Raw genomic sequence first — 141,977 nt, 5'->3', positions numbered from 1 at the left:
ATGAAAGAACCTTTTGGAATAACGATCACATTCTGTACCTTAATGGGGACTTGGGTGGCACAGATGTGTGGATTTGCCAGGAATCAGCAAATTCCATGCATTTTATTGTGTGTAAGTTTTACTTCGGAAGAACCATAAAAAAATACTGAGCTTAAACTCTAGTTAATGAAATGCATGCTGAAGTCCTTTGTGGGGAGAAATGTACTGGTGTTTGTAACTTACTTTGAGATTCATAAAAATAAGATAGATTGACGGGTAGAAGCTGGATAGGTAGCTGGCTGGCTCTGTGAAATGATCGTTGTGGAATCAAGACAGTAGGTACCCAGTGTGTAATTCGTTCAACTTTTCTATTAAAGTTTAAACTTTTCATACAAAAATGTTAAAGAAAGAAAATGAGACGACAGACGCAGAATACATTACAAGAACCATTTTTAGAAGCTCTATTCCTTGACTGGGAATTAATCGCAAGGGAGTGAATTAACTGAGATAAAACCCTTTGGCACAAGAAAATTCTTTGCAGTGTATCAACAATGGCAAAATCTAAAATAACCCAATGTCATTAAAAAAGAATTGTTTACGACGTAAAAGTACCTCAGCACAGTACAGATCGTGGCAAACACTGTTCAAAATCAGCATCACAAAGACTGTGTAGAAAAAGGAAAAAAATCTTTGTTGTCCTGCAGCCTTGAAAAATCAGGATACAAAATAATTTTCACAGGTAATTCTATTATCTTCCGATGTGATGACTAACTTTAGTGTTGTGTTTCGATTCCTTTTTCTTTTGTGTGTGTGTACCTACTGTAGATTTTCGGTTTGCGGTGACCATGAAGGTTCAATATAGCAGTCTATATGTAAACAAGATTGTTTTAAGTTGGTGGTCTTTTAATTTCAAATGCGTTTCCAATATCCTGCATTTGTGTTCTCCCCTTCTCACAATTGCTGGTTTTTTTTTTTTTTTTTTTTTTTTTGCGGTATGTGGGCCTCTCATTGTTGTGGTCTCTCCCGTTGCGAAGCACAGGCTCCGGACGCGCAGGCTCAGCAGCCATGGCTCACGGGCCCAGCCGCTCCGTGGCATGTGGGATCTTCCCGGACTGGGGCACGAACCCGTGTCCCCTGCATCGGCAGGCGGACTCTCAACCACTGCGCCACCAGGGAAGCCCAATTGCTGGTTTTGATATCATATTTGTGTGTGGATGATTTCCTACCTTTACTGTGTGTTTGCCTTTACTGGTGATCTTTTCCATGTGTTATTTTCTTGTTTCTAGTTGTAGCCTTTTCTTTTCAACTTAGAGAAGTTCCTGTAACATTTGTTGCAAAGCTGGTCTAGTGGTGCAGAATTCTCTTAGCTTTTGCTTGTCTGTAAAGCTTTTGATTTCTCCATTGAATCTGAATGAGAGCCTTGCCAGATAGAGTATTCTTGGTTGTAGGTTCTTCCCTTTCATCACTTTAAATATATTGTCACACAGGTAATTCTAAAATGTGTGTTGATATAAGCAGATTATACAAAAGTGAAAATAGTGTTATATTAGGAGAGCATCATTTTTCTTTTTAATGATGTGACATCACCTTTTCAATAAGAGTATTTTTTAAAAGTAAATATAAGGGGTGCTTCCCTGGTGGCACAGTGGTTGAGACTCCGCCTGCCGATGCAGGGGACACGGGTTCGTGCCCCGGTCCGGGAAGATCCCACATGCCGTGGAGCGGCTGGGCCCGTGAGCCATGGCTGCTGGGCCTGCGCGTCCGGAGCCTGTGCTCTGCGACGGGAGAGGCCACAACAGTGAGAGGCCCGCGTACCGCAAAAAAAAAAAAAAAAAGTAAATATAAGGACCAAACGGAAGGCTATACCAGAAAATTATCATTAAATTACACACTAATAGGGAGTTCCCTGCCGGTCCAGTGGTTAGAGCTCCGAGTTTTCACTGCCGAGGGCGTGGGTTAAATTCCTGGTTGGGGAACTAAGATCCTGCAAGCTGCACGGGGCGGCCTGAAAAAAAATACATTACACACTAATAGTATTTAAAAGGCAATACTGGACTTCCCTGGTGGTGCAGTGGTTAAGAATCCGCCTGCTAATACAGGGGACATGGGTTCAAGCCCTGGTCCGGGAAGATCCCACCTGCCGCAGAGCAATTAAGTCCGTGCTCCACAACTACTGAGCCTGCACTCTAGAGCCCGCGAGCCACAGCTACTGAAGCCCGCGTGCCTAGAGCCCGTGCTCCACAACAAGAGAAGCCACCGCCATGAGAAGCCCACGTACTGCAACAAAAAGTAGCCCCCGCTTGCCACAACTAGAGAAAGCCCACGTGCAGCAACGAAGACTCAGCGCGGCCATAAATAAATAAATTTATTTATTTAAAAAAAAATAAAAAAATAAAAGGCAATACTAACCACCCTGTGTGGTCTGTGTGACGTGTGCTCGTCTCAGCCCATCCATAACCAATGCTGTGGCTGCGCCAACCCTTGTGGTTCTTATGATTGTAAGACTCCGTCAGCAACAAGCTCTGGGAAACTTTGAAAGAGACGAGGGTTCTCACTTACAGGCCCTGGAAGTACAGGGCCCGTCTGGGGGCCCACAGCGAGGTCGCGGGTGGTGGAGAGAGAGAAGGTTTCTCTAGGGTCCCTCTTTTATTGGGTCAGGATGGGAGTTCTCTCGGGCTCACTCTTCACTGGCGAATTTAAAACACAAGAGCAGGAATTTGAAGCAGGGAAGAGAAAAAACAAGAGGCCCAAATGGTCAGCAATTGAAACCAACCGAGGTCTCTAAAACAAAGGGGCCTTGGTACAGGAGACGCCTGGCTCTTCACCTGGGCGTGTGGCTGGCCAGGTGTTTCCGCAGACGGCTGTCTGTGAAGCGGATGCCTCGGAAATCCAAGCTTAAGTGGGGCACCCTCATCACACAAAAGAAAAGCCAACAGTCAGGGCTGCACTGCGGTTCTTTCCTGTGAATTTGTGCACAGACAGTCTCTCAGCAACAAGCGTGGGTGGCCGTGGTGGTGAAGTGCTCAAACTCAAGGCGAGACAGCCTGGGTTTGGACCCATCTGCCGGCCGTGTGACCTTGGGCAAGTTGCTCAGCCTCCCTGTGTCTGTTTTTCACCTGTAAAATGGGAATAACATTCATAATAACACCTACACTAAAGGAGGTCCTGACTGTCAAGAGGATGAACCCCTGCACATGCCTGGCAAATGCTGTGTGTACCCATTCACTATTAAAGTATTGCATTTGTTTTTTGACTGGGGATGAGATGGAAATTGTTAACAGCCAGGGTCTGATGAACCTGAACTTGATCTGCATTCTCTCCCCTCATGTAGCTCAATGCTCTTTCTCCCAAACTTTTTCTTTTTTTTGGCCATGCCACACGGCATGCGGGATCTTAGTTCCTCGACAAGGGATCAAACCTGCGCCCCCTGCAGTGGAAGCACAGAGCCCTAAACACTGGACTGCCAGGGAATTCGCTCCCAAACTTTTTTTTTTTTTAATAAATGTTTTCTTAAAATTTATTTAATTTATTTATTTTTGGCTGTGTTGGGTCTTTGTTGCTGTGTGCAGGCTTTCTCTAGTTGTGGCGAGTGGGGGCTACTCTTCATTGCGGTGCGTGGGCTTCTTATTGCGGTGGCTTCTCTTGTTGCAGAGCACGGGCTCTAGGTGCGCGGGCTTCAGTAGTTTCAGCACGCAGCCTCAGTAGTTGTGGCGCACGGGCTTAGTTGCTCTGCGGTGTCATGTGAGATCTTTCTGGACCAGGGCTTGAACCCGTGTTCCCTGTGGTGGCAGGCAGATTCTTAACCACTGTGCCACCAGGGAAGCCCCCCCCAAACTTTTAAATTATAAAACATTTCAAAAACTGAAGAGTTGAAAGAATAGTACAGTAAACTATTGAAACCAGTGGTTCTCAAACCTTTTGGTCTCAGGATCTTTTTAACTCTTAAACATCTTTGAGAACCCCAAAGAGCTTTTGTTTATGTGAGTTATATCCCTTGATGTTTACTGTATTCACAATTAAAACTGGGGACACTTCAACATATGTTTATTGGTTATGTTAAAATAACAACGAAAAACTCATTTCATGTTGATATAAGTAACACCTTTTCATGGAAAATAATTATATGTTCCCAATGAGAAAAACATTAAATAAGTGTGGCATTGTTTTACATTTTGTAAATCTCTGCCTCTGCATTCTGTCTGTTGTAGAATTGTTACTGAACTTGGGTTCGGCTGCTCGTCACTCAAGAATCCAATACTGAGAGACAAGTGTTGGGTAAAAGGAAAGACAGCTTTATTGAGGAAGCTGGCAGTCCTGGGGAGAAGGTGGACTCATGTCCTAAAGAACCAAGTCCTCACTCTCCAGGTTTTGCTCAGAGATTCTACAGGGAAAAGAGGAAGGGGCTACGTGCTGGGGAGAGGCATGTGGGGGCGTGGTCAGCTCGTGGACCTTCTTCTGATTGGTTGGTGGTGAGGTCACCGGGAGTCGGCATCATCAACCTTCTGGTTCCAGCCGGTCTGGGGTCTCCATGCTGGTGGGCAGCATGCAGTGAACTTCTTCCACCTGGTGGGGTTTCAGTATCTGCAAAACAGCTCAAAGGACATGGCACAGAGTATCATCTATAGCCCTTGAGGAGGAACGAAAGGCCCTTGACTTTATTTAATGGCTAAACTTATTATTTTGTCTTGCTTGAATGTTTTCCTTTCTTTCAGCCTTTTTTCATTTCTCCAATTAAATTTATTCTTTGGAACTCAGGGAAGGCCTAGGAGGCTAAAGTTTTTCTACAGACAAAAGGCAGGCGGAGGACATGGTGGGAGGGTCTGTCCCAAGAAGGCCCCATAGGGTCCTCGGTTACAGTATGTTTTGGTTGAAGCGTATGAAGGGAATCTTGCCTTCCATAGATATGTCATTGGAAAAGGGAGCACTTAAATACCCTTTTCAGATACCCATGGATATTATTCCTTGATGCTACACCAAAAGTCCATAAAGTTTCCTTGTAATGTGGAATCTGAAACCACACAATGAATGGTTCATTTTCATGTTCTGTTACATTAAATCCATTGGTCTGTCGTACATTCTGAGTGGACCTTTTATCTGAGCATGACTGTACGAGGCCATTTGGAAAACAGGGGTTCCCTGAATTATGCACACCTTCCCAGTGTTGCCACACTCATAATGTAATATCAAATGCCACACTCATTAATACCCGCACCCACCTCATCAAGAACGTCCCTGAGTGTCAGAAGCTGTCAAGCTCCTAGTGGTAGATCCAGATTTTCTAAATTTTACATTTTTGCTTGAAAGTTTGAATCATATCATCAACAACAAAAACTCAGTTTTTTTCCCTTGAAGTGACAGGTTCACAATTTATTTTTCAGAAAATGTCTCCCCAATACCTAAGCCTGAAAAACCAGCTGTTCTTTCAAGCAAAGCTGATTTCCCTGAGAGCAGAGCCTGGTTCAGCTCACAGCACGCACACACACACACACAGACACACACACACACACACACACACACACACACACACACGGCTCTTTTGAGCCAACACAGCCCTTCAGTCTGAACCAGAAATGCTTTTTAAAAAAAATTGAAATATCGTTGATATACAATATCAATATATGAGTTATAGGTGTACAATATAGTGATTCATAATTTTTGAAGGTTATATTCCATTTAGAGTTATTATAAAATATTTGCTATATTCCCTGTGTTGTACAATCAGCAGTAGTGCTTTCTGCATTAAGTATTAAAGATGTGTGTTCAAGATTTAATAAACTAAGCATGTATCTGCTTCATCAAGCCCTCAAGTGCTTGGTGGTGAAGAGCCCAGTGTGTACTGGCAGAGTTTGGGGTCATGGCCTTGACTTGTGCTAAATCACCAGCAGTTTAAAAAATTATGGTAAAATATACGTAACATAAAATTTACCGTTTTAACCATTTTTAAGTGTAGTTCAGTGGCATTAAGTACATTCACAATGCTGTGTAACCATCACCACTGTTTCCAGAACTTTTTCGTCTTGCCAGACAGGGACTCTGTCCCCATTAAACACTAACTCTGCATTCCTCCCTCTCCCCAGCCCCTGGCCCCCACTCTTCTACTTTCTGCCTTCAGGAATCTGGTTTGGTTATTGTAGCTTCGTAGCAAGTTGTGTGTGGATTTCTTAGTATTTTCCATACCCAAGGTTACGTCATCTGTGAACGGGTGCCTTTTACTTGTTTTCTTGCCTAAATGCCCTGGCTAGAATCCCCAGTACAGTGTTGAATAGAACTGCTGGGAGTGGGCATCCTCGTCTTATTCCGAATCCTAGGAGAGAAAGTGTTCTGTTTTTCATCATTAAGTATGATTTTAGCTGTGGGTTTTCATAGATGTCCATTGTCATATTGAGGAAATTCCCTTCTATTCCTAGTTTGTTAGAGTTTGTTTTTTTTAATAGATCTTTATTGGACTATAATTGCTTCACAATACCGTGTTGGTTTCTGTTGCACAACAAAGTGAATCAGCCATACGCATACACATGTCCCCATATCCCCTCCCTCTTGAGCCTCCCTCCCACCCTCCCTATCCCAACCTTCTAGGTGGTCACAAAGCACCGAGCCGATCTCCCTGTGCTATGCAGCTGCTTCCCACCAGCCAACTATTTACATTCTGTACTGTATATATGTCAATGCTACTCTCTCATTTGTCCCAGCTTACCCTTCCCCTTCCCCCTCCGTATCCTCAAGTCCATTCTGTATGTCTATCTCTTTGTTCCTGTCCTGCAACTAGGTTCGTCAGTACCATTTTTTTTTATATTCCATATATATGTGTTAGCATACGGTATTTGTTTTTCTCTTTCTGACTTACTTCACTCTGTATGACATACCCTAGGTCCATCCACCTCACTACAAATAACTCAATTTTGTTCCTTTTTACGGCTAATATTCCATTGTATATATGTGCCATGTCTTCTTTATCCATTCGTCTGTCGGTGGACATTTAGGTTGGTTCCATGTCCTGGCTATTGTAAATAGTGTGCAAAGAACATTGTGGTACATGACTCTTTTTGAATTATGGTTTTCTCAGGGTATATGCGCAGTAGTGGGATTACTGGGTCATATGGTAGTTCTATTTTTAGTTTTTTAAGGAACCTCCATACTGTTCTCCATAGTGGCTGCACCAATTTACATTCCCACCAACAGTGCAAGAGGGTTCACTTTTCTCCACACCCTCTCCAGCATTTATTGTTTCTAGATTTTTTGATAATGGCCATTCTGACCTGTATGAGTTGATACCTCATTGTAGTTTTGATTTGCATTTCTCTAATAATTAGTGATGTTGAGCATCTTTTCATGTGCATCTTGGCCATCTGTATGTCTTCCTTGGCGAAATGTCTGTTTAGGTCTTCCACCCATGTTTTAACTGGATTGGTTGTTTTTTTGATATTGAGCTCCATGAGCTGTTTGTATATTTTGGAGATTAATCCTTCATTGTTTCATTTGCAAATATTTTCTCCCATTCTGAAGATTGTCTTTTTGTCTTGTTTATGGTTTCCTTTGCTGTGCAAAAGCTTTTAAGTTTAATTAAGTCCCATTTGTTTATTTTTGTTTTTATTTCCATTACTCTAGGAGGTGGGTCAAAAAAGATCTTGCTGTGGTTTATGTCATAGAGTGTTTTTGTCGAAGAGTTTTATAGTGTCTGGTCTTACATTTAAGTCTTTAATCTATTTGGAGTTTATTTTTGTGTGTGGTGTTAGGGAGTGTTCTAATTTCCTTCTTTTACATGTAGCTGTCCAGTTTAGCACCACTTATTGAAGAGCCTGTCTTTCCTCTCTTGTATGTTCTTGCCTCCTCTGTCGTAAATTAGGTGCCCCTATGTGTGTGGGTTTATCTCTGGGCTTTCTATCCTGTACCATTGATCTATATTTCTGTTTTTGTGCCAGTACCATACTGTCTTGATTACTCTAGCTTTGTGGTATAGTTTGAAGTTGGGGAGCCTGTTTCCTCCAACTCTGTTTTTCTTTCTCAAGATTGCTTTTGCTATTCAGGGTCTTTTGTGTTTCCATACGAATTGTAAAATTTTTTGTTCTAATTCTGTGAAGAATACCATTGGTAGCTTGATAAGGATTACATTGAATCTATAGATTGCTTTGGGTAATATAGTCATTTTCATAAAATTGATTCTTCCAATCCAAGAACATGGTATATTTCTCCATCTGTTTATATCATCTTTGATTTCTTTCATCAGTGTTTTCTGAGTACAAGTCTTTTGCCTCCTTAGGCAGGTTTATTCCTAGGTATTCTATTCTTTTTGTTGCAGTGGTAAATGGAAGTGTCCTTAATTTCTCTTTCTGATTCTTCATTGTTGGTGTATAGGAATGCCAGAGATTTCTGTGCATTAATTTTGTATCCTTCAACCTTACCAAATTCATTGGTCAGTTCTAGTAGTTTTCTGGTGACATCTTTAGGATTTTCTATGTATACTATCATGTCATTGGCAAACAGTGACCGTTTTACTTCTTCTTTTCCTATTTGTATTCCTTTTATTTCTTTTTCTTCTCTGATTGCTGTGGCTAGGACTTCCAAAGCTATGTTAATAAGAGTGGTGAGAGTGGACATCCTTTGTCTGGTTCCTGATCTTAGTGGAAATTCTTTCAGTTTTTCACCATTGAGTATGATGCTTGTTGTGGGTTTGTCATATATATGACCTTTATTATGTTGAGGTAGGTTCCCTCTATACCCATTTTCTGGAGAGTTTTTTATCATAAATAGGTGTTGAATTTTGTCAAAAGCTTTTTCTGCATCTATTGAGATGATCATATGGTTTTTATTCCTTAATTTGTTAATATGGTGTATCACATTGATTGATTTGCATATACTGAAGAATCCTTGCATCCCTGGGATAAATCCCACTTGATCATGGTGTATGATCCTTCTAATGTGCTGTTGGATTCTGTTTGCTAGTGTTTTGTTCAGGATTTTTGCATCTATGTTCATCAGTGATATTGGTCTGTAGTTTTCTTTTTTTTGTGACATCTTTGTCTGGTTTTGGTATCAGGGTGATGGTGGCCTCGTAGAATGAGTTTGGGAGTGCTCCTCCCTCTGCTATATTTTGGAAGAGTTTGAGAAGGATAGGTGTTAGCTCTTCTCTAAATGTTTGATAGATTCGCCTGTGAAGCCATCTGGTCCTGGACTTTTGTTTCTTGGAAGATTTTTAATTATGGTTTCAATTTCATTACTTGCGATAGCTCTGTTTATATTTTCTAATTCTTCCTGGTTCAGTCTTCGAAAATTGTACTTTTTCAAGAATTTGTCCATTTCTTCGTGGTTGTCCATTTTATTGGCATATAGTTGTTTGTAGTAGTCTCTTATAATCCTTTGTATTTCTGCTGTGTCAGTTGTTACTTCTCCTTTTTCATTTCTAATTTTATTGATTTGCGTCCTCTCCCTTTTTTCTTGATGAGTCGGGCTAAGGGTTTATCAATTTTAGTTATCTTCTCAAACAACCAGCTTTTAGTTTTATTGATCTTTGCTATTGTTTTCTTCATTTCTATTTCATTTATTTCTGCTCTGGTCTTTATGATTTCTTTCCTTCTAGTGACTTTGGGTCTTCTTTGTTCTTCTTTCTTTAGTTGTTTTAAGTGTAGGGTTAGATTGTTTATTTGAGATTTTTCTTGTTTCTTGAGGTGAAATTGATATGCTATAAACTTCCCTCTTAGAACTGCTTTTGCTGACTCCTGTAGGTTTTGGGTCATCATGTTTTCGTTGTCATTTGTTTCTATGTATTTTTTTATTTCTTCTTTGATTTCTTCAGTGATCTCTTGGTTATTTAGTAGCACACTGTTTAGCCTCCATATATTTGTGTTTTTTACAGTTTTTTTTTCCTGTAATTGATTTCCAATCTCATAACGTTGTGGTCAGAAAAGATGCTTGATATGATTTTAATTTTCTTAAATTTTCCAAGGCTTGATTTGTGACCCAAGATGTGATCTATCTTGGAGAATGTTCCTTGTGCACTTGAGAAGAAAGTGTATCCTGCCACTTTTGGGTGGAATGTTCTATAAATATCAATTAAATCTATCTGGTCTATTGTGTCATTTAAAGCTTGTGTTTCCTTATTTATTTTCTGTTTGGATGATCTGTCCATTGGTGTAAGTGGGATGTTAAAGTCCCTTACTATTATTGTGTTACTGTCGGTTTCTCCTTTCATGGTTGTTAGCGTTTGCCTTATGTATTGAGGTGCTCCTATGTTGGGTGCATAAACATTTATAATTGTTATATCTTCTTCTTGGATTCATCCTTTGATCATTTTGTAGTGTCCCTCCTTATCTCTTGTAACAGTCTTTATTTTAAAGTCTATTTTATCTGATACGAGTATTGCTATTCCAGCTTTCTTTTGATTTCCATTTGAATGGAATATCTTTTTCCATCCCTTCACTTTCAGTCTGTATGTATCCCTAGATCTGAAGTGGGTCTCTTGTAGACAGCAGATATATAGGTCTTGTTTTTGTATCCATTCAGCCAGTCTGTGTCATTTGGTTGGGGCATTTAATCCCTTTACATTCAAGGCTATTATCCATATGTATGTCCCTATTACCATTTTCTTAATTGTTTTGGGTTTGTTTTTGTGGGTCTTTTTCTTCTCTTGTGTTTCCTGCCTAGGGAAGTTTCTTTAGCATTTGTTGTAAAGCTGGTTTGGTGGTGCTGAATTCTCTTAGCTCTTGCTTGTCTGAAAAGCTTTTGACTTCACCAAGTCTGAATGAGATCCTTGCTGGGTAGAGTAATGTTTGTTATAGGTTTTTCTCTTTCATCACTTTAAGTATATCCTGCCACTCCTTTCTGGCCTGCAGAGTTTCTGTGGAAAAATCAGCTGATAACCTTATGGGGATTCCTTTGTATGTTATTTTTTTGCTTCTGCCTTGCAGCTTTCAATATTTTTTCTTTGAATTTAATTTTTGTTAGTTTGATTAATATGTGTCCTGGTGTGTTTTTCCTAGGGTTTATCCTGTTTGGGACACTCTGTGCTTCCTGGACTTGAGTGACTATTCCTTTCTCATGTTAGGGAAGCTTTCCACTATAAGCTCTTCAAATATTTTTTCAGACCCTTTCTTTTTTTCTTCTTCTTCTGGGACTCCTATAATTTGAATGCTGATGAATATAGGGTTGTCCCAGAAGTCTCTGAAATTGTCTTCAATTCTTTTCATTCTCTTTTCTTTATTCTGCTCCTCAGCAGTTATTTCCACCATTTTGTTTTCCAGCTCACTTATTCGTTCTTCTGCCTCCATTATTCTGTTATTGATTCCTTCTAGTGTATTTTTCATTTCAGTTATTGTGTTTTTCTTCTCTGTTTGTTTGTTCTTTAGTTCTTCTAGATCTTTGTTAAGCATTTCTTGTATTTTCTCAATCTGTGCCTCCATTCTATTTCTGAGATTCTGGATCATCTTTACTATCATTACTCTGAATTCTTTTTCAGGTAGACTGCCTATTTCCTCTTCATTTATTTGGTCTTGTAGGTTTTTACCTTGCTCCTTCATCTGTGATGTATTTTTTTGCTGTTTCTCTCTCTCTCTTTTTTTTAATGAGTGGGATTGTGTTCCTATCTTACTGGTTGTTTGGCCTGAGGCTTCCAACACTGGAGTTTGTAGGCTGTAGGGTAAAGCTGGGTCTTGGTGCCAAGATGAGGATCTCAGGGAGACCTTACTCTGGTGAATATTCCCTTGGGTCTGAGGTTCTCTGTTAGTCCAGTGGTTCAGACTCAGAGCTCCCACCACAGGAGTTTTGGCCTGACCCCGGGCTCATGAACCAAGATCACACAAGCTATGTGGGGGCGGCAAAAAAAAAAAAAAAAAGAACAATAACAAAGTAAAAAATAAAATTAGACTAGGAAACTAACAGATATGTTGGAAATAATATAAAAATAAAAATATAGATGAGTCAACGAGCAGAAGGTACATCAGTAGCACAACAGTAAAAAAGAGAAGGGAAAGAAAAAGAAAAAAGGGGGGGGAAAGGTCTTGGCTGTGGGGGCGGGGTCTAAGCGAGGGTGAGGCTTGGGTGGTGGGTGGGGCCAATGCTCAGGACCCACAGAGCTGGAAAAGGCACTGGGGGCTGTGGGGGGTGGGGCTTAGGCTCAAGGAACAGATGGGGCCCAGGTGTGCCCCCCACCCCTGGTCTCAGAGGGCGGGGACCTCACCTGGGAGCCCAGCAGGCTTCCTGGGCTCCAGTGGGTGGGGAAATGCCCTCCTCTCCTCTCCTGCTCCTTCGGTCTGGGAGGGCCCCTCCCGCCTGCCTCTCCTGATCTCCCTGGCCTCCCTCCTATGCTGCCAGGACCCACGCAACCTGGAGGGGACTTTGGAGGGCAGGGGACTGGCTTGGGAACTCAGCAGGCTCCCCGGCCCAGTGGGCCAGGTGATGGCCCATTCCCACTCCTCTCCCGCTCTTCCAGAGAGTCCCTCCCACCTGCCTCTCCTGATCTCCCTGGCCTCAGGGACACCGGTCCCATCTGGCCTCCACCTCTCCTCCCCTCTCTGTCCCCCCACATCCTACCGGTTCACTTGGGGGTTCCTCCTGTCTCCTTGGGCATCACAGTTCCCCACCAGCGGCTGGCAGGCACCCTAGTTGTGGGGAGATGCCAACTCTGCTTCTTCCCACACTGCCTTCTTGACTCCACCTTGTTAGAGTTTTTAATCATGAAAGTTGTTAGATTTAGCCAAATGGTTCTTCTGAATCTATTGAGATTATCACATGGTTTTTATCATTTATTCTATTAATATGGTGTCTTACATTGATTGATTTGTGTACTTTGAGCTAACCATGCATTCCTGGGATAGCTGCCATTTGGTCATGGTATATAATACTTTTTCTATATTGCTGGATTTGATATGCTAGTATTTTGTCAAGGATTTTTGTATGTATATTCCTAAGGGATATTAGTCTATAGTTTTCTTGTGATATCTTTGTCTGGTTTGGTTTCAGGGTAGGAATGGCTTCGTAAAATGAGTTGGGAAGCGTTCACTACTATTTTATTTTTTTGGAAGAGTTTGTGAAGGATTAGCGCTCATTATTCCTTAAATGTTTGGTAGAATTTGCCAGTGTAGCCATCTTGGCTTGTCTTTTCTTTGGGGTTAGTTTAAAAAAATTACTAATTCAATATCTTTAACTTGTTACAGTTCTATTGACATTTTCTATTTCTTCTTGAGTCAGTTTTGGTAGTTTGTGTCTTTTTAGGAGTTGTCTGTTTCATCTAACTTATCTACTTTGTTGGCATACAATTGTTCATGTATTTCATAATTCTTTTTGAATTATTTCTACAAGGTCAGTAACAATATCTCCTCTTTCATTCCTTATTCTAGTAATTTAAAAAAAATTTTTCATTAGAATGTAGTTGCTTTATAATGTTGTGTTAGCGTCTACTGCACAGCAAAATGAATTAGCCATACATATACATATATCCCCTCACTTTTGGATTTCCCTCCCATTTAGGATACCACAGTGCATTAAGTAGAGTTCCCTGTGCTATACAGTGTGTTCCCCCAGTTCTCTATTTTATACATAGTATCAATAGTGTATATGTGTCAACCCCAATCTCCCAATTCCTCCCATCCCACCACTTTTATTCTAGTAATTTGGATCTTCTCTCTCTCTCTCTTTCTCTCTCTCTTTTTTGTTCACTCTACCTAAAAGCTTATCAGAGGGTTGATCTTTTCAAAGAGCCAACTTTTGGTTTTGTTAATTTTCTCTATTATTTTTCTATTTTATATGCTTTCATTTATTTCTGCTCTAATCTTGATTATTTCCTTCTTCTTGCTATGGCTTGCTCTTGTCTTTCTCATTTCTTAAGGTGGAAGGTTAAGTTATTGACTTGAGATATTCTTTCTAATGTGGGTATTTACAGGTATAAACTTCCTCTAAGCACTATTTCATTGCAACTCATAAATTTTAGAATGTTATATTTTCATTTTCATTCATCTGAAGGTATTTTCTAATTTATCTGTGATTTCTCCTTTGACCCATTGGTGATTTAGAAGTGGGTTATTTAATTTCCACCTATTTGTGAATCTCCTAAATGTCCTTCTATTAGTGATGTTCAATTTCTACATTCCCAGGACTCTGCCAGGGCATTTCAAAGCCCCCTGTGGGCATCTCATTCCCCAGCTTTTCCTTTTATGTTTTTGTCAACTTCTTGTTTGTCTCAACTGGAAACACTGTCTCAGGCAGCTGTGATGTTAAACAGTTGCCACTGATTGTTTCCAACTTGTTGAAAATAAGTAAGGTCTGATTCAGGTCAAATAAAGACAAGCCCTGCAAGTGGGGGTTTCCAGGGGGCTACCACACAGGTCAAATGATGACACGTCAGGAGTTGGGGTTTTGGTGAGCCCCAAACCCAGTCTGACCCCTCCAGTGGGTGCTAGGCTGCTGGCTTTCATGGCTACTGTGATTTTGAGGGTGTTGGTTTTCAAGCTACTGCAGAGAAGAATGGGGGAATGGTACTAGGGCAAGCTAACATAGTACAAAGCTCACTGTTCTCTCTGAGATTCAGCTGTTTTCTTGAATAAATGCTTCTCAGATTGTTGCAAGCATTTGGTTAATTTCCACAGTTCTGAAAAAGTTCATTTTCAGAATTTTTTTTGGCCAGTGTTCTCATTGCCTTTATGGAGGAAGTTTTTTGAAAGTCCTTACTCAGCCATTCTGAAAGCAGCTACTCCTGCTAAAAGCTTCTCTTTCTCTAATTTTGATGCAAGGCCAGCTCTCCCTGTCAGTAGCCCAGCTCTGGTGGAGGGCTAGCTCAGCTGTATTTGTGTGACCAAGAGCGGTTGGCCTTGTGGAGTTGGGGGAGGGGACCTGGGGAAGGAAATGGTCCATGGCTGTGCGTCTAGAGGTTGTAGGTCTTTCTGGCACCTCCTGACCGTGCCTTCTTCTCAGCTGGTGGATGGTGGCCCATGAGAGTGTGGTTGGGCCGTGGTCCTGACGATTTTGTGTCTGTAAGATGCCCCTTTCTGATTGCCTTAATGAAATCAAACCCTGGTGCTCAAGGCTGGCCTGGGAAGGAGCATATGTCCAGGAGGTCCATCTCTCGTGCACCTTGCCCTTTTGGGAGCAGGGTGTCTCGAATTTAGCCCACAACAAGCAAAGGAAAGGCATCTGCTAGGTTTTTTTTATTGATGACAGTGAGGGAAACCCATCGCCAACCTTGGAATGAGGGACCATCATTTCATTAAGGAAGCCAGAAGATTCCCTGTCTTATTCAGAATGGGCTGAAAGCTGGAGCAAAGCAGTGGTGTTTTCAGTACTTTCTTTTTATGTGGAATGTGTCCCAAAGGACCTGCCATTCATTTTCTCATCAGATCAATTAACCCGAAATGAATTTCTCATGGGGTGTCTTTTCCTCCCTACGGGCATATGTAAGGCTTGAGTCTGACCTGAAAGCAGTCTGCCACCCCCTCCTGTGTTTCAGGGAGATAGAGAAGATACAAACACAGCACTTTCTTTCCTCCTCTGGATGGAAATCACGCTGCTTTGGAACATCTTGAGTGTGTCCCTCAGCGGACAGGTGCCACCCAGCACCTGGAGTTAGAAATCAGGCCCAGGACGCTCTGCGGTGCTGCTGGTGGAGCAGCTCTCTGCCGTCATGCTGAATGTCACCCACGGGAAAGTGCTTAGTGACAGGCCATACCTCTCGGTCCAGGTGTGGAGTGTGGTCTTCCTGTGTTTTGAGAGCCAGTTCCCCTAGCACTGCTCCTGAGATGGTGTGGAAGTCCCACAGAACCCCATGGAGATGAAACACACCCTTACGGCCAGGATGTTTATTTGGCAAACACGTTTTTCAAAAGTTCAATCCAGTGAAATGTTCATTTAATCCCCTTCCCCACAGGGTTAGGTTAGTAGGAACGGAGGGCTCCAGGGGTAGTCAGGGAGCTGTTCCTTCTGTCTTGGATGGTCAACCTTTAAATAACAACTTGACCTATGGGCTCACCTATGGAAAAGCGTGTCCTATGGCCCTTCACCACCAGCTAAGGGGAAAGCCCAGAGCCTTCCTCCCGGCCCCGGGCACAAGTGAGCTCCCGGCCCAATAATGATCTCACTTCTGATGCCTGCTTCCCTCACCAGCTTCTTCCCCTGCGAGTGAGCAGCTCACAGCAGGAGTGAAGGGAGGGCTCTGAACAAGGCTGTATCCCCAGCAGGCAATGGATTCTAGTTTATTCACTCGCACTCAAGAATTCAATTGTGTTTTTCCGAAATGATTATGAACCAAAGCTGCTTGTTAGGAGACCTCTGCCTCTGTCAGGGCCTGTGGGATGGAGCCGGGGGAGGGGGGAGCCCACAGAGGTGTGGAGTGTCAGGCCACACTGTGGGGTGCCCTCTCCCTCCTCTGTTTCACCCTTCCTGGTCCCCCACCCCTGTACCCTCCCAAGCTGCCATGTGTATACAGTGTACATCTTTAATTCACACATTCTACCTTCAAATGATTTTGTTCTACTTCACACATATTGTAAGGACCCTACGACTGTCCCTTTCCCCTTCCTGTTTACAGGAAGCCAGAAGAACAATCCTACCTCGTGTTCCCTCCCAGAGGGAGAATGGGGATACTGGCATGTAGCACCAAAGACTCCCACAGAAAAGAAGGAATATTTGGGAAAGGTCCTAAGGATTAGAGCTAACACCAAGCCCAGGAGACACAAGAGAGGAACCTAACCAGCAAATGTACAGTAAACCTCAGCTTAGACTTCCTGACAATAAAATACACATCTATAGAGACTGTATCACCACATCTTTTTATTTTCTGTGTCTGATGCTTTGACATGCTGGGGCCTTGCTGACAATGGAGGGATGGCCCCTCCCAGGTTAGCTAATTCCTAGAGATAGTAAACAGCTCACCTTCCAATTCTTTCATATATAGACCAACCAATCCAGAGCCCACATCCCAATCCCATCCTCTATGGAGCCCTCACTCTGGGCCAGTGTCCACCTGCCCTAATCACCCAGGGCAGGTGCCAGATGCCTGGGGACAGCCCCTGCGCCCAGCACCTGCTGGGATGATTCAGAGCAGCCAATCCCAAGCCTGCTGACCCTGCCTCACCCCTCCTTCCTGTGGAAACCACCATCTAACTCTTGCCCCCATTTCCCTCTCACTCCCTCTGCCTCCTGACCGACCCTGGTGCTTCCCCGTGGGGCCCTGCGTGGTGAGATGTGTCTCCTGATTCTAGGGATCTGTGTGAATCAACAGGCAGACATCATGTCCATGTCTGTGTGTCTTAACATACCTCATTAAAACAAATCCTAAGTATGCTTAAAACAGAGGCAATGAGTTACCACAAATATCCAAGCACAGCGCCCGATATTTGTTGTGCTGGGCACTGGATATGGGGTGAGCTGGAAGGACATGGTCCCCACTGCCATGGGGCTCACATACCATGGGCACAGCTGATGAGTGAGAGGATGGATGGTGAACACTGGGATCAGGTCCGAGGTGGCTGGAGAGTTCCCTGAAACCAGGGCTTCTTCCCCTGCAGAACTCTGTCCTCACTGATGGATGCTGAAGGACCCACCTCAGGTCTTTTTTTTTTTTTTTTTTTTTTTTTTTTTTGTAAAACTAGGCCATTTTAATCTTTTTTTTTTTTTTTTTTTTTTTTGTGGTATGCGGGCCTCTCACTGTTGTGGCCTCCCCCGTTGCGGAGCACAGGCTCCGGACGCGCAGGCTCCGGACGCGCAGGCTCAGCGGCCATGGCTCACGGGCCCAGCCGCTCCGCGGCATATGGGATCCTCCCAGACCGGGGCACGAACCCGTATCCCCTGCATCGGCAGGCGGACTCTCAACCACTGCGCCACCAGGGAGGCCCCATTTTAATCTTTTTTAAACAATAGAATAAATAGTTTTCTCGATGACTGCAGACATGTAAGGCTGATTGGTAGTATTCAGAAATATCAGAGTAATGGTTTCCTGATTGGTGTGTAGTCTTCAATAATTATAAGGAGTTATTTGTATGTATCTGCTGTCAAACCAGTAAGACTGCATTTATGCATCCGTCATTTTCAGGATTGTTGGTAACCTGGGCATATTTTCCCCAAATGACCTTGCCTCCTTGTGTCACTAGGCCCAACTCGCTCACGTTCACCTCAATAACAGTACCTTTGGTAATAACACCCAAAGTTGTATATAGTGGGGATGAGGGATTCTTCTTCACACCAAGTATTGGCAGGCAGAAGGTGGCTTTCAGTTCAGGATGTGTTACGTGGGCCTTCTTAAAACGTAATCCCATTGGCCTAATGAATCTTTCATATTTAGGTGGTTTTCGAGTAAAGCCATCTCCAACAAAGCAAACTTTAGTAACCATCCTCTTCCAGGCTTTCTTCTTTCTCTTTCCCGTTCGAATAACTTTTAATACTTCTGTTTCTCCCTGGGCACGAACTTTGGGCAGAGGGACTTCCCATTTTCCCGCTTTCTCTTTTCGTTTTTGTTTGATCATATTGGAAAGTACTTTAGCTCGAGACTGTCCCTCTCTGTCCAGTATATATGCAGGTACTGCTCCTTGCGGAGTCTTTTCATCATTCTTCTGTTTGGTGTTTCTTTTTTCATGCATCTTAATAGTCTTTTTCATTTGTATTTTCTCAGCATGGCGCTGTTTATGGTAGAGCTTAGCTTTCAGACCAGTCATTTTTTTTGCCTTCTTTGAATGTTCATGAGCCTCTCGACCTTCCTTCTTTCTCTTTTTCTCATGGTAATCCAAACGATATCCATAGCGCTTACGGTGTAACTCGATGTATTCATTTTGTGGCATGGTGACGGCCGCCGAGCCACCGGGTGCAGCCGCCGGGGCGTGAAGAAGCTCTCAATTTTCCGGTCTTAGAGACCCACGAGCCGACTCCGCGCCGCCAGCGACAGGAAAGGCCCACCTCAGGTCTTTAAAGGGGGATGTTCACAAGCTCCAGGGGACGTCTGAACAGACTTGCTCTTCGCCCTTCACTTCTCAGCCATGGCAGGGCTGCACTCCCCAGTGTGAGGGGAGAAGATGGTCTAGTTAAATGTAAACTGCAGTCTCCTCATCCTGTTTAGGATTTAGAAAGTGTACGCCAGGCTTTGCTCCACAGTGTGAGCTCCCAGCCTTCGAACTGGGCTTTAATTTCCTCCTGGGTACCTTCCCACCTACCTTCTGGTTGATTTTCACCAACATGACTGCAAGGTGGATGGAAGATTAATCACTGAGGCTATAATTAATAACTGTCATTTCCTGTTTTATGGTACATAATTATTGTCCTTTCATTGTTGACCCAAAACCATTTGTGCACATCACTGGAATCGTGGGTGGGGGCTAATTTCTTTATGTGTTAGGACCCACATCTCAGAAATGGGGTAACCGGCATGGAAGCATATTTCTAAATTAAAAAATAAAATTTTAATTAAATAAAATTGGAGAAATTCAGAAAACTAAAAGAAGAAAGTAGGTCAGTCTGACCACATAAAGACAATAATTGTGAATATTTTGGCTGATACTTCTTCAATCTTTCCCCCAAATCATAGAATTTTTTGTATTGTTGTAAGCAATTTATGTTTACAGATTTGAGCCTTCTTTCAGCTTTTGAGATTTTCTGGTAAGCACAGTAATATTAATAATTCTAATGACCACATATTTTATCAAATTGATCAAACCATTCCCTTTTGATACGTACTGTTTTCAATTTAAATTCTGTGGCAGACATCTTTGTGTATAGTTTTTTGGGGGATGCAGATAATTGCCTTTAGGCAGAATCACAGAGATTTACTCAAATAGAGCATTTTATTGCTTTTGACACATATCAAACAATTTTTCCAAAAAAATATGCCACATATAGGAACATTTGAAAATACTTTGTACCAAGTAAAATGGGTGCAGGTGTTGTTACCAAACTCAGGTTCGGCTGCTCATTGCTCAGGAATCCCATACTGAGAGACAAGTGTTGTGTAAAAGGCAAGACAGCTTTATTGAGGAAGCTGGCAGTCCTGGGGAGAAGGTGGACTCATGTCCTAAAGAACCAACGCCCCACTCCCCGAGTTTTGCTCTGAGATTCTACAGGGAAAAGAGGAAGGGGCTACGTGCTGGGGTGAGGGATGTGGGGGGCATCATCAGCTCGTGGACCTTCTTCTGATTTGTTGGTGGGAGGTAATTGAGAGTCAGCATCATCAACCTTCTGGTTCCAGCCAGTCTGGGGTCTACGTGCTGGTGGGCAGCATGCAGTTAACTTCTTCCACCTGGTGGGGTTTCAGTATCTGCAAAACAGCTCAAAGGACATGACTCAGAATAGTATCTATAGCCCTTGAGGAGAGACTAAAGGTCTTTGACTTTATTTAATGGCTAAACTAATATTATTTCATCTTGCTTGACTATTTTCCTTTGTTTCTGCATTTCCTCACTTCTCTGATTAATTTCTTCTTTGGCTAAAGTTTTTCTACAAAAAAGAGGCAGGTGGAGGACATGGGGGAGAGGGGTCTGCTCCATAGGGTCCTGCTGGGTTACAGTGCCCCAAGAGGATGGCTGACAGGAAAGGGGAGATGACTCTCCCTGATTCAGAAGAAATGGGACAGTTTGTCTCAGGATGAAGAGACACAATATTAAATGTTGCCTGTTTTTTATTTTATTTTTTATTTATTTTCTTTTTTATTTATTTATTTTTGGCCACACCACATGGCATGCGGGATCTTAGTTCCCTGACCAGGGATCAAACCCATGCCCCCTGCGGTGGAAGCGCAGGGTCTTAACCACTGGCCCACCAGGGAAGTCCCATGATGGACGATGTTAGAAGGAGAAGCAAAAACACAAAAGAAAGAACAAGCAGTGAGGCAGAGGTGTGGGAAAACTTTTTCTGGAGCCTGCCCTGCACCCCGGTCTTGGGGACGAGTTCAGGCTACGCTAGAAGTGATGCAGTCAGGCTGCTGCAAAATCCAGCCATGCTGGAAGTCTCTCTGAAGGTTGGCTGCAGGCCCAGGCAATGCAGGGAGCTCTGGGAACAGACAGACCCCAGGGGTCCACCTCCCATCTCTCCCGTGTGTCCTGAAACCTTCCAGAAGAAGACAGCAGCCTCAGGCCAGCCCTGTGGGACCTGCATAGTCCCAGGCACCAGTTGGGAGCCTGCCTGCAAGTGTGGGAAGCCCAACTCCCAACGGCTGAGGGCACCTGCTGACGAGGCGCACCCGGGGCTGGCAGGCTCTCCCTCCCCGTCTCGGCCTCTGTCTTTCCATTGCTCTTCTCTCCCCTCGCTCTCTCCGCTTCTGTTTTGCTTTCCTCCGTGTGGGCTTCACGGTCCTGCCATGTGAACACGTGACGGCCCAGGAGCACCCAGCTCCCACTCCTTGCAGCCGGGAACCCAGCGAAAAGAGAGTCCCGACTCGCCGAGACGTCCAACAAAAGTCCCGGGATTGTGTCCCACAGGGCTGGCTTGAGTCCCTGCCCCTTGGCTGCCTTCCCGGTCTGAGTGTCGGTGGGAGTGAGTTGACACCAAGTGCATCACGTGGCCTGGGAGTGGGAAGAGTGACTCCCCCAAATCAGGGACTTTTCCCCAAGGGATGGGGACAGACAGCCGTCACCTGGTGTAGCTGTCCAGAGAATGAGAATAGAGATTTTCCTCTCGTGCTGAAGACCTAGCCCACGTGTGGGGCTATTACAGTGGGAAGGAGAGCCACGCTTGTTGACCCCTGTTGGCCCTTCTCTCTCTCTTCCCCTCCTCCTGTCGGGGTCCCTGTGTCTGGGGCCCGGAACCCTCTCTTAGGCCCTGCCTGGTTCCCAGCCTCTGGACCTCATCTCACAACAGCTTGACCTGTAGCTCCAGGCTCTGCCCCTCTGCATCCAGCAGTCAGTATCTCCTGGGGCCCTGGCCTCAGACAGGCCTGCTTCCGTTGCCTGGCCTGCTCTTTTTTTTTTTAGACTTTATTTTATTTTTCAAAATATTTATTTACTTTCTTTATTTTGGGCTCCACCAGGTCTTAGTTGCGGGTCTTAGTTGCACCACATGGGATCTTCATCGCAGCATGTGGGATCTTGTTGTGGCAGGCAGGCTTCTCTCTCTCTATAGTTGAGGTGCATGGGCTTAGTTGCCCCACGGCCTGTGGGATCTTAGTTCCCCTCCCAGGGATTGAACCTGCGTCCCCTGCATTGGAAGGTGGATTCTTTACCACTGGACCACCAGGGAAGTCCCTGGCCTGCTCTTGACGTCCCATCCACGAGCCTGTCTGCAGACCCTGGACCCTGAGCCTGGTGCTGGGGCTCTGTGACCTACTGTTGCCAGCCTGCCTGCTGCATCCCGGCTGTTTGACCTTGAGTCCCCTTGCTGCTGTGGTATGTGAATGATGACCTCCATCCTGGGCAGGTTCTGCTGCCTTTCTGTCCCTGACATGCGTTTGGTCACAGCTGTGGGGACCCAAGGCCCAGGACTCTTGCGTTGGTGCCAGTCTCACCCCCAGACTCCTTTCCCTAGAGCATCTTCTACTGGGACTGTCTTGTTCATTCCCTGGTGCCCATACCTGGCCACGGTGAGCACAGAGCTAGCTCAACAAACACGCAGCGTGAATAAACGTCGCAGGATCCGGGGGAGGGACAGCGAGCGTGGGGTTAGTTATCTGGAGAGAGAGGGCAGGTCCGAGGGACGTCCAGGCTGGAGCTACGTGAGCTCTTTGAGGACCAGGCACCGGAGGGACAGCTGAGGTCCTGAAACTGCCCCACCTAAACGAACTTGGTCCCCAAAGCCCCTCACATTGCAGGGTATTTGACCTCCTGTCTAACGATGTGAGTTGGATGTGAGTTGGGAAGACGTGGGGACAGAACAAAAGATCGAGCTCGGCTTCCCTGGTGGCGCAGTGGTTGAGAGTCCGCCTGCCGAGGCAGGGGACACGGGTTCGTGCCCCGGTCCGGGAAGATCCCACATGCCGCGGAGTGGCTGGGCCCGTGAGCCATGGCCGCTGAGCCTGCGCGTCTGGAGCCTGTGCTCCACAACGGGAGAGGCCACAACAGTGAGAGGCCTGCGTACCGCAAAAAAAATAAAAAATAAAAAATAAAAAAATAAAAGATCTGGGCTGAGCGGGGCAGGAAGCTTCTCCCCAAAGAGGAGAGTTCGGAGCTGGCCGTGGTGCTGAAGTCAAGGCTCCCATGCCACCAAGGGGGAGCGTGGAGTGGAGTCCGCAGTAGAAATGCCCTGGGGTCAGGCCAGGACAGGGCAAAGAGAAGTCACATCTGAGGTCCCAGCCCCGAGGAAGCGTCGATAATCGGGGTCTTCTTCCTCCCGCTGACATCCTGGTGGGCTTACAAGTTTATTATATCACAGGTGCTGGCACCAAATCTCACTACAGGAAAACGCACAAGCTAAGAAACAATCAAATTTAACAGCAGCCCGCTGGAGCAGGTACTGTTCACAGCTGCTTTTTTCAGATAAGGATAAAAATTAGACCTTGGATTTAAGTCGCCCCTTCCCAGCTTGCCTTGAAGGAGCATCACATGGAATTAACTAAACTAGTTAAACTTTTCTGAGCTGCACAGTAATTTGGGGGAACAGCTCAGAAGCACCCCGTGTTCCTGACATCTGATTTTCCAAGCCTGCCCTATTATAAGGGAGGGAATAAAAAGGGAAGATCCGGCTTAAAAGAAACCACAAAATCTCTTCTTGTTTTATTGTTTATTTTTTTTAGATGTGATAATGGCATCATGTCCATTTTTTTTTAACAGAAACTGTTTATTTTTTAGTCATTATTTATTTATTTTTGGCTGTGTTGGGTCTTCGCTGCTGCGCGCGGGCTTTCTCTAGTTGCGGTGAGCGGGGGCTACTGTTTGTTGCGGTGCGCGGGCTTCTCATTGCGGTGGCTTCTCTTGTTGTGGCTCGCGGGCTCTAGAGCACAGGCTCAGTAGTTACAGTGCACGGGCTTAGTTGCTCCGTGGCATGTGGGATCTTCCTGGACCAGGGCTTGAACCTGTGTCCCCTGCATTGGCAGGTGGATTCTTAACCACTGCGCCACCAGGGAAGCCCCACACAGAATCTCTTCTATCCAGCAGAATCATTCCAATGTGACTTGAACCTCAGAGTCTACAGACCCCTCAGCCACCGCAGGCGTGAGGCTCCCCTGTGGGATCCCCCAGGGCAGAGAGCAGTGCCTTATGGTTAGTCCTGACCCAGGCCCACCGGGAGGGGGCCAGGCTGGGACTTTGGCCCTCGGTCAGGACCGAAGTCGAAGGAGAGATGCGCTGTCACGGTGTGTCTGAGGAGCGTGGATTTCTGATCTGCCCCTGGTGGCGTGGTAGACTCCCCAGCTGACCTCCTGCCCGTCCACTGCAGCCGAGCACTGCCAGGTGCCGTGGGCCCAGGGCTGGGATGGGGACATAATGGCAGCTCGGACCTGTCCCCTCCTTGTCACTCCTTATGGGCCGGAGTTAGGACACACGGTGCGGGAATCCACCTCGAGTGAAAAAGAAGCAGGTGGAGGCTTTGTGACCTACAGTTCAGACCGCCCCACGCAGCCCTGTGCGGCCCGAGCTCACAGCGTCCTGTGGACACAGGGACCCAGGTGCTCAGGTGCCAAGGCCCCGGCCCAGCAGGCCTGCTGCGAAAGCCCTGGTACAGTCACCCCTCGTAGGCCGGATGAAGCTCCATCCCAAATTCAGTTCTGAGGTGGAGGCCAATGATGCCACAGGTGCACCCGCGGTGGGGGAAGGGTCCTTCATGCCCAGGCTCTTGGAGGAGAGCAGGGCAGGCTCCTTAGCAGGTCGGATTGCAGCTCAGAGCGGGGAGGGCGCTGGCTGGGGTTTTACTGCTCGTGGGACTGGGGTTGGGGGAGGGTCCCGCTTGTGGGCAGGGGCTTGCACTCTTTCAGCCTCCTGTGCCCAGGGAAGGAGCCCCCAAGGGGCAGTGGGTGGGGAGCGTGGGCGGGCGCGGAGGCTGCCACAGCTGGAGCCCAGGAACAGCCCCTCGGCCCGCAGGATCCGAGGAACCCACTCCCCTTCTGGGTTTCAGGCCAAACGATTCACTTCCTGCTGTCTGCTCCTAGTTTCCTTTTTAAAGATCTTTTGAAAAATGTTAGCAGAAATGAATCACAGCCCCTGTGGAAAACAGTATGGCAGTTCCTCAAAAAATTAAACATAGAAATACCATGTGGTCCAGCAATTCCACTTCTGGGCGTGAACCCAAAAGAAGAGAAAGTGGAGTCTCAAACATATTTGTACACCCATATGCTCACAGCAGCTCTACTCACGCTAGCCAAGGGGTGGAAACAACCCAGTGTCCATCAGGGGATAGATGGACAGAGAAAAAGCAGTCCATCCACACAATGGAATATTATTTCAGCCTGAAAAAGGACATTCTGATACCTGCCACAACATGGATGAACCCTGAGGACATCATGCTAATGACATAAGCCAGACACAGAAGGACAAATACTATCTGATCCACTTACATGAGGTCCCTGGAGGAGCCAGATTCATAGGGACAGAAAGCAGGACCGTGGGGGCCAGGGGCTGGGGGAGGGGATGGGAGTGAGTGTTTCATGGGGGTGGAGTTTCAGTTTGGGAAGATGGAAAGTTCTGGAGACGGACGGTGGTGATCGTTACACAGCAATGTGAATGTACTGAATGCCACCGAGCTGGACAGACCTTGAAGTGGGTAGAAAGGTAAATGTCGTGTTAGGTTGTTTTTACCACAATAATAAAGAAGAAACAAAACCAATCAACAGGTGTGTGGGAGGGTTTTCCCGTTTCCAGGGCTGCAGGGTTTCTTACTGTCCCTGCCCACCACGTACAGGGAGGCCTGGGAGCCCCGACTCCTGCCCACAGTCACACCAGCCGAGGGGACACCAGCGGGCTTCGGACGAAGGCTGTCTGAGGAAGAGGCCAAAGTCCGGACCCTTTTGCCCCGGCCCCGCCAGCAGGATCGTGGTATCCTTTGGATGGAATCGACCCTGGGACCTCCTGGAACTAGCTTTCTGGGGATCAGCCCTGGGAGCTTGTTAGGTGGAGCCAGGCTGAGTCCATCTGTGTTACAGCCGAGGCACGAGGACTGCCTCTGGCCTAAACGGTGGGAGAGAAAGTAGCTTCTGATTTCTGACACCCACGCCTCCATTCTGTTGGGGTTTTTTTTGGTTTTTGTTTTTGTTTGTTTGTTTGTTTTAATTTTATTTATTTTTGGCTGTGTTGGGTCTTCGTTTCTGTGCGAGGGCTTTCTCTAGTTGCGGCGAGTGGGGGCCACTCTTCATCGCAGTGCGCGGGCTTCTCACTACCGCGGCCTCTCTTGTTGCGGAGCACAGGCTCCAGACGCGCAGGCTCAGTAGTTGTGGCTCACGGGCCTAGTTGCTCCACGGCATGTGGGATCTTCCCGGATCGGGGCACGAACCCATGTCCCCTGCATCGGCAGGCGGACTCTCAATCACTGCGCCACCAGGGAAGCCCCATTCTGTCGTTTAATTCAAGGTTCACAGGGCGCTTTCCTGCCCGGCCTCACACCCCTTCCCTGACCCAGGCCTTGAGGACACTCTGCCCTGTGCTAGGACCTTCCTAGGCGTGAGGGCCACGTAGCCCTGAAGTTCTGGGCAAGAGGGAGGGAGGCCTGGCCTGGAATAAGTTCTAAACTCACGCAGGCCACATTGTCAGAAACTGTGACGGTGACAGGGAAACAAACAGCACGTAGACGTATCTCTTCTGTGCACGCCGGGACCGCTGGCCCACCCTCCAGGTAAAGAGTGATTCATGCAGCCACGTGGCCAGCACCCCGGAAGCCACGGTCTCAGACGGGGCACAGCCCTGGAAGTGGGCACAGCAAACGTTGGTGGCCGAGGGGCGCACAGACGGCAGAGAGGCTTCCCCACGGCCTCGGGTCAGGGCATCAGGAGGGTCTGACCAGGGGCAAACCTGGTCACTGTAGGGGGGCCACCGGGAGGACCAGAGGACCAGGGAGCCCCGACCCTGGATCACTGTGGTCGAGCAGCTTCAGCACCTTTCACACAACCAGTGTCACCCTGAGTGACTCGTTTTCTGCGGTGGGAAGGAGGGTCTGGGAGGTCCTGACAACCAGAGGGAAGCGCCTCTAATTCCCCAGGGTGTCTGAGTTGGAACTGCCAACTCAGGCCTCACCTCAGAGAAGGAAGCAGCTCAATGCCACTGAGGCCACCGCTGGTCAGTTGGTCACAAGCTCCCGTCGGGCACCTCCTCTGACCGCCTCCCCCGCCCGCCCCCTCCCCCAACGGTGCACAGCCGGGCGTCTGTCCTGCCCACCTGATCCGGCAGCGTCCGTGTCCCCTCCTGGCTACACCTGGCCCAGTCCGTCAGCCTCCCTGTTCCTCACCTGTGCCTGTGTTGGCTAGCTGGGCTGGGTGACAAATGACACGAGCGTGGTCACCGCACAGTGTCTGTGGTCAGGGGCCCGGGGTTTCCTGAGCTGAGATCTAGGTGCGGGCTGGCTGCCTTCTCATCCGGACCCCGGTCTCCTTCCCAGCTCACACGGCTGTTGGCAGAATCCAGCTCCTCGTGGGCTGTTGGCCGAGTTCCCTGCCGCATGGCCCCTCCCTCTTCAAAGGCGGCCACAGAGCACCCGCCCCTCCTCGAATCCCTCTCACCCTTCCATCTCTCTGATCCTCTGCTGTGGCCTCTGGATCCAGATTTAAAGTCCCCTGTGCTCAGGTCAGGCCCGTCTCCCCATCTTGAGGCCAATAGTTCGGGACCTTGGTTACATCGGGAGAGACCCCTCCTAGCAGCCCCCAGGCGAGGCTTTGATGGAGTAGCTGGGAGAAGGGGCGTGCACCCCAGGGTGGGAATCTTGGGGTCCAGCTCCGCATTCTGCCTGCCACGGCCTGGACACGCCGGGCGCTGCATGGTGGCGCAGGTGAGAGGCAGCAAAGGCGGCCGTGGGATCCGAGGTCCGTCCACCTTCTGCAGACGCGGCCGGGGCTGGGGTTCCTCAGACCGTGGCTGTCAAGGGGCTGGTGCTGGCAGGGCCCAGAGGGCTGCCGAGGAGGGAGCGTCTGTGAGGCGGTGGGGAGCTGCAGGGATCCGGTCCATTTTCTGTTTCCACCCTGTGAAGTATCGTTACTCTCTCACTTCGGATGATGGGGCTGCAGCTCAGGGGCGAGAGACTTGCCCAGTTGGATGAGTTTCCTGGGGCTCAAGCCAGGCCGCACAAAACCACAGAAATGCGTTCTCCAGGTTCTGGAGGCCAGAAGTTCAAAGTCAAGGTGTCCGCAGGACCATAATCCCCCAGAAGACACTGGGGAGATGGGGTCTTTGCCCTTTCAGCCTCTGGGGCTCCAGAAGCGCCTGGCTGTGGCTGCACCTCTCCCATCTCGTCTCTGTCTTCAAGCGGATGTCTTACAAGGTCACATTCACAGGTCCTGGCAGTTAGGATGTGCATGTCTCTCTCCGAGGCCACCATTCAACCCCCTCCATCCAGAGTCACAGATTTCAGAGCTGGGTCCACAGCTGTCCTAAGCCCAAGTGCTGCCCAGAGCAACAAGCTGCTGACTGCTGCATGCTCTGTGGGACAGGGGACTCGGCGCCCCCGGTGGTGCTTTAATCTAAGATGACCTGTGCCCTAGGAGGCCTCAGTCCTGGGCAGCTGGGACGGTTGGTCCCTGAAACCAAGTCCCAGAGCGGAACCTTCAGACCTGGTGAAAACTTCAGCTGACTCAGCGCTTCCGGCAGGAATTAAGGGTGTCCAGAAACCTGGTAGGGAGCCCTGGGTGGACTGGGCAGGTGTGAGTAGCCGCAAGGGTTCCATTCTCCAGCTGACCTGGGGTCTGAGTCAGTTCCCTCCACCTGGGCCTTTCAGAGTGTGCTGGGAGGGGTCGTTTTTCCAGGAGGGGACTGAATATCTCACTCCAGCCCTTGAGGTCAAGGTCTTCTCTGATCTTGAAGAACTGAGGCTGAGGATGAACTTGCTGGAGGTTTGCCTTCCTTGTGGGGGGGAGGGGCGAAGGCACAGGTGACCAGAGCAGGCAAAGGAAGGGGGTCTCCAGGGGTGAGGGCGTGGAGCAGCCGGAAGCTGGGGTCCAGCAGCGTGGCCTTGACCAGCGGAGGCTGGGGATCCTTCCTGTTTCCTGCACACTCATGCTCAATGTTCTTTCATCATCGAAACAGTGAAAGTATTGCCGTCGTGGACAAAGCCATCGTTACAGTCGACCCCGGTATGTGAGGGGCCCAGTGGGTGAGCCGTCTCTCCAGCTCCCTGCAGCCGGGGTCCCTGGAGGTGAAGTGGCCCTCCAGGGCTTGGGCTCCGCTGCCCCTAGTACCAGAATTCCCTGTGCACTCAGATGCAGTTGGTTTGCGGTAGGACCTGGGCATCGGTGCCCAAGGAAACCCTCAGGGTCCCTGAGAGCCCAGTGAGGCTTGAGGACCGCCGGCCATGAAACAGACAAACAAGCACATTAGTCAGCCCTGGTCGCCACAGCGGAACACCACAGGTGGGTGGCTCTAACAGTGGACATTTATTTCTCACTATTCTGGAGGCTGGATGTCCAAGATCAGGGTGCCTGCCGGGTTGGTGAGGGCCCCTTCCAGGTGACAGACTTCTGTGCTGTCCCCTGGAAGAACGGACAGGGGTCTCCCAGAGTCCCCTCTTATAAGGGCCCTGATGCCACTCATGAGGGCTCCCCCGCTCCTGACCTAGTTACCCCCCCGAGGCCCCACTGTAACACCATCGCCTGGGCCTTAGGATTTAGCCTGTGAATCTGGGGGGGGACACAGACCTTCAGGCTGTGCCCTGGAGAGGGGAGCAGGGAAGGGGCCCACCGGCCTTGTGCTCAGCTCGGCCTGTGTGTGGGCTTTTCAGGAGGACTGGCTACTGGGTCTGTGAAATGCTGCCTCCCCAGCTAGAGCGGGGGTCCGAGACGTGGAGCACCTGGGCCGGGGTGTCCTGAGAACGGCCTGGACTCGGGGCAGCAGCTGCTGGGCCTCCTCAGTCTGGGGCGGGAGGGGGTTCAATTGGGGCTGCGCCGACCGTGGAATCAAGGTTAAATGCCCTTATCCTCTGACCTGAAAACTCTTTCTAGAAGCCTAGCCGATGGGAGCCACAAAGCAAGTGCTCAAAGACATAGATTTGAGCTGGCCGATGGGGGCATGCCCACCCCGTCCGCACCAGAAGGAAGCCTGGACCTCCTCCTGTGGTCACCAAGCCTCCACTCGACACGCCCAAGACCCCCAGGGCTTCATCAGCCCAGAGGTCAGTCCTGTCCCCAGCACGACACCCATCACAGCATGTGTGGTCAGACCGGGTCCCACATGCTCTGCCAGGTGCTTGCCCCACGGCTGTGCCTTGGCAGCTCTGGTTTCAGCACCAGCCTTGGGTGAAAGCCAGCTCTCTGCAAACATCCGGACCACAGTCCAGGCGCCACCTTCCCTGGCTCTTCCCAGCCAGCAGCCTCGCCAGGACCACGTCTGCGTCCGACCAGCTTAGCGGCCCTGACCTCAGAGGGAAATGAACGGGAACAGAGTGTGGCCCCGACCCTGTCCTGCCAGCAGCCTCTCTGGCCCGGGAGCAATGGTCCTGCCCTGCCCTGCTCAGTCCCCGGACGGGCTGTGCCTGCCCCTGGGCCCAGGCTTGCCTGTGTCCTACGCTGGCCTTTCCAGGGACTCGTGCAGACTGAGAAGTCCTTCTCTGCAAAGGGTGGGGACACCTGGCTCCACCTTCCAGAGAAAGGCCGACTCCTCTTTGTAAAATGCTCAGTTTTGTCAAACAAGAGCGTCATGGTATGCAGCGGCGAAACCGACAGTACCACAGCAAACTAACGAATCTCCATTCACAGGACTCGGTCCCTGTTGTGGGATATTCACACGGGAACATTCCTCACCAGCCACAGGCATCGCCATGGAAAACCTACAGCGTATTGTCAACCCTACAAACAAACCCCAGAAGTTCCGGGACACGGATCATACAATCTTATTGATGATAAAGATGCGAAATTACATTTAAAAGGTCTGAGGGCTTGATATCAAAATTATATTTTCTGGGTTTCCCTGGTGGTGCAGTGGTTGAGAGTTGCCTGCTGATGCAGGGGACACGGGTTCGTGCCCCGGTCCGGGAAGATCCCACATGCCGCGGAGTGACTGGGCCCGTGAACCACGGCCGCTGAGCCTGCGCGTCCGGAGCCTGTGCTCTGCAACGGGAGAGGCCACAGCAGTGAGAGTCCCGCGTTCCCGCCCCCCCAAACACTTATATTTTCTATTGGTCATATTTGGGGGCGGAGTTTGGGAAGACTCGTGTTCTTTCACACACTTCTACCTTCCTGGGATGGGGACCGAGAACGGCAAGCACTCTTGGCAGACCCTGGCGCTAAGGGACCCAGGCAGCCCTCGCTCGCCCCCAGCAGCCTAAGGCCCCGTCTCGGGACCACCGCCCCTCTGAGCTCCTGCCTGGCGCAGCTCAGCTGTCGCGAGAGCTCGGGTCTTCCCGGCGTTACTTCTCCCTGAGAAGCTGCCCCAGCGGCCCCACCCTTGTCAACCTTTGCAACTGACAGCCTCTCTCTGCGGGTGTGGGTTTGGTCCTGTGGATTCTCTCCACAGCTATAGCTGGGGCTGCCTGGAGCGTGGAAGACTTTCGTCTTCCTTCACCCGCGTGATGGCGGTCGCTGGTGTGGATTTGAGTCCACGAATGTTGCTTGAGACCCTCTCGTGGGCTGGCCCTGGTCTAGACACGGCCGTGAAGACCCGCCTTCCCGAATCTCCAGTCCAACAGGGGAGCCGTGGGGAAATGAGAACTCGCACAGCTACAATGGACCCTGGGGAGGGAAGCCTCCCAGGGGGCTAACCCCCGACGGCTGCGTGGTTACAAGTGCCCCAAGCGTGGACGGAAAGAGGCGTGTGTGTGTGTGTGTATGTGTGTATTTGTGGAAAATGTATTCCTTGGAAAAGCACGGAGTCCTGGCATCAAAGGACTGGGTTCAAATGATCCCGTTTTAGTGCTCAGTGATTGCAAAATTTTAGGCAAGTTACATGTACGTGCTTTGGGCCTCCGTTTTCTCGGCTGTAAAATGGGAGTATGATAGTAAGAAGTTATATCTACTCACAGAGCTTTTCTGAGAGGCGTGTGCTCAGGTCCATCACCCTTGGCCCGCGCATCTGGATCAGTGGTCCCGTTCTCACGTGGGGCAGGCCCTGGGGTGTGGGAAGCCCCTCTGCATCTCCCCGCCCAACCTCCCACTGTCACACAGCACAGGTGGGACCTGGGGAGGAGCTGGTCACAGTCACCGGTGGGGAGCGTCCTCGGTGTCTGGAGGAGCCCCTCATTTCACAGCCGGGACCGATACCCTCAGTGGAACTTCCGACTTTCCTCCAAGGACCCTCAAGGCAAAATCTTGTCGATTCAATTCCAGGAGAAAACTTTTTCTCGTCAGATATACGTTGTTTCCTTTAAATAGTTAGAAAGCAAAATCCCTGCAGCTGTTGGTGTTTCTCTTCTACCTTAGCTGCCAGGAAAGGCACAGCCAAGGTAAATGCCCTATCATTTCAACTCAGATCCCCTAGGCTTTCTTTACTAGCAACACTTACTTTCTATGCTTTTCTAGAACTTTTTCTTTTTCTTTTTACAGTTGTTGGAGTGTTTTCACTCTTGAAAATGCTGTGGCTTTTTTAAAAACTAATTTTTTGTTACCTAAGTGGCATAGAAATGTATTCTCCTTGTAAAAGTTTCAAAATGAACAATGACAGATCAGGGGGCTTCTGGCTTGGTGAAGGCACCCACATGCTGGAGGGGGACGGCGCCCCAACTCCTCAGGGACAGAAACTCCACACTCAGGGCGCCAGGACCTCGTCCTGTGTGCCTTTATGTCTGGCTGTTCATTTGTACCCTTTGTAATAAAATGATAAACGTGAAAATACCCCAGCAATTACACAGCAGGTTTCCAGTCCCTTTATCACCCCCAAACCCGATCTCTTCCCTCCAACATTTGAGAGCTTGGGTGTATCTTTCCAGGTCCTTTTCTAAGGGTTGATGTAAGGATGGATACACACAGTATGTACGGTATCCTGCAGGCTGAGTTTTTTTCCTTTTTCCATAACTGGCATCGTATAGCACATATCATTCCGATATTCTATTAAACTCCATGCCTTGGAGATCGCTTGAGGTATGAGTATCAAATATCACTTTATCAAGTGATATTCGAACTGACATCAACAGGTCCAACCCAGCGTCGAAGCCCCGTCCTCCCCAGCTTCCCCGCTGCTGCTCCCATCCCTGCTGCGTACATGGCTGGGTCTCTCAAGGGTAATGTAATCCAGCCAGTGTTTCTATTTTGTCTGTTGCCCCTGTGTGCGTTCCTCTGCGATCATACTCTCTGAGGACCAGAACTGTCCCTAAATCCAGTCACTTTCCTTGGACCTAAAAGCAACATTCGATCGAAACAAGCAGCAGGAGAAAGGCGACGCTCTCTGTTAAATTCCCAGCTGAACTCAAAGGGCCTTGTGGTTCCCCGGGAAAGAACAAGCGTCCCCATCCAGCTGCGTGGGTGTCCCTCCCAGGGCCCCAAGTCAGGCGCTGCAGGCGAGCCCCTGCTGACCATCTCTGCTCGCATTAGCTGTGTCTGAGGATGACCTGGGACACCCAGACTCGGGGGTCTGTGAGCGAACCGGCAATGCCTGGGGGACTGACACTCAGCAGGGCTGGGACCTGGGGATTGGGGCCAGAGACCCCAGGGGTGGGTTGCCCTCGGAGTGTCGGGCACAGGTGAGGGGCTGGACCAGGAGAGGGGGCGGGAAGACCTCTCACCCCCGTGGGGACAGTGCTGTGGGGTGGGCAGCGGGATGGAGAAAAGGAGCGTGAGAGCAGGTGTGAGAACCACTCACTCTCCGGACTCCCAGTACAGAGGCCCAGTCCTGGGAGTCATTTGGCCTCTGTGGGTTTCACCTGGCGCCCCTGTTTTGGGACAGGTGTGGGAGGGTCTGAGGAGCTGGGCCCCAGCCAGCCCTGTCCCCCGCTGAGGACTGCGTCAGCTGCTTGGCCAGGAGATCTGGGACAGAGGGGCTGCTGAGCAACGACCTTGCAGGCCTGTCACCCTGGGGTTCTGTGTCCTGCGTGTGCTCGTCAGCACCCACGAGCAGAGACAGGCCCTGGACAGCGAGGCCCAGCCTGGGGTGAGGCTCACGTGTACTGCGTTTACGATCTGTTAGGTGCTGTGGTTGAACTGTGTCCCCAGAAAGATGTGTTGAAGTCGCGACCTCTGTACCTGTGACCTTATTTGGAAACTGGGTTGTTGCAGATGTGATTAGTTAAGATGAGGTCACACTGGGGCAGGGTGGGCCCTAGTCCAAGGACACGTGACGGGCCTCCTTAAAGGAGGCGGTGAGAAGATGCAGACATAGGGAGAAGCCACGTGATGACAGGGGCAGAGACTGGGGTGACGTGGCCACGAGCCAGGGGACGCCCGGAGCCCCCGGAGCTGGGAGAGGCAGGAAGGACCCTCCCCTGGAGCCTCTGACGGGAGTGCGGCCCTGTGACACCTTGATCCCAGACTATAGTCCCAACTGGGGAGGATGGGTCTGGGTTCTAAGCCACAGTTGGTGGTGCTTTGTTACAGCCCCCCAGGAGACTCATACCTCAGGAAATTAGTCTCGTGGAAATGGCTTTTCTGCCATATCCTGACCCCGTTCCCATCCCCCAAACATTCCCGGGAATGTTGAAGCACCAGATGGACTTATCCTGTAAACCTGTCCTCAAGGCCACCAGAGTCTAAAGCGGAGTGAACTGGAGATAGCCGAGGAAACAGGCAGCCGGCGGTGTAGACGCAGACCCATTCCCAAAAGAGCCCGCCCTGCGGAGGCCTTCCTCCTGCTTTGCCAGCGGGACTCCGAGAGGCCCCCCAGTCAGTGACCTTCTCTGGCCTCCGGGGGCCCAGGCCCGGCGGACCCAGCGCCCGCCTGCTTCTGCAGCCCCCTGCAGCCTGGCGTTCGTATGGCTCAGCTCTAGTGGAGGGGACAGACCAAGCCCTTTGTCTCCACTGGGGGCTGGGTCCTTGCTGGGTCACCTGTGTCTTGTCAGGAAACTCTCCCGGGCCTCCAGGAGAGCGTGCTCCTGGGGCTGCCTCACCCCGAGGTTGGCCGGGGGCTGCAGAGATGGGACCGACTCCTCCGAGGCCTCCCCAGTTGGTGCCAAGGCTCCAGGCCCTCGGGGTGGCCCTGGAAGGGGGTCTGGGGGCGCAAGTGGCCTGCCAGTGGTGGAGGGGAGGAGAGAGTCAACTTGAAGCCGAGACAAGGGGGCTTTTGCCGGAAGCCACGTCCTAGCTGAGGGGCGACCCTGGGGAGGGGCTTTACTTATGTGTTTCCCCCTGTGAACCTAGAACCCTGGCCTCCTCCTTCCTGAGACAGACCCCACGTGCAACACACAACTCAACTCCCGACAGAGCTTAGGTGAGACCAGAGGACCGTGACCCCAACATGGTCGTAGGACGTCTGAGCCACTCTGACCTTGAGCAGCCGTCAGGCCCAGCCGCCCTCGGACGTGAGCACTCACTCCCCTCCAGAAACCGGTCCTTCCAAGGTCTCATGTCCATAGATGCCATGATGCACACACACAGGGGTGAGAGCAAGGCCTCTTCTCTTTACTCGGCCTGGATGCGGCACAGCCGTAGAGAAAGGCACGCGGTACTAGTTATTTCTGTACCCGAGTCCTTCTCTGATTTCACAAGCGGCATTCATTACTTTAAAAAAATAATGATGCTCGTGAGGGCAAATATTTAGCAGATACGTGTCATTTTATTTAGCTAAAGCCTATCTGTAAGTTGTCTGTGTTCTAAGTTCTGTAAAACAAACACCATTTTCACAATGGATTCCGTGATCAAATGAGACAGGCAACACCTCCCGCAGGGGAACACACTCCTGTGAGGCTCTGGGGCAAGAAGCCAGGGCAGATCAGCACTGAGTCAGGGCACAGCCCACAGCGTAGGCGGGTGTGCTGTTACCTGTTCACGGGCGAGCCAGGTGCGGATGGAGGTCAGGTCGCTCCCAGGCCGCGTGCCCGGCCAGGGCTGGGAGGGACGTCATGCCCAGCACGCGCCCAGGCCCAGGAGCCCTTCTCAGCAGGCAGCGCATCCCTCATAGTCAGCTCCAGGGTCACAAAGTCTAAGCGACCAGCCTCTGATCCCTTCCACAAACCAGAAATCCTGGAAAGCTCACTCAGAAACGAGTGAGGCCTGAGTACGGTCTCTGTCTAGACGCCAGACAGAAGGGTGGGTTTTACTGGAGGTTTGGCGTTGAACTGTGTCCTCTCACAACTCATGTGCTACAGTCCTGACCCCCGGCGCCTCACAGTGTGACCTTATTTGGAAATAGGGTCCTTGCAGATGTAATGAGTAAAGATGACGTCATCCCGGGGTAGGGTGGCTCTAATCCAGTATGACTGGTGTCCTTATAAAAAGGGGAAATTTGGACACAGAGACAGGAGTACACACACAGATAACTCCATGTAAAGATGGAGGCAGAGGTTGGGGTGATGCTTCTACAGGCCAAGGAACCCCCAGCAAGAATTACCAGCAACCGGGCTTCCCTGGTGGCGCAGTGGTTGAGAGTCCGCCTGCCGATGCAGGGGACACGGGTTCGTGCCCCGGTCCGGGAAGATCCCACATGCCGCGGAGCGGCTGGGCCCGTGAGCCATGGCCGCTGAGCCTGCGCGTCCGGAGCCTGTGCTCCGCAACGGGAGAGGCCGCGACAGTGAGAGGCCCGTGTACCACAAAAAAAAAAAAAAAAGAAGAAGAATTACCAGCAACCCCCAGAAGCTAGGAGAGAGGCCTGGAACAGACCATTCCCTGGCACCTCCTGAGGGAACCAACCCTGCCGACACCTTGACCACAGACTGCTAGCCTCCAGACCGTGAGAGAATAAAGTTCTGCTGTCTGTGCACCCCAGTGTATGGCACTTGGTTATGGCAGCCACAGGACGCACACGCTGGGCTTGGCTGGGGGCTCAGGGTCAGAGCGGGGCTGAGTGTGGCCTCTGTGACAATAGAGAAGTCATCATGTTTCGTGCGGGAAGAGAAAGAACAGACATTTTTTTCTGTTTTCTTGTGCAACTCTGCAACCTAGGATACTGAATTTATTTTTATTTACTTTTTTAAAGTAGAGCCTTTAGAGCAGTGGCTCTCAAAACTTGAGTTTGCATCGAATTCCCTGGTAGGCTTGTTGAAATGCAGGTGGCCAGACCCCATCCCAGAATTTCTGCTTCAGCAGGTCTGGGATGAGGTCAGAGAATTGCTTAGAGCCCAGCTATTGCTGTCGAGGCTGGTCTGGAGTCCACCTTTTTAGAACGATCAATGCATACATAATTCAGATCACAAGAGTAATCCCTGACCTTCCCCATGAATGGAGGGAGGAAGGGCAGATAGAGATGGTCACCACCGCCCCCATCCTGAGCGTCATCAACACAGCTGATTTTGTGTAGCACTTACCCCATGCCAGGTGCTGTGTAAGGCCCTGTCGACCTCATCTTTTTTGATCTTTCTAACACTCCTATGAGGCAGGTACTTGTATTATCCCCATCGGAATTGAGAAAACTGAGGCACAGAGAGGTTAAGAAACCTGCCTAAGGTCACACAGCTGTAAGTTACAAAGTCAGAACTCAAACCCAGGAGACTGGTCCAGACAGGGTGGAAGCAGGTTGTTAGTGCTCTCGGGAGCACATTTCAGAGGGGATGCCAGAGCCAGGAGGGAGGAGAGGACAGAGGGTGGAGGCTGCTGGGAGGAGCCGGGAGGAGGCCTGCCTGAGTTTGAGGCTGGCTCACCCTGTCCGCCGGGTGTCTGGGGAATGCAGTTTTCTTATTCCAGATGCCAGCAGAAGCTCAGGCCAGTATAATAGTGTTGATTATCTTAGTAAATAGATCATAATTATTTATAATTAGCATTTCAATTTCTGTGAGAAGATTGCCTCTAAATTGCTCGAAAATACTCCTCGAATATTTTAAACATTCCCTCAGCAATTTTATTTACTCTATTAATTTGCAGTATGCTGCAACAAGTACAGAAAAGGGTGTATAATGTAGAAGTAATCAGCCCCGTACCCCGGCGAATGAAGACAAGACCTCCAGCCTCTAGCCCTGATTAGTGGTGCCGGGCTGTAGCGTTGAACAGTGAGGGGCTGGGTTCAGCTGGGGAGAGCATTTGGGGTCAGTCCATAAACTTTAGGTCACAGAGCGGGGGTCACAGAGAGCAGGCCTGGTCCGGTCCCTCTGCCTATCTGTTGGTGGGGCCCCAGCTCCCCCTCACGGCCCCTGCTCAGGGTCCAGCCCCCAGTGGGTGCTCAGCAGAGAAGTGAGGGGACACCCTGGGGGGCACTGCCCACTAACCACAGTGAGGGGTAGCAGGCTGCCTGCCAAGCTGGGGGGCGGAGCCACTCAATGGGGCAGGGAGGGCAGGGGGGCTGCCAGGCAAAGCACCCCAGGCTGGGGGCTCACACAACAGACATGGATTCTCTCACAGTCTGGAGGCTGGAAGTCCAAGAACCGGGGGTCGCAGGGCTGGTCCCTCCTGAGGCCTCTCTCCTGGGCGTGTGGACGGCCACCCTCTCCCTATGTCCTCGCGTGGTCGTCCCTCTGTACGTGTCTGTGTCCTGATTCCCTGTTCTCCCCAAGCTGGGCTGGGCTGACCGAACTCACCCCATCACCCAGTCCCGGGAAACAGCAAGACCTCAGCAAGGGCCTCAGCCGCTGAGGCCAAACCCCAGGAGCTGACAGCCAGGACGTCGGCTTTGGGGGACAGGAAGGGGCCCACGGGTCAGTTCCCTCTTCTGCCTGCCTCTGGGGACGGCCTCCAGGCACAAGCCCTCCATCTATCCCGTCTGAGGCAACCTGACCTGGGAGCTGAGACACAGTGGACTGCACCCCACATTCCTCCTGTCCCCCCGGCCTCACTTCCTTTTCCCTGCGTCCAGCTGCCTGGGGATGGAAGCTCCTGGACAAAGCATCACACCCAAGCCTGTCTCAGCTCTGTGATCCAGCAGGACGAGAAAGAGCCCACCTGGAGAGCCTGGACCACCAGAGGGAGGTGTTTCACCTAACCCCGCAGGCCCGGGGCTCCTGAAGGCTTTGGGGCTTGGAGGGACACAGCCGTCACCTTGGGAAGATGAATCAAGATGAGCCCAGCTGGGCTTCCCTGGTGGCGCAGTGGTTGAGAGTCCACCTGCCGATGCAGGGGACACGGGTTCGTGCCCCGGTCCGGGAGGATCCCACATGCCGCGGAGCGGCTGGGCCCGTGAGCCATGGCCACTGGGGCTGTGCGTCCAGAGCCTATGCTCTGCCACGGGAGAGGCCACAGCAGTGAGAGGCCCGCGTACTTCAAAAAAAAAAAAAACAAAAGATGAGTCCAGCAGCAGCGGGTGGGCTGGACACGACTTGCTGAAATGGACGGTGCAGGAGGCCCAGCCGGCCACAGTTACAGGAACAGGCGGCAGTGATGACTGTGGGGCGGACGCGGAGAAGGGGTGGACGGCGCTCCGGAGGGAGGTGCCACATGACGGACCGTCCGAAGCGGAACTCACGGGTGCATTTAACTTGGACCCACTTCCAGCTGGGGGCCCGGGCCGTCCTCGTGGGCCACACCCTCATCTGCCTGTATCCTCAGGGGCAGAAAATGACGACACGTTTGCTGTGTCTTGGGGACGAGCGATGAGCCCCGCGAGACCTTATCTGCGGATAAAGCTCAAGGAGATCAAAGCACTCACAGCGCCCCTCCTTCTCGGCAGCAGCCTGAGGCTTGAACCTGGGTATCTCTGTGGTGCCTCTTTGGCACCCCAAGAGGCAGGGTGGCCCTGTGGTCTGTGGGCGGCCCCTGCAGCCGAGCTCAGCCTCAGGTCATGCTCAGGAGAAGCGCCCGGCCTCCTCCACCCCAGGCTCCCAGGGTCGAGCTCCGAGCGGTCCCGACGTGGACCCCTGCCTGCCAGGGCAGGCCTGCTGAGGCCGCCAGGGCCATGGCACTCACGCTGAGCTCTGGGAGCCTGAGAGGACCTCGGGGGGCCGAGGGGGAAGCGGGCCATGGCACCGGGAAGGGCCCTGGCTCCCCGTCCTTCCCCCTGCCCCGGGGTTAGCCTGGCAGGTGGGGCGCGTCCTTTACGCGCAGATGCTCCCCCAGGGGCAATGAGAAGAGGGGAGGAAGGGAAGTGGCTCCTGCCTGCAGCTGAGCCTGAGATTCCAGGTGCCAAATGCAGGCTGCAGTTTACACGAAACGCTCAGAGTAGGCGAATCTACACAGACGGAGAGTAGATTAGAGGGTGCCCAGGGCGGTGGTGACTGTGGGGACCCAACAGGATCAATAATAAATGGCCAAGAAGGGTCCCATTGGAGTGATGGGAAGGTTTCACAGCTCGCCGGTGAAGGTGGCCCGCCTCGGGAAGTTTCTTAAAAACCACAGAGCTGTACACTTGACACGGGGGAATTGTATGATATATAAACATACGTCTTAATAAAATTATAAACAATAACTTTTTAAAAATGAGGCTACAGGCTTCAGTCCCAAACTCTCAGGCAACAAGGTTGGACTCAGAAGGACAATGTTTCCTCTGTGTCCTTTTCTATCTCAGGGTTGACGTCACATGAAGCTTCTTCAAACCTGGTCCTTAGCTGTGAGGACAGGAGCCTGCTTGTCAGCCTCTGCCAGCCTTACTTGCCTCATCTGTGAAATGGGATTCGTGTTACGGCCCTCACAGGATGGAAGCGATGCAGGCCGGTGGGGGAGGGGGGGAGGGTTGCTGGCCTGGATCCCAGGACCTGGAGCAGGCGCAGTGGCTCAGTGAACAGCAGCTGTTGCTGGTGTCGTGCCTGTTGGTGGGGGTAGCAGGATCCCACTTGGACGGCACCTGTGGGCTGGCTCCGTGGACGTTCCTGGTACCGTCGGCTAGAGCAGCGTGTGCGCGAGCTTTGTACGTGGGAGGCCAGATGGCCGGGGCTGGGGTGACGCAGAGGTGGGCACAGACCCCGAGTTGCTGTCCTTTCCACCGGCCGCTCTGCACGTTCCCAGCCGTCCTTCGCAGCCCTGGTACAGGCCACATTTCCAGCAAGAGGAGACCTCCTCTGCCCTGTGCACTGTGTCCACCTCTCCGTGCCCTGCTCGGTCACTGCCTCTGTGCCCCTTCCCCACACTTCTTGGATGGATGGATGGTGCACGCGCCCCAGACGGACTGGGCCTCTTGACGTGGAGTTTGCCTCTTGACCCAGTTCCTGGCTTGGTGCTGGGCAGCCAGCACGTGATCACTGAGAGCGTGCTCCATCCCTCACACCGAGTGGGGGGGGGGCTCGGGGGAGGGGGGAGGCAGGATTCCATCTGCAGCGGGGCGGGGCGGGAGCCGTGTGGGCTGAAAGGGCGTCTGGGCCCCAGCTGTGCCGTACAACAGCTAGAAACCCCACCCGATTCCTGATCTTATTCTCACTGATGCATAACTGGAAAGGAGTTATGGTAATTTAGTTTAGCAAGTCCTGAAAATCTAGCCCAGTCAGATGTTCCCTATATTATATTCTATAAAATTGAAATTCTTGGAACAGTGATTCAAGCGGCTTCCTGGTGGAATTAGGGTAAATGAACACCACTGGTTTTCATTTCTTTTTAGATCAACGTTAAGGTAGCTCAAATGCTTACAGCACTTTGAAATACATCAGCTGATCACAGCTGTAAAGTAACAAGGAAACATAAGGCATTAGTTATATCTTTCCATCAATTTTGAAAGGAGAGTATGCTGAGACCTCTCTTGGTGTGAGCTGGCAGAGGGAGGGTGATGAGCTGGTGTATTGGTTAGCTACAGCCTTGTAACAAACCACCACAAAACTTAGGGGCTTAAAATAACCATCTATTTAGCCCATGATTCTGTGGGTTGGCAGTTAGGCTGGGCTCAGCTGGGCGGTTCTTCTGCTGGTTTTGGCTGAGTTCACCAGCATCTGAAGTCAACTGGCAGTCAGTGGCCTTGTGACCGGTGGTTGGCTGGCAGTCCCCTGGGGGGACGGTGGTGACTGGGCTGTGTGCCTCAGGACCCAGAGGCCAGCCATTCATATACGGTAGGATCACAGGGGTGCCAAAAGCAGCAGGACCACGAGCCCCACATGCAGGTCCTTTTAAAGCCACTTCTTCAGAAAAAAATCATTTATTTTATTTTATTATTTATTTATTTATTTATTTTTAATATTTAATTTATTTATTTGGTTGCACCAGGTCTTAGCTGCAGCAGGCGGGCTCCTTAGTTGTGGCTCACCTGCTCCTTAGTTATGACATGTGAACTCCTAGTTGTGGCATGCATGTGAGAATCTAGTTCCCTGACCAGGGATCGAACCCGGGCCTTCTGCATTGGGAGCTCGAAGTCTTAACCACTGTGTCACCAGGGAAGTCCCCATTTATTTTTAATTGTGGTATAATATACATAACACAAATTTTATCATTTTACCCCTTTTAAAATTTAGTTTGGTGTCATCATTTAGAGACATCTTGCACTGCCTTTGCTGGAGTCCCACAGCCAAAGCAAATCTCAAGAGCAGCCCAGATTCAAGGTCATTGAGGAGCTGAGCATGATTGCTGCTATCTGTGCCAAGGGCCACAGCGGGGCCATGGCAGTGCTAAGTGGGGCTATGCAGCCAGCTCCCAAGGGGGTGGGTGGGCCAGATACCTGAAGGCCACCTTTGAGGAAAAGTGGCCCAGGGTGGCCCTTGTGTCTGATAGGGACAGGGCAGCAGGGACCCTGGAGAGTGGCAGGCAGATGGCAGGTGCTTAGATATAGGGGTTTCAGCCAGTGGCTGGAAGCATGGACCTTGGTGCAGTGTCCTAGGGAACAGGTCCAGCAAGGCAGGTGGTCAGGGTGCCACCGGCTGGCCTGGCACTGGCAGGGCACTCCAGCCTGCCTGGGGGTAGACGCTTCACAGGCACTTGGTGAACACCAGCCACAGCGCAGGGCAAAGCCCATCGTGTGCTGGGGTGGATGGAAGGAGAGAGGCAGAGGCAGTCACTGTGCAGACCCCCACCATGGCGCCCAGGCAGGGCTCAGAGTGGCGGATGAAGGTACCCCCCGTGGGGCAGGAGTCCTACCTCGTGGGCAGGCTCCACGTTCCCTGGTCCAAGGGAGGTGGCAGACGCACAGGCGTCTGGTATGTATGGGCAGCTGGGCCACAGGGGGATCTTACATCCAAACCTAATCTTCCAAAGGCAGAAATGTCACTGAAACCACGACGTCCCTCTTACACAGGCTATAAAACAAAGGACCGCAGGGTCTGCTATAAGCTGGCTGGGCTCTCAGCAGGCGCTGGTGTGGCCCCAGCGGGTTTAGTGCTCACAGTGACAGTCATCCATGCCCGGGGGCCTGATGGACCCCCTGGGAGGACCTTCCTCTGCAGACATACAGCCCACTTTCACTTCTGCGAGGCCCAGGCGGGGGGCTGGGGGCTGCTGCTCGCTCAGGTCTCTGGGCAGTGACAGCGGCCGATGCTTTGCACTCTTCTCGCCCTCATGACAACTCTGCTCCGGGAATTCTGGTTTCCGTGTTCCTCCAGAGGTCAAGTATGCCCAGGTCATAAGCTGTGAAACTGGGGGTCCTGGCAGGGGTCTGGCACTGGGGGAGGGGCTGCGGAAGGAGGAGAGGCCTGTCCCCAGAGAGACGGCAGAGGCAGACCTGCACCCCATCCGAGCAGGCATCCTGCTTGCGGACCAGCTCTACCTGGAGGGCTGAGAGGGGCGTGGAGACATCCAGGCCGACCCCCCACCCGCTGGGGGGCTTCCATTCCTGACCCCTTCATTACTCCACTGAAAGTCTCCGTGGCCAGCTCTAACTGGGGAAAGTTTTTTCATCAAAGCGGGGAGGTTCTGTCCCTTTTACTTTTATTGAAATTATTCACAAGGGGTTGAACAAACAAGATCTCCAGCCAGGGGACTTGGCTTCAACCCTTCTGGCTGTGTGACCTCACACAAATTACTTAGCCTCTCTGTGCCTCAGTTTCCTCACGTGAAAACAGGGAACAACAACAGTCCCTGCCTCACAGTGACGTTGGGGGCCGAAGTGAAAACACGTAGAATGGACCTGCCCGTGGGGGGGCTGCCATCAGCATCAGCATCGCTGTTATTACTACTGCATGGCTCTGATTACTCTCGGCCCCGACTCCGACTCGCTGGGTCGGCAGGAGCTGGGACTCTTCCTGTCAAAGGTGATCCCAGCACAGTGTCAGAGGAATGCCCTGGGACTCAAATCGTCATTACTTGTGTTCCCATCTTCTCTGTCCTACCAGATTCCAAATTCCCTTTAGATCCTGTTCCCCGAAGGGAGGCGGTCCCAGCTGAGTCTGGCTGCGGTGGACGGCAGGGAAGACAGTGATGCAACAGAGGCGCGAACTGACCCGGCCAGTTAGTGTCTCCGTTTCTCCACGTGAGCCCACTTCTGCTTTCACAACGGCAGCTCCGGGTACAGCTCATCTCCCCCTGGCATCTTTGTATTTATAAGATGTAGGTTACTTTAAAGTACGTTTCAGCGTTCCATAAGTAATACATGTGTATTGCAAAAAATTAAAATAAAGAGAGAGGACACTCATATTATGGGCTGAGTGTCTGGGGGGCTATGTTCCTCCAGATTCATACACTGAAGTTGTGTAGTCAACACGTGTTGCATGTGACGGTATGAGGCCTTTGAAGAGGTGATGAAGGTAAAATGAGGTCACGGGGTGGCCCTAATCCAATAGGACAGGTGTCCTTATGCGAAGAGGAGGTGAGGACACAGACACACACAGAGGGACGACATGTGGGGACACAGGGAGGAGACGGCCGTCTACATCCCCAGGAGAGAGGCCTCGGGAGGGACGGGCCTGCTGACACCTTGATCTTGGGCCTCCAGTTTACGGAATCGTGAGACAACAAATATCTGTCGTTTGAGCCACTGAAGCTGCGGCACTTGGTCACTGCGGCCCTAACAAGCTCAGAGAAGATGTGAAGAGAATGCTCATCCCTGCGGACCCCCGTCCAGAGGTCTCTGGGGAAGGCCTCGCGGCAGAGCCTCCCAAGCATGCAAGCAGGTTTGCATCTGTTCACACAGACAGGGCACAGATGCTGGCAGGAGCCGCCCGTCCCCCAGACACAGGCTCAAGTGTCCTTCCGGGACTACCACGCCCCTCTCCACCAGCTCTCACAGAAGTCATTCCATTTTAGGGGCAGGAGGCACTGGAGGACTCAGCCGTACCGCCCCCCTCGAAGCCTACCAGCCCTGAGGAAAAAGAACATAAACTGACTCATTTTGCATCTGCCCGGTTCCCAGGCTACAGCCCATCCTGATGCTGCAGGTTGGGCTCATTTTCTGATGTGATGTCGTAACCGATGACATTAGCAACTTAGCCAGAGAGACCTGACACAGAAGGGCGGACCCAGGAAGTGACCCAGACCTTGTCTTCAATGCCCAGGGTGCTGTGTAGACCAGCTCCTTCCTGGTGGCTGAGGGCACTTATCCACACCTCTCTCTTTTTTTTTTTTTTTTTTTGTGGTATGTGGGCCTCTCACTGCTGTGGCCTCTCCCGTTGCAGAGCACAGGCTTCGGACGTGCAAGCTCAGTGGCCACGGCTCACGGCACGTGGGATCCTCCTGGACCGGGGCACAAACCCGCGTCCCCTGCATCGGCAGGCAGACTCCCAACAATGACGCCACCAGGGAAGCCCCACACCTCTCTTTTTATTTCCAGAAACAACTCTTCTTCTGTTATTCTGAATATTTGGGTTTTTAGAATATTGTGTTCCCAGTAAAATCATGTCATGATCTTGTATCTATGTCTAAATCTCTAAGCTTAAGGCATTCCATAGCCTCTCCCCACCTCCCCACACCCATCGAGGTTCACCTCCTCTTATACCAACACAGTGGATGACTTTTTCTGGAACGATTTCCTTGAACCCACTAAAAACAGCACTCGAGTGGTTCCTTCTCCTACGTCTCAGGAATTAGGTGGCATGTTGGGCCTGTGAGATGAGTTCGTTTTCCTACATGTGTTAGAAACACCAAATCTGAACCGGTGAATGTTTAGAAACAGCGTGCACTTTTTTTTTCTTAACCCCAGAGAACAATTCGGAAAGCAACTTGGTGCAAAGGAAAAAATGAAAGTTTTTGCTTGAGTGTGTGTGTCCAGGTAGGGGGGAGCGTGGTGGGGAGTGAGACCTTCCTTTGAGAGGCCCTGCCTGCCCATCCTGTGGACTAGCCTGCCCAGGGCGGCAGCTCCCACCTTCACCAGGAGCCCCCGTGACTGTACAGATCTGGAGACCCACAGCCTCAGGTCAGAAGAACGTGTGTGTACACATGACGCCACCTTTGTCTTGGTCTCGAACACCACCAGTAAACAATCTAGGGACCTCCCTGGCGGTCCAGTGGTTAAGACTCCACACTTCCAATGCAGGGGGCATGGATTCGATCCCTGGTCAGGGAACTAAGATCCCACGTGCCGCGGCACAGCCAAAACAAAACAAACACCATCTATACGGCCAACAGGCACGTGAGAAGATGCTTCACATCACTAATTATTAGAGAAATGCAAATCAAAACCACAGTGAGGTATCACCTCACACCAATCAGACTGGCCGTCATCAAATAATAAAGGCTGGAGAGGGTGTGGAGAAAAGAGAACCCTCCTGCACTGTTGGTGGGAATGTAAACTGGTACAGCCACTATGGAGAACAGGATGGCGGTTCCTCAAAAAACTTAAAATAGAGTTACCATATGATCCTGCAATCCCACTCTTGGTCATATATCCGGAGAAAACCATAATTAGAAAAGATACACGTGCCCCCATGTTTATTGCAGCACTATTTACAATAGCCAAGGCATGGAAGCCACCTAAGTGTCCATCGACAGATGAGTGGATAAAGAAGATGTGAGATATATATATATATATATAATGGAATATTACTCAGCCATAAAAAATAATGAAATAATGTCATTGCAGCAACATGGATGGACCTAGACATTATAATACTAAACAAAGTAAGTCAGACAAAGACAAATATTATATGATATCACTCATATGTGGAGTCTAAAAAATAATACAAATGAATCTATATACAAAACAGAAACAGACTCACAGACATAAAAAACAAACTTATGATTACCAAAGGGGAAAGGGGGTGGGTAGGGATAAATTAGGAGTGTGGGATTAACAGATACACGCTACTATGTATAAAATAAACAACAAGGATTGACTGTACAGCACAGGGAACTATATTCAATATGTTGTAATAACCTATAATGGGAAAGAGTCTGAAAAAGAATATATATATATATATATATATATATATATATATATATATATATATTCTTATTTTATATATATATGTATCTCCGAATCACTTTGCTGTACACCTGAAACTAACATAATATTGTAAATCAACTATACAATAAAATTTAAAAAAATAATAAAAATAAATGATAGCTAATAAAAAATAAGCAATCTATAATAAGAATGGAAGAGAGGGGATTTCCCTGGCGGTCCAGCGGTTAAGACTTCGCCTTCCAATGCAGGGGGAGCGGGTTTGATCCCTGGTTGGGGAACTAAGATCCTACAGGCCTTGCGGCCAAAAAAATCCAAAACATAAAACAGAAGCAATATTGTAACAAATTCAATAAAGACTTTAAAAATCATCCACATCAAAAATATATATATATTAAAAAATTCTTAGCAACAACAACAAAAAAGAATGGAAGAGAGTTTTATTCAACCCAAGGACTCTAGCCTGGGAGTGTAGTCTCCACCGAGGAAGAAAGCATGGTCTTCAGCAGTCTTGTATTGTTTTTGCCAGAATGGAGAACAAACATCAAACATGACAGGGGTATATTCCTTCAAGGTTTCAGAAGAGACAGATTAGCACATACACAGCAAGTCAGTATGGCCTTGGCATCTGGGAGGGAAACTTATCTTTGAAAGAGGACCAGCATTCATCCCTGTCTTCAAAGTGGACATTCTTATTTCTGGATAATGCAGTTTTCTTTAATGGTTAGAGCAGAGGTAATGCATGTTTGCCAGGCCATAAGACAGGTGCTCTAGTTCACATAAAGTACAGGCCAAGTCCTGTATAAGCCAGGATGTCTTCCGCACACCCCAGTCAGTCTGCAGAGTTGAGTGCATATCCGGAGTGCCCTGGTCAAGTAGCGCTTCTAAGCAAGGTGTGGGGGGCAAGGTCTCTGTGTCAAGTGGGGTCTCCAGGGCAGAACACAGATCAGGGTTAGGGTGCAAGGGGCTTGGGTGGGGCCACTGTAACACCTGTGAAAGATAAAGGGGGGCAGGACTGGGCGGGGGAAGCCTCAGACCTCCATGCAGCTGACTGAGGTTCAGAGCAAAGATTGCCTGGTAGGGGCATTGGTCCACAGGCAGACGTGCCCCAGTGCCCCAGACGCTGACTGGTCGGGGCCTGGGGAGCCCCGGTCTGCTCTCCCTGTCTCTGCCCCGTGGCCTGCCCTCTGGCCCAGCTGCCCTGCCTCTGGCGCCTTGGTTCTCCCATGGGACTCTACAAGGGTATTGATGACAGTCCACAGCTAACAGCTCAGCAGGCCCTGTGCTCAGGTTACAGGGCCTCGGTCCCCAGGACAGGATGGCCACACACAGCAGCCACTGTCATCCCCACTTGGCCGAGCGGATTTGAACCCAGGGCTTCACCCCTGCACGCACAGCTTCCCTGTGTGCTGGAGGTTTGCCGGAGATCTCTCCTGGGCTGGGCACTGGCTTCACCGCTCTTGTGACCTTGACTTTGACCTGCAGGCTGGTCAGGCCAGGCATCTCCCCGGAGCCCCCTCTGCATTATATTCTCCACTGACACTCGGATGTCTGATGGGTGTCGACACTCTTGTCTGACTCCGCACCTCTAGGCCCAACTCAGTTTCTCAACAGTCACCTGGAGGGTGGGGCTTGGTGTGTCCTGGGGCTTCTAGTCTCTCTGCTGAGAAAAACCCTTGTGTAATTTTTGCCCTTGAAGAAGCTTATGTTTAAAATTTTAGGGACTACCCTGGTGGCACAGTGGTTAAGAATCCGCCTGCCAATGCAGGGGACACGGGTTCGAACCCTGGGCTGGGAAGATCCCACGTGCCGCGGAGCAACTGAGCCGGTGAGCCACAACTACTGAGCCCACATGCCACAACTACTGAAGCCCGCGCGCCTAGAGCCCGTGCTCCGCAACAAGAGAAGCCACCGCAGTGAGAAGCTCCCGAGCCGCAAGGAAGAGCAGCCCCCTCTCCCCGCGACTAGAAGAATCCCGCGCTCAGCAACAAAGACCCAATGCGGCCAAAAATAAATAAATAAAAATAAAAAATTATATCTATACACGCACAACTTATTTATGTAAAATAATTTGTCTCCTGAAAACTTTGCATTTATCAACATTTTCCTATTATGTATTAAAAGCCTGTACCATCTACCCATTTCAGATCAGTATTAACGTGCTGGAGTTCATACATTTCCAGCAAAGTTATTGTCTTTGGTGTTGGTTAATTTTTGCATCTTGAGTAAACATAAAGTTTTGTCTTAGACTTTTAAAAATGCCTGAATTAGCCACAGGGCCTGGGGCTCTCCTGGCACGCTCTTGGCATTACGGAAGTCCTGGTGGGAATCTCCTCGCTTTGCAGAAAAGGAAACTAAGACTCCAAAGGACAAGGTCCTTGTCCGAAGTCACAGTCCAAGGCTGGCTCCAAGCCTCGGCTCTCAGTTCCCGGGTAGGATGTCCAGCTGCTCCAGGAGCCCTCCGCCAGCCAGGCTGGCCCCTCTCCAGACCCGCCCGGACCCCTCACCTTTGCTCCAGGCGCCTGAGCTGGTCTTGACAGGAAAGTTCCCAATGAGAGTGTTCCAGAGCTGGAAAGACTCCTTCTGGCCTTGGGGCGGGCAGCAGTCTGCCATTTGATTTGGCATCACCTCTCAGTCTCTGGTTTACTTATCTGTGAAATGGGATGCCAGCTAGTTTGTTCTGAGAATTAGAACAGATAATGAACAGAGAAGTCCCTCTCCCAGGGCTTAGCTCACACCTATTTCTGGTACTCAGATCCTACTTTTTCCTTGGCTCATTCACGGCAGAAATGCCCTCTGTCTACATACCTGTGCCAAGTAATATTCTAGGTGAGACCCTTCCTTTCCCCATTTTAATTCAGCAGGCTAGGGGCCAGAGTTTCTCTCTTAGCAAGACAGCATCCTTACTGGGGTCATGAGAAGCTCCATCCTTGTGGCCGAGTCAGGGCCTGGAGCCAGGCTGCTGGCTCTGCCGCCAGCCGTATACCGGTGGAAAAGATGTGGAGCTTTGCTGGGCCTCAGTTTCCACCAATGTAAAATGGGATGCTCATAGTCTCTACCTCACGGCCTTGCTTTGATAAGTAGGTGAAATAATAGCTTTCAGTAACTCTTAGCCATGACCACATCTCCTGTCAACATGAGCACGTGCCCTGCACAGGGCCTGGTCAGGAGCTAAGGGCTGCTTGGCTGACTTCCAAGTTCCCTTCATATGTTTACTCTGTTCATATGCTCAGGGGAGATTTTCCAGAGGCCAATGCCTGCTCAGCTGAGGTCTGAGTGATCATAGATTCACAATGAATATACGTTAGATTGCTGACAATTTATGTTGTTGAGACAAACACAGTCTTACTGAGCTGATCTCAAAGCTCAAAGTAACTATTAAGGGGCCATCGAATGCCTAAATGATGAGGTGCCTTTTAATTCGTTTTTTAAAAAAAGTAATTATAAAATGTGTGGGTATGATGCATTTAAACTTTACCACTTAGCATACAATAAAGTTTCCTCACCCCAGCCCAGCCAATGACAGTCTCATGTTTATCCTTCCAGAAGTTTTCTGGACGTGTATATGCATATATTGCTTTTTGATACAGAAAAGGGGTCATTGGATAGAAGATGCTCTGCATCTTTATTTTTTATTTTAACTTAATCTTAGAGATTATGTACTCTCAGCATGTATAGAATTACTACAATTTTTAATGTTTTAAAATAAAAAATTATTAGGGGCTTCCCTGGTGGTGCAGTGGTTAAGAATCCGCCTGCCAATGCAGGGGACGCGGGTTCGTGCCCCGGTCTGGGAAGATCCCACATGCTGCGGAGCGGCTAGGCCCGTGAGCCACAACTACTGAGCCTGCGCGTCTGGAGCCTGCGCTTCACAATGGGAGAGGCCGTGACAGTGAGAGGCCCGCGCACCGCAATGAAGAGTGGCTCCCGCTCGCCGCAACTGGAGAAAAGCCCTCGCACAGAAACGAAGACCCAACACAGCCAAAAATAAATATTAAAAAAAATAATTTTTTTAAAAAATAAAAAATTATTAAATGAATATTCCAGAGTTTATTTAACAAGGTGTCTTGTTGGTTGTTTCAGGGTTTTTTGTTTTGTTTTGTTTTTGTTTTTTCCCGTAAATATATGCTGTGTCAGAACCTCCTATATACACATCTGCAGATGCCTGTGGGGATTTATCTATAGGATCCATGACTGAAGTAGCAGTGCCGGGCCCAAAGCTTTACAATATTAAATTTACATGAACATTGCCAACCATACTTTCTTCTTCAAGGATAAGGGGATTGTGAGTAGAACAGGTGCAGGTATGTTTATTTTAGTAGGGGTGTTTTCTGAAATAATTCGAGGTGGCTTAAAATAAGGCACAGCAGACGGCAACAGCACCTGGTATTGTAAATAGTTTTCGAAGGAAGCTCCTCCAAGCTCAGGAGGTCCACCTTGGACCTGAGGACCCGAACAGGGGGCAGGCCACACGGAAATACGGAGTAGGGAAGCAGACTGGAGGTGACCCTCTACCCTTGTGTACAGCCCAGCGCCGGACAGCCCTGCCTGGATGCTCTCTCAGGCCCGGTGCCTGGCAGGGGACACAGGCAGCCCTTCTTCCAGGAGAGGACAGCGTCAGGGACCGCGGGCGATGGGTGGGGCTAGCGAGGCCGGTTCAGGGCAACCGCCTCCCCCCACCCCAATTCGGGGAGGCTTCCTCCAGGGTCAAATACGGATACAACGTTGCCAGCCGAGGGCCAACTGTAAAGAAGTCAAAGGGCGCTTTACTTGGGTCTGAAACACGACCTCGTGCGGACCAGCGGCTCCCAGGACGTTCCCCACGGCGACCCCCCTCCCCGCCCCACGGCGGTAACCGTGGCCTGGGGGGAGTCTCGTGCCTGGAAACACCCCCAGTACGCGCAGCGGGGCCCCTAGGGAGATGGGGGCAGTCCACGAGGTCCGCACTGTCCGTGGTGCTGCCTGCCCCACCCCCACCCCCCCTCCGCCGCCACGTATGCCGGCCCACCATATGCAGTTCCCCTATAGCCCTGGGTCCAGCCTCTAGGCGGTCTGTGCCCCCGACGGATCCCCTCCCTCCACCCCCAATCCGGCCCCCCACCGACCTCGCTGTCCCGCCCCTCAAGTGTCCCGCCGGCCCCAAGCCCGCCGGGTGCTCCAGCGGCGTCCGTTACTGGACACGGGCCCGTCCCTTCCCAGCCGGCGCCCCGCCAGGCCGCCCACCCCGGTGTCCCCTGTCTCTCCCCGTGTCCCGTGTTCCCCCCGCTGTCCCCCTGTACCTCCCTGTCCTCTTGGCTTATCCCCCCTTGTGTCGCCCCCCCTTGTGTCCCCCCCGACCCGTATTCCCTCCCCACTGTTCCCCTGTACTCCCGTGTCCCCGGCATGTCTCCCCGCTGTGTCCCCCCCGCACGTCCCGTGTCCCCTCCCCGCGTGTCCCCGCCGCCCCGCGCGCCGGCGGAACTGTGGGATCGCCGCGCACAGGAAGTGGCGGGGCGGCGCGGCCGAGGGCGGAGGGCGGCGGGCCGGGCGGGGCGGGATGGGGGCCGGGGGCGGCGGGCGCCGCACTAGCTGAGGCCCGACGCAGGGCCGGGCGCGCCCAGGGCCGGAGCGCAGCGGCCGGAACGGCCCGGAGGCGACGCCGGGGCCGAGCGCGCGACGAGCAGGTGGCGGCGGCTGCAGGTGAGCGGCGCTGCCCCCAGGTCGGCCCCCCGCCCGGCCCGCCGCCCGAGGTCGGGGCTGCCTCCACCGCCGCCCCAGGTCGCCCTCGACCCGGGCCCCGCGCCGCAGTGGGCCGGCAGCGCTCCGCCCGGCGCGGGGCCTGCGGGAGGACCGGGACTGGGGCCCGCGGGCCCCGGGTCCCCTCCCGGCCTCCCCGGGGCCTCGTCCGGCCAGGCCCAGGCCCCGTCCCCCTCCCCGTCCCTGCAGGCCCGCCTGCGGCGCTGCAGCCGGGCGCGCCGGTCCGGGCTGGCGCGCGGCCAGGGCCGGGGCACCCCAGGAGGGGAGGGCGAGCCGGCTGGGCGAGGGCACGACACCCCCGCCCCTCTCCCCGCGGGGTTTCTCGGGCCCCTCTGCTCCCCGCGGACGCGACGTGCCCCCCCTCCCCCCGGTTTCTGGGCGCTGGGGACCCGGGCCCCGAGCGCTCCCCCGACCCTGCGCTCTATCTACGGCCAGGGGTTAGTTTCACTTTTTGCTCGGCCAGGAGGGAGGGCTGCAGGTGGGAATGCGCAGCAGTGGTGGGTGCTGAGTGTTCAGATTTGACTTTGGCGCTTGGACCAAAGGCCGACTGTGAATTTCCATGGTTCCAGTCAGGTGATGGGGTCGGTCAGTAATCCAGGAGCCATTTGGGAGGAAAACCACCGCCACCCCAGGGCCGCCCAGAGCACCCAGGTCGGTTGATCCTGCCCGAGGGTCTCAGGGAGGATGACTAGCAGTTGAGGCTACCTTGAAAATATTGTGCAGGTTCTCTCTTTCTTTCTTCCAACTTTTTTTTTTTTTGGCTGTGTTGGGTCTTCGTTGCAGTGCACGGCCTTCTCACTGCGGTGGCTTCTCTTGTTGCGGAGCACCGGCTCTAGGTGCGGGCTTCAGTAGTTGTGGCTCGTGGGCTCAGTAGTTGTGGCTCACGGGCTCTAGATCGCAGGCTCAGTAGTTGTGGCGCTCGGGCTTGGTTGCTCTGTGGCATGTGGGATCTTCCCGGACCAGGGCTCGAACCCATATCCCTTGCATTGGCAGGGGGATTCTTAACCACTGCACCACCAGGGAACCCTCCCCCCCCAGACTATATACAGTCTCCTCTAAGAGAATACTAGAGCAATTAGGTTCCTTTTCATAGGAAATATGATCTCATGAGAAGGAAAAATGAGGTGGGCCGTTGGCCTTGAGATAGACTGGAATGAGAACTGCCACCCATATTAAAGGTGGAAACCACCCAGAGATCCCAAGGCCCGAGTGGTGTGTGGTGGCCTGGCGATGGCTGTGTGCTGAGGGGCCCAGTGATGTTGGACTAAGCCAGCGGGGATCCCCTACAGGTTCTAAATTACAGCTCTGCAGGCTGACTGTACTCATTTAGGGACTGCTAATCAACGTTTTCTCCGTTTAAAAGCTTCATAAGGGATCTCAGTGAGGTTCTGAACATTCTCTAATTTGATCATTTCCTTACTGCTTTCCCTTCCCCTTTTCTGGATCATCCTGACTCCACCCTCCTCTCCCTCAAAGTTGCAGAGTTGGCCTGTTACAACTCACTTCTGTATCCCTTTCTCAGCCACTCTGAGGGAATCTTCGTGATTACATTGTTTACAAAAAGGTGCTACATGTGATTGACATTCACACACACACACGTGATTGATATTCAGAATGCCCACACACGTGGCTGAGATTCAGGGCCTCCTCCTGGCCTTGCAAGGCTCAGGCCTTGATGTTCTGAGCCACACTTCACGGGCATGCAGACTGGCTGTGTTGGCCGGAGCATGCTGCTTGCCCCACCTGCGTGGGGCCTGCGGGGGCATGTCTGCCAAGAGGGCTGAGGCTGAGCAGTAGCCTGGAGAAGGTGCGGTAGCAGGGTTAAAGCCCCTGTCGTAGGAGGTGAAGGGAGGTGCAGGAGGGACACTTGCATTGCCAGGGTGTGGACTCTAGAAGCCGCCTCCTGGGGGGATGCTGCTCCTCCTGGGGGGATGCTGCTACTCCTGGGCCGGCAGGCTGATGTTCCATGTGCCTGTCCCACGTCTAGGTGCCAGGGCCAGGGAAGCACACTGAAAGCAGTTCTTTATTTTGGAAGTTAGAAAAAGTGCATCCACCGAAGTGATCTGGGCTGTAAGTTTTTACTCCAGCGTCCCACATTAACTAGCGTGGGTCCTGATACACAGGGTTAGCCCTTTACATGTGACAACTCTGATGGCACTTCCACCTTGGAAAAGAGTGGTCTGAGAAAACCCAGAGGTTTGGTTGCCCCATGAAGGTTGGGTCGCAAATCAGCATGGCCAGAATTTAAACTGAGATCCATGGACTCCCATCTTCTCAGCCCCATCTGTCTGCTAAAAGTCTGGAAACACTTTTATCTCTGGTCAAATCAGAGGTAGGAGGGAAATGTTGAAATCAATATAAACAAGGAAAATGAGAAACAGAAATTGTGTTTGAGAAGAGCCAATTTACTGGGTTTTCCGGGGCGGGGTGGAGGGGAGGGTGTGGTCAACATGTCCAATCGCATTGGACCCCCAAAACACACATCTTCCCCTGGCTTTCAGCCTGACCTAGCGTGGGAGACACGAGAGGGGGCTTCAGTGGAGATCAGTGGCGGTCCCTCGCTGTTAGCAGTTAGCCCTTGACCCCAGCAAAGTCCACCTGGGGCAAAAGCAGTGGCTTCTGCTTCCATCTTTTTCTTCCCTCTCTTGGGCCTCATCAGAAACTCTAATATTTTACTGTTACAAGTTGTGGCCGATTGATATTTATAGAGCAAAGCATTGGATACAATTGGCTACATTTGCCTGTTCCTTTCTTAATGATTTGCCTATATGACATAAGATGTTTAGTTACTCAGTCTTCTCATTGAGAAATGTATGTTACAGTCAGATTGGACTGAATTTTGTAAAACAATTGCTTGGAAATTTCATGGATTTTACTTTTGGTTAACCAAGGAATGCTTGAGGTTTTAAATGAGTTGATTCACATTGTAAAGCGAAATGACTCTGACTTAATCTGTTGTTTCTAAAACCAGTTCGTAATAATCTTTAATCCTAAATTACTAATTTCAAAATGCTGGATTTTAGGCAAACACATGAGTGGTTCAGCCTGGGACAGTCTCTCATTTAGTTATTTAGAAGAATTCACCGTGTCCTGATTATCTTTGTGGAGCAAAGTGCTAGAAACCGAAACATGGATCATCTGGGGGCGGCATCTGTGTTTCTCTTTGGAGGCGGAGGAGCAGATGCCCGGGGAAAGTTGGCCCAAGTTCCCGCTGCAGGGCTGGAGCCTTTGGCCCTGGACGCTGTGCTTTAATTCGCCGTGTCTTTCCGCAAGTGCAGCCAGAAGGTCACAGATAGTATACATTTTAAATATTAGTGTTGAAAGAAACTGTATCCTTCAGTATGTGACAGGCAGAAGTCTTCTTCAGGCAGGAGTGCTTCGCGTCACGCAGGACTAAAAACCGAAGCTGAAGCTGGGCGCTCCTGCTGGGAGCTGCCTGCCAGCAGCCGAGAGGCCTGTCCTCAGGTGGCCCCAGGAGGCCATGCATCATTGAGGTGGCTCTTCTCAGTTCCCTCTGAAAGTGGGTGGGGAATGAAAGCAGCGATAAGAAGGGTGGTACTGAGTTCTACCCTGAGCAGCCGTGAGAAGATGCAGCGAGGAACACCTTTACCCGATCTGCTCTCACGGGGCCTGTGAGCCCCGTGGGCTGCATCCCTGGGGGCGGGCGTGGGGTGGGGGACTGAATTCCACAGCTCCAGCAACGGGGGCTGTTTTTCTCTTCATCACTCACTTTGCTGACCTGAAAACTGACGTTCAGTGTGTCCCTGCTTTGCGTCTAGTCTGATGACAACAGCTCCAGTTATTGCATCTCCATGAGGCATCTTATGGGCTCATTATATTGTTTCTGTGAGGACAGGGTATTGCCCCATTACACAGTTGGAGGGACTGGGTGGGAGAGCTTGGCCACAGTCCCTCGGCTGGCAAGGGAAGCATCTAGATTTCCAACAAGGTCTCATTCAATCCAAACCAACGCAGTGCTCAGAAAACTCAGTCTATGAAAATCTGCATTTTTGAAGCAGAAACTCAGTGACTGGCTTCACAGAAGTATTCATTTAAAAAAAACCTTTTCGCTTGTAGGAGGCGAGACTTGGTGGACTGGGGCCCAGAAACCCCCATTGAAGATGATAGAAACAGGTACACGCTAGAAATGATGTTGCCTGGGGAATAAAGAAATTCCATTTATGCAGATTCATCTGTGCCCAGCTTTTCATTTTCCACTCAGTAGCAGTTAAGTAAAGAGCTGCCTATTAACTCTCAACGTAAAGAATGTGCTAGTGATTGGGTTATGCTTTTCATACATTGATTTCTAAGTAGACCATCATCCCAGGCTAATTGCAGTGACTGATTGAATGGATGAATGAAGATACACATCATCCTTATGTTCAGAGAGAAATTAATCAGTTGGTGTACCTTCCAAAATATGGCTTTTTGCTAGGAGTGATTTTTGCCAAAATAAGACAAGTCAGATTGTTAGATGAAGCCGTCACCTGTTTGGGCTCCACGTGAGGAGGACGCCAGGATGGGACGTGCAGGAGGTTCGCGGGGGGAACGCTGTGGGGGCTGAAGGGAGGGGCTGGAGGGGGCGATCCGACCCCTGAGTGAGGGCACAGGGGGCGGGGAGGCCTGGGAGGATGTGGCTCTGAGAAAGTCAGCCTGGGGGCCTCGGGCCCCGTCCTTCGGGCAGCCAGGTACCGGCAGGCACCCCCAACCCCCGGCGGCAGGTTCTCTCCTGAGGGGAGTCCGAGTGTCAAAGCACCCTGACAGCCTCAGAGACAAAGTTTAGTGACTTGGAATCCACCAAAGTAGAAATAAATAATCGCAACAGTAAAAATAATCCCAAACCGTGAATAGTCCCTTGGCCCCCGGCAGTGTTTTGGTTTAGTTTTAGGAAAAGCCCTGCAGTCTGGCAGGTCCCCTTTGAGCTGTTATTTGGGCTCCTTTGCTATAACTAGTGGTGAGCTGGTACACAAAAGTGAGTGTCCAGCGATGAAAGGAAGCAGAGTGCTTCTAGATGGGGGATACAGGTCAGAGCACACGCGTGTTAGTGCACGACAGCTATTTTCAGCTTCCTAAATCGAGGCACTAACTACCGTAACTTCAGTTCTAGAACTTTTGTTAGAAAATGCTCTGGTGGCCTGTGGTCCACTTCTAGCTCCAAGCCAACAGGGTGTTTTCCTGGAATCCCAACTGCTTTGTACCTGGTACTTCTTTAAATTTTAATGAGTTGTTGGGTATAAATGTTTCTACTACTTTGGTAAACAAAGCTATATGTGAAAGCTGTAGACACAGATCTAACAAGTGCCAGGCAGGGGTGGCTGTGCCGATGAGTGATGACTGTACGTCTCTTCTCTCGGATGTGCCTTGCCTGACCCCCAGCCTCTGACCCCTCGGACCCCCAGCCTCGGACCCCCAGCCACGGACCCCTAGCAGACATGCCAGGCAGGTAGGGGACCAAAGTCACTAGCTCTTTGATCTGCTGAGACAAGACAAAAATCTAGATCTTTCTATGCAATTATTTATTTTTAACAAGCTGCAGGCAAACGAAAAAATGTTCCTGCCTGAATTTAGCCTCTGGGCCACTATTTTTACAACCTCTGGTCTACAATATTTGTTTAATTTTCAAAATAAAGTAAGTGAGCCAATTAAATGAGGGCTAAATGGGCACTTTCAAAATGCATGCAAGAGAAGCAAAACAAGAATAACAGAGGCCCAACACTTTATGTACAGATGAGAACCAAAAGAATTGTCTTTCTTATCTCAACCATGGCTGCTGGAAACAGGATGGGGTTACGTGATGCTGGGTAGAGGAAAAGAGAAGATGGTACCCAGAGAGGTGTCAGTCTGGGAACAGAGGAACTCTGTGTGTCTCCAAGTGCGTGCAGGAGGCCCTCCTGAGGTCCATGTAAAGATGAAGTAATGTTTACAAAACGCATCGGGACTTTTACCAGAAGGCATTCCTCATCTTGCTCTGTTTTGATGGCATGTTCTGTGTCCACGCCTCTTGTTACACGTGTAGAATGGGACCACTGGGCGGGGAAGTCCAGGCAGGTTAAAATTTACACAGTGATGTTTACAATGGGCTGTTTCCCAGAGTGATGGGAAAGACTCAGACTAAGGGTGTAAGTGGACCCACATACTCCATAGCACCTGGTATTGTCATTAAGTTCTGCAAATAGATTGGATGCAAAATGTTCCTGTCTGATTGTGGCCTGATTTGTGTTTCCTGGTAGATGGAGTTGATACTCTCCTTGTATTTACTGGTAGACGTGTTTCCTCCCCTGTGAATTCCTTCACCCATTTTCCTGTTAGGTGATAACTTGTTCGTGCATATTCCTTACATATAATTCTATATGATATGTTTCCTTATGTATTCAGGATAGTGATCCTTTGTGTAATGTGTTCGTCAGGTACCTTTCCTAGCCGTGTCTTGTCTTTTTACTTTATTTTGATGAATAGAAATTCTTAATTTAATGTGGAGTTTATCCATCTTTTCTTTCGTGGCCTTTCGAGTGTCGCTGAGAAGTCTTTCCCAGCCCTGGGGTCACTCGTGTGTTCTCCTGTGTTTTCTCGTAGAAGTTGTAACGTTTGCTTTCCACGCCGAAGCCCTTAGTCCCTCGGGAGTGGACTCTGTGGTGGCGAGTAGGGAGCTCTGTCCCCACGTGGAGAACAGTTGTCCTGACACCAGCCTCAGCCGGTCGGTCCTCTTTCCCTGCTGACCTGTTGTGCCACTGCGGCCGTGTGTCCAGTCCCCTCGGTTGGCTTCTCTGTCCTGCCGGTCCGTGTGTCTGCGTGAGTGGCACCTGCCCCCATTGCTGTCTAGACATCCTCCCCTCTACCGCCCCCCTGCCACCTGGGTTCTCTAGAGCGCCTGGCTATTCTTGCTCTTTGTTTTTCTGTGTTAAAATCAGCTTGTCAAGTTTCATGAAAAACTTTGTCAGGATTTAGATAGAAATTGCACCAATTCCATAGATCAGTTGAGGGGAATTTCTGTTTTATAGTATTAAGACTTCCTGCTGTAAACGTGGTGTGTCTCAACTAATGTAGATCTTCTTAAATGGCTTTTAATAAGGCCCTGTATATACTATAAGTATACTCTCTTAGACTCTGTGGTTAAATTTATTCCCAGGTGTCCTTATTATTTTTGTCACTTTCATAAGTATTTTTTTTTTTTTTTTTTTTTGCGGCACGCGGACCTTTCACTGCCGTGGCCTCTCCCGTTCCGGAGCACAGGCTCCGGACGCGCAGGCTCAGCGGCCATGGCTCACGGGCCCAGCCGCTCCGCGGCACGTGGGATCTTCCCGGACCGGGGAACAAACCCGTGTCTCCTGCATCGGCAGGCGGACTCTCAACCACTGCGCCACCAGGGAAGCCCCATAAGTGGTATTTTTAAATTTTATTTTTTTATTTAAAAAAATTTCTAACTCTTGTTGGTGTTGAACAGAAATGCAATTGACTTTGGATATTGATTTTATATCCAGTCACCTCGCCAATCTCTATTTCTTATAATTTACCTGTAGATTTCGGGGATTTTCTGTTTAGACAGGGAATGGTGATGGCTTCCTTTCTTCCTTATGCCTTTACTATTTTTCCACCCTGTTTTACTGCCTGGGCCAGGGCCGTCAGGACCGTTTTGAATGGAAGTGTGATGGGGCGTTTTTGTCCTATTCCTGATTTTCAGGAAATGCTGCTCAGTTTGGTACAAACATGGAGGCTGCTTAGTTCAGAATCTTCCTATGGCTCCTCCTGGGAACAAAGGAGCAAACAGATGGAAGGAAATAAGAGAAGAGATTCAAGACTTACCTTCATGGGTCATCAGGGAGACGCAAAAATAAAAGCACAGTGAGATGCCGGCCTACCGCACCGGGGGAGCCAGAATGTAGAGAGAGTGCCTGGGCCAGGTGTGGGCACAGACGTGAGTCAACAGAGCGCAGGTGTGGGTGTGGACTGGTGGGCCGTGTCTGCACAGGGGGCTTTCACCTCTAGGCGCACCTGGCACATGGTCCCCGGGACGTCTGGGCGCCCCCAGTATGGGCAAGGTGTCCCCAGCAGCACTGCTTCCTAACGGCCCCGGGGACACTGCGGGGGGAGAGGCCGGGGTTAGGGCTAAGCGTAAGTCATGGGGGGGCGGTAAGAACGCCTTTTCAAATTTCTTGTATTGAAGTGACGACCTACTGGGAGGAGACTCAAGACTTCATATAAGGGGTGGGAGGGTGCAGCGGGGAGGGGCCACAGCGTGTTACTTATCTCCTTTGATTATGTTTATCTGTTTACAATAATGAAATTATAAAAAAAAAGAGAGAGAGAGAGAGAATGTTTATTTTTCTTTAGATGCCCCCTTTCCGGTTAAGAAAGTTGTCTTGTTTATACAAATATTTGACTGAAAATGTTTTATCAAAGACTTTTTCTGCATGTATTAAGCTGATTGTATAAGATTTTCTCCTTTGATAGGTTGATTTGGTGAAGTACATGAGTAGATTTTCTGGCAATGTCCCATCTCGGCCATGATATATTATTTTGTATTGCATTACCACGTTCGGTTTGTTAATATTTTGTTTAGAATGTGTTGCACCTTTGTTTAGAAGTGCGCATGGCTTGTAATTGTCCTTTATTATACAGTCCCCGTCTTGTCTGGGTTTGGTGCTGGCTTATACTGGTCTCATCATATGCGTGGACAGTATTGCCTCCTTTTCTGTGGTATAAAAGAGCTTATGTGAGACTGAGGTTATGCGTTTCTTACGTAATTTCTTGGTCTGGGCCTGGCTTTTGTGCAGACAGATTGTTACATCCTGGTCGATTACTTTAATAGTACAGATCTGTTCAGCTTTTCCAGCCTTTTAAAAATAAGATTTGGTATTATTTTCTAGGGAGTGATCTGCATTAGCTATCTGTTGCTATATAACAAATGACCCAACACTTAACTGGCTGTTGACAACACTTCCCATCTCACCGTTTCTGTGGTCCAGGAATTCAGGCTCAGCTTAGCTGGGTCCTCAGGCCCGGGGTCCCTCACAGGCTGTGACCAAGGTATCACCTGGGGCTGCAGTCTTATCTGAAGGCGCCACGGGGCAAGGATCGCTCTTCAGGTTCATTCATGTTTCTGTCAGGATTCAGGTCCTTGCCAGTTGTTCTGAGGGCTCCCCAACCTGGCAACTTGTCTGTCAGAGTGAGAGTGAGAGGGGGAGAGGGAGGGAGAGAGCGCACCAGCTAGACGCAGTCTCAGTGTTGCAAGCCACATCTCGCATGCCACCTTCCACTCCTTTTCTTGTCCACTTTTTGTTGGAAGCCAGTCACTAGGTCCAGCCCACCCTCAAGGGTACGGGTTACACAAGGGTGTGAACCATGGGGGTCATCTTAGACCTGTCTACCCCAGTATCCATGTCAGTTACGTTGTCAGTTTCTTGGTACAAAAGTCATAATCTTTTCTTAAGTTTTAAATCTGTACTGTATCTGACATTAAGCTCCCCCTTTCATTCCTAAAATGTTTTTGCTTTTCTTTTTTCTTGATTCATCTTAGCAGAGGCTTCTCTGTTTCATTGCCATTCGCAAAGAGCCGACTTTCAGTTTTATAGATCTCGTCCAACACATGTTTGGTTCCTGTGTCATTAATTTATCCTTTCATTGTAATCATATCTTTGTACACTCCCTGGGTTTTTTTTTTCTTTCCTGGTGTTCCATTTACAGGTTACTTAGTTGAAAGCTTAACTTCTTTTTTTATTTTGTCTAAGCATAGTTTCTTAATTTTCAGACTTTATTTCTATCATAAGCATTTAAGACTGTAACCTTCCTTCCTGGTTCTGCTGTTCTGTGTCCTGTATATTTTGGTGTGCAGTAATGTCATTGCTCAGTATTTGAGTTTTTGAGCATTTAAAAATCCTTTATTATTCTTCTATGACCCATGAGTGATACAGAGGTACTTTTATTTTCTAAATGCACTGGGATTTTAGGTTATATATTTATTACTGACTTCACCTCAGAAGCCTCATGGGCAGAGGACATGGTCTGTGTGGCACTGACTGGCATTCTCTGAGACGTGGCTTACACCCTGTCACCTCCTCCTGGCTCAGGGACCCGCTGTCAGTTCCGCTGTCCTTCCTGCATCAGTAATGTTTCCTCTCTGCTGTGTTTGTGGTCCCTTTTACATCCAGTATTCTTCAATTTTTTTTTTTTTTTTTTTTTTTTGCCGTACGCGGACCTCTCACTGTTGTGGCCTCTCCCGTTGCGGAGCACAGGCTCCGGACGCGCAGGCTCAGCGGCCATGGCTCACGGGCCCAGCCGCTCCGCAGCATGTGAGATCTTCCCGGACCGGGGCACGAACCCGTGTCCCTTGCATCGGCAGGCGGACTCTCAACCACTGCGCCACCAGGGAAGCCCCAGTATTCTTCAATTTCATGGTGGCATCTCTGGAGTGGATTTCTTCTTATTTTCCTGCTTTGGAGTCAGTATGCTTCCTGAGGATAAAGTTTTGTGTCTCTCAGTAATTCTGGAAAAATTTCAGCCATTCTTTTGTTGAATTTTGTTTCTACCTTATGCTTGACTTTCTCACACCATCTTCCAAGCCTCTTCAACGCTTGTTCATGTCTGTCTTTTAGTCTTTTTTTTTTTTTTTGCCACATTCTGGGTAATTTCCTCAGCTTTCCTTTCCAGTTTTCCAGCTCCATCTTCATCTCTGTCTAATCTGCTGCTTAACCTGCTCATTAAACTGTTCACTTTGGTGATTATAGTTTTCATTCTCGAACGTTCTCTGTGGTTCTTTCCAAACCATGCCTCTTCTCTTGCATGGTGTTCTTTTCTTTGCACATATTTCAATTTCCTTTTTTATCTCTTAAGCATATTATTCTACATGCTACATGCTAAAGTAATAATAGTGCCCCAAATAATACCGAAGTCTACATGTCTTGGGGGTTGAATTCCACTGTTTGTCATGCTGCCTGAAGCTAGTCAACTCCCTGAAGCTAGTTTCTCATGTGCCTTGTAACTTGGACTGTGATCTTGTATTCAGGAGGACTTTGTCTGCAGATTCCCTGGAGCACATCTCCCTGGACAGGTTCTGCCTTCAGGAGTTCTGCCTGCTTCTGCCAGGAGCCCAGGAGTGGGACTGATCTGGAACCATTATAGGTTAATTTTCTGGACTCATAAAAGGGAACTTCTGAAGACATCATTGACAAAGACGGAAAATGATCCCAAAACAAAACTCTGAGCTTGAAGAGATTGCTAAGGTGAATCGATACAAATCCTGATGAACAAACAATGATGAAAGTTAAGGAATGCCGTAGGTTCAAGTATACCTAAGTCACTAAGCTAACTTGGGGTAAATTTTATCCTGGCCTACAACTGCCTGGTGGAAGACAACTGTGGTGTCCGGGGAGCTTAAAGCCGGGGGTCCCTCCCTCCCAGTGCACATCTTTATCAAGCGCTTTAACCAGTTTGGGACACAACTGCAAAACCTGTCTCAGGTTTTGTCTTCAATGAACTTAACTTCCCGTCAACTTCTCTGTCATCTGTACAACTGAAGTGATGTCTGCTTTTTTAGAACTGGAGACTAAGCCACCTTCCAAACAGTCTTCTTCAAATGACGTTTTTGGTAGCTGGAAAACTACCATACATATGCAGTGTGCAGTATATGCCAGTAAAAGTGAAAGGGCGTGTTTTTTAAGATGGTTAATACATTTTAGCATGTCTGATTTCAAAACTGGAAAATAAATGTCGGGACTTCCCTGGTGGTCCAGTGGGTAAAACTCTGCGCTCCCAGTGCAGGGAGCCTGGGTTCGATCCCTGGTTGGGGAACTGATCCCCGCATGGAGGCCGCAACCAAGGAGTCTGCACGCAGCAACTAAAGATCCTGTGTGCCGCAATGAAGATCCCGCGTGCCACAACTAAGACCCGGTGCAACCAAAATAAATAAAATAAATAAATAAATATTTTAAAAAAGGAAACTAAATGTGAAGGGAAAGACCATTAAGCATCTGGAATGGTGTTATTTGGGGGGTTCTGCCTGAGGTCGTGTCTGCCAGGGGCCTCCCGTTGCCCCTTGTTATTTTAATTACCTGTGAGGCCGTGACCCCAGCTCGCTGTCCTCTCAGCTCCGAGCCCTAAACCCCAGGCCCACAGGCTCCCCCGCAGGCTGTGTGTCCTCAGCCCAGGCGCCCGATCTCAGCAGGCCTCCCCTGTCCACCCGCAGCTGTGAAACACCCCTACCCTCTCCCCTTCTCCTGCGGTGAGGTCACTGCTCTGGGGTCCAAGCCAGGCCCCTGCCCCGCCGTGACCCCTTCCTCCGTGTCTCTCCCCCAAACCCCCACTGTCCCTCGTGGAACCTCACTGATTCCCCCCGAGACAGGCCACACACGGGCTGCTCCAGTGCCCCCAAAGGTCCCCAGGCCTCCGGTTCTGCTCCCACCAGATTCCCTCCCTAGGGCGCATCGAGGTTCTGTTTCAGTAGCCCCAGTACTGTCCCTGTCACTCCCTGGCTCCAGCCCCCGTGGTGACGCCCCACCGATGCTTCCTCCTCTTCCTGGTCCTCGATGTCCCCCAACCTGGTCCCGGCTTCTCCCCCGAGGCGCGCTGCACCTTGGACCTCTCACTTCACCAGGAGGCCTTCCCCATCCCGAGTCTGAGTCGGAATGCACATGTATGCACGCCTGTGCTCACACGTGCACACACATATGCTCACGTATACCCACATGTGGACCACGTCGTACAGGCTGTCTTTGCGGCCCGCTTTCCTTGGTTCACGTCACACTGCTGAGCTTTGCCATCTGCCCCCGTCCCTGGGTAAAGACCGTGAGGGCCGTGCTCGGCTCCATTGTGTGAATAGCAACGCCTGCAGCCAGCCCTGCTGGCGGCACCAAAGCTGTTTCTGTTTCCCTGTCGGAAGTCCGGCGGGCACCCTGCACGGCTCTTCCCTGGTCGGCTTCCTGAGGGCAAGTCCTCCCGGGGATCGCTGAGCCAGGGTCCTCACGGCCAGAGCCTTCCGACCCCTGTGGCCAACTTACCCCCCAAGAGACCACGCCTGTTTCCACTCACACCAGTAATACTTGAAAGAATAACACCTTTCTAGGTGCCTAATAGTTTTCTCATTTCCACTTTATTTTCCAGTTTTGAAATCCAGCCCGCTCAGGCTTTGTCCCTGCGTTTCACCGTGCACTGCGGCCGTAGGCAGTAGCATAACCGACGGTGCCCCCTGTTTGTTAAGGGCCGCAGTGCAAATACATGGCAGGTGGCTGGCCTTCCCCCGTGGGAGCTGCGGGTTGGGCCCCGGGCTCGAGTGGCTCCCGGGAGGTGACTTCATGCCTCTCGGTGGTGGCCCTCTGTGCCTCATCGCTCCCCCAGGGGCTGGTGAGGATTAGAAAACATCACGTTTGCAGGTACTTTGTAGAGCGGTGTCACACACGAGGCGCCGCACGCGTGTTGGAGCAGCGATGCCGCGCGTGGGGGTGAGTGGCGGGTCCCGGCAGGGCTGCCCGGGGACAGCAGCACGTGGACAAGCGACCCGAGGCCATGAGCGCCTCAGGGAGGGCAGGGATGGACATGGCTGAGCTCTGCACAGGCTCGTTCCCCAAACGGCCACCGTGTCCTTAGGCAGCTGACAGGGGTCCCGGCTGCCTCTTGTCTGGTGCCCCTCAGGTGCAGAGCAAGAGAATGGTAGGTTTTGTCCGTCCGCGTTGCCCTCCGTTTTTGCAGAAGCATGTGGCAGAGGGCTTAGGCTGCGTCCTGCTGTGTCCGGCGCGTTTCTGGAACACGGGAGAGGCCGCTGTCCACCAGCCTGCGTCCAGACTGAGCGCTTGTCTAACATCGCAGAAGTGCTGGCTTTCTGTGCCAACTTGACATGTCCCTCGGTGCTGAATCACTTCATGGCTCAGCACATCTGAGTGGAGCTTCTCTTCCCTCTAAAGCATCCCTGAGGGTAGCAGGGACTCTGGCCTCCGAGCCTCGGGGGCCACCTGCCCTCTGTGTGGCGGGAGCGGGCAGGGCACCTCGTCCGTCTGTCTCTGTGTGGCTCTGAGGTTGCTCCTCGGGGGTGCGAGGCTGTGTTTGTGAATCACTGGGAGAAAATCAAGCCGGAACTTTGCATGGAGTCTTGATTGTTTAATGCTGCGAGTTCAGTTTCAGGCTTTTGGTGGAGTGGGCCTAAAGGAGCCTGTCCCGCTTTGTCCTCAGGGACTCTGATGGGCTCAGAGAGGATAAGCTCCCTCTCTCAGCAGTTTTCTTGCCATTTGTGTGTGTGTGTGTGTGTGTGTGTGTGTGTGTGTCACATACACACCTGTGGCCCTTTGAAAATAAATGTCAAAATGTGCAATCACGTGTATGGTAGCACAGTTGTATTTAAAGCAATGACTTTTGCCAGTTATTCTGTTTACTCACACTCACATACATCCACCAAAACCCGAAATAAGCACATAGGTAGAGGGCGGAACCCGACCCCGGTGCGCTGACATGCCGGGAGCAGGCGGTGGTGGCCTGGACGTTTCAGGTGAGCTTTATCAGGCATCGTGTCTAACTTGACACGTGTGACAAGTAGCAGTATGTTAGCTGTGCTCAACGAGAGAGATTTGTTCCAGGCTTGGGGTGTGTTTACAGGGTTGACCCTTCCAAACTGGGTGATGGGGGGATGGGGAGAGAGACACAGAGACAAGACAGAGACAAAGAGAGACAGGGAAGGGGAGAGGGAGAGAGAACATGAATAAGAGAGAGGCTTCTTGTAAATAAGACTTTTATAGGAAGAAAAGAAAATTGAAGAGGAAGTGAATTGCTAGGTGTTCGTGCTTTGTCAGGTATAGTGTATTTATTTCCAGAGAGGGATCGGTTTCTTCTTCTCCTTCCAAATTTTATAGAAGGAAAAGAAAATTGGAAATATTTAATAATTTTGTCATAATTGTTATTTGTAACTTGTTGATTATATTGTACTTCCAGGAATGGGTTAGCTTCTTTTTTTCAGATTAAGAAATGCTTTAGTATATGAAACACATAGAATACTGAAGCCCCTGTACCTACCGTCCAGTGGAGGAATTAACCATTGCAGATACATGGGAAGCCAAAGAGTTGGTGGAACTAAAAATTTCTAAAATTCTTAACATGTAAGCAGAAAAGGGAATGAGAGGCAAATAACAGCAAGTATGTTGTGTCTGAACCTGTGAGGCCATGAGCCACAGAGCCACACCTGAGATGTGGCTGGTCTGGAATGAGATGTGCTGTTAGGGAGGAATGCACGCTAGGTTCACAGACTTAGTGTGAAAAAAAAGTAAAATATCTCACTGATTCTTATAGATTGAATAGACGTCAAAATGATAATATTTTGGATATATTGGGTTAAATAAATGTATTACTAAATTATTTTTGCCTATTTCTCTTTTTTATTGAAGTCTAGTTGATTTACATTATTGTGTTAATTTCAGGTGTACAGCAAAGTGATTCCATTTTTTATGTGTATGTATACACACACATGCACACACACATACACACACACACACACACGTATACTTTTTCTCAGATTCTTTTCCATTACAGGTAATTACAAGATATTGAGTATAGTCCCCTGTGCTGTACAGTGGGTCCTTGTTGGTTATCTATTTTATATATAGTGTGTGTATCTGTTAATCCCAAACTCCTAATTTATCTCTCCCCCTCTTTCCCCTTGGTAACCATAAGTTTGTTTTCTATGTCTGTGGGTCTATTTCTGTTTTGTATATGAGTTCAGTTGTATCACATTTTAGAGTCCACATGTAAGTGGTATCATATGATATTTGCTTTTCTCTGTCTGACTTACTTCACTTAGTATGATAATCTCTAGGTCCATCCATGTTGCTGCAAATGGCATTATTTCATTCTTTTTTATGGCTGAGTAATATTCCATTGTGTGTGTGTGTGTGTGTGTGTGTATGCATGTAGATTTCAATATATACATATATATATCAATACTATATATATATTCTTTGTGTGTGTGTGTGTGTGTGTGTGTGGTACACGGGCCTCTCACCGTTGTGGCCTCTCCCGTTGCGGAGCACAGGCTCCGGATGCGCAGGCTCAGCGGCCATGGCTCACGGGCCCAGCTGCTCCACGGCATGTGAGATCTTCCTGGACCGGAGCACGAACCCGTGTCCCCTGCATCGGCAGGTGGACTCTCAACCACTGTGCTACCAGGGAAGCCCTCTGTATGCTTTTTATTTCATCAATTTCTACTTCTAAGTTATTTCCTTCCTTCCTTTTGATTTACTCTCTGTTTTTCTAACTTATATTTTAGGTCATTTGTTTTCAGCCTTCTGAAATTTTCTACCACACACTTAAGTATAACCTTTGATCCCTTTCAGAACTTTTAGCTGTAGCCTATAAGTTGTGATATGACACATTTTTGTTACTCTTCCATTCAATAGATTTTCTAGTATCTAATTTATTTTTTGATTGTTGATAACTGTTTTGAATTTCTAAGCATATGAGAATTTTTCCAAATATCTTTTTGTTGCCTTTTTTTTGGTGTTTTTTGCATCAGCACATTTTGGTCAAAGAATATACTCTGATACTGATGCCTGTCTTATGAAATTTGTTAAGACTTGTTTTATGGCCCAGCATACGGTCAAATTTTGGAAATGCTCTGTGCATCTTTGAACAGACTGTATTCTGCGGTTGGTGAGATTAGTTTTGGTAGGTTTGTTATCATGCTGTTTAAGCTGTCTGTGTTAGGCCTCGGCAAACTGTAGCACATGGGTCAAATCTGGCTCACCACTTGCTTCTAGAAATAAATTCTTATGAGATCACATCCACACCCATTAGTTTATGTATTGTCTGTGACTGTTTTGCACTGTGACTTGGTTGAGTAGTTTCAATAGAGACCGTATGGCCTGAAAAATCTAAAATATTTACTCTTTGGCCCCTTCCAGAAGACGTTCGCCAGCTCTTGTATCCTCGTTGACTTCTTGTATCTATCTGTTTTATCAAATACAGAGAGAGGTCCGTTAGACTCTCTAGTTATCACTGTGTATTTGCCTATTAATTATTGCATTTCTATCAATTTTAAACTGAATTTTAAAAATTAATTAATTAATTTTCGGCTGCGTTGGGTCTTCATTGCGGTGCGCGGGCTTCTCTTTGTTGCGGAGCACGGGCTCCAGGCACACGGGCTTCAGTAGTCATGGCTCGCAGGCTCTAGAGTGCAGGCTCAGTTGTTGTGGCGCACACACTTAGTTGCTCCGTGGCATGTGGAATCCCACACCAGGGATCGAACCCGTGTGCCCTGCGTTGGCAGGCGGATTCTTAACTACTGCACCACCAAGGAAGTCCATCATTTCTATTAATTTTTACTTTATATGTTTGCGGCTGTGTTATATGAATGACACCAGTTTTTAAATTGTGGTATCTTTTTTATGAATGAAGTATCTGTCATATGAAGTGATTGTCCATCTCTTCTAGTGTTTTTTGCCTGTAAGTCTGCTTTGTCTGAAATTCATGTAGCTGAACCTTTGGGTAGTACTTGCCTTGTATACTCTTTCTATTCTTTTATTTTTAACCCTTTTGTATTTTTATGTCTTCGATGTACCTCATAAACAGCATATAATTAAAGTGGGTTTTTTTAACTGAAGTTTGATAACCTCTTTAAAATATTCTGACAATTAAAATTTTTTTAAACTGGAGTCTTTATTTGGTTTACTTTAAATGTAATTACAGATAGATTTGAGTTTAAAGCTACCATCTTATATTTTACTGACTGTTTTATCTGTGCTATGTTTATTTTTTCTTTCCTTCTCCTTTCTTGCTTTTTTTTGAATTGATGATTGATCCTTTCTTTTTTTCTTTCTTTCTTTTTTTTTTTTTGACCGCTACCACTAGGAAGTTATAGACTCTTTCTGTTCCTTTGATGGTTTTCCTAGAAATTACAACATTCTTACTTATTAAACGTCTACAATTAACAAGTACTTTACCTTTCGGGGGGATCCAAGGACTGAGATCACCCCTACCTTTCCCTTCCAACTCATGTGTTATTGTGTATTGAATGTTTTTAACCTCACAGACCTTTGTTGCTCTATCCTTAGTATTATGTCTGTTTTTGATCCATAGATATATCTGCCACTTTCTTTGCTCTTTATTCTTTTCTCATCTTTGACTTTCCATCTGAGATCACTTCTTCCTGCTTGAAGTGTACATGCATTAGAAATTCCTTTAGTTCGATTCTGACGGTGGCAAGCCTTCCCCACTTTTGTTTAGTTTTCCCTGCTCCTTCAGAGACGCATTTGCTGGTTGTAGAATCTGGGTTGCCAGTCTGGTCCTTTTATCACGTTGATGACAGCCTGTGCTGGCCATTGACGTCCTTCATATGCGAACAAATCATTGTCAGGGTGTCTCTCCTTTGCAGGTAATCCGCCTTTTTTTCTCTGGCTTCTGAGATCAAAATTAAAAGCCTTTGTGCTTCAAGAAAGTGAAAAGACAACCCACAGGATGGGAGAAAATATTTGCAAATCACACATCTGACCAGGGGCTAGTACCAAAATGTAGAAAGAGTTCTGACAAGGCTGAGCGGTCGGTGCCTGAGTGCCAGGATGGAACGTCTCAGGAAGGGGCAACAGTGGGGAAGGCCCCGCCACCTGCCGCTGGTTCTGAGCTGCGCCCTCCTGCCTTGTGCTCTCGCCCCCGCCCGGACCCCCTTCCATCGACCCACGTGCAGGAGAGTCGCTGGTCATCTCTCCCGACGTTGCAGGCATCTCCATTCTGTGCACCTGCAGCCTCTGCTTCTGACGTGCTGCTCAGCGCTTCTCAGCTAAGGTGCAGTGGTCACATCCGCTAGCGCTGCCCACTATGGATGAGCGAGAAATGGAATGAAAATGCAAGATCCCAACATCCACATCTAGCCATGATGGGATGAAAGGGACCAGACCGCACATCCCACCTTAAACAAAGGAAAACAAACAAAAGTGTGTGAGGCTACCGACTTCACACATGCACAGCAGGAGCACCGGACAGTGACCTCATGAGAGGGTGTGAGTGGGGCACCCCTCTCCCAGCTTATCACCGGCAGCGGCCAGCTGAGCACAGGGAGGGCAGGTGGAGACAGAGGCTGGTGTTCAGGGACTCCGTGAAGGCTGGAATGTGTGGGGATACTGGAGAGGATAGGATTGCATGACTCAGGAGCTCTAGAGAGCTGAGAAGGGTACCCCCCGACTCGTTCTTAGACGGTGGTGATCTGCGCACGTGGGTGGGATGCACCAAGGTCGGGGGAGCCTGGAAAGGAGTAGATAGAACCGTTCCCTCAGTTCACACGGGCTGTGAATGAAGTTGCGTTCTCACCAGCTAGGTGGAAAGACCTCACAGCTCAGAGGATGTCAGGTAGGCACCTCAGAGGCCATCGCCTCCCCTACAGATGCAAGCTTACTCAGGACCCACAGAAACAAAGCTTGGGAAGGTCAAATAACTCTGAGAAAGTTAATGACACTCCCAAAGAAAGCCTGACAATATTTGAGGGACCACAACAAGCTCATCCCCCGACACACCATGTTCACAGTGTCCAGGAACCAAGCAAAAATTACTTGTCATGCAAACAGGTGGGAAAACATAACCCGGAAGTCGAGAAAAATCAACTAGAAACAGATCCAGGTGGATCCACAACTATCCATATGGTAGAATTAGCATAGAAGGATGCTAAAAATGTCTGTTATAAATGTGTTCCATGTGTCCAATGACACAGAGAAAATATGTACAGAATGAGGAGAAAATAGAAGATATAAAAAAGACCCAAATCTTCTAGAGAGGAAAATGCACTGAGCGGGGTTCACAGTGGGTCAGACACTCAGACCCAATATTTATCTTCAGTATTCTTGAAGACATATCACTAGAAACTTTCTAAAATGAAACACAGGAAAAGGGCAGGGAAAAAAAACAACAGCATCAGTGGAACCATAAAAAGAGGGATAACAAACATGAAATTGAATTCAGAAAAGAGGTGTGTGTGATGGAAAATATTTGAAAAAAGTAATGGCCAAAATTTTGCAAATTTGATGAAAACTGATTTTTAAGAAGATCAATAAATCCCAGGCAGAAGAAACATGAAGAGAACTATACCCATGTACATCAGAATCAAATTTTTGGAAATCTTAAGGTCAGAAGATCTTAAAAGCAGCCAGAGGCAAAAACCTACACTGTACAGAGGAAACAGAGATGCAGTCACAGTGGGCTTCTTGTCAGAAGTGGTGCAATTCAGAAGAGGATGGAAGGGCATCTTCAAGATACAGAAAGAAAAAAAGCTTCAGCCTACAATTCTGTAGCTAACAGAGTCTCTTTCCAAAGTGAAAGCCAAATAAAGACTTTTTTAGACATTTAAAAGCTGAAAAAAATTTATTACCAGCTCACTTGAACTCCAGAAAATATAGAGGAAGTCCTCTGGGGACAAGGAAAGTGACACCAGACAGGAATTTGGATCTGAAGGAATAAAGAGCAGCAGAAATGCAGGAAAATGTAAAAGACGTTTGTCCTCTCATTTAAAAAAGTCCTTTAAAAGATACTTTACTGTTTAAAATAAAAGTACTAACAATGTGTTATAGAGTTTATAAGTAGAAGTAAGAGGTATGGCAGTAATATAGCCGAAAATCTGGAAGTGGGAAAATGGAAACTAGTAAAGTTCTTAAAATACATGTGAAGTCTTATAATATTGTTGGAAAGTAGACAGTGATACACTAAGGATATACATTGTAAATTCTAGGGCAACCATCAAAAAAACAGCGAAGAGGTATAGCTAATCAACTAATAATGGAAATAAAATGGAATCTTAAAAAAATCCCTAATCCAGAAGAAGACAGAAAAAAGGAGAAAATGAAACAAACAAATCCAGATAGGACAGATAGAACAATAACAGATTTAATCCCAACCATATCAATAATCACATCAAATATGGATGGCCTGAAAACTCCAAATAAAAGGCATTTTGTCAGAGTGTCAGAGCAGATGGAAAAGATTAGGTAAAAGTGCTTTCCACATTAAATATGAAGACAGAGATAGGTTAAAAGTAAAGGGTTGGAGAGATAGATACCATGCCAACATGAATCACAAGATAGCCCAAGTGGATATATTAAAATCAGACACGTTATATTTCAGGACAAGAAATATTGCCAGGGAAGAGAATGTCTCCTCATAGTGATAAAAGGGGTTGGTTCATCAAGAGAACATAAAATATTGAATATATGTGCACTTAACAAGAGCTTCAAAATACATACTGCAAAAACTGATAGAACTGAAAGGAGAATTAGACAAATCCACAATTACAGTTGGAGATTTCAACACTCCTCTTTCAATAACTGACAGAACAAATAGACAGAAAATCAATAAAGATAGAGAAGACTTGAATAACACCATCAATCAGTTTGACTTGACTGGTGTTGATAGAACACCCATCCAACAACAGCAGGGCACATATTCTTTGCAAGTACACATGGAGCTTTCACCAAGGTAGACCAAGTTCTGGCCCATGAAAAAAATCTCAGTAATTGAAAAAGGACTGAAACCATACAAAGTATTTTCTGTGACCAACAAAGAATTAAACTAGAAGTCAGTAATTGAAAGATACCTGGAAAAATCCTCAAATATTTGAAAACTCAATAAAGACACTTTAAATAGCCCATGGTCAAAGAAAAAGTCACAAGGGAAGTTTGATAATATGAACTGAGTGAAAGTTAAAACGTAAGGTATCAGAATTTGTGGAATGCAGGTAAAATAGTGCTTAGGCATCTATAGCATTAAATGATCGTATTAGAACATAAAGCAGCTCTCAAATCAATAATTTAAGCTTCAACCTTAAGAAAAAGTAAACAAAGGAAAGAAATAACAAAGAGCAAAAATCAATGAGATAGAAAACAAATGGTAGAAAAGTATCAATGAAACCGAAAGTTGGTTCTTTGAAAGAATCATTAAAATTGGTAAACCTCTAGTTAGACTGATCAGAAAAAAAAGAGAGAAGAAAAACTACCAAAATCAGAACTGAGAGGGGAAGAGTCACTAGAGATCCTAAGGGAATATTCTGCAATGTTCCATGCCAGGAGATGTGAGAGCACAGATGAAAGGGACAAATTCCTGGAGCAAAAGAAATCACTAAAACGTATTCAAGTCAAAATAGCTAACCCAGGGCTTCCCTGGTGGCGCAGTGGTTGAGAGTCTGCCTGCTGATGCAGGGGACACGGGTTCATGCCCCGGTCCGGGAAGATCCCACATGCCACGGAGCGGCTAGGCCCATGAGCCATGGCCGCTGAGCCTGCGCGTCCGGAGCCTGTGCTCCGCAACGGGAGAGGCCGCAACAGTGAGAGGCCCGCGTACCGCAAAAAAAAAAAAAAAAAATAACCCAAATAACCCTGAATCTATCAAAAAATTCAATTTGTATATAAAAACCTTCTAACAAAGAAAACTCTTGGCCCAGATGACATCATTGATGAATTCTATCAAACATTTAAGGAGGAAATAGTACCAATTCGTAGCTCATTTTATGAGGCCAGCATCACCCTGGTACCAAAACCACACAGGCTATGGACCAATATCCATCATGAACAAAATCCTGCCTGAATTAGAAAATTTTAGCAAAACAAACCCAGCAATATGTAAAAAGTCTACTGCACCATAACGAAGTGAGATTTATCCCAGGAATGCAAAGTTGGTTTAACATTCAAAATCAGTCATTATAGTTCACTTTATTAACAGACAAAAAAGAAAACCATATGACTATCTCAGCAAAAAAAAAAAAAAGCATTTAATACTCATTTGTGGTAAAAAAAAAAAAAATCTCTCAGCAAACTAGAAGTAGATGGCCTCAGTCTAATAAAGGGCATCTATGAAAAACCTACAGCTAACATCCTACATAATGGTGAAAGACTGAAGCTTTCCTTCTATATTGGGAGCAAGGCAAGGACATCTGCTCTTATTCACCACTCTTATTCAACATTATACTAGAAGAATAAGGCAAGAAAAAGAAAGAAAAGACATACAGAAGGGGAAAAAAGAAGTAAAAATATCTATACTCACAGATGCCATGATGGCCTATGTGGAAAATCCTAAGAAATGCACAAAGTTACTAGAACCAGTAGGTGAGTTTGGTGAATTTACAGGACACAAGGTCATTATAACAAAATTAATTTTATTTCTACATACTAGCACCGAATAGTTAAAAGCTGTAACAAAACACCATTTACAGTAGCATCAAAAATATGAAATTCCTGGGCTTCCCTGATGGTGCAGCCGTTGAGAGTCCACCTGCCGATGCAGGGGACACGGGTTCATGCCCCGGTCCAGGAAGATCCCACATGCCGCCGAGCGGCTAGGCCCATGAGCCATGGCCGCTGAGCCTGCGCGTCCGGAGCCTGTGCTCCGCAACGGGAGAGGCCACAACAGTGAGAGGCCCGCGTACCACAAAAAAAAAAAGTGAAATTCTTAGGGATAAATATAACAAAATAGTGCCAAGAGAAATTAAAGCAGACCTAAATAAATGGGGAGCTATACTATGTTAATGGACCACAGGACCCAATGTTACTAAAATGTCAATTCTACCAAAACTGTTATATAGATTCAGTGCAATCACAATCAAAATCCTGGCAAGGCTTTTTGTAGAAATTTACAAGCTTATTCTAAAATTTACATTGGAAATCTAAGGACCTAGGAGAGCTCCAATAATTTTGAAGAGGCAAAGAAAAGAGTGCCTGGCTTTAAGACTTCCTCTACTTCTGTGGTAATCTAGACGTTGTGGAATGGCAAAAATGTATACATGCAGACCATTGGAACGGAGTAGATTCCAGAGACTCACCCACACATTTATAGTAAATTGATTTCCAACAAAAGTTTCAACATAATTCAATGGGAAAGTGATAGTGTTTTCAACAGCTGGTGCCAGGACTATTGGACAGCTATGTGCAAAAACAGTGAACCTTCGCCCGACTTTGTCCCGTATTAAAAATTAACTCAGAATGGTCTGGTTGCCCAGACCTAAATACGAAAGCTAAAGCTATAAGGTTTATAGAAGAAAAAAAATGTTGTATTTGCATACAGTGTAATATTATTCAGCCTTAAAAGCAAAGTTATGACACATGCTATGACCTGAATGAACATTGAGGACATTATGTTCAGTGAAATAAGCCAGACACAAAAGGACAAATACTGTGTGACTCCATTTATATGAGGTCCTTAGAGTCATCAAGTTCATAGGGACAGACAGCAGGACGGTGGGGGACAGGGCCTGGGGAGGGGATGGGAGTGAGTGTTTCATGGGGACAGAGTTTCAGTTCGGGAAGATGGAAAGTTCTGTGGATGGACAGTGGTGATGGCTCCACATCAGTGTGAATGGACTTAACCCCACGGAACTGTTCACTGTAAAATGGTTTAAATGGTGATGTGTATGTGTATTTTACCACAATTCAAAACAAACAAACAGAAACAAGGACTAAAATTAGCCAGTCGGCCTGGGTTTGGCTTTATCAATGGCAGACTGGGCTGGCCTGGGGAGAGCCCCTCCCGCAGGGTTAGTGGGTTTGGGAGGGAGGAGAGTGCAGGCGAGGTCGGCAGGGAGCCTCAGCGCCCAGAGGGGCCGGGAGGCCTGGAGGCTGTTCTGCTCCTTGTCCATCCATCCAGGAGGTGGCCTACCTTCAGCTGTTCCTGCGAGCCTGCAGGGGAGGTTGAAATTGCTTCGCTGTCTGTCCTGGGGTGTGGTCTCTGCATCTCTCCTGTTCATTTATGGGCCATCTGTTGGGCCTCCTTATCAGGCGGGGGGAAGGAACAGCACTTGGAAAGGCCTGATAGGCTGTGTCCCTGGTGTTTGCTTAAGTTAGTGGACCATTCAGGTCATCGGGACCTGAATCAAGTTCATTCATAACTGTCTGCTTCCCTGATGTGCAGTCTTTTTGATTTTAAAGTAACTGCGTGTAGTTTATTCACTGAGTATTTTTCCAGTCCTGCCTAAGTACATTTGTGTTTGTCTTTAACTCTCAGGCCTTCAAGTTGGAAACCTCTGAGGACGATTGCTCACCCCGCTGACCCTGCTGACCCTGGGCCGCGGTGAGTCAGGAGAGGGAGGCACCTGATGCTTGAGCCGCGTGCGTGTGTGCGTGTGTGTGCACATGTGTGTTTATTCCTGTTCCCTGGAGCAGCCCTGGAGTGGGTCCTGCCCCAGTGGTCTGGACCTGACTGTCGGCAGACACGGAAGTCTATCGCCTTGAGAGCCAGGCTCGCTGATCCAGCTTCAGTGACATTGAAGGGACTGAGCAGGGCACAGCCGGGCCTTAACACATTGTTGGATTTTCTTAAAGGGGTATACACTTTAAAGTTTTCTTACAGCCAAAGGATATTTATTGTAATCAGAATACAAATGAAAAAGTCCCGGTACGGTTCCCCTTCTGTTCGTTCCTGGAGGGATGAGTGAAGGGGCCAAGCTAAAACTGCTGCTGGGTGGAGGGCATCTCGGGAAGTGAAGAATGGGCGGCCCCCTAGCAGAGCTGGACCCGGCTTTTGTTAGCAGACCTGGAAGTCCGTGAGTCTTTGGAGATGGACGTAGCTGTCCAGCCGAGTCGTCCAGGGCTGGACTGTGGCCTGGAGGTCAGGGAGCATGTTTACCATCAGGATGTTCTGCTCCTGTGGGTAGTTCCTCCGGGAAGCTCAGTGGTCGTCGGCAGCTGTGGCAGAGAGCACTGGTCAGGTGGCCTTGGTTCCTCTGGGGCTGAGGACAGAACCTGGCCGCAGAGTGACCGCCAGTGACCCGGCCCTCTCCCGTGCTCCCGTGTCCTGGCTTCGGGCCGTCCAGGTCCTGCCTTTCAGGCTCCACGCTGACCTCACCTTCTGCGCGCAGACGCATTCTCAGGGATCTGCCGCGTTAGGTGACTGAGTGACAGGTTCCTTTTGTATTAATCCAGCCTTGACCAGAAGGCCTCCCCCTGCCATTTCTTCTTTGGACCCAGGAGACATCTGTCACTTAAAGTGCTTTCTGCAGAGAGCGAGTCCAGCCATTATGTTTGGAAGTTTACAAGTTTCACTGGGATCCCAGCTCCTGGTGGGCAGGCAGTTTCCCCTCGTGTGTAATAGTTACACGGTGTTCTGATAGCGACTAGCCTAGCCGGTTAAGAACAAGCTCTGGGGATGTGAACAGGATGAACGCAAGCCTGTGTCAGTCGCATGCTTTTTATATTTATCGTCATGACTTATTGAAAATAATGTTGCTTAAATGTATGAGTGGAGCATTGCAGTTAAAATGACTCTGTTTAGTGTCTCTTTATAATTAAGTATTTTACTATGAGTGCTCATTGGATAACTGGAAATATAAATGTGACCACATGGCAGCTGTCAGCTACCCCGTTCTCTGAGCAGGTAGCTCACCTTCCAACATTCTGAATCAACAAAACTTTATTTGCTTTTTTTGCTCATTATTGATTGAGTACACAGCTTGTGGTTTTAGCTGTTAAATTGTTGCAAGCTTCTGTTCTGTGCAAAAGAAAATCATACTACATTTGTATCCTAAAGTTGAGCTCTCCATGTATTCCTTTCCTTTTGAATATCATCTGGCAGTGGGTGAACTATACTTGGGGCTAAAAGGATTCTCTCCCTCTAACTGCCACTGCCCATGATGTGGCCTGCGATGGCCACGGGGGCTGTGGGTGGCACCAAGAGCCTTTTGATGTGTGAAGCATGTCACGTCCTACGCGGCAGGCATGTATCGTCAACACTGGTTTGTTTCTGGAGGACAGTGACCGGGGGGCCCTGGTCATCAACCAGACCTCTCCCAGAAAGATGGGATTGGGGGAGGTTGGAGATGGAAATCAGTTTGCTCTCCCTCTTTTAAGTTCTTCAGCAATTGAGGGCTGGGAAAAGGGACGGGGAGAAGAGTGGCAAGTGGAGACGTGCTTTTCAGCTCCGGGACAGTCAGACTTATAACCAAGCATCCAGCAAGATTAACTCAACATTTACAAAAAGAAATGACTTTTCAGTTACGCATGTACGACTTACCACTTTTTAGAGGCAGGAAAGATATAACCCCCGCCCCTGCCGCCCCAGCTAGTAATCATCAGTATTGAAATTTAAAGCAAATCATTCGTTTGTGACTTGAACTGGCACCTCTCAAAAGATGTCCAAATGTCTAATAAACATCTGAAAAGATGTGCAACTTAATTAGTCATCAGAGAAATGGAAGTTACAAACCCCAGTGTGGTTTGATGAGTGGAAGGATGAGGTGAGTGGACCAGGGTGGGGGGCAGCGGGGCTCATCCATCACGCTTTTTTTTTTTTAACATTTATTTTATTTTTAAAAAATTATTTATTTTACTTTTGGCTGCGTTGGGTCTTCATTGCTGCACGCGGGCTGTCTCTAGTTGTGGTGACCGGGGGCTACTCTTTGTTGCAGTGCACGGGCTTCTCATTGTGGTGGCTTCTCTTGCTGGGAGTGCAGGCTCTAGGCGCACGGGCTTCAGTGGTTGTGGCGCGCGGGCTCCATAGTTGTGGCTCGTGGGCTCTAGAGCGCAGGCTCAGTAGTTGTGGCTTGCGGGCTTAGTTGTTCCACGGCATGTGGGATCTTCCCGGACCAGGGCTCTAACCCGTGTCTCCTGCACTGGCAGGCGGATTCTTAACCACTGCGCCACCAGGGACGCCCCTCATCCATCACTCTTATCATTGCTATCACGCATGTCGGCTCTGAGCTGAGCACTTAAACATCCCTCACTGTTCAGTTCTCTTCCCATAGTGCGGAGCGAATGTTACTTGTGTTTTTCTGATGAGGACGCAGGCTCAGGATGAGTCCTTTGCCTGTGCTCACGAGTGGCCCCCTGGGGTTCAGAGCCCTGCCGTGCCCCGAGGGCAGGTGTATGTGGTCCTGTCCCTGGTGGCCCCTGGCACCCTGGTGGACACTTGTGTTGGTCGTCAGGTCCTGCGCCAGCCGTGCAGGATGTGCGGTTGCTGCCCAGGAGGGAGAGGCTGGGGGAGAAGCCGGGAGAGCGCTAGGACCTCGGCTGTGCGGACCCTTGGGCTCTGGGACCTGAGAACGCCCGCCTCCAACGTGGTCCCAAGGCAGCATGCTTAGCGGCTGGCTCTGTGGCCCCCTCACTGATGAATGGTAGAACAAACAAAACATCTCTCCTACATAGCTTATTGCAATTTTAGCTCCCACGAGTTTTCCATTAACTTTTCTTACAAGTTTTAAGATGACTGGAAGGTTTCCCTTAGTCTTTCTTAGGTACTGATGCTGAAACAGTGCCTTTCCCTCCCCCGCTGTGGCCCACGTGGACTGCAGACTCAGAACTCAGTCCAGGGGGTGGAGGGAGGGGGGCAGGGGGAGGGGCTGTGAGGGCGGCCGAGGTGGGAGGCCCCCCTGTGCAGCCCCCTGCATGGCCGTGTTTGAGGACAGGTTCTCTTTGCTCTAAAGGCGACACGAGGGGCTGAGCAAAGGGCTCAGACTTCGACGGGCCAAGTTGTGTCTGGAGGAGCCTGGTATCCTGCAGGATAAGCTTTTTCCCTTAAAAAACAGTCTTAACAGTGTTCAGCATAATTGTTTAGACTTCGTAACCGCTGGAGAGACAGAAGGTTGGAGGTTTATAAGCCAGCAGGTAATTTTTTGTTAATATTTAAATCTTAATTAAAGAAGCGATACGTGCTTATAAAAGTTAAACACAGAACCAAACCTAATAAGTAATCAAAATTCCATTCTTTACTCCCTCCCAAATCCCACCCTTCTTCCTGGAGGGAACCACTATAACTGGTTTGTGGTTTATCCTTTCAGAGCTTGTCAAAATACACGTAAGAACACACAGGCACAGAGCTTCTAAAAATGTGTTTGTGTGTCATGATATCCAGCTGTGCAACTTCATTTTAACTTGCTTGGGGGTCTTTTACTACACATAGATCTACCTCATTTAAAAAGAGTTAGCTTCCTCTTTTATGCATGTTCTAAAGGGCATGGCTGTATATACACATACGCACACACGCGCACACGCTTTATAAGGAGTCTGGGTGACGGTTTCAGAGCACAGTTGCCCGGTTATCGGTTTCTTAGAGCCAGAGTGTGCTTTCAAGACTTGAGATGTGTTCGTGTGTCTCAGAAAGTATCATAACTGGCACACTCATTCTTGTATTGAGGGGCTGGGGGTGCTGGGTAAGCGCAGTGGGGACAGTCCTCTGGGAGGTGGTGATGGGCCTCGAGGCTCTGCAGTGTCTGAGCGGCCCGCCCGGCCCAGATGCCTGACCTGCTGGAAGGTGGACTTTGCCCCCTGCCCGTGTGGAGTCTCTGGCTGGTGATGTTTGTAAGTTGGAGGGGTGGGCGTGGGTAGGCTCTACATGGACAGTGGCCTGGGCCGGATTCCCTCTCCACTGAGGAGGGTCTGTTTTCTGGAACATTCCAGGCCGCGTTCCTGTCGTTGGTACACATATAAAGGGCTGTGCGCACACGTGGTTACACGCGCTTTATCGCCTGGTCACCAGCGTTCGGTAGCAAAGCCGGGTCCTTCAAGTATCTAAAGTGCAAGCACAGCAGAAGCAGAAACGGGCCGGGGCCTCCATCTGGCTCTGCTTGGCCACAAGGCCACCGTGTCCCACAGACGCCGTCTGCCTGGCTTCTCCTTATCTCTCGGTGAATAGAACTGAAAGTGGAAGAATCCTCTCAAGCGCTGTGCCTGAGCACCAGGACGCTTGCCGCCGGCTGGCCTGGGCCTGGAACAGGACGAGCGGGGATGGGCGTCCGGGGAAGCGCCTTCTGGAACCGCGAGTTCCCACAGCCGTCTCGCGCACTTGGCTCTGGCCTTGCCTGAAGTTGTTTCACACTGGCTTGTGTGTGAATTGAAATTAGGAAGCGTGTCCATGGAAACATAGAAACCCCAGGACCAAGGTAGGCAAGGGACAGTCCAGCTTGCACAGCCCAGCACAGATGCTGGAGAGAGGCCTGGTCCGTGAGTGCCTGTCGGGTGGCGCACGTGTGGCCCCTTCTCGGGGTTAGGACTGCTGTGCTGTCTTCCTGGTTCCCCCAGCGACGTGAGCTTCTCTCCGGGGAGCTGCTGGCTGGGAGCAGACCTGGGAGGAGGGAGGCCCTGCCCGGCTGCCCACATGCCGGAACCCTCGCTGCCCCCTTGCTATCGCCAATAACCTGTCTCAAGAACTTCCTGGATTTTCTGTGTAGACAGTCATATCACCTACAAGTGACAAAAGCTGGTTTCCTTCTTTTTAACCCTGATTTCTCTTATTTCTTTCCTTGTCTTATCACCGTGGCTGCAGTGAGCTTTCTGGGGAGTAGGGGCCTTGATGCCGGACGTCCTTAGACAGTTATGGGTGTTGCTGGGCATCATCAGCTGCTTTTCCTGAATCTCATGAAATAATCGTGTTGTTTTTCTTCTTTTGTCTCTGTTGACAATCACTAGACTAATTGATTTTCTATGGTAGACCATTCCTGTGTCCTGGCATAAACCAAATGTGGTCATGATGTTTTGGGGTTTTTTTTAACTATGTGACTGGAATCAGTTTGCTAAGGTATATTTATTGAGAATGTCCAGTCTGTGTTCACGTATCTGATTGGCCTGTTAAGTAACAGGCGTCTTGTCTTTTTCCTGATGTTTGCTGGATGCCTCTTGTGTTTCTCCATCAAGTAAATGCTGATTTGGAGTCTTAGATGTTATCACCTCACGGAGAAGCATAGGGTGAGTCTATCATCTTAAGGGGAAGCATATAATGAGTGTATGTAATCATTTTAAATTGCTCCTACTTTATTGAGTGTTCTTGTCAGGGAGTGAGGTTAGATTTTGTTAAATTATCTGCCCAGAATTCTTTTTAAAGAAATATAATGGATTTTATTAATAGATTTCCTACTATCAAACCATCCTTGCATTCATGGAGCAGACCTCACTTGGTCATGATGCATTATCTTTTTAATGTGCTGTTAGATTCTGTTTGCTAATTTTAGAGGAATTTTTGTACTTATATTTGTAAGTAAAGAGCAGTGGGTCTCAAACTTTTGGTCTCTTTACACTCTTAAAAAATTATTGAGGACCCTAAAAAGCTTTTGTTTTTGTGAGTTACATCTACTGTGGTTCTCAGCTGGGGGTGATCCTTCCCCCACCCAAGGGGACATTTGGCAACATCAGAGATGCTTTTGGTTGACACACTGGCATGGTGGGGCATCTCTACTGGCATCCAGTGGGTAGAAGTTAGGGATGCTGCCGAATGTCCTACAATGCACAGGACAGTCCCCTGACAGAAGAGTATCTGGTCCCAAATGTCAATAGTGCTGCAGCTGAGAAACCCTGCTCTTGATAGGTAATCGTTTAGAAATCAACACAGAACATTAAAAAATTTTATTTAATAATTCATTTAAAAGAGCAGCAATAAACCCATTACATGTTAACATAAATAGCATTTTTTAATGAAGAAGAACTGTATTTTCCAAAACTGAAAAAAAAATGTAATGAGGAGAGGGCCATTATTTTATATTTCTACAATGTAATTAATCTCTCAGGCATCTGAGCTAATAGGAGACCCCTGAAATATCTGCTTCTGCATTCAGTCTGTTTTACTGTGTTGCTTGGTGGAGCTATGCGATGAAAATTCTGCTTCACCAAGTATGTGCTTGGAAAACAGACGACTCTCAGACTCCTCCCACCCCACCCCGGGGTCCTCACATCACACTTGAGAACTGTTGATTTAGACAAGTTCCCTTCTTTCTGCTCTCTCACATTGTGGATTCAGCATCACACTTCCTTCATAAAAAGGCATTTGGAAATTTCCTTCCTTCTCTGTGTTCTGGAGAATGTTAAGTTGTGTCAAGATAATCTGTTCTTATAGGATTGGTAGATTTCTCCTCTGAGTCATCTGGGTTTGGTATCTTTCATTAGAGGTAACTCTGACAGACAACTCTTTTAATTCTATAAAACTAGGTCTGGGGCTTCCCTGGTGGCGTAGTGGTTGGGAGTCCGCCTGCCGATGCAGGGGACACAGGTTCATGCCCCAGTCTGGGAGGATCCCACATGCCGCGGAGCGGCTGGGCCTGTGCGCCATGGCCGCTGGGCCTGCGCGTCCGGAGCCTGTGCTCCGCAACGGGAGAGGCCACGGCGGTGAGAGGCCCGCGTACCGCCAAAAACAAAAAAAACCTAGGTCTGTTCAGACTTTCTATCTTTTCTGTGGTCACTGTTTCTGTAAATTTTTTTCTCTTAGAAAATTATCCACGTCATCCAAGTTTTCAAGTTTATTTGCATAGAGATGTACAATTATTTCCGTGATTTTTTAAAAACTTTATTTTTTGATGGTTTTTCTCTCTTTTCTTATTTTATGTATTTTTATTGCTCTAGGGGGTGTATCTGTTTTATTAATTAAAAAAAATATTTATTTATTTTTGGCTGTGTTGGGTCTTCGTTTCTGTGTGAGGGCTTTCTCCAGTTGCGGCGAGCAGGGGCCACTCTTCATCACGGTGCGCGGGCCTCTCACTATTGCGGCCTCTCCCGTTGCAGAGCACAGGCTCCAGACGCGCAGGCTCAGTAGTTGTGGCTCAGGGGCTTAGCTGCTCTGCAGCACGTGGGATCTTCCCAGACCAGGGCTCAAACCCGTGTCCCTTGCATTGGCAGGCAGATTCTCAACCACTGCGCCACCAGGGAATTTTTTTGAAAACCAGTTTTTAAAGATTTAACTATTATAATGCTTTTTTTTTCTAACTCACTTTTTGCTTTTACCTTATTAATTCCTTCAGTTACTTTTGTAATTCTAACTTTCTGAATTGGAGGCTTAACTCTCTTATTTTCATGCTCTCATTTCTAAAGATTTAAAGTATTTAATGTGATAAATTTTCCTCCAAGCACTGCTTTAGTTTTCATTATGTTTTCTAGAAATTCTGCAGTTTGGGTTTCTACTTCCCCTGGAGAGGAGCGTCTAAGAGGAAAATATTCATATTTGGGGCGGGCGGTGGGGTGGGAAAAAGGCCTTTTCTGTTTCCTGATTTCTAGGCAATATTGTTTGTGTATTTTTTTTTTTTTTTTGCAGTACGTGGGCCTCTCACTGCCGTGGCCTCTCCTGTTGCGGAGCACAGGCTCTGGACGCATAGGCTCACGGGCCCAGCCGCTCCGCGGCATGTGGGATCCCCCCGGACTGGGGCACGAACCCACGTCCCCTGCACCGGCAGGTGGACTCTCAACCACTGCGCCACCAGGGAAGCCCTGTTTGTGTTTTAATTACTGTTTGGGATTTGTTGAAAATTTCTTTGTTGCTTCATTTATGGGCACTGTTCATGAATGCTTCTATGAGCAATTGAGAGAACGTGTGCCTTCTCTTATCAAGTGCAGGGTTGGCTACCTGTCCTAAAGATCCACTCCTGTGTCTTGCTGCTGCGTCGTCTGTGGTCTCTCTTAGTTCTTGACCACTGTTCCTTCTTGGATTAAAAGAGATGCATAACATCTATTATTAGCATGCTTCGATTTGTTTCTATGGCATCCCTGTAATTTCTGCCTTATGAAAAGTAAAGCTGCATTATTTGGTACATAGATATTAAACTTATATCTTCCTTGAGAATTTCAGTTTCTAGAATTATAAATAGTCCTCTGTTGTCTCACTAATTTCACGTGCCTGATATTTTATTCTCTGATATCAAGATTTTGAACCCTATTTTGGGGGCATTTCCCAGTATATATTTATTCATTCTTTTCGACCCTGATGAATTGTTTTGGTTGAGGTATTCTGTTACACCTAGCAGAGCTGAATTTTTTTTCACAAGCCAGTATGAAAATATATCCCTTTTTGTAGCTGATCTTAGCCCATTTGTGTTGACTGATATGATCCATGTGTTTGGATTAGTGCTGTTCCTATTGTGTGTATTTCAAGGGTAAATACAGATAGAATGGTGCCCATACATAAATACACTCACTGATTCTGTATGTGGTGTCTGCTCGTAGCCTTTCTGGTGTTTTGTTTTGTGTTTGCTGGTGCTGACCCGATAGATGGGAAAATGTGTTTGGCCTTAGTGGTCACCTAACACGAGTAGCTTTATGTCAGATCCTGGGTCCCCTCCTTCTGGATAATGTCTTTTGTTTCTCTACTAGGAGTGACAGTAAGATGCCCTGAGACCTCCCCTCCCCGCGGCGTTCCCCTGCCTGGCACCTGCTCCCGACGCCCCTGCACGCGGGCTCCCCGTCAGTGTACCTGCTTCTGCCCACCTGCCCTGCTTGGTTGCCATCCTGTCGGGTCAGCCGTCTCCACCTGGTCTCTCTCCCCTGGAACACGCCAGAGCTCCTTCCGGTGGCCAGGCGGTGTCCTCCAGCCATGTGGTGGGCACCGGTTCAGAACCACTTGTCCCCGTGTGCCAGCCCCCTTCATGGCTTAGGGCCTCCCTGCTTCAAGTCTGCTTCTCCATCTTACTGTGCCACGCCATCGTTCTGCCCATGGGTGTTTGTCTGCGTGTCTTTCCTTTGCCTTCAGTGTCTGTCTTTCTGTGACATCGCGTCTTAGCTTGTCTCCTGTACGTCTAGCAGACAGCTGGAATTTTAGACTGCTCTTTTTTTTTTTTTTTTTTGCGGTACGCGGGCCTCTCACTGTTGTGGCCTCTTCCGCTGTGGAGCACAGGCTCCGGATGCGCAGGCTCAGCGGCCATGGCTCACGGGCCCAGCCACTCTGCGGCATGTGGGATCTTCCCGGACCGGGGCACGAACCCGTGTCCCCTGCATCGGCAGGCGGACTCTCAACCACTGCGCCACCAGGGAAGCCCACGGCCTGCCTTTTTATCCTGTTCTTTCTCTATCCCAGACGCCCATACAGTTCTGATTGCAGCAGCCCAGCGGGTGCTGAAGTCCACAACCAGCTGTGACCACCACATTCACCCTCGCCTGCACCCCCAAGCGTGGGGACCCTTCCCAGGGCAGCTTCCCCCACCGGCTCATTCTTCTGTGGGCGTGTGTGTGTCCCCCTGTGGGAGGGTGGGGCTCAGGGCTGCCCGTCCCATCCTGGCTCTGTGATGCCAGGAACTTGGCTTTATCAGGGCTTTATCACGGACTTCAGAGCAGCTCCCGCTGTTTGGCGGCCACCGACAGCTTGTTTTCAGTTGATGGTTGTGCTTCTGTTAATCAGTAACCAGCCCCTGGCTGTTGGTTCTCTGAGGAGTCTCCAGGGGTCATGCTTGTGACCCCTGATCTCTGGAGTCTGGGGATGGGCCGGTGGGTGTCTGGGGAGGTGGGCGTGTGGTGGAGAACATTCCAGGAGCGCAGGGGGACGTCGCGGGAGACCAGCAGTAGGTCCGAGTGTCAGGATAGTCCTTTATGATTTCTCTGTATCTTGATGCTGTTTTTGTGAAGGTTTAACAAACACTTGATAGATTGTTGAGAGGATGCAGGCTTCTTTATTTGGGGTAAATGCTGTCTAGTGAAAACGATTTCCTCTTTAGTAAAAGAAAATCCTCACACCCCGGATCAGGGTGTGGGGAGCGAAAACTTGAGGAAGGAGGGAGTTTTAGTGGCTGGTGCCAGCAGAACGTGGGGGACATGGGACATCCATTTGGGTGTTTTTTCTCTGCTCTAGGTACCTCGTGTTGGACGTGCTAGAAAAATATCTCAACCAGCGAGCAACACGTGTTGTCTTTCTCAGAAGCCATGCTGCTCACAAAGGACCTGCCGTTTAATGCTTTGCAGTAAAGACAGACTCTGATCTGGGGTTTCCGGGGCGGCTGGGAGGGTCTGTTGCTCTTTGGGTTTGGAGGCCTTGGTGTCCACTGTGGTTTGTCAGTGAGGATAGGACCCGGTCACCATGACTGTGCACCTGCCCAGGCCCCTAGGCGGGCCACCCCTGCAGGAGGTCACGTGCCCAGGTGGGGGAGGGAGGCGCAGCGCCAAGCCTGCGGCGCGTCCGTCACAGATCGCGTCCAGCAATCGCTAACCGTAGTGGAGGCCACGGGCCACGTGCCGCTTGGGGTCGGGGTGGGCGAACGCCTGCAGGCCTCGCTGCCTGTGGAGGCCCCGGGCCCCGGGGAGGCAGCACGGATCGACATGAGATGCGCGCGAAGCCCCACCTTCGGGCCATCCGTTCTTCGTCGATTTATAGGGCCCTTCTCGGTTCCCAGGGCGACGTTCCAGTGGGCGGTGGCGCCGAGGTGGTGCAGACAGACAGACAGACACCAAAATGCCGGGTGACAGGTGCTGCAAGGAACCTAGCTGGGGGTGTGTCAGAGTGACGGTGGGGTGGACGCTGCGGGGGAACAGACAGCCCCTCCTCGGGGGAGGGGCAGGAGGTAAAGGGCCCCAGCAGGAGCGCGCTGGAGCGGGGACAGACGGGCTGAGGGACGGCAGGACGGACACAGCACAGCGGGTGGGGAGCAGTGGAGTACGGACAGCGGGCCCAGCAGCCAGGCTGGGGGTTTGCTCTCGGTTCAGTGGGGCCCCGGCAGAGGCCCGGCACCGTCATGGTCTCACCGGACAGCGGGGGCCCCGGCTCGCTGCAGACGGCGAGGGGCACGCGTGAAGGTCGGGAGAGGGGCCGGAGGGCAGCCCGGCTTGCGGGGTGGGGTGCGTGCGTGGTGCACACGTGGGCGGGAGGGGTGCCTTGGCCGAGGGCGGGGCGGGGAGCAGGTGTGTGGAGCGTCGGCCCCCACCCCACGTGCGGTGTGGCCACGCCTGGGCGGAGCCAAGTGCCGCCGGGAGACGCTGCTTCTGCCGGTGCTCCGCGCTGGGCCCGCCTGGCAGGACGTCTGTCCAGTGTCTTCCGCCACTTCGCAGGGTAGCCGTTTTCCAGGAGCTGTGAGTATCCTTGACCTTTGGCCTGAATTTGGTGGAAAGCGGTTGGCCTTTCCCCGTTTCTCTGTCCCCCCTTCTCACTGCTGTCCATGCCTTGGCGGCTCTAGGCTGCTGACCTGTACTTGTTCTTTCAGTGTGGGGGGCTGGTCAGGCCCCAGCTTTCAGTCTCCGAAAAGAAGAAGGAGGAGACGACAGCCACGGTCTCTTCCCGGATGGCCCCCCGCCTCCTCGGGGGCGGGTCCAGCTGGCCGTGGGCAGCAGCTCCCTCTGTCCTGGGCCCTGCAGCGGCTGCCCCAGGCCGCGCTCCTGGCCGCTCCTACCTTCCTGGCTCGTAGGGCACAGAGTTTGGGTCACTGGTGAAAAGCGCCCCTCCCTGGACCCAGGCAGGAAGCAGGATCCTCCCTCCCAGCCTCCTTGCAGCTCCTTCCTGGCCAACTGGGCGGGGCTGAGGGCAGGATAAAAGCCACCTCGTGGGACTCCGGTGCATACCGTGCTCCGGAGGCACCGAGGCACGGTCCTGCAGGCTGGCGCCCAGAGCACACAGGTAAGGGCGGGGCCCACAGGTAAGGGCGGGGCTGGTGAGCTGCTCCCCAGCAGAGCCTTCCTCCTTCCCTGTGGTGGGGAGAGAGGATGGGAGTTCAGGGCCGTGCATCTCAGGCCCGCGGTCTCCAAGTCTGCACTCTCTGTGGGCTCCCCTCTTCCTAAGCTCTGGCTGCAGAAGAGTGGGGTTGGGTTAGTTGTTTATCCAGGGACCCCTCCCCACCTTGGCTGGCCTCGAAATTTGAAAATTTGCTCCTTTTCAACGCATGGAAGGTACTGCAGTTTGTCTGTCCTAAGCCTGAGCTTCAGGAGACGGGCAAGGACCGGGGACATTAGAGTTCTTGTTCTGATACGTCGTGTGCCCGACCCCAGTGCTTCACACTCGATGCTGGAATCCGTCAGGCTGTCACAGCAGATTGATTTCTGGGTCTGTAGTGTCTCCCTGGTCAGGGTGGTCAAGAGCTTTCTTCTGCCACAAATGTCATGTGAGTAACAGGAGCGACAGAGCCCGACGGTCCAACGTGAGACCCCGCGGCCCACATGCAGGTGCTGAGCCCTCGAAAGCCGAGGGGCCGTGAGAATTAAAAACATACACGGACTTCAAAGACCCAGACCAAGGGGTGATATACAACATCTCATGATTGCCTTTTTAATATTGACTGCATGTTAAAATGATATCTTGGCTATATTGGGTTAAATAAAAATACATCATTAAAGTGAATTTCACCTTTCACTTTTTTTTTTTTTTTTTTTTTGCGGTACGCGGGCCTCTCACTGTTGTGGCCTCTCCCGCTGTGGAGCACAGGCTCCGGACGCGCAGGCTCAGCGGCCATGGCTCACAGGCCTAGCCGCTCCGCGGCATGTGGGATCTTCCCAGACCGGGGCACGAACCCGTGTCCCCTGCATCGGCAGGCGGATTCTCAACCACTGCGCCACCAGGGACGCCCTCACCTTTCACTTTTTAAACGTGGAACTAGAACAATTAAATTACACGTGGGGCTCACGGTGCCTCCCTTGGCCAGCCTGCTTTGCCTGCGCCGGACGCTGAGTCTGCTGAGAGAGGAGGGGGGCCGATCGGCTGGCACTCCTGCTTCCGCCGGCCGAATGGCCATTTCTTCGGCCATTAATGCATCCATACGATGAAATACTCTGCAGCTGACTTTACAAGAATGAAATCGGTGATGCTGATGCTAACACTACTGGGCCCTGGACCGGTCCCTCATCCAGGTACTTTGCACAATTCGCTCATTTCACCTTGTCTTCCCCACTGTACAGATGAGGAAATGGAGGCTCAGAGAGGTGCGTAACTTCCTCAGGGTCACACAGCTCGTTGGTGGCGAGGCCAGGGTTCGAACCCAGGCAGTGCTCTCCGTGGTCTCCACTACTTTGGCAGAAGAGGAGAGGTTTGTACTGACCCGAAAGACTCTCCTGCTATAGTGCTTAGTCCACTCAGGCTGCTATCACAGACTCCCATAGACTGGGGGCTGATGAGAACAGACCTTTACTTCTCACAGTTCTAGATGCTGGAAGTTCAAGGTCAAGGTGCTGGGACTTCCCTGGTGACGCAATGGTTAAGAATCCGCCTGCTCGTGCAGGGGGACACAGTTTCGATCCCTGGTCCAGAAAGATCCCACATGCCACAGCTACTGAGCGTGCGCTCTAGAGCCCGTAAGCCACAACCACTGAGCTCACGAGCCACAACTACTGAAGCCCGCGGGCCTAGAGCCCATGCTTCGCAACAAGAGAAACCACTGCAGTGAGAAGCCCGCACCCCGCAACGAAGAGTAGCCTCCGCTCGCCGCAACTAGAGAAAGCCAGCGTGCAGCAATGAAGACCCAATGCAGCCATAAATAAATAAATAAATAAATAAATAAATAAAAAGACATAATTAAAAAAAAAAAAGATCAAGGTGCTGGCAGATTCAGCGTCTGGTGAGAACCCACTTCCTAGTTCACAGCCAGCCATCTTGGCACTGGGTCCTCCCATGGTAGAAGGGGCAGGGAGCTCTCTGGGGTCCCTTTTATAAGGAGCTCCACCCTCATGACCTAATCACCTCCCAAAGACCCCACCTCAAATGCCGCCCACTGGATATGACTGGGATTTCAACGATGAATCTGGGGGGAGACGAAACCATTCAGTCCATAGCACAGAGCATGGAGGGAAAAAGGCAAGTTACAGAGTCTACAGTATCACAAAGTGTGATCATCTGAAATCACCACATTTGAAAACTACAAGCGTCAGAAGAAGAGACACCAGACTCCACAGCTGTCGGCCTGGGGGTGGGACGGGGCCGCGGCAGACACTTCCCTTCTTACTGTGCACTTCTGCATGGTTTCACATTTTTACAGCCCCAAATTTATTACTCGCTGCTCATTTACAGAATCTTGTTAATTTGCAAAATCTTTTAAAAAACGGAGTTCAGAAGTTGGGGTGTTGTCTACTGGAAACATTTCGCTGGAGCTGGAGAGCTGGGCGGGCCGTTCTCCCCCAGGCTGAGATGTGCAGCCTTGCGTGTCCCGCTGAGTGGAGGGTCCAAGGAGTTCCCCCCGCCCCTCAGTGAAACAAAGCTACTTCTCTAATCTTCCACCCCGCCGTCTTCTCTGCTCCCCGCAGAGACTAGCAGGTTTCTTTGCAGCTGTGAGGCTCAAATGTTCTCAGATCCAGGGGAAATCTGCCTTTCAGTGGATGTGGGGAAAATAGGCATTTCCCGAACGTTTTGGTTGGTTTTTGCTCCTTGCTGTTTAAGACGCGATTCCCACTTCTGGTTTTGCAGTTAGCTGGCCTGGCTCCGACTCCTGACTCTGCTGCGTGTTCGCTGTGTGACTCTGGGCAAGTTGCATAACCTTTCTGAACCTTAGTTCCCTCATCTGTAAATGAAGCTCCTAAGGAGTGCCCACCTCCCGAGAGAGCTGTGAAGCATGAGGCTGCAGACTCACAGAGCCGCCAGGACGCCCAGGGACGGTGACCTGCGTGCAGGGGGACGGTGACCTGCGTGCAGGGCGCTACTTACAGACAGCGGTCACCATCACCAGGCAGGACCGCGAACTCCAGCTGGTGTTAGGGGTGTGGCCTGAAATTCTACAACTCAGGTTCTCTCTCCAGTGAGCTGGCAGGGTGGGGGGGCCCACGCTGGCCTGCTGCTTGCGGCAGGGGCGGGCGGGTCTGCCAGTGTATCCAGCTGCCGTCCACTGGCTGGGCCGCTGAGCCACCTGTGGATGCAGCGGGCTCGCGTGATAGCCACCCAGCCAGTGGGGGCAGCTGCCCCCGAGGGAGGAATGAAGCCTGTCTGCAGGTGAGGGGGCGCTTCGTGGTTCCATCCTTTCAACTCAGCAGCCTCGAAGGTCCTTCTCTTTGCCACTTCCTGGAGCTCAGAGCAAGTTGGTGGCTGTGCGTCCCATTTCTGGGAGCAGTGCGGGGACGGGGACGGGCACAGGGGAGGGGAGTCCCTCCCCACTGTTGGGGATGTGGGAGGTTGGGGTCCAGCCCAGCTCCCTCCTCCTCTTCCTGCGAGAGGCTGCCCAGCCCCCCACCCAGGGCGGGCATTCTGCCACTAAGAGCAGTACACTGTGCGCTGCTGTCGTTTGCTTGCTCTTATTCTCCCTGAATACATCCAGGGTTGGATAAACCCTCCCCAGGCTGCTTCAGGGCTTCTGTCTACACGTCATTTGAATGGATGCAAAGTATTAAGTCACTTGGGCACATTCTTGTTATAGACACCTGGCTCGTTTCTGTACCCTGACGTCTGTAAGCATTGCGGGAAGAGCCTTGATGCTTGCAGCATTATGACATTGACAGCTTCCCGTGTTTGTTTTCTTGCACCGGGATAGCTTTCACCAGGAGGTTGTGAGGACCAGAGTGAGGGTTATGTACACTCCTGCCTGGGAACGGGGACCCACAGGCTGCGGTGGCCGTATGCCACTCACTTAGCTGGAGGTTAGATAGAAATGTTAATAGTGATTTTTAGTTGCAATGGTTAGGAACAAAGCAAGCTGATTCATATGAATTTTAAGAATCATGATAATTGTTCAAAGAGATTTCATGACTGAAACTACGTTTTGTTTAAAAATTGCTTTCCCTGTAGGAGTTTTCTTTCTGGGATGAGTTTCAAACGGGTGGTACTAGTTCCTGGAAACTGTGAGTTTCACTAAGAAGGGTGTACACGTGTGTGTAAACTCCATGCAGAATGCTGGGCTGTTCAACGTTATCTCACAATGAACTGAAATTGTCCGCATGCCAGTTCGCTTGCTTACTGTGCTGTCATTTTGCTTCTTTAAGGGCCACCAGGTAGTTCTTGCAGGTGCGTCCATGCTCCGTGCACGTCTTCCTCACCATCACCTACCACTGAACTGTACGCGCCTTTGGAAGGCCTACCAACCAGTCCTGACAAAAATAAGTGTGTCCCCATTATCTCAACGCCCGAGGTGGCCGAGGGCCAGAGAGCCTGGTCCTTAGAAGGCTTTGCAGGCGGACCCCCTGACTCAGGGGGAGTTGCTCATCTAGCCCCGCTCCCCACGGAGCAGAGTTTTCCCAGGACACCTACTGTGGTTGCCCCCTCTGCGCTAGTTCTCCCGACCGGCCCTCACAGATGCTGCAGGGTCGCTGCCGCTGCGCGGACAGCGCTGGGGGAGTTCTGAGCTGCTCCGCCGCACTGGAGACCTGGCCTGGCTTTCCTGGGCTCACACCTCAGGCTGTTTACTCGTGTTTGGTTTGCATAGTAACCTGTGTTCTCCAGGGTCCCAGTTTGGTTTGGAAGGGTGTTGTATCAGTGGGTCCCTGAGAGCCCCGGCGGCCTCCTTCCTGGGGCCTCTGCCACCACCGGCTTGTTTACCCCAGAGCGTTTCACGCGTGGGGTTTATCTTTGTTATTTACGTATTTATTCGTGTATTTAAAACTGTGGGAGGGCAGATCGGGTTGAGTGAAATATAAAACCTCCAGGTGAGAGGGCAGGAGGTCGCCTCCTCCAGGTGCCACGGTGTGTGTGTGTGTGTGTGTGTGTGTGTGTGTGTGTGTGTGTGTGTGTGTCCATGTCCCAGGCCGGGTCCCAGCAGAATGCATGGACGGGCCCTCCTCTAGGACGTGTGGATGGGCGTGGGTCGGAGCATCTTCTCTGGGAAGTGCTTGGGTTGCAGACGCCGCAGCTGCCTGCTTCCTCCGGGACCAGTGGAGAAAAACCGAGAAACTCACGCCCTTTCCAGTTTCGAGCTGCCTGCAGACACCAGGAGCTCAGTGTCCAAGCGGTCAGCGGGAGGGACGCCCTGGGCATGGGAACGAGGTGCGGGGGGTGGGGGCGGGGGCCGGGGGTGGGGAGGGTGGTGTCCTTGGTGGGAGGGAGCCCAGCAAGGCCTTCAGGGGCCCGGAAGTCATGAGTGAGTGCTTTTGGCAACGTGTCCCCTGGTTGAACGTGAGGGTCCTCCCCCAGCTCTGGTGCTCAGCTAACTGGATAAACAAGCGCTGAGCTGGCCCTCCCAGCCGGCTGGTGGCATCTCGGCAGGAGACTCCGGGAGCAGAGGAGGATCCGAGCCCTTTCCTCCCCACACCCGAGCCTTGTCGCTGCCCGTCTGCGTGTGCGCGGCCCCATCGTCCTGAGCCGGGTGCCGGGACTGACACAGTGTCTTTGGGGAAACTGGGCCAGAGGGTGACTGACTGCCGTTTAACAAGCGTCTGAGGCGTGGAGACGTGGGGACCAACTCCAGGACACCCCGGCCCCTGGGGACTGCAGGAGACAGGATAAGCCCAGCTCGCTCGTTCCTGGGGCGTCTTGGGTTGGACCGGCCGGCAGGGGGCAGCGATGTGCTCACAGGCCACCTTGACCAAACTGGTTTCAAACCCTGGTAACCTTGGGCAGAATTCTATGTATGGGCAGCAGGACGGTGATCGTTCAGTGAGTAATCCGTGTACAGTACCCGTCAGCGTGACCTTGGTGTGGCCCCCGTGGCCTCCCACCCACGTGGCCTCCCACCCACGTGTCTCGGCATATGGTCTACTTTCCGCTTAACTCCTGGCTCCTTGTTTCTGGGTCAGGAGCTCGTGGCCTGCAGATACCAGGGAAGGGGTTTGCCTCTCGTTAGGGCTCTACCGCGCCTGCTGCCTTGCGGGCCCTGCTGGCCGGCCTGTGGTCCTTGGTGTCCACCACCGTGGGCAGGCAGTGTGGGGTAGCCTGCTGGATGAGGGGGGTCAGCGGGGATGACAAAGAGGACTGCTGTTTGAAGCTACACAATAATAACTGCATATTCTTCATATGTGCCCGTGTGTGATGGGCATAGTGATTACTAATAGTTACGCAGGAATAGTTAGTTAACACCTTGAGTTCTGCTGAGCTGCGTAAGAAAGGGAACGTGGAAATGTCATGAGAAGAGTCATCTAGTCAAAAGAAAGGTTTCACCAAGTTTTTAAAGCATTCCTTTTGTGTTGCTGCTGTGCAGAAACCGCCAGGAAATTCTAGCAACATTCTCCCTGGTCTTTTAATACTTTGTATAAATCAATAATTTTCAGGTCCAGGGAAATAGAGCCATTATATTCCTGTGTCATTTTCTTGTGTAGTATTTGTTCTCCTTAACTTTAAAGAAGAGACGTGGAGAACAAACCCGAGTAGTTATAGCGAGTGACGCTGGCCTGTGGGCCGCTCTCAGCAGAGGATGGAGAGGACCCTTCCCTCCGTGGGTCCCAGCCACGCACAGCCATGCAAGCACAGACGGGCCCCCATGGGGAGCCTCCGTTCAGCAGAAACACTGCTTATAGGAGGAGGGTTTTGGCAAAATTCCTATGCCAGCCTTTAATTCAAAATAAATAAAACCAAGTTACGGAGCGTTCTAGGTTTGGCGTGTTTTACACAAATCACCTAAAGGGCATCATAAAAACCTGCTGCGGTCCCCATGTCCCACGTGGTCAGTACAGCCAAAACCAGGGTTGAGGTGTTGCTTCCCCCCTGCTTCTATCCTGGAGAGACACCTCGGGTATTTCTTTAATCTCTGCTCATCTGTTGCCTCCAAAGGAAACGATTTGGGGACAATGGGGATGTCGTCATAAGAGCTAACCGCTTTTGGCATTTGCCGTGTCAGGCCTTTCTCCGTGGGGACCTTGAGATAGTGGAGTGGCCACTCCCACGTTACAGTGGAGGAGACTGAGGCTCAGCCGGGAAGCGGGGGCGGGGTGCAGGGATCGGAGCCCAGTGACAGCACGTGTGTGCTGTGCACCTCTCCCTGGGGGCTCTTTCTAGGACGCGCTGAAGACCCCAAAGGTCCACAGCCCAAAGGAGAGCAAGGGCCAGCGCCGCATCTGCCAGTGAGCCGCCTTCCCCAAGCCGGGACTTGTCAGGCATGGGACCAGTGGGCTCAGCCTGACTGTTCTGTTCTGTCCCCGACACGTGGCCAGAGAGTCTGGGCCCAAGGGACCATTGAAGGCCCGGGGCCAAGGGCAGGCCCGTCACTGCTCCCCAGGGTCCAGAGTCCAGCACAGAACAGAGGAGAAGCAGACACAGCATAGCCCCCGGAGGAGCCCCTGGGGGTGCGGTCTGAGGACAAGGGCTCAGAGGAGTCTGCGTGGGGTGTGCAGGGACCCCACCCCACCCCGGTCACCCACACCGCCTGCCCTCTGAGCTTGGCTCCAGCCCTGAGAATGCAGCAGGAGGCTGGGGACAGGACAGGACTTGGGAGCGTCCTCAAGGCCTGGAATCGAAGGTGACCGTTGGGATGCTGGCAGTGGCAGCAGGGTGGGCCGTGGCCTGATTTCACTTCAGACGAGCAGTTAGTTCTGACTGCGCGTGGAGAAGGCCTGGAGAGCCTTTCAGGAGCAGGGCAGAGCCAAGCGGGGCTCAGGAAGTCCTCACAAATAGCTTTTTCTTTTTCTAAATTTATTTATTTATGTTTGGCTGTGTTGGGTCTTTGTTGCAGTGTGTGGGCTTCTCGTTGCGGTGGCTTCTCATGTTGCAGACTACGAGCTATAGGCGCATGGGCTTCAGTAGTTGTGGCACACAGGCTCTGTAGTTGTGGCTCACGGGCTCTAGAGCACAGGCTCAGTAGTTGTGACACACAGGCTCAGTAGTTGTGGCTCACGGGCTCTAGAGCACAGCCTCAGTAGTTGTGGTGCATGGGCTTAGTTGCTCCGCGGCATGTGGGATCTTCCTGGACCAGGGCTTGAACCCGTGACCCCTGCATTGGCAGATGGATTCTTAACCACTGCACCACCAGGGAAGCCCCACAAATACCTTTTCAAATGGTAACTGGCCTCAGGGGAAAGGTTGAATCCAGGTGCTGCCAGTCAAGGATCAAGTCAAGGGCACCTGCCGCCTTCCCAGGAGACCCGAGAGGGACCTCCGCTCAGTGACAGGTCACAACCTCACGGGCAACATCCTTGCCGCCCCACGAGCAGACGCACCCAAGGCCCCAGGGTCTCAAGGCTGCGTCTGCCCAACTTTGGGGGCTTGTTCTGCGGACGTAGATCACTGGGCAGCTCTGGGGGAGGAGGGCTGTGTCATTACTCATTGGGAAGGCAGAGGCATGTCCTCTCCTGGGGCTCCGCGCGTCTTCCGAGAAGCTGGCCTCCCAGCTCAGCAGCTCCTCCACGGCTGTAGGGATTAAGGACTGGAAAGCCTTAGCCAGTGGGACCACGCTGGGCAGTGCTTGGAGCCCCGCCCGTGGGCTCAGTGGACGAGTGATGACTGCTTCCTCCCCTGGTAGCTTCTTGGGCCGGGAGCCAGAGGCTGGAATGGCAGAACTACGCGTCTAGAAGGAGCCTTACAGAGCCTGTCCAGAGGCCCCAGGTCAGCTGCCTCAGGTCACTCGGGGATGTTCACACCCCGCAGACTCACCGTGGATCTCGGGGCCCAAGCAGGCTTCTCCAGCTGTGGGTGCCCCCACCGTGCAGGGCGCAGGGCTGCGAGGGGGCCAGGCAGGCAGCAGCTGGGGCAGCTGCCAGTTTGGAAGACGGTGTTTTGTGCCGAGTGCCGCAAAGGTGGACAGCGTAACGACTGCCGTTCCATCCCCGCGCAGCGTGAAGAACCCTCAGAAAGCGTTCCGCCACCCCCCGCGTGTCTGTGCCCTGGGAATGGGTTTCGCGGGAGCCACCTCTGCCCCTGGGTCACCTCGTGTCACCTTGGCCCCTCGTTGCAGGTTCAGACACTGCAGGCTGGTGCGGCATCAGAGGACAGCAGCCCCCAGTTCGCTTGTTCCCTCATCCAGTTCACTCCACACCCTTTTCCCAAGGGTAAGAGGGGCAACTCCTCCCCACGGTTCTTTGCAGAGACGGTGCCGGAGCGGCCGTGCACCCAGCGCGCAGACTTGGAACTGGGTGGCGCGTGTGGCCTGGCGTCCGGGTAGGGGGCTGGGGACCCTGTGAGCCTGGACCTAGCCCCGCATAGAGGACCTCTGCCTGTCACCTTTCCAGCCCGGGGTCTGAGCCAGGCCCACCCGTGTAGCTCACCGCGTGACCTGCCCCAGGCCGGGCGGGGTTGGGGGTGTCACGCTGTCGGGGTTCCTTGTGTGTGCCCTCCATCCGCAGTCGGGTCGGGAGGTGGGGGTCCCGCTGACCTGTCTCCTGGCCGAGCCCCGTGACGCCACCTGCTTACGACAGCTCTAGGCTGCAAGCCGCTTACTGGATTAGCGTGTGCCCGCAGAGCCCCCGCTGTGGCCGAGGAGAGGCCCGCATTTTCTGTGTGGCTCCAGAAGTTCCGTTTGCATCTGCACTGGCCGCTGAGACCCGCAGGTCGCTGCTGGGAAGGCGGGACTCAGAAGTGGTGTCCCCTCTCTGCAGGGCAGGTGGTCTGGGTGGCTGAGGCCCGACAGACCCAGGCAGTGTGGGCCTGGCCGTAACCCCTCTTCTCATCCTCGGCTGGAGGCTGACCTGCCCCCGCTGCCAGTCTCCTTTCACCGACTTTCAGAAGGATCCGAAGATGCTGGCCAGCTACTCGGCCTGCCTGTTCTCGGGGGTCTGCACCGCCCTGCTGGCCGTGGCTCTGGCCTATTATTTCTACTGGTGAGCGTGGCCGGCGCCCGGGCCGGGCTGTCCCGGGGGCAGGGGGCGGGCAGGGGAGAACATGCTTGCTTCTGCTTTTGCTGCGGCTCCGCCCCCTCTGCTCTCCGGACTGACAAAGTCCCTTCCATGGGTGGGGGCCTGGCAGCAAACAAGGGAAGCAGGTCACCAGAGCTAGCTGCGTCTCTGCAAGGTGAGGTTGCCGCGGCTGCTAATGTACATAGTGGTCTGTAAATTAAGTGGAAAACAGGTAGTTTCCATTAAAGGGGTGCCACTCGTTGTAGCCGTAAATGACGAGCTGGCTTATGGCGAATCACCCGGACCCTGTGCTCAGCCGTGATGGGAGTGCCCACCAGTTCTTGCCGTGAATGCAGGGAGGTGGCGAGTCGGAGACCTCACCCGCCCGGGCTCCCGACGCCCCTTTCCAGCCTGGCCCCTCGCGAGGCTGGGATCGTAAACGGGGCCTGTGAGCTCCGGGACCCCAGTTTCCGTCTGGAGAGCAAGACACCGATGTCCTGTCTCTGCAGGTGACAACCTCGTGCAGGGGGCTGATGGTGATGCCGCTGAGTTCAGGGAGCGGCCCACACAGGGCGGCACCCACCCGATAGTGGCAGCTAGCAGGGCGGCCGTGCGGAAACCCAGACCCCAGGTGCGGGGCTGACTTTATTAGCTAGAGCTTCCTGTGAGGAGACATCTGCTCTTTTGAAGGTTCTGTCCCGGGATTATTTTTGTTTCCTCCCTTTTTGTACTTGTCTGATTGGGAATTCAGTTCTCTGATCTGGAAGCTTTCTGTCCCGTAGATCCGATTAATGCTGGTTCTGTTTCTGATGACGAGGAGGGGCCAGGCCGGCAGGCGGGGGGGCCCCCCGGGCAGGCTTGTCCTTGGCCCCAGGCTCTGCAGCACCACCCCCAGGGTTAATACAATTTACAAATGAGGATTACACAGAACCAAAAGATAAACACATGAGTGTGGGGCGGAGTTAGCCCTAATTCCTAATTAGACTTGTGTCCCTTGTTAAATGGGTTTCTGGCCTCTTTTGAGGGTGAGTAGCAGCCGTTGTTGGCCAGGAGTGACCCGCATAGGAGGAGTGACCAGTAACTTTACCACAGACTCCGGGACACTCCTGAGGGTGAAGGGCCACGGCACAGATGTGCAGCACCACTGCCCACAGGTAGCCTCCGCGGGGGGCCGGCCTCGGGCCCCTGGTGTGGGCGGCGGGTGTGTCTGTCCCCCCCCCCCCCCCCCCCCCCGTCGTCATGTGGATGGCGAGTCAAGGCAGGGACGGGGCAGTCTGTGCGCTCCTGCTGGGCGTGGGGCAGGGGAGGGGCGGCTGGTTTCTAGTCTGGTTGGTCCTCCCACGTTCCCTCCGCCGACGCTTGTCCCAGCCACTCAGTGGTCGCTTGATCCACAAACGGGTAGAGACCCAGTTCAAGGAACATTCTTGAAGCAGCCATGATCCAACCAGAGAGTCTGGCGGCCCCTGTCGGGTCCCTGAGGCTGAGAACTGAGAGGGGGTGTCGAGGTTGTCATTCTCTGGGTCTGCAGAGCTGTCCTCCCAGCCAGGGCTGTACTCCAGCGCCGCCTGTTCCGTGGCTGTTGTCCCCAGTGACCCCGCGCCCTGCTCCAGGCGGGCACTGGCTCAGTGCTGGCGGAAGGTCCCCTGCGGAGGGGCGACTGGGGGCTCGCAGCTCACTGGACAGACGCAGCCCAGCTCCTAGTCGGAGAGTGCGGGGAGGAGCGTCCTGCTCCACGAGAGGCCGGCGCACGTTCGTGGACGTGTGCACACTTCAAGGACAGGGTGGCAGCCTCCGTGCTGCAGATCATGTAAATCTCGGCTCCCCCTACTGGGAGCAGCGCGGGAAGTCCAGCGGGAGGGACCTTCCCCTGGCGGGCACCGGGGTGGCTACAGTCACAGCTGCCCGGGACGTCCCAGCACCCAGGACAGAGGCCCACCTCCTCTGGTTCTCTCCGTGGGCAGGGACTCTGGCCAGAGCAGCTCTGTCTGCTGCTGGGTGTGAGCCCATTGCTCACAAGGGCTCTGGACGCGGCCAGCACGGTCTGGGGAAGAAGGCACCCTGCCCCGTGAGGGGGGCCCCTTTTGAGGCTTTATGTGGGGGAGTCTGGTCTGGCAGCCCTGCGGGGTCACGGAAGGTGCCACGCGGAACCTCTGACGGTGGGGTGAGGTGGGGGAGAGTCGCCTCGTCTGGGCTGCGGGGCCGGGATGGAGCCCTGCTCTTCTCAGGAAGCCTTGCTAAGTTTGATAAGTTTCCCTCCCTGTTGAAGTGTGTTTATCGCTCTGGGGTTTTAGGGTGTTTTGGGGGGAGAGAAAAAAAACCTAGTGCTGAAAACCTTGTTTGAAATTATAACGGTAGCTGTTTTTCATGGTAGTTATTTATAACCACGTCCAATAATCAGATTCCAACCATGCCCTTCGAAATGAAATGTGTAGAGAATAATTAAAACCTCGTTAATGTAGAGTGAGGAGGGAAAGTGAGTCTGAATTAGTGAAACTGGCAAACGAGAGACACTAAGAGCTTCAGGAGCTCACAGTTTGGGAAGTAACTGCTCAGCCCGTCTCTTCCCTGCCAAGCGTCTCAGAGTGTGTCTCCGTTATCTTCAGCATGGAGTGGGGCACCCAGGATTTCCCAAACTAATGTGGCAACAACACCCTCTTGTATAAGCCGTTTCTTGGGGTTAGCAGCTGAATTATGCGGTTTTACAGACGCTCAAAATGATTCAGCTATCCATAATTTGTAGGGAAAATAGCACCTTTGTTTGCTGACCTGGGAACTTGAATGCCCTTTAAAACTTGGCTTACAAAGGCTGTTTCAGACCTCAGCTGTTTATAAAGGAAGGACGGAGGGAGACTTATTAACCCTTAGAGCCAGCCTGTGCTACTGCATGTAAAGGCTGCCTCACCCACATCTTCAAACAGATACAGAAATTCAAAAGGATCATGTCACCTGCTGAGGCCACAGACACGGGACAAGAATGCAGTCCTAAGCCCCGGTGCCAACACACTCCCCCTTTTTGGTGGAGAAAACCGTGGCGGGCGGGCGGGACCCTGGGCACTGAGGGTGGACACTGACACGTTGACAGAATTCATCTTCAGAGTCGCCACTGAGAATGAGTGCTCGGGCTCGTTCCACAGAGTTTGCATGTGCCTCTCTCTCTTGACTTAAACTTTATCCAGTTCCCCGACAGATTTTTACTGAGTGTCCACCGTGTCCCAGGCACTGTTCTAGATTTTTGGTTGTCAGTGTGTAGGATGGACCAAACCCCCATCCTCATCAGAGGTACCTGTCCACTCCTCACGCTGAGTCATGAGGGATTTAGTCAACTTACGGGCCTCCCACCTTCTCTCCAATGCTACCACTAACTTTTGTTACTTATACTATTGTTTTTAGTTATTTTACTGTTCCCTTAAGACTTTAATGTACTCAAATTTCCACTTTTTGTTGGATCAACTTAGACAAAAATCTCTAGACCCCCATTATGTAAAATAATTTGGGTTTATGATGTTCATATTCTGTTGTGTAATTATAATTAAATTCTCCATGCTTCTTTCGTAGGTTGGTTGTAAATATTAAAAGTCCAGAAACAGCATTCACAACAAAGTTTTTAAAAATTTGTTGCTGCAGGGCTTCCCTGGTGGTGCAGTGGTTGAGAGTCCGCCTGCCGATGCAGGGGACACGGGTTCGTGCCCCGGTCTGGGAAGATCCCACATGCTGTGGAGCAGCTAGGCCCGTGAGCCATGGCTGCTGAGCCTGCGCGTCTGGAGCCTGTGCTCCGCAACGGGAGAGGCCACAACAGGGAGAGGCCCGCGTACCGCAAAAAAAAAAAAAAAAAAAAAAAAAAATTTGTTGCTGCAGACGCTGCAAAGGAAGAACTAGAAATCTAAGCCCTTAAGTCTTTGCTGCTTGAAGGAGGAAGTTTTAAGCACCTTATTAAACCCCCCTGTTAATTTGATTTACATTTGGGTCACAATTTCCTTGCATAGCATTTTTATTACTTGAAAAATCTTATTTGTTTTGTTTTTTATTTTTGAGAAAAGACACATATTCCTTCTTCAATACCAAAAACTTCCAGCTCCTTAGTTATATTCTTTGTTGAACAAATTCTATTTTCTTCTTGAAAGATTTCCTGTTTTAATTTGGACGAGTTTCTTTCCAGGCCATCTATAAAGTTGTTATCCTGGCATTTCTTTTCATTGCAGAACTGCCTATTTCTTCTTCTTCTTAAATTCCATGTCTTCCTCTTCATTAGATTCCTTCTTGTTTTGCTGGACTACATCCTCAAATAATCTTTTCACAAAGGATGAGTGGAAGTTAAATTTTCTGAAACCTTTCCTATCATGAGGTTGCCATAATTTTTGTCTTCTTCTTTGTGTGAGTCAGCGTCCTGACAGAAAACAAATATGTGAAGGGAGGATTAGTAAAGGGGCTCCTTACAAAGGTGTAGGCAGAGATTAAGAAAGCAAGAAGAAGGTAAAAAAGAACTTGAGTTAACAAGTTCTTGCAGATAGTGTGACTTATTTCAGCACATTTTTTTGTGGGGAAGGAGAGTCCAGGGGAAAGTAGGAGGAGAATCATGGAATTAAATTTTACTGTTCTTGGTCCCAGGGTCCAAATTCTGTGAAATTTGTAAAGTGACCACATTTTGGATTGTGCTCAAGCATCAAATCCTTGAGGAAAAACGTTCTGTGTTCCACTGCTATTGACCTAAATAAAAGTTTCAACCTGAAAGCACTTAGGAAGCAGATGCTACTGGTAGTGAGATAACCATTTCAATACATTTAATATGAAAATAAAGCGTTTGTAGTACGAATGTATTATTATTTCTTGGTTCAGTCAATAGACCCATCACTGCTATGTATGTTACAAGTTAGAAAAATCCATAGAATGGGAGTGAGTGAGCTGTGCAGAGAGAAGAAAGGGCAGCTCAGAGAGGGCGATCATTCCTGGTGCTTTTTCCAAAGGGTACTGGACAGAGTGCGTGGCTATTCACGCAGGGGCAGGGGGCGGGGCGGCGAGCGCGCCAGCCGTGTTGGGACCTTCCGTCAGCAGCGCCAAATGTAGAGGACTTGGAGTTTCTATGCTGACTGGAAGGGATTAAAACTTCATAAGCAATTTAACATTTTAAATGTTGCAAAATCATTGCCACCATAACAGGGTATCATTTGGTAGATGAAATTAATCCTAGTGAATCTTTGCCGTTTCATGAATTTAATTTTCTTTTCTTCTGCTCCGTGCATTATTCTATCTTGATACTTGGTCTTTCTGTCAAGTAGAGCATCGCGTCCTGAACTTAGGTGGTGGTCTGTGCCATTATCTCTTAGGACGCAAAAACAGTGGCTGCCCACAGCAGGTGCTTCGTAAGTATTTGTTGATAAAGGAGAAAAGTCCAGTGCTAGAAAGAGCTAGAAAGGTCGTCATCTGTCTTCTTGCTCAGGCTTCAGTATTAACTCTCTGTCACAGCTGGACAAGTCTGTAAAGGTCACCAGATTCCCTGGTAACTCTTTCCATGGCTCTATTAACATTAAACTCAGAAAATGTTTTATCTATTGTGCCTTTTAAATATTAACAAATTTTGTTATAACTCATATCTTTGGAAGTAGATGTGTTACCTTACATAATGGGGCTATCAGTGGGAGATGTGTGGCTGGTACGTTCACCTACAGGATTCGTCGTCGATTCCTGTGCTGTTTCTGTTGAGTGCTGGGCGCTGGGTGAGATCGGGTTAAAACGGCAGCCAGCCTGCTTGCTGCAGGTTTGCCCCGACGTTTAGGGAAGGACACTGTGGGGCTAGGTCTGCCCTGGAGGCAGCCGTCCTCCCGCAGCTGCTGACCTGTCCTCCCTGAGCAGGATCATCTGAAAGTGATCACAGCAAGAGGTTGGTTCCCCCCAAAAGAGCAAAAGCAAGGCCTGCTCCTCAGATACAGCCATGCTCTTTCTAGGGCGCCCTGCAGGCCTCTGATGGCGTCACGTCCAGTGGTCTCAGGTCTCCTCCCCGACCCCACCCCCGGATGCGCCCACGTTGCCCGCGACCCAGGCTTTATTTATTTATTTATTTATTCTGCGGTACGCGGGCCTCTCACCACTGTGGCCTCTCCCGTTGCGGAGCACAGGCTCCGGACGCGCAGGCTCAGCGGCCATGGCTCACGGGTCCAGCCGCTCCACGGCACGTGGGATCTTCCCGGACCGGGGCATGAACCCGTGTCCCCTGCATCGGCAGGCGGACTCTCCACCACTGTGCCACCAGGGAAGCCCTGTTTATTTTTTATACAGCAGGTTCTTATTAGTTATCTATTTTATACATATTAGTGTGTATATGTCAATCCCAACGTCCCAATCCTGCCTTTCTAAAACTCTTATCTTCTTAAGTGTGTGAAGCATGATGCCTCTTTAATGGCAAATGTGACAACATTTTTTATCTTTGTAAGTGGCCTTGTTCATCCTTTGAGATGTGTGTTCTGCTTTCTCAAAGAGCACTGTCAATTACCTCTAGATTCTAGGGTTTGTGTAGGAGAAGCTCTTCCCAGACTCTCTCGGGCATGCTGGTTGGGAGTCATGGAGAAAAAGCCTGCGGGAGGGGACACTCCCTCCGCACTGGCAGCTCTGGGACCTCACACCCTCCCCAGCTGTGTGGCCTCCTGTGACCAGCTCCTCCTGGGTCTGTCCCCGGGAACCCAGGGCTCAGTCCCGCCCCCTGCAGGCGCCCACCTCACTCCACATTTTTTGTTAATTGCTTGTCCTGTGACCTCACATCTCTGATGGGGTCAAGAAAAGTCATGAACTTGCAGTTTGTCTGGCTTTATCTTGTTGCAGTCTGGGAGTGACAAGCTCTGTGCATTCCTAAGGGAACACCAGGACCCGATGTAACTTTTTAAATTGTGAAATACATCGTACATGTAGAAAAGTGTATTAACAACCAATGTACTGAATAATTATAAAGCAAACTCCCATCTGTTTCTCTAAGAGTAAAACGTCTGTATTATAAAGGGCAGATGATGGTCACAAAGTTACATCCAAGGCAACTTAGGTGTGCCTGTTTTATGTGTGCACGTGCACACATGTGGGTGCGCGTGTGCGTACAGGCCAGGCGGCCACCTTGGTGTGAGGGGTGCCCGCGGTGTCCTCAGGCCTAGAGGCTTGTCACGGGCCTACTGTGCAGTCTTCAGGCCTGGGAGCTCTTCACATTCCTCCCACCCTGCACCGCAAACCTCACCACTGCTCGGGCCAGTAAAACCTTCAGCACAACCTCAGAAAGACGGAGGATCCTGGAGCTCTGGTAGGTGGGGTGGGGGGGCCCGGAGGGCCCTCTCATGCCTTCTCACCGCGGCCCGTGGCCGTCTGTCCCTGGGCTTCTGCTCCAGCCCCCCTCCTGGCCCCGCCCCCCCTCCCTTCTTGCGTGGGGCACCGTTTCCACAGTGGAAAGCCCCCTGGGGACATGTCAGCACTTCCCCACCCTTGTCCTCAGCCTGTAGTTCCCAGGCCCTTCTCCTAGCCTGGCGGGGAGCTTCGGCCTCCTTTGGAGGGGGCCGGGGACCTGGGGACCCTCTGATCCATCAGGCTCCTCCAGCAGCCTGCGCGCGGTCAGGGCAGTGCTGGCTGTGCGTGACCCCTGCCCTTCAGCCTGGGCAGCCAGCTATCTGTCCGGCCTTCGCTCGCTGCAGCAATGCCCAGGTGTCTCCCATGGGAGCCGGAAATATGGGCGGTTTCCTTTGTCCTGAGTCTGGAGCCCTCCCCCGCCAGCCTGCACGGCCCCTCTGCAGCCAACGTCACTGGCCCATCCGGAGTGGGACAGGGTTTCCAGAGTCTCAGATGAGACCGTCAGGTAACGTGCTACATCGGCTCTGCCGTAATGTTGGTCTTTCAGGAAACTTGTCGTTGAGGCAGCTCGTGATGACACGTGAAAGGCACGAGCTTCCGGAGTCACGCTGCTGGTGTCGCACGTGAACGCGGTAAACACGAGGCGTCCCTTTAGCCAGCTTTGCCGGAGCGTCGTGTGTTACGTGCGAGACCTGCGTGCGTGATGGTGCCAGCAGCGGTGAGGGTGCGCGGGCGGGGGTCTGGGCCGCAGGTAACAGAAGTGGTGGTTGAAATACCCGAGACCTGTGTCCCCTCTGCCTCTTGGCTGTGGCAGCTGCCGGCTGCTCGCCGATGCCGCCGCCCACAGCGTGGGTCCTTTCTCCCCTTGCTTGTCCCTTCGTGCTCCTGACGTGGCTTCCGTGGACGCCCCCTACTCACTCAAGGAGAGCCAAGAACAGAGGGGCAGCATGGTGTGGGGGGCGGGTGCTGTCTCTGGTCTAGGAAAGCAGACGCCTTCCTGGGAGCCCCTGAAGGCCCCACTGCCTGGAACTGGGCCATCCCTGGAGCAGCCGCTCCAACTGGGGACAGGGTTACCTTTATGGCTTAGATCTGGGGCTGGGGGTCCCCTCCCAGGGCCCAAGGAGGGGCGCTGCTGCCATGGCCGAGCTCTCTCACGAGGGGCGGTTGTCACGGAGGCCTGGAGGGGCCGTTTGGTACATCCTTTCATGATACCTTCCTTATTACCCCTTGGTTGAGAGATACGGAATGCCAAAAGAGTTTCATGAGCCCAGTGATGGTTTTAAGTTAATTGTATCCTATTTTTTTTTTTTAAGATTTTTTTTTTTTTTTTTTTTTTCTTTTTGCGGTATGCGGGCCTCTCACTGCTGTGGCCTCTCCCGTTGCGGAGCACAGGCTCCGGATGCGCAGGCCCAGCGGCCATGGCTCACGGGCCCAGCCGCTCCGCGGCATATGGGATCCTCCCAGACCGGGGCACGAACCCGTATCCCCTGCATCGGCAGGCGGACTCTTAACCACTTGCGCCACCAGGGAGGCCCAAGATTTTTTTTTGATGTGGACCATTTTTAATGTCTTTATTGAATTTGTTACAATATTGCTTCTGTTTTATGTTTTGTTTTGTTTTGCATTTTTTTTGGCCGTGCGGCATGTGGGATCTTAGCTCGACCGAACCCGCACCCCCTGCGTCGGAAGGGAAGTCTTAACCGCTGGACTGCCAGGGAAGTGCCAGCTGTATCCTACTTATTGTACATACAGTAGAAATACAAGTCTGCCTAAAGGCAAGTGCAAAGGAAAGCCAGTCATGGCCGTCGGCTCAGCCTGCAGCAACACCCAGGCCACACGGCTTCCAAGTCTCCCACCAGCGGCTGCAGGCTTACTGCTCTAGGTGCCCAGGGACTCCAGGAGGCCAGGTCCACACTCTTAATAGCAGAGGCTTCGTTGTACATGATCGTATCTTGCAGGCTGTTCCCTGGTTCTTTTTCATGATTTCTTGGTTTTCTTTCCTGTTTGTTTCTCCATGTGGACCGCAGAATCAGCATTTCTAGCTCCAGGGCTGAGGGATGGGGGACCTGTTGGTATTTTAATTAGAGTTCAATTACATTTATAAATTAACTTAGAAAGAATGGCTTGTGTGTTATTTATGTATTGCTATCTAAAAAACCACCTCAAAAGGTTGTGATTGAAAACAACCACTGTTTTCTTAGCTCACAGCTGTGGGTCATCACTTTGGGCTGGGCTCAGCAGGGCGGCTTTCTGCTCATCTCACCTGGGGTCATTTGCAAGGCTGCAGTCAGTCGGCAGCCTGCCTGGGGCCGTGGGTCCATTTCTGCTCCATGTGGGCCCACCTTCCAGCTGGCTGGCCCGAGCTTCCTCCTCTGGTGCCCGGAGGGTGCCCTGGAAGCTGCAAGGGCTCTGAAGGCCCAGGCTCGGGAGTCAGTCGTATGATGCAAGGCCCACCCCAGTCTATTTAGGGGTGAGCCCTGTGGCCAGCCTGCGTTCCGGGACCGGGAAGCCGACCCCACTTCTTGATGGGGAGAACGGTGCTGCTTTACCAGGGCGTGAGCGCAGGGGGCAGTGTTACCCCTGCTGCACAGTGTTTTCCCATTTGTTTACTTCTGCTTTTGTCTCTTTCTGGATATTCTGAGGTTTACCCATATAAACCTGTTTACTTCTGCTGAAGTTTGTGATTAGGTATTTTGTCTTTTTTATTGCAAACGTACACAGGGTCTTCTCCACTGTGTCTTCTGTTTTTGTGTGTTCACGTGGAGGTGTGCCCACTGGGCCACACTGTCTGGTGGCCTGGACCTACAGCAGGGCTCTGTGTCCTCATCGTTCTGGTCACCAAGGGCTTGGATTGTGAGTTTGCACCCCTCTTGCTTTAGAGGAAATCCCTAGTCCTGGACTTGCCATTTTACCCCTTTGTACCTGCTAGAGAGGAACAATGGAGCAACCCAGGAAGCCACGCATTGAAGATGGCAGGGCTCCTGGCAGCCTGGGCCCCAGGTGACCATGGTGGGCGGAGCTGCCGGGCTGCATCTTCAGTGCATGGCTTCCTAGGTTGCTCCATTGTCCCAAATAACCATCTGGGGCCAGCAACCTGGATCTGTTACGTCAGAAAGAAATAAACTTCTCTATTGTCTTAGTGCCTCCTGATTACTTCAGGTAGAACTAGTTGTTGAACATTATTAGAATGTTGACTTCTGACATTGTATTAATTTCGTCCCTTTCAACATTACTGTAAGCCTTTACTGTTTGTAGTGGCACTTTGGTTACAGTGGACTCTTTTGGGTCTATACAGTACAAACCCACCAGCTGTAAGCAGGGATGATTTTACTCCTCCTTTTCAGTTTTTAGGCTTATGAGGTTGGACCAGCAACACATGATTATTAGCAAAGAAATGTCATATTTTGCAGCCTTATTGAAAGACAAGGTGGTCCCTGTAAGTGAATTTACCCGAGAACTGAAGCCAACCCCTTTAAACCTCAAAAACAGGATTGTGCTGGTCTAATCTAAAATTTTCGTTAGACTCATGAAAATCCTCCTCTGCCCCTCAGCACCATCAGTGCCGCGGTGAGTGGCGCAGCATCCCTGGTGTGGGGGCGCGGTCAGGGCGGACAACAGTTGCTGCATTGTGTTCTCATTTGTGATGTCATCATGGGGCCGCTGGGTCTGCGAGCTGCCCCAGCCCCGGATGCCCTCCAGGTGGTGCTGTGTCCGGTCGCGGGCTTGCCTCTGCCCTCGTGCTGCCGTCAGCAGGATGCCTGCCTCCATCGCCTGCCGCCCCCTCTTTTCTCATCTGGCACTTCGGCTCGGCTGTGGGCCAGGAGACCACCCAGTCCCACAGGTCCCAGCTATGTTGCCAGCAGGAGTGAGGAGGAGCCCTTCTAGGAGCTGAGGAGTCCCTGTGGGTGACGTGTCTGCGTCCCTGATACCCAGACTGGCTGCTCAGAAAGCGATGGGGGTTTATTCCCATTCTTGGCTATGTTCTGAACAGCAGACGTTGCCGCCTCAATTATCTTAAGATACTTTAAAAATATTAGAGATAAGGTTCTCTCTCTACTCTCCTTTGTTTCCAATAGTCAGTCTTGTTCATAGACCTTTTCTCCGGTGTTTCCTGACTCGGAAACAGCAGAACTATTCACACGCAAAACAAAAACCTAGGGCTTGCCCCCATGCAGTTTGCCCCCCGTGCAGTTTGCCCCCCGTGCAGCCAGCCAGCGTGGCCTTTCTGTTCTGCTGCCCCATAGCAGACCACGTCTGCCCTGCTTACTGCACATATAGGCACTCAGATATGGGACAGATGGATGGGTGGGTGGGTGGATGGGTGGATGGGTGGATGGATGGGTGGATGGGTGGGTGGATGGATGAGTAGATGGGTGGATGGATGGGTGGATGGATGGGTGGATGGGTGGATGGATGGGTGGATGGGTGGGTGGGTGGGTAGATGGGTGGATGGATGGATGGGTGGGTGGATGGATGAGTAGATGGGTGGATGGATGGGTGGATGGGACAAAGTAAGGAAGAAGGGAAGGTAACAGCCTTGGTTCTCCTTCATTATAGACTTTGAATTTGGATCACATATAACTAAACCGTTCTTTTAATCCTATAATCCAGACTTCCTATCTAGAACATCAAAAACGAGGCACTTTTGGGCTTCCCTGGTGGTGCAGTGGTTGAGAGTCCGCCTGCCGATGCAAGGGACGTGGGTTCGTGCCCCGGTCCGGGAGGATCCCACATGCCGCGGAGCAGCTGGGCCCGTGAGCCATGGCCGCTGAGCCTGCGCGTCCGGAGCCTGTGCTCTGCAACGGGAGAGGCCACAGCAGTGAGAGGCCCACATACTGCAAAAAAAAAAAAACAACGAGGCACTTTTGGCATGTTTAATATCTTCTCCCTTCACCAGCCACTGTGCTCAAGGTCAGACCTGCTCAGGAGAGGCTGCCCCCACAGGGCAGGGTGAGGCTGCCAGGCTTTGACCTCAGCTCCAAGAGGTAGCTGGCCCAGAGTGGTTGTCAGCGGCGATGCCTTCTCCCTGGATCTCAGGAACAGGGCAGCAGGTCAGCTGAAGTGGCATCCCCCAGAGCCGGCCAGCTTCTGCCCCAGTGGAGAGCCAGAGCCCTGGACGTTTCAGGCTGGGGGTGCAGTTTCCGATCGGGCGCTGCTCCCCCAGCTGTAAGATTAGACCGTGTTGGCAGAGGCTGGAGGGACGGACGTGGGCCCTGTGTGTAAATGGAATAGCGGTCTTCCACGTTCAGAGAGCCGTTCACCTTCCCTGCGTGGAGCGAGGAAGCACCCTGACGGGCCCTCGACTACAGCTTTGGTTTCTGTGGAAAGGCTTCGTTGGAAAGATGGGGGTGTGCCTGGTAAGGAGATCTGAAGACCATACCATCTGACGGGCTAGTTCTTGAGGAAGAGGGACAAAGGGACCAGTGCCGGTCCTATGGGCATCTGGGGGTGGGCCCTGAGGCAGGTGCAGGGGACGTGAGCAGGGTGTGGCTGGGCCAGGGTCCCCAGCAGACCCCGGGCCTCCTGGGCAGCAGGACGTGGGAAGGGGCCTGTGCACGCATAGAATTACAGGATCTGGGAACAAGGCCTGCATACTTCTAAGAGCTGTGTTCCTCTGCTCTGGGGCCCTGACACACACCGCAGGCTGCGGGCTTAAACAACAGACATCGATTCTCCCTGTCCTGGAGGCTGGAAGGCCGAGGCCAGGGTGTCGGAGGCTGTGAAGGAAGCAGCTGTGTGTAGAGACCGCCTCCACCCGTGTCCTCGCGTGGCCATCACTGTGCACGTCTGTGTCCTAATCTCTTCTTATAAGGCTGCCAGTCCGATTGGATTAGGGCACACCCTAGTGCCCCCGTTTAACTTGATTTCCTTTGTTGAGACTGTATTTCCAAACACAGCCACACGCTGGGGTGCTGGCGGTAGGACCCCAACATACCCTTGTGAGGGGACACAATTCACTCGTAACAAGAGGTGCCGAGGTCGGGGCTGGCAGTGGCAGCAGCTGAGCCCAGCAGCGGCGGGATAGTGGGGAGGTGGTCCAGGCGCTCGTGGCTCCCAGGTCTCCCCTTCACCACCCTGAGCCCCGAGCAACGCGGCCACGGGAACTGGCTCGGAACTAGCAGCAAAAGCCCTGGAGGGACAGTGTCAGATCCACGAGGGTCCTGCTTCTGGGGCAGGGGGAGGGGGCAGTGCTGGAGCTGGGAGGAGGGTCTGGTCTGGCTCCCGGCCCTTCCTGCCCCACCGGAGCTCTGGCAGCTCCCGAGAGGCCCCGGTCGGTGTCTCTCAGGGGACGCGTGTCGTGTTGCAGCTCTGGGAGCCTTACTCACCTGCCCTGGAACTGTGGGCAGCATGGCTCTGCCGAGTGCCCTGCCCCTCCCCTTCCCCCGGCCGGCCTCTGTTCTGTGCCCCTTGTCCCCAAGTGGCAGTGCCACCCTCTGTCTCCCCTTTGGGGAGGGTGAGTGCACCTCATCCCCTGCCCCGAGAAGGTGGGGTCCTGGCAGCTTGTACAGGGCCACAATACCCTTAGGACCAGGCTGTGCAGGTGCCAGGCTTCTGGAACAACCTAAACTCTTACCTAACAATGGGACTTGGGCTCAGGTTTCCTGGCCAGTTCAGCAACAGCATCTGAGTATTAATGAAAAGGGGCCAATGTCTTTTATTTTAAAACAAAACTTTATGGGAAAATGGCGGTTACCTTGGGGGCGTCGGGGGATGGATGGATACCAATTATGCCTCATAATTTCTACCTTAGATGGGTTCTTTTATTCTAGGACGTATCACGTGTCTTCTAAAAGCTTACACCAACGTCATTGGAAGAGCTGCGTGTTGCTGCAGTTTTGAAGCATCTCATCTGTGTCGTGAGGTTAAGTGCCTCACACAGGCAGGGGTGGTCCCTACAGCACCCATTACAGGGCAGTGGTTACGGGTCAGAACAAGCTCTGCCCACTTAGCGCTCAGGATGTGAGAGTTAGGCGGGAGGGGGCCTTGACGGAAACTGGGGTCAGAGGCAGTTGGGGGTGAATATCAACTCAAACGTCTCCCATCAGATGGGGGGGAGTAAGCCCAGCAGGCTGAACTTTCGCCTTCAGACACCTAGGGGCGCTGCCTTCACCAAGCTGTGGCAGGAAGGGGACAAGGGGCAGTGCCCCTGGTGGGTGCAGCCGGGAGCCTCCAGCGTCATCCTGAGCGTGAATTAGTCTCAAGGACACAGAGCCAGACTGCGGGGTATCTACAGGACAGCTGTCCCGGGCTCTTCCAGTGGGTGGGAGCATGAGTGTGTTATAGGTCAGAGGAGAACAGGGGCGTGCGATCGAACGCCACGCTGGCCCTCGACCGGGGCCTGGATGGAAAGAAGTGACACAGACCATTTTGGGGACCACAGATAGGATATTCAGTAATATGCTCACGTCAGTGTTAAATTTCTCAGATGTGATCATGGCGTTGGGTCAACCAAATGCCCGGATTCTGAGGTGATATAGGCTGAACTGCTTAGGAGTGGATTTTCATCAAATATTCCAGAAGAAGTTTTTAAACTTAAATTTAGCCTATGCACAAGAAATGTAAACATTAAATTTAAATATTCATACATATTTTTGTTACATAATGTTAGGTTAAGATGATTGGTAAAAGACTCTCCATCATAATAAATTGTATTACAATGAGATCCTGTAGAGGACGTACAATGGAAATACAAATTCAAAGAGAAAAGGGAATGAATTTCCTGACTTTTAAAGAAAAGCTTGCTTTCATGTATTTTGAAAATGGATGGTGATGTGGCTATCAAATCACTGTGGCATTTAGAGCCCATTTTCTACATTTAAAAGTATAAAGTCCCTGACTTATGATGATTCAAATTATGGTTTTTTGACTTTATGATACACATTCAGTGAAAACCATACTTTGAATTGTGAATTTTTTTTTTTTTTTTTTTTTTCGGTACGCAGGCCTCTCACTGTTGTGGCCTCTCCCATTGCGGAGCACAGGCTCCGGACGCGCAGGCTCAGCGGCTATGGCTCACGGGCCCAGCTGCTCCGCGGCATGTGGGATCTTCCCGGACCGGGGCACGAACCCGCGTCCCCTGCATCAGCAGGCGGACTCTCAACCACTGCGCCACCAGGGAAGCCCTCGAATTGTGCATTTTCACCTTCTCCCAGGCTGGCAACACGCAGTCCGATGCTCCGTCCGATGCTGGGCAGAGGTGGCTGCAGCCCCGCCAGCCCCGCCGTCACGCGGGTGAGCAACCGGTACACTGACGACCATGCGGGACGCAGAGAGCCGCTCTGGTTTTCACTTTCAGTACAGCATTCCATCAGTTATGGGGATATGCACTTTACTATACAATAGGCTTTGTGTCAGATGATTTTGCCCAACTGTAGGATAATGTGCGTGTACACCGAGCACATTGAAGGTGGGCAAGGCTCAGCTTTGATGTTTGGGAAGTTAGGTGTATTAAATATATTTCAACTTAACAAGATATTTTCAACTTATGATGGGTTTATTGGGATGTAATCCCACTGTAAGTTAAGGAAGATCTGTATGTTTAAAAGTAAAAGTTCACAGTATGACAGAATTTATGCCCCTTGCATATTTAAACTTGGGTTTAAAAATGTGGAAATCAACTTAGAATTGTCTGATGATATGTATATATATATATTTTAATGTTCTCAAGGGCTGCACAGCCAGTGCTCCTGGGGGGCTGCCGAGTCGATGCTTTCCTGCTTGCCAGTGTGCAGGCCTTGGGGGAGAGCCGGGGAGGGTGTGGGCTGAGTGGGGAGCAGGGTGTCTTCTGCGGGGTCAGCCCCCCGCACCATCATTGAAGGTCCTCCAAGTTAGCACGCGTGCCTGACGTGTTATCTAGACTGTCAGGCCCAGCTGGGTCAGAGGTGGTAGGCCGAGAGGCAGCGCTGTCCAAGCAGATGGTGGGCACCGGGTGCTCTCGTGGCGGGGGCAGGGGGGAGGGGCTGGGACTGCAGCTGCTGACGTGCCTTAGGACGGGGTCTGGCCCACAGGGAGCGAGGACACCAGATCCGCATCTGGGCATTGGGGACAGACTGACCACCAGGGAGGACAGCCGACTGCAGCCGGGAGCCCCAGCCAGGCTCACCTCCAGGCGGGGCTGGAGGGCCGTTCCAGGTGGGGGTGCAGCTCTCTTGGGCCTCTGGGGGTGGACTTCCTCGACCAGAGGTTCAGGAGATGGACCAGGGACTGGCACTTGTTAAACAGATTCCCGAGTGAAGGCCTGTGTCCGCACAGAGGCTCGCTGGGGAAAGTGCGGGGCCAGAGGCTGCACACCTGCTGCCGTCGGCAGGTGAACAGGTGAGCGGACAGACTGGAGACCGCCCTGTCACCTGAGGCTGGACCGCAGCCAGGCAGGGCCCGTGGGCAGATCCCATGCGGTCCTCTTTATGTGAACCTCTAGCAAAGGAAGATTGATCCAGTGTCAGAAAGCCCAGAGGGGCTGCCAGGGGCTGGGGGGCGCGTGGACTGGGGGGGTGATGGAGCTGCTTTGTCTTGAATGGGCAGCAGTCTGACAGGTGCCCTCACACTGCGCATATGTGAGTGATACCTCTGTGAAACTGATTCTCCAGCAGGTCTGGCACGGACCTGGGGAACCTGCTTTTAACAGCATCACAGCTGATGGGCCAATCTTTGAGCTGGCTTTTGGGGACCCTGGTTATTGTGGCCCACATGGTTATTGTGCCTGACCCAGGATGGCAGGGTGGGGAACAGCCTGGTCTCCTGGGGCCAGGGGTGCAGGGAGCCTGCCGGGTGGCAGGTGCGGGTCCAGATGCTGAGTGGCAGCGTCAAGTCTGGTCAAAGCCGTTATCTCTGGTCCCAGAAGGCAGCTGGCCTCAGGCCTGGCCTCGCTGATGTGTGAGTCTGTGCGTTACAGAGGGGTCCCCCGCCCACGGGGGCACAGACGCGGGTCTGCCTGCTGGGACTGGAGTCCGGCCCTCCTGCTTTGCGCTGCGTGGCCCTGAACAAGTCACAAAGCCTCTGCGCTTCCTTTGCTCTCCCGTCACGTAGGGGCAGTGACGGCGTCCCCCGGGGTTCGTGCGAGTTTAGGTGACGGTGGCAGGAAGTGTGTGCAGCGCCGCACGTGCGTCCTCTCGGGGCCTCTCGGGGTCAAAGCTTTGGACACGAAGGCAGGGGGCTGGGGCCTCTCGGGGGCTGCGGGCATCAGAAGGCCTGCCCGGGCCTGGGGGGCCAGCTCCCCTGGGGACTCCCACACCTGGCGCCAGGCCTTGGCTCCTTCCCTGTCCTCCCGAGCATCCTCCCCACGTGGCTGCTGGCAGCCACTCGGGGGCCAAGGGCGGACGGAGGGCATCCTTTGGAGTCACGTGGCCTCATGTCTGGCACAGCAGCCAGGCCCTTGTGCCCCAGTGTGCCCAGTGGGGCCACCCTGGAGGCCCCTGGAGCCCACTCCACCCGCATCCCAGAGAGCACGGGGCACGTCTCTGGAGGACCCAGCCGCAGTCGAGGCAGGCAGCCACCAGGCTGTGACGTGGCCGGCTCTGAAAGTGCCAGGGCTCCGTCACAGCCGTCTGCTTGTTTCTGTCCACACGAGATTCCAGGGCAGCTCGCGGAGCAGTACAGCCATGAAATGCGAGCCTCTGGCTTCATCTTTGAAACCAAGAAACCAGTGTTGAAGGGAAGCGGGAGAAGCTGGCTGAGTCCCGGGGGGTCACCGCTTCTGCGTTAGAAACCAAAACAAAAGCCTTTCAGCTAAAAAAGGGTACAGCAGCTTGGGAGTTAAAAGACAGTAGTTGAAATGTTTTTATAGAGATTGAGTGTGCAGTTTTGATCTTTTAAGTAAGATGCTAAAAAAAGAAAAGAAAAATTACCCATCATGCCTTTACCTAGAGATACTCACTATTAATATTTGTGTGCATTTCTTCTAGTCTTGTCTTTCTTCCTTTCTTTTATGCATGTGTGTATACGTTGTGTGGTGTGTATGTAATGTGTGTGTGTGTATGTTGTGGGTGATGCCTGTGTGCATGATGTATCAGCTCCCCGTCCACCCCGTACGTACGTAGCTCTCGGGAGGCAAGGTCCTGAGGACGCCGTGGTGGGTAGCTGCAGATCTGCGTTCTGGCGTGAGCACTGTGGACCCCTCCTCCGCCCGCAGCCCCTCACCCCTGGGGTCCCTGGCGCCCCACGTGACTGCCTGCCCCGTCTTTGCAGGACGGCCGTTCTCAGTGAAGGGCCCTGCACTCGCTACTGAGCTGTGGCCATGGGCCTGCTTGCCTTCCTGAAGACCCAGTTCGTCGTGCACCTCCTCATCGGCTTCGTCTTCGTGGTGAGCGGGCTGATCATCAACTCCATCCAGCTCTGCACACTAGTCCTCTGGCCCGTGAACAAGCAGCTGTACCGCCGGCTGAACTGCCGCCTTGCATACTCGCTCTGGAGCCGTGAGTAACACCCGCATGTGCACGGCGGGGATCGGGGGGCCACGGGCCGTCGGGACAGTGACCTTTCTGCTGGATGATCCCAGACAAACCAGTGCGGGGCCCCTGGGGGTGAACGCCTGTGGTGGTGAGACAGGACGCAGTGGGCTGGCTCTTGCTCCCCCGGTAGGAACTGGGGGCTGCTCCTGGCCAGTAGATGTGGGGGGGGGGGCGGGGTTTGGCCCGAGCTCTTCACTGGGCTGAACCACGTGACGTCCCAACCCCTGAGCCTCTGGACCCACAGAGGTGGCAGTTCCACGTGGTCTCACACGGTACTCTGGATATTTGAAAACGAGCAATGATAAAGTCAATTCACCATGACCAAGCCCTAATAGCTGCCGCCGATACGTGGCCAGTCTTGGGTCACCAGACCCCCAGTCACCCTAGCACCAGAGTACAGTGAAGCTACCCTCGGGGGGGCCTGTCATCACGTGTAAATGTTGCAGTATCTCTCTGCGAAAGGCAAGGACTCTCACCCGTCTCTTAATTAAATGTATGTGTTTAGGCATGTACAGGTGTTACCGATAACACCCTTGTGATATGTGTGCATTTGTACGAACAGAATCTGTCTTCACCCATCAGTTGGACAGAGACTTAGAAGCTGCTGACGGGGGGCGTGGGGGGCCGCTCACCCTGCAGGTTGGGGTCACGGGGCACATCTTTGGACGGCAGTTTGCCGGTAGCGATGGACAACTTAAACGGTTCTATTTTTTGACCTAAATAGTCCACCAAGTAAGAATGTAACCTAGAAAGATATCTGCAACAGTACATATGTGTGCAGATATCCTCATGTTACCACTTTTATAGTAACACAAGACTAATATAAAAATGAGCAGCCTAAATGCCCATTAATGGAAGCTACCTGTGGTGAGTCCACTGGGTGGAATCCCACACAGCCACTGAGAACGACAGGGAGAATCCCTCTGTCCTGATAGAGAACCAAGTTCAAGATACATTTTGAAGTGAAAACGGAAGCTATAAAACAAAGCACAGAGGGTGCTTTGCATTTATTTACTTTTAAAAGACACGTGTGTGACGTGTCTGCACTTGTGTGTGGCCACCCCTGCTTAGAGAAAGCTGAAGGGTGAACAGAAAACGTAACTACCCCCGGAGTGAAGGAAGGCGGGGACTCTTATGTTTATTTCATACTGTGTGCTGTTTACACTTCTTAGCATAAGAACACGTTTCTTTTACAATGAAGAGAAAATAATACACGTTACTTCCTATGGGAAGTGGTGAGTCTGTGTGCCTGTCCCTGTGACCCCTCCCAGTGCAGGAGCAGGAAGACGGCAGCGCTGCCATGGGAGTGTCCACTCCCAGGTGTGTGCAACCCCCCCCCCCGCAAGGCGCAGCAGCCCCACCTGTGCTTCCAGCCATAAATAGTCTAAATTGCAATAAATAAATAGCATAAACTGCAATAGTTTCCGTTCCCAGGTGGTTTTTTCCTAAATAAAAGGCCACCTTTGTGTGTGTGTGAGAAGGAGAATTAGAAATCCTATCATATAGGACATACAGGTGAGTTATTTACGAGCATCACCGTGGGAGATGAGTACATACCTAAAGGGCAAATGCCAACTAGATGAAAATCATAGACTCCACCTCCGGCAGTATTCTGAAGTTAAAACACTACAAAACAGCCAAACTCTGGATAAAGCCAGCTTTTTAATGCACTGCTGTGTTCATAGTAAGTAAAGGAAATCCCTCAGCCTCTCGCCCCCGCCCCTTCACAGAAGAGGGCACTAAGATGGGGTGTCAGCACTGCTTACCAGGGGCCCTCGCCGTAGCAGCTGCAGGAGAGGGGCTGAGTCTAAACCAGGATCCTGAGGATTCGCTGAAGTGAGCAGGTTAGCAGTGCCCATGGGGTCAGCAGAGGCAAATGGAAATGTGCTCTCAGGGGAGTGTCTCTGATTCAGGCCTGAAGAATCACACAGATTGAGACAAATCATATATGAGCTCAGAGTCAAAGAACAACAAACACAAAACAACAGATTTAGACAAAAGACTACCCAAGGTCACCAGATTGGAAAAAAAAAAAAAAAAAAAACAGAACTTCTATGAATAAAAATTGTAATTATAATATTTTTTAAAAGTAAAAGCTTAGGGCTTCCCTGGTGGCGCAGTGGTTGGGAGTCCGCCTGCCAATGCGGGGGACACGGGTTTGTGCCCTGGTCTGAGAGGATCCCGCGTGCCGCGGAGCAGCTGGGCCCGTGGGCCACGGCCGCTGAGCCTGCGCATCCGGAGCCTGTGCTCCGCAGCGGGAAGGGCCACAGCAGTGAGAGGCCCGCGTACCGCAAAAAAAAAAAAAAAAAAAGTAAAAGCTTAGTGAATGAATGTTACATCAGATTAGATACAGCTAATGAGAGAGTGAGTGAACTGGACATTACTATGAAGAAATCATCCTGATTGCAGTAGAAAGACAAGATGAAAAATATAAAATAGGAGTTAAAAGATGTAAGGGGAGAGTGAAAGTCTATGAAACAGGTCTTGGGCTCCTGCACCTGAGGAAAGAGGAAGCAGAAGCACCATTGGAGGAAATGATGGCTGAGAATTTTCCCGAACGGATGAAAAGCAAGATTCTGTAGCTCTAGGAAGCAAATGTATACGAAGCAGGGTATATAAGCAGAAGTTCACACTTAGACCCGTCACAGAGAAATCACAAGCCACCAGAGACAAAAAGAAGATCTTAAAAACGCCCAGAAGGGGCTTCCCTGGTGGCGCAGTGGTTGAGAGTCCGCTTGCTGATGCAGGAGAAGATCCCACGTGACGCGGAGCGGCTGGGCCCGTGAGCCATGGCCACTGAGCCTGCGCGTCCAGAGCCTGTGCTCCGCAACGGGAGAGACCACAGCGGTGAGAGGCCCACATACCACACACACACACAAAAAAAACGCCCAGAAAAGAAATCTAGAACACCTACAAAGATTGACAGACTCCCAGCTGACTCGGCAGAACGTATGTAACCAGAGCCAGAGGCAGTGGGCTGTCTCCAGCCTCGGCCTAGAACTCTACATCCAACAAAGTGACCTTTCAGGAATGAGAATGAGATAAAACAGCCTGAGGGGAACAAAAAGTGAGTATATCGTCACCTGAAATTTTTTTTAAGAATATTCTTCAGTAAGAACAAAAGCCATCAAAAAAAGTAGGGTCTGAGTTACCAGAAAGACGGGTGGACTGAGAAATTGGTAAGCAGGTAGATCTAAACAGTCCTATAAAATAATAACGATGCCCCAACCTGCGTGGCTGAGAGCAGACAGGACCAGCGGCAGGCAGTCTGTCAGTCAGGAGTGGGGACAAAAGTTAGGGCTCCATCATTCCTGTATTTGTCAGGAAGGCAGCAGAGATCTTTCCTTAAGACTTTGTTAACTAAGTGTAGGGTGGAAAACAGAAATCAAACATAACTTCTAAACTATTTGAAAAAGATGGATTAAAAAAGCAAAGACAAATTCACCTTTTAAGGCAAGAAAGTATAAAAAAGCATAAAAATAAGAAAACTCAAGGTAGGAGTTAAGATTTATGTAAAATCCCCCAATATTTGGAAGGAACACAGGTGCCCACTGAACCCACATGCTGTGAGAGTTTCCCCCAGGACCCGGTGAATTTGGGGAGCTTCTCCACTTGTTTGTTTCTTAAATACACAAGCAGGAGTCCTTCCCGGATTTGAGCTGGTGAAACCTTTCCCCGATTCCGTGGGCATGTGGGGTGAGCGAGAGTCACACAAATGTGTAGACCAGCGGTCCCCAACCTTTTTGGCACCAGAGACCAGTTTCGTGGATGACAGTTTTTCCGCGGACGGAGGGCGGTAATGCAAGCGATGGGGTTCGCTAGCGGGCCAGCCGCTCACCTCCTGCTGTGTGGCCTGGGTCCTAACAGGCCGAGGACCGGTACCAGTTTGCGGCCCAGGGGTTGGGGACCCCTGGTGTAGACGACCCTGAACCACTGCTTTATTTTCAACTCTGTGAGCATCCCTATGTTCATTCTGTGATGCCAGGTGTCTTTTGCTGTCCCCCCGAGCCCAGGGTGACTCTGTCATCCTCAGGCCCGAAGAGCCTTTGTGCTGTGTGAAGGACACAGATGTGGAACCAGACAGCCTGGCTGGGGCCCTGGCTCCCTGCTGACCTCAGCCAAGGCTCTGACCCTTCTCGGCTGTGAAATAGAGACGGTGCCTCTCAGCTGGACCATCAAGATTAAATTGGCGCCTAGAGTGTGCGTACAACACTGCTCAGTAAACGATCACTATTAGTAGGCAGGTTTGAATTTTTCAAACAATCATTCGTCGGAACGTGCAGAGCACGGCTTGCTCATGTGTGTGAGGGCAAGCACATGTGTGAAGGAAGGAAATCACAAAACGATTCCTCATTCAAAGTATTCTCCAAATCGACCGCGAGCACAGTCACGGCGTCAGCCCTGGCCGCGTGTGTAGCGATGTACGATCTACAATCTATGATCTACGAGAGACCGATGTGACTGGAAATGGGCTGAGCGGCCCACCAGGCCGTGCTGGCAGCTGGTGGAACAGAGCTGCCTTGACACGCCGCCTTCCTGCAGGCAACCCTCTGCTGGGCCCACTCTCCGGATGGGGGGTAGGATGCCTGCAGGGGCTGCCTGTGTTGTCTTCAGTTCATTCCTGCTCACCAGCCCCACCTGGGCCAGACCTCGCGCGCTGGACCAGAAATGCCCAGGTCCCAAGTGCTGCCAGGGGAGGGTGTGCGGCCAGGGGAAGGCACCCGGTGCGCACTTTCTCCTCTGCATCCTGGCTGCTGGCCGGAGCTCCCGCCCACAGAAGCCTGCCATGTAGCGAGGAGGCCGTGTACCCGTGCAGGCCGCCCAGGGATGAGGGCACAGTCCCATGCAGTGGTCCTCACATGCCTGGACGGTGCCGCAGGGTCGCAGCTCTGAGCCGGTGCTGTGGTGTCCAGCAGCGTGATTCGCAGCTCATCCTGGGAGGCGGCCTTGGAAACAAGGGGCCTTTAGATGCGGCGTCAGTGCCCACGTGAGTGAGGCACGTGTTGTCAGGCCTAAGTGAAGAAATGACTTTGAAAGGTAGCTTTTTTAGAAAATTCCGTGTCTGGGGGGTCTTAGGCTCGCACCCCTACTCGCTTCGTCCAGGGCTTCCTCCATCACACACGGGGACGGCCGGGAGAGCCGGGTTCTCTGGGGTCCTGAGAACCCCCCGCAGGCTCTGCATCCTCCCCAGAGGGCAGCTGAGGTCCCTGCTCCTTGGACGAGGGGCCCGCGGGTCGGAGCAGCTCATCCAGGCCGTCACCCTCCCTGCCGGGTGATTTTTACGTCAGTGGGTTGAGGCGGTATTGATTCCTCTCAGACTTGTGGTGAGAAAGCATCGCAGGATTTCCCCATCAAAGAGTCGGCCACACCGCAGTGTTCACTGCAGCATCGTTCACAATAGCCAGGATGTGGAAACAACGTCAGTGTCCATCAGCGGACGAACGGATGGGCAAAATGTGGTCCATACGTACAAGAGAATATTACTCAGCCTTTAGAAAGGAAATCCTGCTGTATGTGACAACATGGGTGAACTTGGAGGACAAGACGTGGAGGAGCCAGTCACAGAAGGACAGACTGCACTTGTCCTTCTTGTATGAGGGGCCTGACGTAATCGAGCTCAAGGAAGCAGAGGAGAGAACGGGGGCTGCCGGGGGCTGGGGGAGGGGAAGGGGTGAGCGCTGTCAGATGGGTGTGCAGCGTCAGTTACGCACAGTGAGTAAGTTCTAGAGCCCCACAGTTACCAGTACTGTACTGTCCACTCAGAATCTGTGAGGAGGGTAGGCCTCGAGTTAAATGTCCTCACTACAGGCTTCCCTGGTGGTGCAGTGGTTAGCAATCCGCCTGCCAACGCAGGGGACATGGGTTCGAACCCTGGTCCGGGAAGATCCCACATGCCTCGGAGCAACTAAGCCCGTGAGTCACAACTACTGGGCCTGTGCTCTAGAGCCCGCGAGCCACAACTACTGAGCCCGTGAGCCACAACTACTGAAGCCCGTGCGCCTAGAGCCCGTGCTCCACAACAAGAGAAGCCACAGCTCGCCTCAACTGGAGAAAGCCCGCGCGCAGCAACGAAGACCCAATGCAGCCAAAAATAAATAAATAAAATAAATGTCCTCACTACAATAATGAATAAACCCTTCCTTGTTCCCAAGCAAATTGCTTCAGAAGCAACGGTCTCAGCCACAGGCTCTTACTTGACCAGCTGACACATGGAGGTTTGCCCAGGCCTCCGTCATCGAGAAAGGAGCAGGAACAGGCCATCGCCAAGCTGCACGTGGGTCTGTCTCAAGCCTGGTCCCCACCGCCTGGGTGGGGTGTTCGGCAAGCCCCCAGCAGCTGCCTGTGCTTCCAGATGGACAGGTCAGCCTAACCTTGGGCCTCTTTATTTCTTTTTTCTTTTAATATTTATTTATCGGGCCGTGCCGGGTCTTAGGTGCGGCATGTGGGATCTAGTTCGCCGACCAGGGATCGAAGCTGGGCCCCCTGCATTGGGAGCGTGGAGTCTTAACCGCTGGAGCACCTGGAAAGTCCCTGTTTCCTTCTGCTTTGTGATTCTTAAACAGCTATCAGGGGGTGAAATTCACCCATTTAAAGCATGCAGTCCGGCGGTTTTAGTGTATTCATAGAGTCACGTGCCCATCAGCACAGTCTAATGGTAGAACATTTTCACCCCGTAAAGAAGTGGTCACCCCCCCCCAATTCTGACCCCTCCGCAGCCCCTGGCAGTCACTATTCTACCTCCTGTCTCGGTGGCTTTGCCTCTTATGCACGTTTCATGCAAATGGAGCCATGCAGTGTGTGGTCGTGTCTGACTCCTTTCACTCAGAGCTCAATGTTTCCAAGGTTCGTCCACACCGTAGTGCGTGTGAGGCCCACGTTCCCACGTCACTGAAAGACGTCACCCTGTATGGATATGCACTGTCTGTTCATGCATCAGTTGACGCACATTTGGGTTGTTTCCCCTTTGTGGCTTTGTGAATAACGCTGCCATGAACATCCGGGTTCAAGTTTTGGCACAGACACCCGTCCTCATTTCTCTTGGGCATCTACCTAATGGTGGAATCGCTGGGTCCTCTGGTTACTCTGTCTGGAACATAGTTTTCCAATGCGGCTGCACCTTTTACATCCCCACCAGTGGCGTCAGGGGTCCTAGGCACCCTGTCCTCACCAGCACTTGCTATTTATTGTCTGTCTGTTGGATGACAGCGTCCTGGTGGGTGTGACGTGGTTGCCTCGCCGTGGCTTTGGCCTGTGCTTTCCCGAGCACCTACTCGTGTGCTTGCTGGCCGTCTGTAAATCACCTTTGGAGAATGTCTGTTCAGGGCCTCTTGTCTTTCCATTCCTTGGGTCTTTATTCCTGCCTTGAATGCTGGCTGGAAGTCGCCAGGCTAACAGGTTCATCCCGGGGCGGGGGGGGGAGTTTGCCTCTGTTGACCTGGCCTGTGTCCCCTGAGAGCCCTCTCTGCTCCCTTGATGAAGCTTATGGCGAGCATGTCCTGGAGCTGACCTCTTTATGACCCCTCCTCTGACTGCCCCGAGGGTAGGAGGGACCGCAGTTTGTGGTTCAAGAGTGTTCAGGTGTTACCTTGAGAGTCGGCCTTCCGTCCAGTCCCCACCTTGTGGAGAAAAGGAAGTTGAGACGCCAGCACGTGGGGTGCAGCCGTGTGTCCCCCCACTTCCGCCTGGGCTGGTGGGGAAGGAGAAACTTAAGTGGAAGGAGAAACCAGGCCCCGTGCCGAGTCCCATCCAGTCCCCCAGAGCCCCATGAGGAATCCACTACTGTCTCCTGTCAACGGGGAAACCGAGGCCCAGGCAGTCAGGCTCACAGCCCACTGTCTAAACGCTGGGCTGTCCTGCCCCATCAGCCTTCCCTGGCCTCCCTCCCCAAGGGCCGGTCTCCGGAAAACCGATGGCTTGGTGTCCAGCAAACAAAGGACAGGCTGTCTGGTGGGCGTCCTGAGCCTGGGAGCCAGGCTTCCTGGTCTGAGGCCACCGTCCTCGGGCGCCTGGCCGTGGTGGGTGTGGTGTTGGCTGGCTGTGGGCCTGCAGGTTCCCCTTCCTGCTCTTCTGGGGACGGAATGCGTGCCGTCCCGTCAGTGCACAGCACCTGTGAGAACTGCAGTCGGACGTGACGCTAAAGGCATCCACCTGAACTCTGTAAAGAGTAACGTGGGTAAAAGTAGCAGTGCTTCACGTACATAAACTGAGGACCCCTGTGTAGCCCCATGAGCACCCTAGTTTATTTGTCTATTTCTGTGTTTTTAAGCTTCCTCTGAAACTTTCCACAGAGCCCCGGGCTCAGTGTGTTGGGCTGAGATTGGAACTCCACCACTTTTTATCTGTGCTTTGGGAATAACAATAGCACTAACTCAAGTCGCCTGAGACGTAGATGACGTAACGTATGTAATTTACATAGCAGAGCACGTGGTATACTGTCGGTATTCAAAAACTTGTAGTTGTTGATAATAATAGCAATATAATGCTGATGGTGTATTCTCTTAATAAGCGAATGCTTTGCTCACCATGCCATCCCATGGGATATTTGATTTTTAAGAAAAGCGAAGAAAAAATATCTTAAATTAAGCCCTTTAGATATGTTGGTCAGAAACACATCCACCTAAAATGGGTTCCCTCCTCCATCTCTTCTGCTTTCATCTGACTTCTCCCCTGACTTCTGCTTAGAGAAGCGCAATTAGAATTTTAGAAAACTTAATTTTAAACATAAACATAAACCATCAAAACTCATTTCTAGCCGAAAATCCCAGTCGGGCTCATACCGTACAAGCCCTGCCCACGTCAGGGAGCAGGGAGCAGGGAGGGAGGGCCCGGCCCGGAGTGCGGTGGTCTGCACCTCGCCGACGTCCCTGCCTGTGTGTCCTCAGAGCTGGTCATGCTTCTGGAGTGGTGGTCGTGCACGGAGTGCACCCTGTTCACCGACCAGGCCACAGTGGACCACTTCGGGAAGGAGCATGTGGTCATCATCCTCAACCACAACTTCGAAATCGACTTCCTCTGTGGGTGGACCATGTGTGAGCGCTTTGGCGTGCTGGGGGTGAGCGATGCGGGGATCCCGGGAGGGAGCGGGGTGTGAGACGCGGGGGTCTCAGGAGGGTGGGGCAAGTGACATGGGGTCCCAGGGAGGTGCTGGCATGGCTCCCTGGGGTCTGGCCTTCCCTCTGGTTTAGCCCCTGGTCCCTCCAAGCTAGGAGTCCAAGCATGGCTGGGCGCAGGGCACCTGGGACTGCAGGCTGCCCCCAGCTGCCCCAGGGCTTGCTCATGAGACCAGGTGTTACTGCGTTTCCTCTCAAATCCTTCCTCCCCCGGTTAGCTCAGCCGCCTCAGATGAGACAGGATGAGGGGTCCCCTGCGGTGGAAGCGCAGTGCATGGTGGCCCTGGCATCTTCCTCAGGGAGCCCTGGGCCTGGTGGCCGGCACAACCTCTATGTCCTTGGCTCCCGTCCTGCCCGCCTGCCCGCAGTTTCCCCGTCTGGTGGCGCCTGCACTCTGGGTCTGTGCTTATCTATAGCGTCACACTCAGAGGCAGGGTCTCCCGAGGACAGCCAGTCCTGGGGGCGGCCTGCGGGGGCGTGCCCTCGGAGACCTTGCGGTCCTGATGCGCCAGCTGCTCTGCCCTCCCCGCAGAGTTCCAAAGTCCTGGCTAAAAGGGAGCTGCTTTACGTGCCCCTCATCGGCTGGACGTGGTACTTCCTGGAGATCGTGTTCTGCAAACGGAAATGGGAGGAAGACCGGGATGCCGTCATCAAAGGGCTGAGGCGCCTGGCTGGCTACCCCGAATACGTGTGGGTGAGTGAGGGGTGGAGCCGCACGGACTGTGCAGTCTTGAGTCTCAGGGGCGCAGCCTGAGTTCTTAGTGGTGAGCCGGCAAGAGCCTCCGAGCACCAGGGAAGCTGTCTGAGGAGGGCCGGGGCCCCGCCCCTCTGAGCCTGCAGGCTCGGGAACCCCTCCTGGGCCACCTGCTTCCACCTGCCCCAGGTGGGACCCGCCACGCCAGGGGCACCGCCGCCCCTCACACCCGGCCCCACTCAGAGGAGAGCCTGCTCGGCTGAGCCGGGGCTCCCTGGAGACATTAGCGGGCCGTCTGCCCAGCAGCACCCAGGCTGTTCTGCCGAGTCAGGGCTCAGGACAAGATCTCGTGAGCTATAGTTCTGTGGGTCGACGTGGACTTCAGTTGCTAGAAGGTTTGTGCTGCACTTAAAACAGCCACCCTTCAAGGGCAGGACAGGGCTCTGGTGGTCCTTTCTGAGCCCCTGGATGGAGTTTGATGGACAGCCATCTGAAACCATCAGTATCCATCGGTTTGCATATCAGTTCCGGTCTCTGATGGCAGTTCTTTGAGAACTGGCTACTTACTTATTTGGTGTTTGTAACTCATCAAGGCAAAGGGATAGAAGACTTTGTTTTCCACTCGCCATCGGAAGGCTGCTGCCTAGGGATACCTTGTCTCACTCTCTCCGGGAAGTGTCTTTTCATTCCCTGAGAATAGGTGCAGGGCTGTCGCTGTCTGTGAAGGAGTTGTGTGCGGAGTGTGATTGCGGCATCTCTGGTCATGCCCCGCTCTGGTCGCTGGGGGGCGTCATTTCCACAAGACTTTGCCGCCAGGCGGGGGCACGTACACGGGCGATGAGGAACCTGTCGGGCTCCAGTCCCGGTCGCCAGCACCGCACTGACCTCCGTCCCCTGTCTGTGTCTTAGTTTCTCCTGTACTGTGAGGGCACGCGCTTCACCGAAAAGAAGCACCGGGTCAGCATGGAGGTGGCCGCCTCCAAGGGGCTGCCCGTCCTCAAGTACCACCTGCTGCCTCGGACCAAGGGCTTCACCACCGCGGTCCAGTGCCTCCGTGGGACAGGTAAGAGCCACCCTGGGACTAAGAGCTGGAACTGTCTCCAGCCTGGGCTCCGAGCAAAGCAAGACGTGAAATCAGTGATTTGCCAAAAACCAGATCAGTGAGTTCCGTGTAAAATACAGGATGCCGGTGGCGTTAAAGGGAGAACTGAGTACTCGGATTTACACGTTGTAAGATTCTCGTATCATTTTTTGAGGTGATAAAATACTAGTTAATGGGAAACAACTAAAATGATAATTAAAAGGTATATAACTGAAAACCTTATAAAGGAAAAAAATATATATCCAGTTAATCCAAAAGGAAGGCAAGATGAAAGGGGCAAAGAACAGGATGGATAGGAAAAGTAGCTTTAAACACAAACGTGCCGGTAAGTACAGTAGATGTGAATCAACTAAAAGGAGCCATCCAGGTCAGGAGCCGCGGCGCGCCCTGCTGCAGGGTGTCAGCTGGCACCTGGCACCCTCTGCCCCTCTCCCTGCAGTCGCAGCTGTCTACGACGTCACACTGAACTTCCGAGGAAACAAGAACCCGTCTCTGCTGGGGATCCTCTACGGGAAGAAGTACGAGGCGGACATGTGTGTGAGGTGAGCAGACAGGGGCCCACAGGGGCGGGGCCGTCAGGTGGGTGGGACTGGGGCCGGCTCCTCCCACCTCCTGGCTGCCTCCCGGCGGCCCCCACGTGGAGGTGGCCGGCATTCCACCCTCCAGGGCGGGCACACGGTGGGGACAGTACAGAGCAAAGGAGTGGGTGCGACTTACAGGAGGAATGTTCCAGAAGCTCCAAGGGAGGCGTGACCCCTCCCACCGGGGGGAGCGAGGCTTTTTGGAGGAGGCTTCTGAGCTAAACCTTGGACAGCAAGTAGGACTTGCATAGACAGGAGAAGGACAAGCTGTCCCCGTCTGAATGGGACGCACATGTGTCCCCCTTTTCATGGTGGACAGCCACGCAGACCACCTGGGAGAGGAGGTGGGGTCAGGGCCGCGTGCTGGGCTTCGGGCTCCTGGCTGCCTGGTCTGAGCTGGGAGGTTCCACCCAGCCAGCCTCCACCCCATTGGCTCAGAGGCAGCCCCGCCCGAACTGGTGAACGCAGGGCAGCTCTGGATGGCCGCCTTGGGACACCCGAGGATCCCCCAGAAGCGAAACTCAGCCCGAGGAGGGGCCCCATATAGCCCTTAAAATGTTCCCAGGTTATCAGAAACTATTCCTGTTGGTCTGTGCAGTGAGCATTTATTGCGTGTCTGCTGTATGCACAGGAAGAGGGTAGAGGGATCAGAGAGAAGGGAGCTTCTGAAAGGATTCCCTGCTGCAGTGGCAGAAACGTGCTCGGTGGGCGGGGGAGCTCCCAGGGCCCATCCCAAGCCCTTCCCTGGGGCCGCGATGCAGAAACGTGCTCGGCGGGCGGGGGTCCAGGCGCCACTCTGGGAGCAGAGGAAGGGAAACGACAAAGTGACCGTCTTTTTCTCCAGTTTGTTGGGCCATAATGGGAGAGGCCACCTGCACCCGGTCCTCCCACCTCTGCAGAAGCCCTTGCGGCTGGCTCCGCTCCCTCCCCGCCCCCCCCATGGTGCTGACCTTTCACCCCGGATAGAAACCGGCCTCTCTCTGAGCTGATCAGTGCAGGGTCTCCCTCCCACGGAACCTTACGGCCTGACGCTGCACTGCTTATGCAGTGACTTTTTGCTGGCACTGGTGGCTTTTGGCCTAGAGGGGCAGGGATCTCAGGGTCAGAGGGGAACAGAATGCCTTTTGGGTTCCATCCCGAGTGACTCGTGGTCTTGGTGAAATGTCCAGACGTCCAGGGCCACTGGCAGAGCCTGAGGCTCCACTGGGAGAGCGGGCTCCATGTCTGTAACCCAAGATCAAGGTCAGGGACTAGGGCTGTGACCGGAGGTCGCTGTGTCTCTCCGCCACGCCACCCTCTGATGCTCCATGTTCTTCTGCCTCGTGAAGAGAACAGAATCCACCCAAAAGTCTTTTTACCTTAAGGCACAACCTGGGGGCTGCTCTCTTCATTAAGTGGTGTTCTGACCTGATTCCGGCTCCAGGCAGACCTTCCAGGTCCATGTGTTGTCTGGATCATCCTGTTTGAACTCACCAGTCTCCTGTTTCACTCACATGTGCCCAGAAAGGCAGGACGTTCCTGTGTGTATAAACCACTTAGCCCCATCTCTGTGTCAGCCCCATGTCGGCCACTGACCACCACTGACTTGGTGTCCATCCTGGTCAGTCTGACCCAAGGAGGCTCTGACCGGCCCTCTTCTTGAGGGCTTGAGCCAGGACAAGTTAAAAAAAAATACCACTCAGTTCTCCTGCCCCAGTGTAGGAAGTTTCCAGGAATAATTTAGTGAAGATAAACAGGAAGCTGGGTGGCTTTTTCCCTCTGACATTCACAGAGGACTAGCTCAAAGTCGCTGTAAGGTCTCTTATTCCATCCCGGGATCAAGGGAGAGCCCAGGACCCTTACCCTTAGCTCTCTAGAACCCCTGGCCGGGGGCTGACCACTGGTGGCCAACAGGGGCCCTGGATGGTCCCGGTCATCTTCACGGGAGCCCTCAGAGGCAGATGGTGCTCTTGTCCCTGGGTAGGAGGGCTCTGGCAGCCTTGGCCGCCCGGGATCAGAGCTGGTAGTGGCAGAGCTGGGGGAGCCCGCCTGGTCCAGCTGCAGGCCGATGCTCACACCACCCTCCAGGCTATACCGCCCCTCCACGTGGGCGCTCAGCTCCAGCTGGAGAGGAGTGGTGCTTTAATCTGCTCCTTTTCCCCTTTGTTGCAGAAAACGTGAGGCTATATTTCACCCAATCATATCTTAATAAATATATTCTTAGAATTTCTAAACGTTTTAACTTACTGTTTTGTATTACCAAACGGGTGTCTTGAGTAAAAGCAATATCCCAGTGGGTCCAAAACATGCCTGTAATCAAAGAAGACAAGGTTCCCGTGACCCAGTGGAGTTGTGCCTCATTTCCCCGGGGGCCTGAGACTGGGCATGGCCAGGGCCTTGGGGATGGTGGTTTGAGGCTCTCCTGTGTCCATGCTGGCAGTTGGGGCCAGCGTCCTCAAAGTGGAGTCAACTCCAGAGTTGTATTTATGTTTTATCTCATCATTTAAAATTCTTATTTTATATATTTTGTCCTGCATATAACAGACAGACAACAGAACCTGAATGTGGTCATGTGAAATCAGGGGAGAACGGTCACGTGAGTTTGACACTTTGGGCCGTCATCCCTCTGTGGACAGACCCCTTCCAACTTCCTTTCCTTCCTGACATAGCACCTGTGGCAAACCCTTCAAGCGCTACTTCTCACCGTGTACTCCTGGAGGTCCCCAGCACCTCTCGGGTCCACAGAGTTAAACCGTTTTGTTTAGTAGGAGGCTCTAAGTCTTCTTCTCTCCTCTGAGCGTACAGCGGAGTCTCCCAGAGGCTGCATGACATGTGGCCCAGCATCGCTTGGATGTCTGGTTGCGTGTGTGCTTGTAAAACTGGGAAGTTTTACAAGACGGATGGTAAAGATGGATCGGTATAACCCACAAAAACCAAAGTTCTCAACTTTTAGAGACAAGAAGGTAGGGCTTTGGGCTTTTTCGTGGCGCAGTGGTTAAGAATCCGCCCACCAATGCAGGGGACATGGGTTCGAGCCCTGGTCCGGGAAGATCCCACATGCAGCAGAGCAACTAAGCCCGTGCTCCACAACTACTGAGCCTGCGCTCTAGAGCCTGTGTGTCGCAACTACTGAACCTGCGCTCTAGAGCCTGTGCTCTAGAGCCCGCATGCCACAACTACTGAGCCCATGCACCACAACTACTGAGCCTGCATTCTAGAGCCTGGGGGCCACAACTACTGAGCCTGTGTGCCACAACTACTGAAGCCCACGGACCTAGAGCCCGTGCTCCACAACAAAAGAAGCCACCATAATGAGAAGCCTGTGCACCACAACTACGGAGCCTGCGTTCTAGAGCCCGCGAGCCACAACTACTGAGCCCGTGCACCACAACTACTGAGCCCGTGTGCCACAACTACTGAGCCTGCTCTCTAGAGCCCGCGTGCCACAACTACTGAGCCCGTGCACCACAACTACTGAGCCTGCACTCTAGAGCCTGCGTGCCACAACTACTGAAGCCCGCGTGCCTAGAGCCCCTGCTCCGCAACAAGAGAAGCCACCGCAATGAAAAGCACCACACCGAAGAGTAGCCCCCGCTCGCCGCAACTAGAGAAAACCCGTGCGCAGCAACGAAGACCCAACGCAGCCAAAAATAAATAAATAAAAATAAATTTATTTTAAAAACCAAAAAGGTTGAGATCCCTAAAAACATGGAGATTTGCCTCTGGCCGTGGACTTTTCTCCTGGCTCTGCTGTCACCCTGGGCCCTCTGAGGTGGGCAGCCAGCCCCCGGAATGATCACGGTCCCTTGTTAAGTTACTGTTGCTCACACGTGCGCTCAGCGGCCCCTCCTGGCGATCCAGAGGTACTACAGTTGCCGTAGAAAGCGGTCCTTGCCCTGCTTGTGTTACCGGGTAGACACCTCCCCTGGTGGGGCTGGTAATTCAGCTGGTGATAGGGCTTGTACAGAAGTCAGTGTCATCGTTGAAGCCAGCCGTCTGTTAATTGAGATTAAAGTTTCGAAATCTCTACTGCTTTTCATATTTGAAGCAAATGGATATCATTTGTGAAACACAAACTCTTCTTTGCCTCATAAAAGACACTCTCAGCCATGGTCACTCCCAAAGAACAAACTATTAAGAAAGACCAAAACTGCTTAATGAAGAGTCAGTTTTCCCAACGGAGCTGGGGGCGCAGTCTGCTCAGCTGACTGCTCCTGGGTGTCCCCGGGCAAGGCTTCCGCGCTCCCGGGCACATGAAGCACCTCCCGGCCCCTCCGTGGTTCCCTGCAGTCCCACCGGGCAGTGCCCGAGAAGTTACTCTGATGTGTGTGTGTGTTTAGAAATTGAAAGTCAGATTTGAATAGAAAAGGCAGGGCTGACAAGTAACCCTGATGCATAATGATTTATTTTTCCCCTTTTCAGTTTGATGTCATCTGGTAATTCACTTTGCTTTCAATCTTCTTAATAAAACAGGAGATTTCCTCTGGAAGAGATCCCGCTGGATGAAAAGGAAGCGGCTCAGTGGCTTCATAAGCTGTACCAGGAGAAGGTAAAGGCGCTCAGCTCTCCCCACACCCCCCCGGTTCTCGGGGTCTCACGAAGAGGTTTCAGAGGGGCAGCTAACGGGGCAGGCGGTAGCACAATGGCTTCCTCTGGGGACAGGAGTGCTGTCCACTCTCCAATTCTTCTTTCCAATCCTCTTCTTCGTCTTTCATTTTTCCTAACTTTTGAGGAATTAACAAACTAGAGAAAAGTGTAATGGATATCATAATGCTTGTATAGCCATTGGCAATAACATTTTATCACATTTGTTTCAATTTTTCATATAAAAGAAATTTGACCTATAACACGCATTATGTATGTGTATGTGTATATATATGATGTAATAGGTAAGGCACAATATAGCTGATGGGACAGGCTTCTTATGATGACCCCACCCGGTCCCTCCTCCATCCCCCAAGATGCCTCACCCCCGCCTTTATACTGTGTGTATAAAGTTTTGGGGGTTTTTTGTGTGTGTGGTACGTGGCCCTCTCACTGTTGTGGCCTCTCCCATTGCGGAGCACAGGCTCCGGATGTGCAGGCTCAGTGGCCATGGCTCACAGGCCTGGCAGCTCCACGGCATGTGGGATCTTCCCGGACCGGGGCACGAACCCTTGTCCCCTGCATCGGCAGGCGGACTCTCAACCACTGCGCCACCAGGGAAGCCCCTATAAAGTTTATTTTATACACACAAACAAACAGGACACTAGGTTATCATCTTCAGCAATAGGGGAGGCTTGGATAATCAGAAAATCCTTCTAGTATAAAACACATATCCTTTTAGATGCATTGACAAGTGCTGAAGAAAGTAAGGGAAATCTCTAGGGAGCAAAAGAGGAGGTGGGACTGAAATCCAGGTGGGAACGCTGTGAGCTGAAGCTCGAGAAGTTTGCTGGTCCACCCAACCTGAAGTCTTGAGTTTTAATGCCTACATGGAAGCAGAGAACAAAGATTTGACCTCACTCGGGGCTGGAAGTTGGAACTGAAGACCCTAATGAAGCTGGGACCCTCTGGGCGTTTTGCCCTCAAGTGGTTAAACTGGAAAATGTAACTGCCAGCATAGGAAGTGACTTTGAAGTTGCCTTTCCCCCTTGGTCTCTAAACGTCTCCCCGGTAATTCATAATCACAACGCTGTCCTCAAACAGGTGTGGGGATTGAAGTTATGCTAACAGCATAGCTCAAGAAGAACTGAGCCAAAATATCGCATAAAACGTGGTTCTAGGTGAATCTCTGTAGAGTCTCTGAGAAAAGCACATGTACAACTAGAAGAACATGACTCCAAACCTAAGCTGCCCGAGATTTCTTCAGAAAAGTTCTGCTGGAAATGCACTCGTCACCAACATCCATGGTGGGCAAGTACAACAGGCAAACAGAAACATTAAACCCTCCCGAGACTCCAGCTAATGGAACCACCAGGCAGACTTGCATCAGTATGTTTGAAATGACTAAGCAAAAAAGAAGGGATTGAAAACAAAAGAACAAGACCTATTAAAAAATGAGACAGATTTGAGAAAAACCAAGTAAAATGTATAGGCATGAGAAATCCACTAACTGACAGCAAAATCTTAGTTAACAGATTAGATACAGCTGAAGAGATCATTAGTAAGCTGGCAGGTTTTGAGGACATTACTCAGAATGCAGCACAGAGGCAGTGAAAATGTAGAAAGGAAGTTTAAAAGATCCAGAGGATAAACAGAGGTCCAGAATGTAACAATTAGGAAGTCCAGAGGAGAAGGTGGGAAGAATGGTGAAGAGCAGTTGTCAGAGATAAACCAGAAAACTTCTAGAACCGATGAACATGGGTTTCGCCAGCTTCAAGAAACCCAAGTCTGGGTTAGGATAGATAAAAAGAATGTATATAGGGCCTCCCTGGTGGCGCAAGTGGTTGAGAGTCCGCCTGCCGATGCAGGGGATACGGGTTCGTGCCCCGGTCTGGGAGGATCCCATATGCCGCGGAGCGGCTGGGCCCGTGAGCCATGGCCGCTGAGCCTGCGCGTCCGGAGCCTGTGCTCCGCAACGGGGGAGGCCACAACAGTGAGAGGCCCGCATACCGCAAAAAAAAAAAAAAAAAAAAAAAAAAAGAATGTATATAATGTACATATATGTGTGTACACATATGCACACATATACATTATACAAACATACACAAGATAGAGTAAACCCAGAGAGAGAACAAAGAAAATAAAAATAGCATCAATTATTTAAGCACAAAGCAAAGCTACAAAAGAGTGAATCTACTGCACCAAAAGCTTTTCTTTAAAAATATTAATAAAATAGAAAGCCTTGGGCGAGACTGACCAATTAAAAAAGAATGCCAGCAAAGGGCTTCCCTGGTGGCACAGTGGTTGAGAGTCCGCCTGCCGATGCAGGGGACACGGGTTCGTGTCCCTGTCTGGGAAGATCCCACATGCCGCGGAACGGCTGGGCCCGTGAGCCATGGCTGCTGGGACTGCACGTCCGGAGCCTGTGCTCCACAACAGGAGAGGCCACAACAGTGAGAGGCCCGCGTACCGCAAAAAAAAAAAAAAAAAAAAAGAGTGCCGGCATTAATGGGAATAAAAACGGTGACACAACCAAAGAGCAAGGAGTGGAAATAGTATGAGAGAATATGACAGCTTTATGCTCCTACATTTGAAAACTTGGATGAAATGTGTGATTTCCAAGAACAATAAAACTCTCCAGAAGAAAAAGAAACCTAAATAAAAAGGAATAGAGTGTGTGTGCATCACATAGTGGATGGGCAGAAAGACGCTGTATGCACGAGGCTGCACAAGAGAATGCATCTCTGGATCAGGGTCAAGTTTTAAAAGTTTGAAGGGACTTCCCTGGTGGTCCAGTGGTTAAGAATCCACCTTCCAATTCAGGGGACGTGGGTTCGATCCCTGGTCGGGGAACTAAGATCCCACATACTGCAGGGCAACTAAGCCCGTGTGCTACAACTACTGAGCCCACGGCGCTCCGGAGCACACGCGCCACAACTAGAGAGAAGCCTGCGCGCCGCAACGAAAGATCCCGCGTGTCACAGCTAAGACCCGACACAGCCAAATAAATAAATAAATAAATAAATATTTTTTTAAAAGTTTGAAGCTCTTACAAAGAGTGACATTTGCAAGCGACAGTATTTGTTTAGCAGGAAATGAGAACCCAGAAGTGCATTATTAGGAAATAGATACATTATGTATGTGTATTCATTTAACTGTGATTCACTTAAAATGAATGAACTGCACATTATCAATCTAAATGAATCTTGAGAAAGCAGGTGTAAAAAAAAGCAGATTGCAATAGGCGTATAGTGTGATGCTATTCACAGGAAATCACCAAGCGCAGGCGCAGTACTGTGCGTTATCGTAGAGGTACCCGAGCACAGGAGTGCAGATGTAAGCCCTTCCTGGGGATGGAGACCGCCAGCTGAAGTGCGATGACTCCTGGTGGGGATGGGACCACAGGCCTTGTCTTTATCTCTAAGGGTTACTTTCTAAAACAACCTGATGCAACTACAGCAAGTGACAGGTTTTGACATAACTGATTTATTTGGGTATTTTCTATTATTTGCTATGTTTTTCCATAATATTGAAACATATACATTTTTTATCGCTTTTCATGTCACTTATATTGTAATTTGCATCAGGGACCACACTGTGTGTCACGTTCTCCCATTCTGTTTTTAGTGACCATTGTTTGTTACATCTGTCAGCGTTGACATAGATTTAATTCACCCCTTTAGATGCTGTGCTCCAGCGTGTGTGTTTCCCATGTGATGACACCCCGTTTTGGCTGGTCGTCTTCCTACCTGTGAACATTTATGAACTATTTATGAACTTTCTGCTGTTCCCCGTGTGGCAGGGCATGTGTGGGAGCGTTTCTGCCAGATGTTAACGCCGTGACTGGTGGTAGGACGCTCTGGTCCCTTGTGAAATGTCTCTAAGTTGGTACCTGACCACAAGCTGGAAGAGGCTGCGAGGCTGGGTGTTTGTTAATCCCCCTGCCCTGTTTTTATGTAATACACAACACAGCTGTAGAAAGCTAAATGCAGAAAATAAAATAGAAAAACAATGAGGACAGGTGAGATTTACTCCCCCGGGTAATTAAGATCGAGTGGGTGTGCATCTTTCCAGACTCTGTCCTAGACAAATATATAGGCGTACATATTTTTACTTAAGTGGAATTATGTGGCACTTAACTTCTTTCAGAAAACAAACTATCGTGAGTGTATCTCCTTGTTAGCATGTGACGTGTCGGGGCTGCAGAGAAATCTATGTCAGCATCGCAGTTTCTCGGGCAGCTGGTGCTCGGTGTTTAGCGTGTGTCCCGTTTCCCTGTTGAGGATGCTCTCATGTCCTCACCCAGGCCTCTGTCGTCCCATCATTAGCCACCAGGACACGGAGGAAGGAGAGGTTAAATAGCTTTCTGTGGGTGACATAGCCAGCGGGGGGCGACGCCAGGCCGCTGGACTCCCAGCAGGTGGTGGCCGCCACCCTCGCCCTGGAGATGTCCCAGGAGACAGCGAGGGGCCGGCCGACACCGCAGTCCTGGGTGTTGAAGGTGCGTGTCGCACACCAGGCACCGGCTGATAATTTTCCTAGGAAAGTTGCCCTGTCGAAGGGTTTGTATTTTTCAAGCTTTTGGTACAGGCCACTGAGGTTCTCCACGAAGGTCATGCCAGCTTCATCTCCCACCCGCAGCCTGCATGATCCGTCCACTTTATTTATAGGTTGAGTCATTTTTCACTGTGGCGTTGTAACAACAGCACACGAAGAGGCCCCTTTTCTGGTTGACTGTTTCAGGATGCGCTGCAGGAGATGTATAACCAGAAGGGCGTGTTTCCGGGGGAGCAGTTCAAACCCGCCCGGCGGCCGTGGACACTCCTGAACTTCCTCTTCTGGGCCACACTTCTCCTGTCTCCTCTCTTCAGCTTTGTCTTAGGCGTCTTTGCCAGTGGATCTCCTCTCCTGATCCTGACGTTCCTGGGGTTTGTCGGGGCAGGTAATGAACGGGCATGATGGCGCGGCTTGAGGTTGGGAGTCTTCCGTGTGCCGGCCGCGGCGCCCAGGCCTGGAGATGGTCACCTGGGAGCCGGGATGCAACCTGAGCCTTGCCGGCCTCAGAGAGCTGCTCTGGCCACTGGGCCACAGGGCCGCGAAGACCATAGCCAGATTGCAGGGCCATCTGTCCAGAAAGCTGGCCGGCCATCCGCCCGCCTGGCATCTCGTTCTGAGAGCTGTGTGGGGAGGGCCTGGGCCACCGGTTTGCACTCGGGCAGTTAGGGGCGTGGGCTGGTGTGATGGGCTGAGGTTCCCAGGACGCTTTCGAGGCCCTGCAGCCCTGAGTGCACTGCTGGGCACCCGGTCTGTCGGGCACCTGGCTGGGCACTACGGCCCTCAGCCCTGGCTGAGAACTGCACCTCGCGGCGGGCACACACTCCCCTGGGCTGGTGGGGGAGCAAAGCCGGCCGCCGCCCGGGACAGGCTGAGCGGGCAGGGCAGGGAGGGGCGGAGGAGGGGAGGAGGCCGGCCTGCCCCGCCCGGGGAAGTCTGAGGCCGAAGGTCCGCCCGCCCCCGTGACGATTTTCCCAGCTTGCCAGCAATCGGTCTAACCTCACCTGTTTCCTATTTTAAAGCTTCCTTTGGAGTCCGCCGACTGATAGGAGTGACTGAAATAGAGAAAGGCTCCAGCTATGGAAACCAAGAATTTAAGAAAAAGGAATAATTAACGCCTGTGATTGAACACACATACACCTGACCGTGGTATCCAGTTAACTCAATTAAAAACAGAACAACACACACAGAGCGGGGGGTGGGGAAAAAAGACACTTAGAAACTATTTTTCTTATTAACTGGTGACTAATATTGACCAATAAAACTTGAGCCAAGAGCAAAGCAGTCGGAAGGCCCGCAGATGGAGACAGACGCCAGCCTCGCACCTGCGCGTCCGCTGCCGGCAGAGAGGCCCGGGGGACCCGCTCCCGGGACAACGGGTCTCACCCCTGCCGTCTCTCTAGAGCTCTGCCTGACAGAGGGAGCCTTTGGATGCTTTCTCTTCTCACACTTAGATCCAGTTTTTGGTTTTTATCCGTTATCTCGGGAATTTCCTCCTGCCCCTCGCCTCCTCCCCTGTTCTCCCTGCAAACTCTCTTCCCCCGTCCCCCCGGGGGACGGTGTGCGTGGGTCCCGGGGTCCCCAGAGCACCCGCTGGTCCCGACCTGCTGGCACCTCGATTCCAGGCGATGGGGGCGGGGCCTGGGGGCGTCCCCCTCGGCGATAAGCACACTGGGCGGGGCTGGCGGCGGGACACGCCCCCTGGTCGTTTCCGGAGCGTCCCCGCGCTGCCCACCTAAGCCTGCCTGACACACCTTAAATCGGTTTTAAAGCGAGCGGAGCCCGAGAACGCGGTGAGATGTCGAGTCCTTCCCGTGCCTGGAGCTCAGCTCCTTTTTGCCACCTGGTCGCCCCGCCGGGTGCAGGGGTGCAGGGCGGCCCCCTCCCCAGCCGGCCGGAGCCGGAGGCGCTGTGTGCCGGGGAGACCTCCGCCCGCAGCCCGCAGGACTGTTGGATTTTTGAAAAGGCAGTGTCACCATCACCCTGTCTTCTAAAGGAGACTGTTAACACGCAGCTTTTAGAGGTTTCATTTGCACAGTTGATCTGTTGATGGCTCTCAGCTTCCTGATGGAAACTAGAGGTGGCGAGCCTTCCCCTCCTCCGCCGCCCCCCTTCCGAGCAGATGCACTTGTCCTGGGGGAGGGCGACCGGAGTGCCCTGACCTCGTCCCCTCCAGCCTGCTGCCCTGGTGGGAGCCGTTTCTTCCTCAGAGGGAGGTATTTCGTGCGCGCTTGGCCGCTGGCCTGGCCGGGCTGGAAGTTGCGGGCTGCAAGTTGCGGGCTGCTGAGCAGAGTCGGGGGACTGGGACGGGAGCCCCGCACTCCGCCAGGCCATTCCACCGTCACCCTGCCTGCATCGGACTTTCGTCTTAAACGTTCAACTTGGTTTTTTTAAGTCACATTCCCCTCGTCTTTTTTAGCAAGGGAAAGAAAAATAATGGGTGTTATCTCTGATAATACTGTAACCAGCGTTTAGAATAGAGGCAGGTTGAATTTTCTAGGGGAAAAAAATGGAAGAGAGGCAAGGAAAACATTCTAAACTAAACTGGAAAAATGCATTGGCCCTAAGTATGCATTCTGGGGAGA

The 141,977-nt window shown here is 51.2% G+C and overlaps 2 protein-coding genes across 2 annotated transcripts; one reads left to right on the top strand and one right to left on the bottom strand.

The window, feature by feature from the left end:
* Positions 1 to 17,796: 17,796 nt before the first annotated feature.
* On the bottom strand, positions 17,797 to 18,829 carry LOC132490903 (ribosome biogenesis protein NSA2 homolog). Its single transcript, XM_060099699.1, has one exon. The coding sequence runs from the start codon at positions 18,729 to 18,731 to the stop codon at positions 17,949 to 17,951; it is 783 nt and encodes a 260-aa protein (XP_059955682.1). The 5' UTR covers positions 18,732 to 18,829; the 3' UTR covers positions 17,797 to 17,948.
* Positions 18,830 to 77,774: 58,945 nt separating this feature from the next.
* On the top strand, positions 77,775 to 140,925 carry AGPAT3 (1-acylglycerol-3-phosphate O-acyltransferase 3). Its single transcript, XM_060099698.1, has 9 exons — positions 77,775 to 77,843; positions 118,526 to 118,752; positions 127,671 to 127,840; positions 128,431 to 128,592; positions 129,502 to 129,655; positions 130,134 to 130,236; positions 134,728 to 134,803; positions 139,582 to 139,780; positions 140,415 to 140,925. Exons 2-9 carry the CDS (start codon positions 118,575 to 118,577, stop codon positions 140,501 to 140,503), a joined length of 1,131 nt encoding a protein of 376 aa, XP_059955681.1. The 5' UTR covers positions 77,775 to 77,843; positions 118,526 to 118,574; the 3' UTR covers positions 140,504 to 140,925.
* Positions 140,926 to 141,977: the final 1,052 nt, after the last annotated feature.

This window comes from Mesoplodon densirostris, chromosome 5 (assembly GCF_025265405.1).
Source record: "Mesoplodon densirostris isolate mMesDen1 chromosome 5, mMesDen1 primary haplotype, whole genome shotgun sequence".
In the NCBI taxonomy this organism is placed as follows: Eukaryota; Metazoa; Chordata; class Mammalia; order Artiodactyla; family Ziphiidae; genus Mesoplodon; species Mesoplodon densirostris.
This window is presented reverse-complemented; position numbering and strand designations above follow the sequence as displayed.

Coding starts and splice junctions, on each gene's coding strand:
- LOC132490903 (XM_060099699.1), bottom strand. CDS start 18,731: ATGCCACAAAATGAATACATCGAGTTACACCGTAAGCGCTATGGATAT.
- AGPAT3 (XM_060099698.1), top strand. CDS start 118,575: ATGGGCCTGCTTGCCTTCCTGAAGACCCAGTTCGTCGTGCACCTCCTC. Junction 130,237..134,727: donor GAGGCGGACATGTGTGTGAG/GTGAGCAGACAG, acceptor TTAATAAAACAG/GAGATTTCCTCTGGAAGAGA. Junction 139,781..140,414: donor CCTGGGGTTTGTCGGGGCAG/GTAATGAACGGG, acceptor CCTATTTTAAAG/CTTCCTTTGGAGTCCGCCGA.